Consider the following 142188-nt stretch of genomic DNA (forward strand, 5'->3'; position numbering starts at 1 on the left):
GAGGAAGGAGATGAAAGTGGGAAGCAGATGCCAGGGCAGAATTTTCTGCTCCACTGAGAACCAGTGGACAAGGTTCGAGCTGAGGCTTTTAAAGAGAAAGGCGTTTTGGAGTTAGGCATCAGTCAGAGAGGGCTGGTGTAGTTCAGTGATAGGAATGTCACTGAATCAAAAGCTGCAGTTTGCCTGGGAAGAATAAAAACCCATTATTCGTAAGTCAGGTTGCAAGCTAAATTATTTTTGTTTGTTTCTGACTGGAATCTAGCCTAGGACGGTTGCAGCCAGATTAACTCTATATAGCTGGTGGTTCAAAAGTGTCATGTTCTCCTGAGATAACCTTCACTTCCTCGCCTCTCCCCACCACCCCTGCCTCTTGACCTTTTCCCCATTATCTAAGGATGAAGGAACTGAATGCTACTGAGTATTCCTCCAGAATAAAGTTGGGACAGTTGTGTGGAGATCATGAAACTTGCTCCTCAGATACGACTGCTCAGTCTCTTTCTGAGTAGCTGTAGAATTTCATTCCACAGATCTGTCAGCAAAAAAATCTAGTCCTGAGGGAAGGTGCTATCTTCTCTTTCATGCCAAGCCATTGGTTTTTAACTCTTAATCCATCAAGCGGTCTTACTAGATGTCCACTATAGTAGCCCACCTAGAGGCAGTTTACCTCAGAATACCAGATGCTGCAGAAGGCCATTGTGATAATGCCTTACTTGTGAACTCCCAGAAACTGTTGGCTATCTCAAAAGCAGAATGCTGGACAAGATACATTTCAGTTACAGGTAGGTAGCCGTGTTGGTCTGACGTAGTCGAAACAAAATAAAAAAATTCTTTCTAGTAGCACCTTAGAGACCAACTAAGTTTGTCATAGGTATGAGCTTTTGTGTGCATGCACATTTCTTCAGATACACTGAAACAGACGTTTCTTCCTTTTTAATGTATCTGAAGAAGTGTGCATGCACACAAAAGCTCATACCAATGACAAACTTAGTTGGTCTCTAAGATGCTACTAGAAAGAATTTTTTTATTTTGTTTTGACTACGGCAGACCAACACGGCTAACTACAGTACCTGTAACACGTTAAATGACTTAGAGATGAAAATGAATAAAAACTATGTTACAAAATAAAAAAAACACAGCACCTTAAACTGGGCCCAGAAATGAACAGGCAGCCAATACAACTGAGGGAATTGAAATCTGCCATTTTCAGTCATTCTTCCACAATATCCCAGGATTAGTCAACTCTTCCCCAAGTACTCTTTATGTAACCTCTATGGCAATGCCTTATATTTCTTGGAAGTTCAAGACATGGGAGGTGTAAGATAGATGCTTCCATTCTGTGCCAAGAGGCAAAGGTCAACACAAAGACTCTCCTTAGCATCAAAGGCCTTGTTCCATTCTCTCTGATCCCATTAAGCTCTGGGTTTTACTGAAACGAAGACTGGTTGGTGTTTTGCTTGGAACTGGGCCTGACTAACATGGCAACTTAACATAGTATTTGCAAAGCTCTTTAGGCAGGGGACGCTGACACAAAAGGTCTTTGTTTCTTCATTAGAACATCATGCTTTAAAGAGTCGTGAATGTTATGGTCGCAAAGTGGATAATCTATCATCCCCACTTGAAGCAAGTTATGGGGACTATCACTATGTTGGGTTTCACACTTAACACTGCCTGTTTGACCCCCCTTTTTAAAAGCTGCTCTTTCATCTACTCTATCTTTGGAAATTCCTTTCCCATTTTTTTTCACCACAAGTTTTGCTCTGATAGATTTGCAGGCAACTTTAAGGTCAGCTATGCCGTAACCTGGATCTTCACATGCGACAGAATGAGGTGCTAAAATCCTGAAGTGGTAGAGTGGGCTGTACCACTTCAGACTGCAAGGAGGGGAATTAGTTTTTGAATGCTCTCTTGTGTACAGAAATTCAATGCAAGTAGAAAACTAGCACAGTAATGAGAAAAGCTTGAGCTCAACCTTCTCCCTGCTGAGCTAATTTTCTACTTGAAGATATTCCCACCCCTTCATATGTAGGGGATCATCTACTGCATATCTCCCACTTGCAGGCTGAAGTGGTACAATCCATTGTGCAACCTCATGTGTTGATTCAGCCTGAGTCCTTACTACTAGAGACCAACTGGAGATGTCAAAGAACTGAACTTGGAAGCTCTCCATGTAAAGCATGGGAGATTCTAATAGGCTATATCTCTGTACTGTACAGTACTGCCAGAACAACCACTTACCTGCTCTCATCAGTCAGTCTCATTCAAATTCAGCAGCCAGATCAGTCAAAACTCAGGTGGTGGAAAGGAGCAGCAATGTACGGCAGTGGGACATGGAGCAAGTAGGAAGGGTATGGCCTCTTGCAGGCCAGCCCACCCATGAGGCCAAGTAAGGCAACTGCCTCAGGCGGCAGGATCCACAGGGGCAGCACATCCAAATGTAGATCTTTATTCCCTACCATAGCTGTCAAGTTTTCCCTTTTCTCACGAGGAAGCCTATTCAGCATAAGCAGGGGTCAGCAAACTTTTTCAGCAGGGGGCCAGTCCACTGTCCCTCAGACCTGGACTATATTTTGAAGAGAAAAAATGAACAAATTCCTATGCCCACAAATAACCCAGAGATGCATTTTAAATAAAAGGACACATTCTACTCATGTAAAAACATGGTGATTCCCAGACCATCCACGGCCCGGATTTAGAAGGCGATTGGGCTGCATCCGGCCCCTGGGCCTTGGTTTGGGAGTCCCTGAGCATAAGGGAATTTCCCTTTTAAAAGGGGAGAACTTGACAGCTATGTTCCCTACTCCTTGTTTCTCACGTAGATCTTCACTCAACCCTTATTCACTCGCGGGGGGGGGGGGCACACCATTTGGTGGTTCACCTCAGGCGCCAAAATGTCTTGGGCCAGCCTGGACTACAATTCCCATCTTCCCCGACCACTGGTCCTGTTAGCTATATTAACACCTTGGACAGAGGCTGCTTAAATTTCTTACTACACCTTTGTGAATTGTGGGCACCTTTTCCACATTAGGTATCATCGTTTACAAACAGCACAATAGCTTATCTTTCATGTACAGAGAGAGCAAACCCATTCAGTTCATGGAGATGAGCTACAGTAGCTTAACTACACACAACCATTATCTACACAGTTAATCTAGTTGCCACCTTCACAGCATGGAATCCCTCACAGTTAGTTTTAGCTAGGAGAGGTTAGCTTCCCAGTTGTTATTCTCGGTGAATGCCCTTTTCACTGCTCAACAATTCTTAATGCTAGGCCTAGCTAATCACCAGTGCTCTAAGCCAGAGGTTTATTTGGCTAGTAATTCCAGAGGCAAGGGCCCTGTGGCTTTGGTGGTAGAGTCATCTGGCAGCCAGCTGATTCCTACCCCAAACTTTCTTCAGGTTTCTCTTCCCTGCTGAATCAATGAAATATTTCAAAATGTTTCCTGCTCCCAATCATCAGTCTTATACTCTCAACTGTGATCCAAAAACAAGTTAATATGCAAAATATATACCAAAGAGATGGCTAAGCCACACTAGAAGCTCTTGCATTCAGAATTATTGCCCAGGGGCCTTATTTCAATAGGCTGAAGATATAAGGTCTGAACTGGTCACTCAGTGGGACATATATTCACTACAGGGAAGCTTAAACAGAGCAGTCTGTGGTTAAGTATGGTGAAGGAATAGGGATGAGTCGTAACATTATAAGGAGGCAATAGTGTGCAGAGCAGCAGTATAAACAAACAAATCCTCATATGCAACAGTGAGGCATTTAGTATTAAATGTAATGTGAGATTACCTTCCATTTTCACATACACTTCTGGAAGCAAGCTGGGGATGAAAAGGGGCTCAGCAATCACCGCTAGGTAGACCAGATGAAAAGGGTCCTTGTACTTTTAATCACTGCATAGAAGAGGGAATTTTATCAGGCAAGAGGAGGGGGTAGAAACACTGCACCTACTGAAATTTCCACTTTTACAAAACTATTAAAGGTGTAAGGGCCTGACTTCCTTAGCATCCATGCAATCACCATAAATTACATGGAATGAATGTACTTGATGCAATTCAAAAAGTTGTTTATTATTACAGTGTTGGTCATCAAATGAAACAGGAGAAGCTAGAGGCATTGTAGTTAATGTTGTATTTTCAAAAACTTCTCTTGCTTTTCATGGCTAAAAAAACCTCACTAATTTCAGGGCAAATGGGATAATGTTTGCTCCCAGCCCACAGGGCTTGAATACTGCCCTGCTCCCTTGAAAAACAGACACATTTGTGTGTTTCTCTGGGCTCCTTGGGAGTCAGCTAGCCAGTCATGCTTGGAGAAGAGCCAACAACTAGTTGAGAAGCAGGATAGGTGGGAAGGAACAGGTTAAGTAGATTACCATGGAAGCTTGCAAGTCCCACCCCCCACTCTATGCATGCCATGCAGCTATTTTCAGCTGGCCACACCCACCTGTCACTTACCAGACATGATCTGACTAATCAGGTTCAGGAGAGGTAAAGCAGTATCTGCCAACGAACCACTGGGACTGCACAGCTGCATCAATTGTTCCTTTGGCAACGAGGTTTCATTTGGTGCTGCTTAAATCCAACTCCAACTGCAAATCCCACTGGGATCAGCTCCAGCTGGAGGCTCCCAAGCGAAGTCCCCAAGTGGAGTCAATCCCTCTTGAAAGCAGAGCTTGTATTTGGTGCTAAATCAATCAATAAAGGCAAGCCCCACTTTCAGCAGGAATCTTTGCAGACACAGCTTGGATTCAAACCAGGGTTGCAGAGGAAGTATCACCTGACCTCGTATGCAGCCTCGTAGGCAGCCTCACCCACATGTCAAAAGTGGGCTGTAGAGACTGAGCTGAATTCAGTCCCCACTCCCATGCATGCTTCCATACGTAAATCTGGTACCCTCCTCCTGCCATGCCTGAAACTAATATATGTAACAAATACAAATGAACATCTTTAATCTGAGAAAATGGTGGTGTTTTAAGTTGGTAAACTGACTTGCTTTTAACTTAACATATGCAATATGATGCTATGCTTGTTTGCACAGAAGTCAGTCCCAAGGTGTTGGTGCAGCTTATTCCTTAGTAAATATGGTTGTATCCTTTTTTTTATCCAGTTCCCAGTTACTCCGAACAGAGGTGCCATTTTTAAACTATTGAATGAAAATAATTTCCTTTGTCGGTAATATGGATAAATAATTTCTTTTTGTGAAACCAACTTCAGCACATTGCCTGGATTAAGAAATGTTAATAGATGCTTTGTAATGCAATAAACCCCCCTATTCACTGGATACCACTATGTCACGAAATATAAATCTATTAATCAAATTAATGGTTGCTTTTGGCCCTGAGAATTGCACCACTGGCTCAACTTCAAACTATAGCATTCTTCTATATTAATATTCCATAACAGGTTTGCCAAGGTGAAAAAAGGAAGCTGAAACACTAAACTTTTCAGCTAGGTTAGGCTTCTTTTGAGACAGGACTAATTCAGAATCCTCATCTCCAGTGCTATTTTTCTGGACGGGACTAATCCAGAATCCTCATCTCCAGTGCTATTTTTCTGGGGAAAGAGGTGCCGGAACTCACCATGAACTCCTCCTCCTCTTAGAATGGCAATGGCACCCACCTGAGAGGTGTCTGAATTGAGTTCTGGCGAATTCCCCCTGGAGAGCTCTCATTTTTCCTCATAAGACCCAGCAATAATCAGGCAATGGGATTAGTTATTGGCCAACTGCATCTTTGGCATAGGAAGAAACAGACTGGAGATAGACCCTGTGCCATCTCCTTAAGGGGTTAAGATGCATGACAATCTTGACTTCAAGAAATTGAGCTGAACTATTGAGACCTGCCCCACTGCTAATCCATCTCACCCCATTGTACCTGTCATCGCAATTGCTCACTCATCATTTTCTATCAGGTTGAGCAGGTTTGGGGCCCCCAAGAGAGAGCCCCTGCCTTGCGAGACGTGGATCTCATTTGTGAGGAGAGGGAAAGTTCAGACCCAAAGCATAATATTTTTGCATTTCATCTGATTTCAATTTTGACGGCTGCCTTTAAGTTATTCCGCTTGCTGTTGTGTTTTGAGTGGAGAGGAGACAGCAGGGCGGCAGAGTAAGGGGGCTTCTGCAAATATTTGCACGCAACCTCAACAGGCTGTTGTGGAAACAACTATCCCTCCGAAGAGGGAAACCATGCTGTTCCCATGTGATGCCCTTTCCCAAGCATCTCATTGCACCATGTGGATGTTTGCACTGTGGCGTAAGAAGTGCAAGTCAGAATTATGCCACTCCACACCTGGCTTGATTTATCTGGCGGGAGAAAATGTCCAGCGTGACATACAAGCTTTGGGGCCCAACTTGATCCAGGTCAAGTCCCAGATGTGACTGGGCTGTATCTATTCCAGGAGGCTTTGATCACACCTGTGTTTCATATTCTTTGAACAACACCCCCACCAGATATTATTGGGTTCTGAGCATGCCCTGTCTACCTGTACAGTGTATTGAGAAGCAGATTCAAATGCATATACAAGAACACCATTACAGAGTCAGACCAGCCATCTCCCCAAGGCACAGTTGTTTCTTTAGCCAGTACCAGATGCGCTGATCAGAGGAACCGTAACAGCGCGCAGAGCAACAACACAAGAGTACTGTGGTTCTCCACCAAGCTCTCCCTAGTGGTCTCCAACATTTGGTTTTGCTTTTTTGACAGCTGCAGCAAATTGAGTGGATGTTTCCCACAAGTTGACCACAGTTATTCCAGGATCTTTCCCCCTTCCTCCAAGTGTTTTCAACTAGTTTAGATCTCAAGAATATTGTATGTGTATAGCTAGAAGTATTCCACCCCCTGGTATAATCATATCAGGGGTTTCTCCCCACTGCTACCAAAGTGACAGACTTGAAACGATCACTGCCTGCTTCTTTCAGTGTCTTACGACATCTTTGCTGAAGTTCTTTCCATTTTGCTTTAGAGGGACCGGTGCTTAATGCTTTTGCCTTCACATCCCTTTCCAGGTTCATAATACAGATGTGGCAGAGTACAGGGCATACTCTGCTGTGTGCATTTCACACTGAAACCAGCCACTGGCAGCTTCTTCTTCTTTTTAAACGAATTTTTGTTACCAATTCAGCATACTTTTATGTCATGACTCTCACAATGTGAACATTTCAAATGAAAGCTATTTCATCTCCCCCTGTGCATCCATTTGTGGGCCACTGATGTCCATTCAAGGACACAATGTTAGGGTTTTCTGCTTGTTTCTTTTACTAACACAGGAATAACCAAATCAATCCTCTAGTCCAGCGGGCATATGCCTCCCTGCATGGGCTTCTCAGGGGAAAAGTGGGAAGCATAGCAGATCATCCTCTGGCCTTCCCCCACACCCTTTACATATTTGCTTTATAACTGCAGTGGGTATATCCTTTTCTTCCCCAATCTCCTCCTTAATTAGTAAGCACAATACTAATCAGTTCAGTCATTTCATATTCATTCAAAATTGCTGGATAAATGCTATCTGTGCTTTGAAACTTGTGACGTACTCTAAAAACTCTCCTCTTTGAGCATGTTTGCCAACGTGATTCCTGAAACCAAAAAGAAATGGATAAAACAGCAGCAGCCAGCAGCCAAGTACTTAAGGATTTGCACTGCCCCTTTCTGCAGCAAACTGCAGCAAACACTACAATGCAGATAGTGCCTTGTAAAGTGGGAATCAGCCTTTTCCAGAAGATAAGTCAGGTGTAGGGTGCCATCTGGTGGAAAACAAAGAAGTTATGGTCCCACATCCTCAAGGAACATTTTATCACCTCAACAAAACTGAACACATTTTGAGTTTTTGAAATCTGAATATATTTTAATACCTTCGTCCTATTTTTGTTTTAAAATCGTGTCTGTATATTTCTGGCCTTTTGACATGGAATACTGTAAGCAAATTTGAAGTTTTCTAACGTTTCTAAATCGGAACAAGCTTGTTATTATTTTCGTTTAGCCAGCAAGCAGATTAGATAATTTAAGACTACAGAGGGCCAAGTGTTAAACTCTCAAAACCCCAACAAACAAGCCCTTATACATAATCCACAGGGGAATGTAGAACAACTCTCAGGATTCAATGATCATGTTAATTATCTCCATATTCATGCCTTACACACATTTACATTTTTTTGTTGGCCTGCAGTACTTAATCTTCTCAATGTGAATAAAATATATATATGCTGAGATATGCACCTTATGCATAGCTGCCAAGTTATCCCTTATTTTAAGGGATTTTCCCTTATGCTGAATAGGCTTCCTCGCGAGAAAAGGGAAAACTTGGCAGCTATGACCTTATGGTGGAAGCAATGCACATTTAGGGCTTCTACCTGTGAAAAGGTGTGCTTACAAGGCGATAGGGAGATGTAGACACAATCAGCACAAACCATCAGGAAGTTTAATGGCACTTGCAGAGGAGAACTTACTGGTTGATTGCGCACTTTCAAGGTAAGCATTATTCAATGTGACATACTACATATGCTGTATTGCCAGGTTCCATATACCTTACTTAATAAGCTAAGAGGGAGGAGAACAGGGATGCTCCACCTTGCAAGCAGCGCCTCCCTTTCCCCACCAGAGGAAGCAGCTTGTGCAATGCAGGGAGCTACACGCTCCCTGCACTTTTCCCAGGATGGCTCGGGGGGTGGGGGGTGAACCTTTCTCAAATGAGAGCAAAAACAACAGTGCAAGAGTGGCAGGGCTCCTCCTCCTGTGCAATGCAGACATTGCGGGCTATGCAGTCTGTGCCACTATTAGGGTTTTTTGCTCCACAAAGCAGCAGCACTTAAAACTGTCAAATAAATTTACTTGGGATGGGACGTGGCACCTTGAATCCCAGAGGCAACACCCCTTTGGGATTCAAACAACCACTTGCTGTTTCTCCTCCCCCCCCCACTAAACTTATTTGAGAGGAGGGGCAATATATACCTCCATAAAGGGGTGATATTATGGGGATGAACATCAAGGCAGCTCTATAAACATAGGTAAACATAGGTTTACTGGTGCAGATGTACATACAGTTCCCACTTGCCAAGAGGAGGATCGTATCAGGATATTTACTTTATGTATTCACTAACTTCTCATATTGCCATTCATAAAGGTAACTCTTTGTCCAAGGCAGCAATCTTGTGAACACTTACCAAAGAGTAAGCCTCACTGAAAACAGTGGGAGTTATTGCCAAACATGCTTAGGATTGAGTTGTAAAACAAGCATCTTGCATTTTTGTTTTTCTTTAGGCTTTTTAAAAGTATCCTGGTTTATAGGCCTACTCTGGCATCGGGGCATTTTGGGAAACGAGACTTAAAGTGAAACCCATTTTCTTCCCCATTATATACTTCAGTGGATGATATTTTACTGATACCGTACTAGCAAGGACATGTGTCAAATTAAAGCATCATGCTTTTATCCAATCTATTGCTCAAGTCACATGCGGATAACAGGGAGATGAAGGGGCAGGTATTCCTCATTACTTAAGTACATGTTGATCTACAACGTTAGCGATTGTGAGTATAGTTTCTAGGGAATTTGCTGGCAATTCCAGATGATGTTATCAAATGTCATGTAAACCTGAGGATAAGGAATTATATTGTGGCATAATGTGAAAAACGATCTTTCCAAGCAAGGGCAAGTTTTGCTAAAAGCATCATAAAGTAATGTTGTTCCCTTGGAGCATTCTGGGGCGGGGAGGAGATGGCTGTCCTTTATGGCTGAATCTTGTTCACCCAACTCTTACCTGCATGGGCATGGCAAGTGTCAGCAGTAACTCGTTACAGTTCAACAGAAAGTTAAGGCACCATGCTGCAGCCAGCACCTCTGCTGCTAAGTCCCAAAGAGTGAAAATCCAGAGGGATGGCATCCATCCCCATGCCAATCCTACTTTGGTGTGTGGGGAAGGCAGGTTCCCAGTAAGGCAATATTAATGACTATCTCCCTCAGCAAACCTGCCTTTTCCTTCAACTTAATCAAGTTCTATAGGATGATCTCAAAACGCGTGGCAACATTCCATGCCCCTCTACAAGTGAGGGGCACAGGGAGAGTGTGTGATTTGCCCAACGCCATACAGGATATAATGGAGGTAGAATCAAGGCTTTTCCATGATGCCTGGACTCCCACTGAAAATTTGAGATTGCTGGATCTTTGAGAACTAGGCATGCCTTGCAGCGGAGAAAACCAGCTAGGTGTCAATAGCATCAACCCGCAAAAGGGAAGAGGGAACCAGGGGGAGCTCGATTAATCCTGCAGCTTAGAATTTACCCTGCTTTTCCAGTTGCTTTGGCCTTGGGTTTGGTATGTGGAGAAGGGAATCACGTGGCAGAAGAGTGCAGCATTGGTGTTAACGGGAGAAGCGGCAAAAGGAGCCAGTGATAAGGCAATAACGCTCTGCCACAAAACCCAAGAAACCTCAGCGGTGAGAACCTCAGTCCTACAAACCTGGTGCTTGAGGATTATCCTTTAAAACTTAACATGGGTAGCTGGTGGTGATAAAGAGCTGGAGCTCTGGGACCTGATGCAGGAACTGTGCAAACAAGGGTCTTGACTGTAAGTGCTTTGGTAAGGAGCAGAGAAACAGTTGCCGACACCTACAGAGCCCCACTTTATATGTACTGGTGGAAGTGTACGTTTCTGCTTCCAACATGCTTTGCCCCCCTTGTGTACCACTCAGGGATGCTGGAATGCAACAGTCTGCTTTGGGTGTGATCTCAGCAAGCCCTAGCCCTCAATCAAAACATCTAAGGCCTATGTCCCCTCTAGCAGGGTCCCGTCTCAAAATAGGAAGCAATGCAGGTTTTCAGCTTCTCTCTCTCCCTTTCTCTTTCTTTGGTTTCTCTCTCCCTTGGACTGCTGCCTTCTGCTCTGCCTGCCCCTATTCAGGCCTCTGCTTGCAGGGGAAGGACACTGGCCAGTGCAGCGATGAGGTGGGCGTAGATCTCAATCCCGCGAAGGAAGACCTGCTCATTCAGGAACTCGTTGTGGTCATGCAACAGCACAGGGGTGCGGTTCATTGGGGAGAAGCCGATAGCCGGGTGTCCTGCCTGCAACACAGTGGGAGGAGGAGGAGGAGGGGGAAGAGGAGACAGGAGAAGCTCAACCAAAGTACTGGGAGAAATCAAATGACAATATAAATGCGCAGAGGAAATGCACTTGCACTCACCGCTCTGATATAGCGGCTGTCTGTGGCAGCAGGGAAGATCTCGCATTGCAGCTTCAAGTTCCTGACAAAGACAGAGATACTATGACAGGGGAGCTCCCATTGCTAAGCTAGCCTTTACTTTCTCCTGCCAAGGAGGCTCCATGCTGTCTGAAGGCGGGATTCAGATGGTGAGAATTTTTAAAAACAGAGCACAGGGTGCCTCGGATGAACAGAATGGGAGACGTTGGGAAGGGTGAGGGTAAATGGCCACTCTCCTTTTTCTCCATACTGATCCCTAGGGGAGTCTTTTTTTTCTGAATGCCTTGAATGTTAGGTTTCCCCCCTCACAACACCCCTCCCTCCAAAATGATGCTGTGTTTACAGTTCCTTCTGTGTCTGGCAGGTGGAAACAGCCACCAGCCTCCACAGGTGTCTTCAGAAGAGTGCGTGTGAGAATGGGGGGAATTCTTACTCACATGTCCCTGCAGGTGCCACTGAACGCCTTCCACCAGGGGTCAGATTCCTCTGTGGAGGTCACCGACTGATCCGTGTATTTCTAGCCCAAAGAAAAGGGTAGAGGGTGAAGCTTGGAGGAGGCAACAGGGCACCTACAGTGCAGGAGACTTGTGGCAAGGGCTCGGCAGAAGCAGCAGCAGGAGTGCGAGAGGTTGGGGGAGACAAGGCAGAACAGAAGGGCAGCCATATTGAGAGAGGAGAGGCCCAAGAGGGAGATGGAGGAGAGAGGGAGAGAGAGAGGCAGCAGCAGCTGCAGCAGCAGCAGCACAGGCGGACATGTAGCCATAAGCCAGGAACTGAGCTATGCGCCTAGATCTAAGGGGGTGGCAACAGGCTGCTGGAATATTCCCTCGTCTCCACAGTTACCTGGTGGAACTCATAGCTAACACCTTCCCCAGCTGCCCGGCACCAGGCTGTGAGCTGCTCCTCAAATGCCTGCAGAGCAGAAACAAAGCAACATGGAGTGTTATTTATTTCATACAGGAATTGCTTCCTGTGAAACATCTTGAATCTGTTTAACAATAAAAACATCAACAGTAAAAACATATAAAAGTCATTTCAGATACAATACAGATAACAGACCGGATTTTTTTTAACCCAACTTATAAGGCTTGTTTAAGAAAGCACAGTCTTCAATAGGTGCTGGAAAAATAAGAGTCTCTCTGATCTGTACGTAGCAGGAAGGAGTTCCAAGGGGCAGGTACTGCCACGCTAAAGGCAATGTACCATACATTGTACAGAAAGGACCTTCTGATGAAACGGTATCTGCAGAGGGTTCTCTCCTGCAGAGTGATCAGTTGGGTGTAAAAGGGGTTAGTTGATCTCAGGATGATTCTGTTTTCGATTTATCCCACAGTCCTTCTAATTCATCCCAGAATCCTCTGCACTCCTTCCTGCCATGGTTAACCACCATTCTTACCCCCACAAATGTAAAAAATCAAATGCTCCTTAAGCTTAACCACTGATCCAAGGATCCATGCTGGCTTTGAACCATGCCAAACCTCAGAAGCTTCCCTCAACTGCTTCCCCAACTGGCTCCTTCCTCTCTTGCAGCCTCTGAAGGCGGGTCCTGCAACTGGAAACGATCCTTCAGGGCAAGGAGGAAAAGTGGAATGGGAGACTCTTGGCGGTACCTTACAGACAAAGAAATGAGCCCCTTCAATTCTCCTAATCATAACCAGTAAGGGTTGCAAGGTGCTTCCATGTGATCAATGATAACCAATGCAAGACAAAAAAATATAACATTTTGTCATATTTTATAGGATCTTTCAAACAATTTTAACACAAGAAGCCTAGGAACGAGAGCTCTAGGTGACACAGTCCAATGCAGGAAGAATAAACATACACTTCCCAGCCATTTCCCAGTAAGCATATTCCAGGCAATACCCCACAGCCTGAAACTTAGTCGCCATTCCCCTACCTCCTCCTTTCTGTCAGTAGCCAGATACTGTACCTTTAAATCTACTGTGGGAGGGATGCGGATGTCAAAGGCAGCAGACATCTCAGAAGGGACCACATTGAAGGAGATGCCCCCATTGAGCATGGTCAGGTTGAGGGAAGTGACGTCACCCAAGGTAAGGTGCTTCTCTGATTTCAACCTGCAAGAAACAAGGGAGAAAGACTTTCACCCCACATCTTTGAAACTCTGCACTTAATTGCTCCCTAAGTCCCAAGGGTGAAGAAACAGGAGGCTAAAATCACTGTTCCAAGTATTGGTAGGAACAGTGGGTATTTTCAATCGTCAGAGCAGCTAACATTCCCACCCATAAGAAGCGGAGTCCAAATGACAGGTGACTCATACAGCAGCTTACAAGTGGTCTTGGAAACATAGACATGTTCCACTGCAAGCTTCTTGACTCAGGAACAATGAGTGCCACTATTGCTGGGATAGGGGACCAGTGTCCCTCCAGATGTAGTTGGCCTACAACTCCCATCATCCCTCACCACTGGCTATGCTGGCTGGAGCTGGTGGAAGTTGTAGTCCAACAACATCTGGAGGGCCATGGGTCCGTCCCCTCCCTGCAATAAAGCTTCTCTGCCCTTGCCCAGCACGGTTGTTGCTCATGGGCTCTAAGACAACCTGGATGTGTTGCTCAACCCATGCAGATGGCAATGAGTCACACATCAATGTGGCCCAATGAATAATGCTAGCATCGGTCCTAAGGGAGGGCTCTGTCTCAGTTACGAGGACAAACTTAAGGACTGAAAGGCCTTTGCATATTAGAAATGGTCGCCAAATAAATAGCAAACAAAAGTGAGCCATAGAGAAGGTCAGGAGAAGCCCCCTTCCCAACACAGTCAGGCTTCCTGTAGGGGCTCCTTTTCCCCCTCACCTTTGTTTCTCACGCTCTCTAAACTCCAGGAAGGAAGTAATCACTCTGTGCTATGGGCAAGAAAGCAGAAAAGTCAATGCAACAATATGGAAACATAGATACATATTCTAATGAGCAAATGTTTTTCAAGGTGGCCCAGCAGCTGGATGGCATCAGGCTCAAAGGCTTGGGTAAAGAAAGGTCTATGAAAACAGACCTCAGCTCAGATGGCTGAAGGCATTGCTTTTAGATCTAAGCAAACAATTCTGTCCCCTGCCAAACAAAAGCAGCCTCGCCTCCCACGCCACTTCGCCCCTATTCCTAATCTCTTACCATCTTTTCAGCAGCTGTGTTCTCAATGAATCTGGATCCATGTCCTGGGTTCCCTTCTACCTTCACTTTAATCCCTGCAAAGTATTCAGAGGAAGCATAAAACATGAATGATAAGCAAAGTAGTCAAAGCAACACCTTGATGCCCAACTCCTACAGTAAGTGAGAACCACGTTCAACACATCTTTTAGACTGAGGAAGTGTGCCATAATCCAAAGGATCAACATACACAAAGAAGACAGAATAGTATTGGAGTGTTGCACAGACCCCCAAGGCTGACGAGCCAAACTGCTTCTGCAGTTGAATAGTGGGCTTGTTTCTTCGGCAGCAGGAACTGTTGCTGCAAAAGCCCCTGCAACCTCGCTGAACACATCATTTGCACCCATATTGTATACACTGTTTCTCAACTTATGAGGGGAAATGGCATAGTCTATACTTAAGAGCCCCATTTTTAAAACATAGTGCACCCAAACAAATGAAAACAAAACTGCATGCAAATGCTTCACATTGCAAACTGTAGTGCAACGTTTTGTGTTACAGTGAATTTTCAAAGGACAAACAGAAAGGTTATTCCTACAAATGGAGAAAGAAGGGTGGAACGCATACCTCTGTCCTAGTTTCCATATAGCCTGAATCCATGTCAAGAGTAGGTACAAGGAAAAAAATTGTTTCCAAGTTGTATAAAGCCCCTCACTATTCAGAAATGCTCTGTTGCATAAATTCTGAGTGGATATGTTTGGTGAGAAGCGAAGTTACAGGGAACCAGGCAGAGGGCCTTCTTGGTAGTGGTGCCCGCCCTGTGGAACTCCCTCCCATCAAATGTCAAAGAAATAAACTGACTAGAAGACATCTGAAGGCAGCCCTGTTTAGGGAAGCTTTTAATACTGGATGAATCATTGTACAGTGGAACCTCGGTTTACGAACACCTCGGTTTACGAATTTTTGGTTTACGAATGCCGCAGACCCAGCAGGAACGGATTAATTCACTTTCCATTACTTTCAATGGGAAAGTTTATGAACGCTTCAGTTTATGAACAGACTTCCGGAACCAATTACACCCATGCTTCAGGTTAAGTATGCTTCAGGTTGAGTACTCCGCGGACTGTCTGGAACAGATTAATCCACTTTCCATTACTTTCAATGGGAAAGTTCGCTTCGGTTTATGAACACTTCAGTTTATGAACAGACTTCGGGAACCAATTGTGTTCATAAACCGAGGTACCACTGTATTTTAATATTCTGCTGGAAGCCGCCCAGAGTGCCTGGGGAAACCCAGCCAGATGGGTGGGGTATAAATATATTATTATTATTATTATTATTATTATTATTATTATTATTATTATGAAAGCAGGGCTTTTTTACTATCATGGAGTAGACCCTATAAGATTTTCCTCCATTATCTCCCTAACAGTTGTCCACATCAATGGATGAACAATAAAACTCTTTCCATTTGTGGGCATCATACTAATAGGGCAACAGGGATGGGCTAGAGCACCATAGGAATAAATTGAGGAAGAACATAGGAGATAGCAGTAAGCCAGCAGATGAGACATTGGATTGTGGCATTATCCCAAAGAGAGGGAGCCAGAAAGAAAGCATGGGTGAAGGGGATAAAATGTGAGGCAAAGCCATTTAGGAAGGGAAATAAAGGCAGCAAACTATAGTAAATCAGCTTTATGGCAATGTTACCATTCATATCTCCAACAAAAGGTGGATATCCTGTTACCTTGATATGAATCCCCACTCCCTTTTACAGATATACAGCAGGGAATGCTGGCAATCACACTTATATGATCTGTTAACACTCACATGTGAATGCCGACTTTCAGACATTCACTGCAAAATTATCCGAATTCACAAGTTACAAGCCGTTACTGAAAATTCCAAGGTTTTTACAAAACCACTCAAGGAAGGAGGCTTAAAATTCCAAGTTCATTCCAGTGATGTAACTGTGACTAAAAAATCCACAGATTTGAATCTACTGTGAGAGTGAAAAACAGCTGTGGCTAAGAATTATGAAGTCCCAAACCAATTTCAACAGGATGCTGGACTCATTATCTGCTCTGGCTCCTCCATAAAGCCCCAAAAGCTCTAGGAAGGGTAACATGTGTGACTATTTTACAGTGAAGACAGGGGTATGGCAAAACTCCAGAAACTACTCAGAAGAATTCGTGACTTCCCTGTGAAAGAGGCTCAACCATTCTTTCTTTCAAAAGACATTATCTCTCCCAAGATCTGTATTGAAAATGCAAGCAAACATCATGTAAGACCAGAAGTGGCCATGAGGGAACCACAAATAGAGACAAAAATCCAAGCACACAAACACAGAAGGAATCCCGGATTGTACTCACACCACGGACATTTTTCGCCATAGAATACAGTGAAAGTGTCTGTTGGGTTTGCCAGGCCTGGGGGAAGAGAGAGAATGGAACTAGCAAACAACACATTTAGCTAGAAGACACAGTAGGCTTTCTGAAGTGCCTTTTGACCAGGAAACAGACCATCGGCAAAGTGGCTGAGAATTCATTAAACTTATGCAAGTGAGTTCATCACCAGTAAAACAAAGTTCATGCACCAGTAAAACAAAGAATCTTCACCACTGTATGCCCTTCTTTGACAGCAAGCCTGTGAACTAACAGAATCTCATTCTCTCTCTCTCTCTGGCAATGAGAGAGGAAGTATGCCCAGGTAATCACTAAGGATAAACCGAAACAAAGGTAAAGCAAAATGTACGGGCTGGTTCCCTCCTACATACAAGTCCAAAATAGCTTCCCTGATGGGAGCCTCACCTTCATCCAAGGCAAAGCCAACGTTAAGGGTTGCAAACTCAGGACGCTTCACAAACATTTCCATCCCCTTGTGGCCCCCGATCTCTTCATCTGCAGGGGAGGGGAAAGAGACCAGGTAAGTGAATCACCAATCGCCACATAAACACCTTTGCTTTCATTCTCCAGAGACCAACCACACCTCTCTCTGCACTTGAGAGTCAAAATGGGCCCAAGAGCTTATGGCAGGCATCCCCAAACTGCGGCCCTCCAGATGTTTTGGCCTACAACTCCCATGATCCCTAGCTAACAGGACCAGTGGTTGGGGAAGATGGGAATTGTAGTCCAAAACATCTGGAGGGCCGAAGTTTGGGGATGCCTGGCTTATGGCAACTCACAGTTCCCTATGAGAACCTGGAGGGATTTCACTTGTGGTGATTCAGCTCACAGTGATGATCCACCTTAGCAATGACACAGAGATTTGTGATGTTCGAATTGTTTCCTGCTGTGTAGCAGGAGCCAGTCAGTCTGTTCAGGAGAGCCAGGAAACTGCAGAACTGTACTAATACTGAAAAGGCTGCAGAAATAGCAGGTATCAGTATCTTGGGCTGCAACAGAGGGCCAGAAGAAACATGCCATGGGAGAACGGTGCTTGGATCCCCTCTGATGTATTTTTATTGAATCAAACCTATGTGGTTATATGTTGCAGAGAAGGGAGGGGGACATGAACCTATATTGCAGTTAATAGCAGCAGTTTGTGGGGATGGGGGGGAGTGATTAAGTCATGGAAGTAGTGTGAAGGGAAAGGGTTCAACCCCCACCCCTCCAGTGGCATGGTCTCAACCCAAATTGGGAGGCACCACGATTGCTTTTAACCACAAAAAGGGCATAAGGAGAGGAGAACACAGATCTTCCGTTTACATCCAGTCAGGCCCAAAATCCTTGGTTGTGGTACATGCATCCTCTGCAGGTGCCCTCTAGCGTTCCAAGGATGGAACAAGAATGGCTGTCTATTAAAAGGATCTACTGTACAAGCAAAAACCTTGTTTGGGGCAGCTCCAAGACCACATAAAGAAAAGCCCAGCTGGATCAGGCTACAGGCCCACTTAGTCCAACAGCCTAGTCTCACAATGGCCAACCAGATGCCTCTGAGAAGTCAGCAAGCAAGGCTTGAGTGCCACAGCACTTGTGATTCCCAGCAACTGGTATTCAGAGGCATACGGCCTCCAGCAGTGGAGGAAGAACAGCTGCCGCCGCCACTACCAGGTGTTAAATTCTGGTTCCCCTCAGCCCCCTCCTATAGCATCTCTTAAACAGACAACCACCAGAGGAGACCACAAGGATGGTGGTGACTTATTTTCTTTTGTTTTGGGTGAGTCTGGTTATTGAGAGGGGATTGAGGACAGTGGATACAGTGAAGGTTTGTATGGCAGGGATTAAAAGGCTGGGTTGACTTGCCTGGTGTAATTTATAAGCTGAGAGAGGGGAGAGGAGGGATATGAACTCCTACTACTGCAACTGTCTTTTGGGAGGGAAATCTAAGGAAAGAGGAAGGATAGCCCTTTTAAAGCTCATTCAAAGGGGTTGAGATCAATATGGAAGGAGGAGAAAATATTAGGGGCAAGAAATATAAGTAAATGGGAAAGAATAAGCCCTTGGTTAACTCACCTGGGACAAAACTCATATGAACAGTACGTGGGAACTGTCTTCCTTCGGCTTTCAGTTTCCGGATAGCCTCTATGTACCTGGAAGGAAATGAGCCTTATTTAGTGGCTGATAATACCCTGGGAGAACCCAGAGATGCTTGCCCTACACCCAGTCAGGATCATGCACAGGTGCAGGAATGATAAAGGAGGGAAAGGGAGGGTGGGTTTTTGGGGGGTGGCGACTAGAAGGGGCCACTGCAACTATGTGAAGAGTCCATTGACTTCTAAGATATACCATACAGGGCAGAGCAAGACAAGCAATTCATATTAACCACATATTACTGTAATAAGAATTTGGGGGTGCTCCTGGTTCTGCCTTTATTGCTGGAGGCTCAGATAGCCTTGGTGGCTATGAATGCCTTTACAGCTAGTCCGCCAACTATGGCCATTCTCATAGTTTGGTCACAGTAATTCATGCATTGGTAATATGCTCTACGTGGGGTTACTCTTGAGCCTGGTCTGGAAGTTCCAGCTAGTGCAAAATGCTGCAGCTAGAGTGTTGATGCAGACGGACTATCGCCAACACACAACTCCAGTTCTCAAAAGCTTGCACCGACTGGCTATATGCTACTGGGAGAGGTTCGAGGTTCTTATATTAATTTACAAGGCCTTTACAACTTGGATCCAGGATACCTCAAGGACTGCCTGGTTCCATAGATTCGTGTCCGACCACCGATGTCATTGAGTCACCATCAGGGATCCCCCATGGCTCGGATGCAGTTTGTATCTACCAGAAGCTGTGCATTCAGTACATGGGCGTAGCCAAGGAGGGGGCAGGGGGCAGCTTCTCCTCCTCCCCCCATCAAGTAAAACAATAGAAATACTTAACTAACTGACCAATCACGTCAGTTCTGCCCCCCAAAAAAAAGTCTGCGCTCCCCCCCAGCAAATATCCTGGCTGTGCCCATGCTTCAGTACTGTGAGCTTAATTTTATGGAACTTCCTTCCAGTTGAGATCAGACAAGTTCCCCTCCCTGTTGGACTTCCGATGACTACTGAAGACTTTTTTGTATTCAAGCAGGTATTTTAACTGAATTCTGATTTTATGGTTTTAGATGACTTTTATTTTTATTGTGTTGAGTTACTTGTATACTGCTTACGATGTAATTGAGCAGTACATAATGTAGTAAAATAAAAACAAAATGGCTACAAAACAGGGCCAGCTCTAAGGTAAGCCCAGGTGGTGGTGAGAAATGGGGCGGGCGCTGGAGCGATCATCTCACCATGGCGCCCGGGCGCCCGATATACTTAAGACGGCCCTGCTACAAAAGTTATACAGAACTTTGCTACTTGCAGGATTTAACCACCCACATACTATTCAGGCAGCATTTGTGTGTATTAGCAATCTATCTATTCATGTTTACCTTTGGGCCACTGAACCCATTACCATTTAACCCAAGGCACACTGGCCAATCAGGATTAAGTTTTCCACTGACTTCTGAACTCACTAAAGTGCACTAATTGAAATGAGCACTCTACATCCGGCATCCCCAAGCTGCAGCCCTCCAGATGTTTTGGCCTACAACTCCCATGATCCCTAGCTAACAGGACCAGTGGTCGAGGAAGATGGGAATTGTACTCCAAAACATCTGGAGGGCCAAAGTTTGGGGATGCCTGCTCTACATGAACTACGATAGGATGAGATAATCTTCTCAGTCATGTGTCCTCTCCCCCACCATGGATGGACTTACTGGATAGAAACACATTTCATATCTTGGGCTCCACGTGCATAGATGTTTCCTTCAGAATCCTTGAAGGCTGAAAATGGATCATAGCGCCAATATTCCTGTAGGAAGGAAAACAGCACAGAGCACCTCAGGAGGATGGGAGTGATGGGAGGACATGAGGCACTGAAAATGTGCCATCCTAGCTATTACAGCACAGGGGAAATCCTATGTATTTTGAATATTAGGAGCAAATATATGAGATCTTTGATTCCTCTTGTCTGGAAAGACTCTCAAATGAATATGTCGGACACTCAAGTACTATCTTTGGGCCAAATCACTTCCATATAACAAAGACAAACAGGAATATTTCCCCACTGTGATAGATTGAGTTGTGATAGCAAACTGACACCTGTAATGTTGCCAGTGGCGGACGAAGGTGGGGGCGGGGGGAGCGGTCTGGACCGGGTGCCATCTCTAGGGTGTGTGTGTGACAAAATCCCCCTGTGTAGATCTTCACAGTGGCGCTCTCCCATGCCGGGCATCTCAGGCACCCCGGCAGGCAGCGCTGGCACCCCTGGCGGGCATTGCACACACCCACTGATCCCGCTTCCTTCCTCTCCCCTTCCCTTCCCCCTCCATTATTTACTTGCCTGCTTCCTTCCCGTCCTCTCCCCTGCCTGCCTGCGAGCGTCCCAGTGGTGCGCCGCCAGCCTCCCAGGACACTCGAAGGCAGGCAGGCTGCAGAGACGCTTTGGTTTTGGTACGCTTTGGTTTTGGAACAGACTTCCGGAACGGATTAAGTTTGAGAACCCAGGTACCACTGTATTAAAGAAACCATCTAAATGCCTGCAGCTCTTTATTTCTCCCTGTAGATGGCACTCTGCTGGTATAAAGCTGGGGACTAGAATAACGAAAAGGGCAGAGTTTCCTTGAGTTTAAATTATAGGGCTTACTCAAAGGTATCTTGTATCTCATCCCTCAACTGTTTTAATCCTAGAAAGTGTGAACTCTATGGTACGTAAAACTAATCCCCCAGGATGACACAGGTGTTGGCGTGAATGAAAATGCATCACACCAATATGAGCACCGTCACCTGTGCCCTCTATATATTCAAAGCAAGAAGCAAGCAAGGATTGTCATGCTTCCCTGGGTCTTTCAAAGCATTCTGAAGGAGGGGGCACATTCGTACTCTTTCTGAACAGCAACAACACATGCAAGATGCAGGGACCTGAATCCCCTTCTAACCTCAAACACCGGCACAACATCTGTATGGGAATTCAGCAGTATGGAGCGGAGATGTGGGTTTGTGCCTTTCCAGGTCAGGATGGTGATCACACGGCCAGGGCAGACCTGCAACAGAACACTAAGTCAGTTGTGGGTTGCTCATCCTGTCACTAGATCAGTATGGACAAAGCTCCGCATATGGCTCCCAAGTACTTGGAAACGGTTTTTCTAAAGGTAGTAACCTCTCTGTGTGCAATCCAGAGGCAGCAAGAGGGGCTGATGGATGTTGATGCTGAGAGAGAAGCACCCTGTTCTGGCTCACACTCTCTTACCTTGTTGTGGCTTGGACTTTATATTCATTTTTTAGTTTCCATAGGGTCTTATTTTCTTCTCTGCAAATTGTTCCATTAAATTAAGCAAGAATCCGATGGACAGCAAGCGCACTGGAGCCTTAAGTTGGCTTTGTCTCAATTCAGGTTTTTGCAGTGGCCACTTTTGGGAAAGTAAGTATCACCATGAGGTGACGAGGCAGGAAAAAGGTTTTAAAACTGCCACTTGTGGGGCAAATGGGTAGCGAGGGAAGCATTATAGGTGAGTAGTTTCTGTAGACTTGTTTGCAAGGCTGAGCACAGTTTGGGTTGTATTCCAAACAAGTTCTACTCAGTAGACCTACTGGAATTAATGAATCCGAGTCACTCAGGTCCATTAATGTCAATGGATCTACTCTAAGTAGGACCGGCATTGGATACAACCCTGTTCATTGTGAGTTAAAGAAACAGTTGGGAGATACAGTGCCACAGGCTGAATCAAAATGAGCCTCGGAATTCAGGCAAAAACAGTGTCTCCTTACGGCGAAATCAGGCAGCCCCAAACTGCTTCTGCAGATCCAGGTTCATACCTTGGAGTCCTCCAACGGCATAATAAAATGCAGTACTTTCCAACACAGAGAAGTTCCAGAGGTCACTAGGCGGAGTCCGGAACAGATACAGGACTCTGGGAAATTCATACAGGCTTATGATTGCCAGTCCTTTTAAAGTACCCTTGACTATCATGATAAAGATTGAGGTAGAGGCAAACTCCAATATTTGAAATTGACCCATTGACATTTTAACATTTTTGGTGGGGAATTGGCCTTTACCAACACATAGGAATAGAGAAAAGAACACAACTCATTCCTTTTAAAAAAAGTTTTAGTTTTTGCATGGCATTAATTTGTAACAATAATCAGTCTAAATACAGGCCCTAATGCGGGAAAGGTCAGGCTGGATCTGTTCAAGAATAGACTGAGAACATGGTAATAAGAGATTAATGGGATAGCCAGCTCATGAAGAGATTATAGGCTGCACGAGGGCTGCAACAAATTATGTTGTTGTTTAGTCGTTTAGTCGTGTCCGACTCTTCGTGACCTCATGGACCATAGCACGCCAGGCACTCCTGTCTTCCACTGCCTCCCGCAGTTTGGTCAAACTCATGTTCGTAGCTTCAAATTATAAAACAACAAATTATAAAACAAATTATAATATAAAACAGCCAATATGAGCACCAACATGATCAGAATGCTTCCCATAGCGTGGCTTAATCAGAAGGTTGCCTGAGAATAAATCTGAAGACATTCCTCACCACCACTATCTTGAACCACACAAACCAAGGGGGCGAAATTGGAGATGGCTGATCAGACATCCTGACAGAACTGAGACAAGGCAATGGCCCTCTCATTAATTACCTCCACTTTCTGACACTGTAGGCCAAGTTCAGAGCCTATTCTCTCCAGGAATTTCACTGCTGTGTCTGGAAGGAGAGAGGAGAAGCAGCTGTAAAAAACACAGATCAATGCAATACATCGCTTTAACCACCTTTCAGTCAATAACATTTATTTTACTTATGCATTTACTAAAAGCATTTATAAATTGGCCTTGGAGACAGGCGGTGTGGTGTAGTGGTTAGAGTGTTGGACCGAGATTGGGAGACCAGGGTTCAAATCCTCACTTAGCCATGAAGCTCACTGGGTGACCTTGCACCAATCACTCGCTCTCAGCCTAGTCTACCTCACAGGGTTGATGTAAGGATAAAATGGGGAGGAAGTGGAAACATGCACACCACCTCAAGCTCCTTGGAGGAAAGGCAGCATAGAAATGCAATAATATATAAAACCATAAAGTACCAAGGCAGCATACAACATAACAAAATGAAGCAATTCAATAAAACGTACTCAAATCATCAGTGTAGCCTCTACAAAAAGCTGTACATCCATTGTACCCTAAGCAGTATGAGCAGTAGAACTTTCCCCCAGAGGTGGACAGCAAATGGAGTTGAAGCATCGGACAAGGTTTTAAAATATTTTGGGGAATACATCTTGTTTGCATACCCTGGCTTTTACATGCTTCTTTGCAAAATGTTGCAAGGGTCTCTTGTTTGAGCCCCCTGTTTCATATTAGCTAAAGCAATTCTTTGTCTTAAGTATTTTCCATTGAACGTTTTGAATGATAGCAAGCATTACTGTATTATATTCTTAGTTATTACTTGCTCTTCACCCCAAGGTGGGTTACAACATGAAAACACAGCATAGCACAATATTAAGAACAGTTTAAAACTTATAATTACAGACATAAGGATGGTCCTAAAAATATACACCTCATGTCAAAAGCCAGGGTAAAGAGATGTAGAAAGAGGTATTCGGAAAGACACACAGCCGAAAGCATAAAATCATCTGGTAAATATGGCGCCACACTGGTTCTCCGAAGTCCACCCAGCACTCTGCCAGCTGGATCATATGTATTCTCCTTTTTTCTTGTCCAAAATTGTGAACCCGTTTTGCCTTCTGATAACATGCTGGAATGCTCTCCCATCACTGGGAAGGGGTGTTCAAACCTCTAATATTTCTATGTACAAGGAATATTTCAAAAAAAGCGTAGAATTTTTGGATGCCATTCCAGCATTTGCTTATATGGAAGGCTCTCTTATATCGCCAGTGGCAATAATGCAACCCTGAAATTGGCAGAAGATGAGGCTTCAGGACAGAGGCTGATCTCTCACTCCACACTGGGGTTTTTTGCAGATGGACACAGTTGTTGGGCAAGGGGGAAGCAACAAGAGCAGCTTGCACCTTTTCATTTTCTTCCTCTGAAGCCCAGTGTGTCAAGTAAAGAAAAGGCCTGTCTTGCCCTCCTCTTCCGCTATTCTTCTGCCCGAATATTGCTCTGAGGATTATTTTGACATATTATGTCACTGAATCGGGAAAGGTTCTCAAGTCTTGTCAGTGCTGCTAATTTCCAATGCTTCCCATTGCACACTTTACATCAGGCATCCCCAAACTTCGTCCCTCCAGATGTTTTGGACTACAATTCCCATCTTCCCCGACCACTGGTCCTGTTAGCTAGGGATCATGGGAGTTGTAGGCCAAAACATCTTGAGGGCCGCAGTTTGGAGGTGCCTGCTTTACATCCATCCATTCTCCCTGCCCCCCCCCCCAAGTGACTAGCCAGTTTGACAGGGACCAGCCAAGGGCATGATGAGAAGTTAAAGCATTCTAAAGATGGTAAACCTGCCTGGAGCAGCATTGCCTTCCTTTTTTGTAGATTAAATCAAAAGTGCAATTTCTGCAAGGACTAAAGGGTCAACTGCATACTACCGTACTGACTGTGTCCAGAGAGCGTTGTGGTTTTTGTTTTGTTTTTTTGCAAAGCTAGCCCTCTCCTTCTGGCAGCCCCTCTCTATTTCAGAACCTCCTTGACCTAGTAGCGCAAAACAAACAGGGGGGGGGGGTAAAAATCTTTTGCATTCATTCTGTGGTTCCTCTCAGGATTTTACTTGGCCAAGCAAACAGGAAACAGACCTTATTAAGTCCCCTTTGATGGATTCTTCTCCCTGCAGGGCCCCTCCAGCAAAACAGGGGAGGGTGTGTGGGGGGGATTCAACAACAAATCTTTTCTCCCTGCAAACGCTTTGTGCTGGAGTTTTCTGGCGCAGTCCTCCTATTGCCCTTCTCTCCTTGGACACAGGAAACAATTCATACAGTTTCATTCTGCCTAGCTCAAAAGTGTGCAACAATGATAGTCCAGTAAGAACCTAGTGGTTTCATCAGGTGATCCCCTCCTCATGGATCCAAGCCAAGGCTTTCTCCACTGAGACTTTTTTCACAGGCAAAACTTAAATGGGCTTCTCCTGCTTCTGTACGTGAAAAACACACAACAGCTGATTATGGCTCTCTTGCACTTTTCTTTCTCCCGCTAACATTCACAAGTGATGCATCCCAGGCTGCGTATCCTATACAGCTAAATAGGATTGTGACATTTTACCTAAAGTATTTTTTCAGTATATTCTTCAGCTGAAAAAGGCTCCTAGACCAGCTTTCAACAGCCTGTAATAAGATGGACCCTACCCTCAGGTTTATAATTTAAAATACACAAAAGGGAAGGAAAATGGAAAAAATTCCTTCAGTAGCACCTTAAAGACCAACTAAGTTTTTATTTTGGTATGAGCTTTCATGTGCATGCACACTTCTTCAGAACTGTGCACACTTCTGAAGAAGTGTGAATGCACACGAAAGCTCATACCAAAATAAAAACTTAGTTGGTCTTCATCTGAAGAAGTGTGCATGCACACGAAAGCTCATACCAAAATAAAAACTTAGTTGGTCTTTAAGGTGCTACTGAAGGAATTTTTTTATTTTACTTCGACCCAGACCAACACGGCTACCTACCTGTAACCGGGAAGGAAAATGAATTGCTAAGGAGGAGGAAAAGGGCAAACTCGCAAGAGGAATGCTAACCCCAGCCAGGCAGCAGTCTAATGCCACCAAGTGATGGCAGTGGGTGAGTGGATAGCTCAGGATCTAGTGCAGGCATAGGCAAATTCCGGCCCTCGAGGTGTTTGGGACTACAATTCCCATCATCCCTAGCTAACAGGACCAGTGGTCACGGATGATGGGAATTGTAGTCCCATAGGAGTTTGCCTATGCCAGGCATCCCCAAACTTCAGCCCTCCAGATGTTTTGGACTACAATTCCCATCATCCCTGATCACTGGTCCTCTTAGCTAGGGATCATGGGAGTTGTAGGCCAAAACATCTGGAGGGCCGCAGTTTGGGGATGCCTGGCCTATGCTGATCTAGTGGATCCCAGGCCAGGCTAAAGGCCAAAGGAGCTGTTTTGAGCAATGATCTATCCAATCCGCCCCCCCCCCCCGCCATCACCGCATGCAGCAGATAGGTGTGTGTGGATTGCATACTAAGACAATAATTCTTAGTTACAAAAGTTCTTATAAGTGTTCTTTCTGGCAAAGCGGTGGAGCAGTAGGCCATTGCTTTGCTTGAAATGTAGAAGAGAAGAAGAGGAGTTTGGATTTGATATCCCGCTTTATCACTACCCGAAGGAGTCTCAAAGCGGCTAACAATCTCCTTTCCCCTCCTCCCCCACAACAGACACCCTGTGAGGTGAGTGGGGCTGAGAGACTTCAAAGAAGTGTGACTAGCCCAAGGTCACCCAGCAGCTGCATGTGGAGGAGCAGAGACGCGAACCCGGCTCCCCAGATTACGAGTCTACCGCTCTTAACCACTACACCACACTGGCTCTCAAGTTGATGTACCGGTAAGTAAGTTGATGTTACCGAAGCAAGTTGATGTACCGGTAAGTAAAATGCAAGTAGTAATCCAGTGCAGGTTTGTAATAAAAACACCATTTTTTGGATTCCCCCCCCCCCAAAAAAATGACTTGGCCAGTTTTCTTTAGACTATTCACAGAACCAGCCAGACACACATTTGGTGACAACGTGAACAAAAGACTGAAAGAGGTTGCCCATAGCAATCCTGTCATGTGTACCCTCTGCCATGCCTGGGATTTGATTTTCAATGTGCATTACGGAAGAGCCATTTCTCCCTCTGGTATATCCAGCACACGTTGCAAGCATGTGGCAGGTACACAAGGCCAGCTCTTGGGTGGCAAGGGGGCTACCACACAGAGGCTTTCTTTTCAACAACTTTCCAATGGCCCCATGCAGTAGGTGGACATGCAAGGGTGCCCCCCATACATTGTCTTCTCAATTAAAATACACAATCTCACTTCTCATATGAATTTTGACCCTAGCTCCAAAAGGCCAATGTAATGCAATTCAGATGTACCAGGCAGGCTAGGACTGCAGCCTTTAAGCCACTCATTCCAGAGTACAGTGGTACCTCGGGTTACAAACACCTCGGGTTACAAACACTTCGGGTTACAGACTCCGCTAACCCGGAAGTACCTCGGGTTAAGAACTTTACCTCAGGATGAGAACAGAAATTGTGTGGCGGTGGCGCAGCGACAGCGGGAGGCCCCATTAGCTAAAGTGGTACCTCAGGTTAAGAACGGTTTCAGGTTAAGAACGGATCTCCGGAACGCATTAAGTTTGTAACCAGAGGTACCACTGTAGTCCCGCAGGCTTCAGTGGCCTTACTTCAAGCTATGTGATATGGGAACAGGAGCCTAAGTTACAAGGTGACTTAGAAAGGGTAACTTTGCCAACTTTAGGCTGAGTACACTGAGGACAAGGGTTCACATGACTGCAACTCAATGTCTGCCTGAACGAAGTGGATGAGAGCCAATGTATAGGACAGACAAAAAATTCTCTTCCAGCTTAACTCACTTGAGTGCTCAGTGCATACAGATTTACTCCTGTTGCCATGAAAACAAGGCTTAAATCCCCTCACTTTGTGACTCATTAATACTTCAGGATAACAGAGGGGCAATACTTTTCTGAAGTAAGCTCTGGAATGTGGACTTCACTCAGCACCAAAGTTCGAAAAGCAGCAAAGTGTTTCTTAGATAAGCTATTAACACCTGCGGTTTCACACTTCTGAGTAGCTTTGGGTGCAAAATACCACCATTAAACCCCTCCAAATTACTTTCTGATCTGATAGCCTATGGAACACATTATTTCAAATGGCAACTCAAAAAGCCGTATGTAGGGATTTGTCCACTAGGCATGAGTGGGGGTGGAGGAAGAGAAAGGGATATCACATCCCTATCTGATGTCCTCTGAGGCACAACTTGCACTTTATATCAGGAGTGGGAAAAGAAAACAAGGGTCATCCAAATATTACAACTCCCACAATCCCTTGCTGGCTGGGGCTGATGTGAGATGGAGTCAAAAAATCTCTGAGAGGGTCAAAGGTTCCTCATCCCTGGCTTATACTGTGCTCATCTGCACTGGGAAGGAATCATGGTTAGGAAGGTGAAGGTAGGAAGGTTAAGTTACAGGTAGGTAGCCGTTGTTGGTCTGCCATAGTTGAAACAAAATAAAAACATTCCTTCCGGTGTGTATCTGAAGAAGTGTGCATGCACAAGAAAGCTCAAACCAATGACAAGCTAAGTTGGTCTCTAAGGTGCTACTGGAAGGATAATTTTTTTTATTTTGTAGGAAGGTTAAGTCTGCTGAAACAATGTATATGGGCTGGAAATGTGACTTGAATCTTTTGAGGAATACTATAGACTGAATCATGCAAGGAACAGAAATTTTAAACAAACACACACACACACCCTGAAACTGGAGCTTCCATGTGACTTGCATTTGATGAAACATTCCATTCTGGTCTAGCAAGTTTCTTCTGCTTCTCTGCCTACTGAGGACCACTGGGGGCTTTTGATGTGCATTTCTCCAGTAGTAGCTTTCAAAAGTTCCAGCCAAGTATTTCTGAAACTCAGGAAAGTGTCAAAAGTTGTTTGTGCTACAGTATGGTGATTTGCTATTCAAAAGGGGAAAGGGCAGAAGTCCGACTGGGTGCACTCAAGACCTTGTGTTCTTCTAAAATTGTTCTTTGGATTTTGGCAGAAGGCTATAATCCAACAAAGAGAGACTCATGCATAAACCTGTTAAAGCGGTTAATAGTTCAATCCTATGTGCATCCATCCACTCTGAAACAGGCCCATTGGGCTCAGTGGGCGACAGGGCTGTCTGTCGCCTTATTTAACTGTGTTGAATTGTGTTTCCATCAACCTACTCCATATCAGTTGTAGCTTCTCTATTTTCCTAATGTTGAGAATGTCTCCAACCAAGTTATGCTGGTTCTTCAGCGTGGTAAGGAATTTTGTGCATCTAGTGCTCAGGAAATTTTACTGACCTAGTTCAGAGATAGTAAGTTTGTGTCTGGTCCGAATCACTCAGAGTGAAGATGGTAGCAGGCTAACATGGCTGAACATTTCAGCATATAAAAATGTTGCCCGCACATATAAAACTTTTTGTCAGCAGAAAGGGTTCTAGCATAACCTTCTTCTTTACATTCTAGTCTTCTATGAGCAGCAAACCAAACCATGGGAAAATGCCATGGGACATGTTAGCATTATTGCAAGATACCCTGTCTGAAAGTATTTTTATGTTATGATTTGATTGAGTTGGAAAAGGAGGCTAGAGGAATATTCTGACTTTGAAGTATGGTAGAAAATGCAGTGATGCATTGAAAAGTTGGCAAATGTACTGGATTGTATTATAACGGTTAATTTTGTTGTCAATTTTACTTATCTTATCTGGATATTTTAGTTAACAATTTAATAAAAATTGTCCCAAAAATCTCCCTGCTCACAGGTGTGTGTGTGTTGTTCTGAGCTTCCCAGAGAGACAGTGGTATAGAAGCAGACCAATCAGTTCCTGGCAAACTCTGATGGGATGTTGTCTTAAAAAAGAAAGCAATGAAATGCATGTTATAAAGTGAGAGAAGTGAGATTTCCCCTCACTCTTCAAAGCATAGTTTAAGTGCTAAGGGGCAATGGAAGTGAGGCTTAGCCAATCATGTGATTAAATAATACATATGAAACATGGGGTGGTGCTAGATAGATACCTACAAGCTGTACTCAGAATAATTCATATGGACTGAATGATCACAGCACAGATGATCATAGGTCTGTGTAAATATATCTAGGGATGCATAATTCCAACTAGATGGTTTTTCCCGTTTAAATTATGCTGTATGTGGCAAATGCATTCGGTGCATCTTAGCCAGAACAGGTGAGATACAACCATTTCAAATGAACTCTAGAAATCAATTTGTTTTGTTCACTCTGGCAAATGATGCAGGAACATTACCTCCAGCTGCTAAACTAACCAGCCTCCGAATGGACTCCCATTGGTTGCTGATTATGTAATGTTTCTGCAAAGCTCCAGCAGTGACACCAGTCAAGTAGACAGCAGCAGAACTTCGCCTTTTTAAAACGAAGGAGGAAAAAGAAAACACCCTCCATACCATAATCAGGCTCTGGCTGGACAGTCTTGATTCTCAGATATTCCCGGAAGAGGGTGACTGATGGATCTTCTTGGGGGTCCTTCTCCCCATGCCTTTTAGGGTCTTTCTCTGGCAGCATGTTAGCCTTCTGGACGCAGGATGTCAGAGCCCTCTGTGAAATTAAGACGTGAATACATAGGAAATGCAGAGCGCAAGAGCAAGAATATCACTCTCCCTTATTTGAAGTTCACAGTGGAATTGCACTGCTACAGGTACTAACTTGTATAACCACATTTAATTCCTGCTGTGCCTTCTCTCGCTTTCCTGAGGCTGCAGCAACAGGAGGAAATTGCCAGATGGCACCAATAATTGACTGGTGATTTAAAAACTTCCCCGAAATGGATTCGCTCCCAAAATGGTAATGGTTCAAAAAACACACATCCAAAGCTATGAAAGCTGAGCTCAGCACTTGAGGGAAATCATCATTGCACCCAAGCAGGGAGGGGGGGGGAGAGAGAGAATCCCAAACAAGGCTTTCTTTCAACTCCATTACACCTACTACTATGAAGGTCACAAGGTTTAATTTGAAAATGAGCATGGCCATGTGTGCACTTTCTACAACAGCTTCTTCTGCGTATTGTGTCTAGTATAGAGCTCTTGGCAACTTTTGCTGGAAATGAAGATATGACTGTACTGTACAATAATGGCAAGAGTAACGGGTGATGTGTTCTCTTAACACCTACATGGAAGCATTCAAACAGGCAGCTTAGCAAAAGGTGCTGGAAACACAGAAGGCTGGGAAACTGACCTACAAGTTGGGAGAAGCGTTGCCACCTGCACACCCACCCACCCTGCTGACTGTGTCCTGCATTCAACACAGGAACTCCACAGGTATAGATAGCCATGCCCTACAGGTGTGGAGAAAGCTGCATCCATTGAATTACTGCCTGTCAGACAGCTGGAAAAAGGTACAACTTGCATTATCAATGTGTAGCTGCTCCTAACAGATGGGTTCAAGCAGTGCTTTTTCCTGGGGGGGGGGACGACGCAGGGGTATGCATACCCCGAAACATTTTGTGAATCTAAGTTTGGCCTCATTGAGGGGCAGTGTTTTCAATATGAGTAGGAAAATGAGAGTACCACTAAACATTTTTTAAGGAAAAAAAAGCACTGGGTTCAAGACTTGTACTGAGGGAACTCTATGATATAAAGGTCCACAGTTTGTGCTCTCCTTTTAATAAGACAATAATGCTGTAGGATATTGAAGACTCAATATTGGGTTTTTTTTTAAGACATCATGGTAGTGACTAGAATAGAAGGGAGGTGGGTAAAATTAATAGCACAGGAGAAATTTCTGGTGATCAGGTGCTGAGGAAACTGGTGAGCATAGAATTGGGAGAGGGAGCATTAAGTGGGCAAGAGCAAGTATGGGAAGTAGGGTTTTTCGGGTGATATATAGATATGGGGTATGGGAAGAAAGCCTGCAGACACTTCTGCCCAGCAATTTATTCTGAAGAAGGTGCTGCTTATGGAAGGAAATATTTCATAACATCCACACAACATAGTTGATTACTCAGGAAAATAACATGGGATGGCAGTTTCATTGATGCTATCCATTTTTTTAAAAAAAACACCCCCAAAAAACCTGAATGTATGAGCAGCACTGAGTCCACAATACACTGTGGCAATACCTGTGTGGGGCAAGAAGGAAGGCTTGTCGAGTCGCTTATCTACCAGGTGCTTCAAATAGGCAGGCATAGGCAGGTAGGCGAGCAAAAAAGTTCGCGAGATTTTGTAACTTCGGTGGACTTGCTTTGCAAAGCTAGATTCGTGTTAAACAGGCACAGGGCGTTGGGGGGGGGGCAGTAAGTTATTAAGGCAGCAGGGATCGGGAGGGGAAACTTTTAGAAAACGAGCAGAGGCAGATTTGGCCAAGGGAAGTTTGGGGCATGGCAGCAGCGTAGGATGAGTGCTGGAAAATGCTGCGGCTTTCGTTTCTCGTTTCTTTTTAAAATTAAGCATTTGGGGGAAGGGGAGAATAGAATGCGTTTGTGGAAGCAGGCTGCACTTGACAGGGGGAAAGGCCGCCCACACAAGGCAGGCAGCGGGACCGGGAAGCCGCAGTCGATTCCGAAGAGGGGGGGGGGGTCGTCCTATAGCGGAGTTGAACGTGGAGAAGAACAAGGAGCGTTTATGGGGAGAGCGCTCAGGAGCGTGGGCGTCCGAGGGGCGGCGAGCCGGCTCGCCCCACCCAAGAGCGGAGCAGCCCCCTCAGGACGCGCATTCCCGCCCCGGCTGCTAAGTAAACAAGTAGTTCCGCAGGAACCTCTCTCCCTCCTCCCTGCAGGCACAAGGGCCGGCGGTGCCAGGCGCTGCAGCTGCAGAGCCCGGGCCGCCAAAAGGGGACCTTCTCGGGCAGCCTCCCCGGGTCCCGCCCTGCCCCGCTCACCCACCTCTCCGGTCGCCGCAGAAGCCACTGCCTGCCTCCAGCCCTCCTCCTGCTGCCTGGCTCTGCTGCACTCGCGGCGGCGGCGGCGGAGGAAGGCTGAGCGCGGGGACAGTCCTGCCTCCAGCCCGCCCGCCGGCCTCAGGCGGGGCCAATCCCACGGGGGGCAGCCTGGCCGCCTTGCCTCCGTCCCAAGCCGGGCGAGGGGGGGGGGTCTGGCGCACGTGGCCGGGGGCGAGGCTTTCGGAGAGACGCAGAAGATGCCTCTGGTTCAAGACTTCCTGAGAGGGAGGGAGGAAGGGAGCTGGTTAGGGTTACTGCGGAGGGAGGGGAGAGCCGAGCGCACCAATGCACCTTTGCAGCGGGGTCCCGCCTGTCCTCTCGCCTTCAGGGCTGGCCTTGGCGCCAAGTTCCGGGGTTTAACTCCCTGCTGACACCCCTTTCCCGTCGCCCGGGCCCGAGTGAATAAATCCTGCTTGCCAAACAGAGAGAGAGAGAGAGCGCGCGCAAAGGCCAGGTTTTAAACGGCAGGCTTGGGCACGTCCAGGGCCCTTCCACAGAGAGCACTTCCTGCTCCCCAGCGCCGGCTCTTCTCTTGAGCAGGCTGGCTAGACTAGAGGGTGACAGCGCGAGCCGCGAGCGGAAACTCGCAGCCCAGCTAAGAAACTCCAAACTCTTAAGCCGCCTCAGCCCCAGCCCCCTTTTGAGAGCGCCTTCAAACACTCCACGTACATCGCCTTGCAATTCTTTGCCACAGCCCTGTGTGGTAGGTGAGGGTATTAATCGACATAATGGGTGGGTGGTCCGGTGGACAATATTGGGGCAGGGGGAGGTTACCTCCCACGCAAAAGGTTTTTGCAAGGGTGCCACCTTGAATACAATATTGGAGGGGAGGGGCAGGTAAGCCCCGCCCCGCAGAATCGATCATATGACGCGGTGCACACACACTATTTGAAAGGCATTGTCAATGCCCATCAACTTTGGGGACCCTAGCCCCCTCAAATATTTTATTTGGCTCCTAGGAGTTGGTTCCTATGAATCCTTGGAGCCCATCAATCTACAGTGGTACCTCGGTTTATGAACACAATTGGTTCCGGAAGTCTGTTCATAAACTGAAGCGTTCATAAACTGAAGCGAACTTTCCCATTGAAAGTAATGGAAAGTGAATTAATCCATTCCAGATGGGTCCACGGCGTTCGTAAACCAAAAATTCGTAAACCGAGGTGTTCATAAACTGAGGTTCCACTGTATTGTCCTTTTCAGAAAACTTCCTACAATCTGAGTGGTCCTAAAATGTGCCCCTGGTGCAGAAGATTACTCCCACCAGACATTTGGATAACTTTCGCTGAGAAACGTTCTAGCTCGTGACTAAGGGTGCAAGTCCTTTGGGGTAAGGAAGTTACAGTATGTTAAAAACCAGTGGGGCTTACTTATGCATAAATACGTAAAAGTTTCAGTTAATCACTTTCTTTATGCTATATTGAACTCCTGCCCCTTCCAAAAAGAAAAGGGACAGGATTCAAGTTTAGGCTTAACCAAGAGGCAGACTATCAACACAGCAGCATATTTTTATACTCACTTCACCTGCCATGGCTCTTAGCCTGGTTACTGAATATCCTATATTGAGTTTTTAATATGTAGTTTGAATAGTAATATGTAGAAATATGGAGTTTAAAATTAAGGCTCAGAAACGCAGAGTCAGACGAGTGGTGTAGTGTTAATGAAATTAAGCCATTATCCTGAAATTAATACTTAGCATGTTTTCTAGTACTTCAGAGCATTCAAAGTGCTTCACACATGTTACCTTTGTTGTAAAACCTTACAGATGCCTATAAATTAGTATTATTTGGCACCGAGTGGCAAGTAGTTCCAAGGGCAGCACTCACCTGAACTTGGATTTCTTTGGAAAGAGAAATCACTGGAAACCTACAGCATTTTTGTCACATGTGAGTTCATTAGCAAGCTAAAGATAGGTGAAGGCAGATAGCATAGTAGTCTTACTAAACAATAATAATTTTATTATTTATAACCTGCCTATCTGGCTGGGTTTTCCCAGCCAGTCATGCTCCTACATCACTGCCCAGAGCATTCCCAGAGCTCTAAACTACAACTCTCCTTTCCATCTCAATCCAAGCTACATTGTGACATAGGTTTAAATAAACATACCGGTAACTAGTTATGTTGAGGTAGCAGCAGCCCCAGGCTCATGGTTTTCTACTGAAAAGCATCCACTTCTATTTTCCCCTGAAGGTGTTGTTTGCAATAAACAGAACTTTTGGAGGTAAGCAGCCAGGAAGGAGCAGTTTTCAGCACACACACAAAAACTGATACAAAACTCCAATCCAGAAGGGGGCCCGTGCTGCTTTTTCTCCTGAATAGTTTCTGTTGCTGTTAACTATAGCTATGTGGGGGATAAACTACAGTTCCCATGGTTTTTTGGGGGGAGGGGGTTAAATTGTGTGGAGACAGTAGGCATGCTTGTTTAAATACATGACTATGTGTCCTATGTATTAGGCCAGGCACCCCCAAACTGCGGCCCTCCAGATGTTTTGACCTACAACTCCCATGATCCTTAGCTAATAGGACCAGTGGTCAGGGATGATGGGAATTGTAGTCCAAAACATCTGGAGGGCCGAAGTTTGGGGATGCCTGTATTAGGCTCTCAGTCAGATTCAAACTACAGTAGGTTCTTTGTTGCTTTACACACAGAGACCTAGATAACATCATCCTTGCTGGGAAAAAGGATGGTGGCTTAAAAATAAACCATCATCTTCAGCTATTTCATAGCTTTTCCAAACATTTTACCTGTAATTTCCCCTTTAAAAAGGTGTGGGTGGTCACTGATCATTAAGGGACTTTAAGCAGTCACACTAGTCCCAGTAAACTTCTTTCTTGTCCAGATCCACCTCCTTCAGAGCATACTTTGCCTGATTGCAAATGAAGGTTGAGGGGCTATTAACTGGCTTGCCAAATGTAATAAAATCTAACCAACTCATGGTTGATGCTACATTTTAATTGAGAGCTTCCTGGCTCACAGCCCACATTTTTAGCCACTACATCAACCACCTTCTCATCTGTGTATAGCCAATTTTACATTAGTAACACTTCACAAAAAGAAAAGTATTGCTGCACACATTTCCAGATGCAATTCTTATATCCCTGGAAGGCAGGTGGAAAGCCTACTTTTCCTTATTGAGCACAACAACCCACAATAAACTCCTACTGCATATATTTAATGCATAATGGTTTTCACAGCACATAACCCTTTGAGATGTAATTCCTTGTGACACTTCAACTCTCTCCCCTAAATTATTTATAAATTGAACTTTATGAAGCAGAGATTGGTGCACTTAAAATGGCCAAAATGTCTGCACTAGACAGATCTTCCTTTCAGTTACCCCAGTCAATCTGCAATCCCTCCTGTACTCCATTGCCCCTACCATAGAGATAATCAGCAGGAAGGGAATATTATTGGTGCCTAGACTCTGGGATCATCCATACCATTGTTTAACATGGATAGTAAGTTTCCTATACAGGTGAAACTCGGAAAATTGGAATATCGTCGATAAGTGCATTTAATTCAGTTATGCAACTTAAAAGGTGACACCAATATATGACATAGATGCATGACACGCAAAGCAAGATATGTCACGCCTTTATTTGTTGTCATTGTAATTATTTGTCGTTAGGCAGGCCAATTATAAATGGAATGCAATTAATGAAATGTAATAGTGATGTTTATTTTTGTTTATTTTTGTATTATTGTAACTATTTGTTTTATTACTGTGGAATTTCCAAAAGAAAGCATTTGTAAAAATTTAAAAAATAATAATAATTACTGAAATAAATGCACTTTTTGACGATATTCTAATTTTCAAAGTTTCACCTGTACCTTCATTAATTATGGGTTGTCCATATAACGTTTTTCTCTAAAACACTTCCTTTCCACACTTTCCCCTTCCTCAGCCTGGATTTTATTATGTTCTTGTGTTTCTCATATGGCTGCAGCTGGTGTACCAGATGAAACTGGCAAAAATGCACTCCTAGCCACAGAGGTCACTTGAATGTATCTATGAGTACCTCTAAGATATGCACCTGCTCATTTAGGGGGGATGCAACCCCATCCAGAACAGACAGCTGGCCTATCTTCTAGACATAGGAACTACCTCCCCATACAGCCTATGTCTTCTCAGGGCCCTCATCCAGTCCACCACTGCATTAAGGCACTGGTCCAGGGCTTGCACAGCATCTCCTAATTTAGATGTTATGGACAAATACAGCTGCATGTCTTCAGCATCCTTATGGCACTGGGCTCCAAAATTGTTAATGACCACTCCCAACAGCTTCAAATAGATGTTAAAGCAGTCCTGGGGACAACACAGTGCCTTGTGGAATACCATAGCACAGGTGTCAGGGAGTTGAAGAGCACTCTCCAAATGGTACTGTCTGCACTCGACTGTCCAGGCAGGAATAGAACCACTGTAGAACAGTGCCTCCAATATGCACCCCACAACCAGAGGATGCCATTGTCAATGGTATAGAAAGCTACTGAGAAGGTTGTACTTCCTGTCCCCCTCCTAATACAGATCATCCATTGGGGTGATCAAAGCCTATGCAGTCCCGAAACCAGATCTAAACTCAGATTGAAGTTGATCTAGATCAGGCATCCCCAAACTGCGGCCCTCCAGATGTTTTGGCCTACAACACCCATGATCCCTAGCTAACAGGACCAGTGGTTGGGGAAGATGGGAATTGTAGTCTTAAAACATCTGGAGGGCCGAAGTTTGGGGGTGCCTGATCTAGATAACCAGTGTCATCCGGCAACACTTGTGATTGCTCTGCCACCACCTTCCCCTCAAAAAGGTTTTTGGCAACTGGCTAGTAGTCATCACACATCACTGGCTCCAGGATGACTTTTAAAGCATTGGCTGCAACACTGCCTCTTTAAGTGTGGTTGCCCCCACCACATCATGCAATGATGCATTTGTAATACCCTGGCCCTGACTTTCCACACCATGGCTTTAATCAGCCAAGAAGGGCAGATTTTCAGTAGATCTTCAAATGAATGTTGCACAGCCAAAGTCCTTTGATGGCACTATAGCTATGACAGTGCATATCCTCTCTATTACCCTAAGTTCTCAGTCAGCTTCCCAAATTCATTACGGTTGCATGTTGTGTTGTTTCCCAGAACCTCTTGAGGTCACTGTCCTCACTCAGTACTGCAGCACTTGCTGTGCCATGCTCTGAATTTTAAGTGTCATCCCATACTTGCTGTGCGCAAGACTGATTGTTTGTTCTAAAGAGTCATGTTCACACAGCACCCAACTCCCAGTTCCATTGGGTGGGTGGGTCTGCGCAGGCCTCTTAAAGTTCAATTTCTCTGGAAGGGTACAGCTACTTGCAATTCTCATTCATTTCATGTTGTTCAGGATGCTTGAAACACCAGGTAGAACAAAGAATATGTAGCAAATCCAATCTGACAAATATCGCAGATCCAGAGCATAAGATTTTAGCGCTGGGTGCAGGCAGGCATAGCAAGAACAAAAGCATTTTATCTGTTGATAAAGAAATACGTTATCACCCATCCTATGCAGCATATCTATGCTGGCATTACAAGTTAGAAAAGGCTGGTGTAGAAAAGGCTGGTGTTTCCTACTGATTGCAAGCATATACAGTTCTTTCAGAAGCCAGAATAAAATTGGTGATCCCACTTAACTAGCTCTTAACTAGCCATTCACAGATTCAATAGTCAGGTTATATGTGATGTGATACTATGTTTTTCATTCCTCTGAGGGTCAACGTGCTCCTTTCATTTGTAGTATTATCTTCTTTCATATTTCCATTGAGACGATTAACACCTCAAATGTTAAAAACCTTACTCAAGGCTTACTGTCATTCAGGTTCAAATGCACCACCATTATCTTCCCTGCTCAGGGTCAACGCTCCCTTGAGCAATTACTCCTATTTCATTTTTGCACATTGCACTATTGTAAGCCACTGAATAAGTTTATCTCCAGCAGCTCCTCTTTGTTACATGTTAAGAGCAATGCCCTGAAGAGGACGAAGTGGCAATGGAAAGCAGAGGACTATAACAAGTATAAAATATTTTTAGGCAGGGCCATCTCTTTCCAACTTTTGTTGGTTGCCAAAATAACAGAGATGTTTGTTCGGTATGTTAATCACAAAGAGAATATGGGCTCATGTCCAATTTGCAGGCATTGAAGTCTCTGCATATTATTGAACCTGGCGTAGGCAGAATGGCAAAAGTTAAGCAACACTATGCTTCTATCACAATTTATGAAAGCAATTGTTAAAAGTTAAGAGTTTCAGTTGGTTCCTTTGGTGGCTGACTAAAATCAATGTTAGTATACTACTGTATAGGCAAACCATCTGCATAGTGAAGATACTTGATCTATCAATGTGATGACTGTTCCAGTTGAGTCAGTAAACTATAATAGTACATATCCCCAGCCCCTAATGGGAGTGCTCATATTTAGGGCTCCTGAGAGCCAGGGGCAGGAATCTTGTAACACTGTTTGGGATTCTCAGGACTAGCCACCCCCTTCCTCCAGCAAGGCTTTGTTGCTGGCCTTTGTAGGTGTGCAGTTCACTTAGGATACTTACTCAGAAGATCCAGGGGGCAGAAGGGGGCAGCCTGAAGCATTTTCCATATAGGTGAATTCCATCTTGGTGAATGATGAAGAGCTGCAGCAGGCTGGCTGGCTGAAAACTCATGTTTCAAGGAGCATATTGGAGCCTTCTCTACCAACAACCCCACTTCTGAGTCAGAATCCTTCCCTAGAAATATGATCTGAATTTTAGCTCTTATATTACTCCTGGCCAACAACTCAAAGTAGGAGGAATGGCTTAAAGCTTGAGAGTAGAAGACAATTACTCTGAAAACCAGATTGGATGCTTAGGACTATTCTTGAAATGTATTTGTTGGTTTTATAACTGCGAACTGTTGTGGCTTCTCCTAAAGAATCCTAGGAACGTTATTTATTACAGGCATCTCCCCATTTCTGCAAGGGTTGTGTTCTAAGTTTCTAAAAAAAATTAAGTTATAAAATGAAGCTTAAAAGGGAGGGGTACATTTACACCTCTTGTATACTCTTGTCTTGGGCTATTTATACTTCTGTTACATACTAAAAGGGCCATGTTTTTAAGGGCCAATTCATATTTTTGTAGCAGATATACAGATTTGCATGTGTGCAGCAGATACACAATTGGCCAGTGGAGTTAGTCAGCATGTGTATTCATACTGCATATCCACTGGGATGTGCTTCCGGCTCTAGATTTTATTGTGCTTGCAGCAGTAAACACAGAAAAGCATGAAGCAGACACATGTTATGGCAATGAGATGTAACTAGCTACAGTTTGCATCCATTGTATGTTGTCAAATACACACCATCATTTAAAAGCACTATACATCAAACATATTGTCATGTAATGTCCAAAGCAGGCACTTTATCCATTATTTTGCTCCTACATTCCACGTTCCTAACTGGTAAAAAAAACTGGCTTGGTAGAATAGTGATCAAATGTGCAGGAAAGAAAATGAAGTGTTGGACTTTGTATCCTGTGCACTATTGCCTAGCCAGCATTTTAAAAATTATCTTGAGCATCTGGTGCCATTTAACCCTGCCCCCCTCCGTGCTCCTTTGAATCTTGGCATTCTTTCGAGTTCTAGGCTATCTCTACGAGTAAGAGCCAAAGTGCAGAAGGCAATTCCCATCCATGTCATTTTGCAAATAAGAAGTCCTGGAGACATTAGGTAATAGTCCATTTTACTCACAGTAAATTATAATTTCACCATCCCTCAAAGGGCACACCACTTCCAGTGAGGCTGTGAGGCAGATCCAATCCTAATGTGCAGCACATTCACTCCATCAGTATCTCTTTTCAAGTACGAGTATTTATACCACAACCAGAAATAGTCACCCATAAAAGGTGAGTAGGAGTCAGCTGGAAACACATGAAGGTGCTAGATGAATGAGAGACCCAAAGATAGGCCATTGGCTCTTAAAGAACTAGGATAGGATAGACACCATGCTACGCTAACACCAGCACTTAAACCTGAAAGTTAGCAAGAACTATCTCTGTAGTGTCCCTACTTCGTAGGGCTTCAGCAATGGAATTTAGTTTTCAAAGCAGAAACTCACCAGACCGATCTATCCTTTGCTCTATAAAGAACAGCTACCTACAACTTTGTACTGTTAGCTTTCAAACCACTCAGTCTGCACCGTGGCACGTCATCCACAAAACTCTCAGACCCCACTGAGGATAGTCTACTGACAGATGTCTGAACATACGTTTGCCGTGTCTTAGTAGGCAACTAAATTGCTTTAAGCTCAAAGGAGAACCTTTTATTTCATTCGTCTCAGCAGTTAAAATAAATTCAACCTGAACAGTTCGGTGTGCAAAGGAATTAGGAAGGCAATCACCTGAACATATTTTAAGGGGAATTTATTAACATTTAGTGCAAGTTTACAATACTTGAGGTGGGATGTTGCTTTAAAAAGGCATGTGAAGTCTTCTTGGAGTGAGGGGGGTGTCATGCTTAGTAGTTGTGTTGTTGTAGTATCACAAATATGCCCACGAGCTGTTATCAGGCTTTTAATTTGTGAGGCATCATAAAGCCAAAGGCAGTGGCTCCTTTGTAGTAGGTGCTTTGAAGTCTTTGGCAACAGCAAGGCCTCTTAGTCTTAATTTGGAAAAGTCTTCAGAGGTTGAGCATCCTCTGAGTTGGAGGGGGAGGGATCCTGTTATCAGCTAAGAATAGATCAAGCTACATTTGCTCACATGGATGAGCAGAGAGTAAGCTCACCCCAACAAACAGGAATGTATAGGGGGAATTTCCATCTTCTATGACAGGCATCCCCAAACTGAGGCCCTCCAGATATTTGGGCCTACAACTCCCATGATCCCTAGCTAACAGGACCAGTGGTCAGGGATGATGGGAATTGTAGTCCAAAACATCTGGAGGGCCGAAGTTTGGGGGTGCCTGTTCTTTGACAACTAGCAAATAAGCAAGGCTTTCCTGCTCCACCCAGTCTCTACCTAGCATGTGCATGTAGACATACACCCAACAAGATCTGTACAAATTATTTATTGACCCTTAGCCGTTGTGCAACACTAAAAAAAAAAAGGAGCACCCCTAAACAGCTTATGACACCAAATAGAAGCAATCAGCCACAACCCTAACATATGGGCTACATTCCCTGAAAACCTTGTAGCATCATTTCCCCTCTATCCTGCACCTCCTCTTTCTTGGGTGATCATCTATGTAACACTAACAAAGCAAAATCACCCACAACCAGCCAACTTGTTACAGCCGGGTTTCCAAGGCATCACAATTATCACCAAAAGTTAAATGGAACAGACATTTAAACATAGTGCTTTTTCCAAAGAAACAAAAAGAAGAGAAAAGAAAAGAAAAAGAATTCCCCCCCAAGTCCCTCAAAGGCCTCCTGGCCAATTTCATATATATTAGTGTTTGCTGTGGTTTGTTCCTGTTCAGATCTTCCAAACAAGGACACACACTCCCTTCATCTTATTGGGGTGCCACAATTCAGCACGGCAGCCCACTTAGTTGCCTTCCACTGATGGGCAAGTTTGAGGAGACCCCCTCCAAGAAAGAGGAGAGCAGTAAAGCAACATACACGTAGAAAACACTCAATCCTTAAAACAGGAGTGTACACACCAGTTGAAGTAGTCAGCTGATGATGGAGAAGTGCGGCCTCGATGTAACATGGGCCGCTTGTGCTCCTGAAAGAAGAAACTGTTGCTGAAGTTGCATCATTGTCCAGAGGGATCAGTTCTTAAAAATGGGGCAAGAGGCTGACAGTGATGTGCAGATCAAGTTCTCCAGGCACAGTCACAACAAATAGCTTGAAAACGGTGTCACTCTGCTCCATATAGCCTCGTTCCAATATTTCTGCAGGATTCAGACAGTCAAGCCTGGAGCAGTCGTAACAAAAGCAGCCTCAAGAGCAAGCAGGCAGAAGCAATTCCCTGTCCACGGTCAGCAAGTCCTACAGCCCTTTAAATATTGACAAACAGATTCAAACACACAGCACCCCAGGGACATGGCAAAGGTTCAGTCTTAGTTCTTTCCCAGGAAGAGATCGGCAGGGCAGATATACAGAGTACCACAATCACTTCAGCTCACCGAGGAAGCTCAGGAGTGCTTTGTGGAACTCCTGAGGCTTATCAAGGTAACAGGCATGGCCAGCTCCAATGAGCATGACAACTCTGGATTTGGGAATCTGTTGAAGGCTCTGAAGAGACTGAGTACCCAAGCCAGTATCACGCTCTCCATAGATAATCAACGTTGGAATCTAGAGAGATCAAAACATTAACACGTCAGTAATGTTCCAATGGGCCTGGTGGAAGTGAGCATGGGAAGTACAATCCCTGGAGCACTGTGGATGAAGAAATCCCATACTTTTATGTATGGGCACTTGTGGGCACTTCTTTGAAAGCTCTGCTGGAAATGTATTTGTAACATTCCCGGGCTTCCTTTCCAGCCAAAGCAAGTGCTCAAGATGACATATAAAAGCACACATAAATCAGAACATTAAAGAGCAACAGATTGAAAACTACTATAAGGCTATGCACCCTTATAATATAGGTACATTTTAGCTGACAGTGAAAAGGTTAAAGGGGCCGATCATCATCTTGGTAGCAAGTTTGAGATTGGGATTTACAACTGCAGGTGTACTATTCCCCCTCGATTCTAACCTTACAATAATAATAATAATAATAATAATAATAATAATAATAATAATAATTGTATTATTTATACCCCGTCCATCTGACTGGGTTTCCATAAAGCAGCACCTCATACAATATTTAGATATGGAAAGGCAATACACACACACACACACACACACACACACACACACACACACGAATGACAGCCACAGTGTTTGGTGTACTACGGTCCTATATGGTCAGCTACATACCATGCTATACACATCATCTGGACCAGGCATCCCCAAACTTCGGCCCTCCAGATGTTTTGGACTACAATTCCCATCATCCCTGACCACTGGTCCTGTTAGCTAGGGATCATGGGAGTTGTAGGCCAAAACATCTCGAGGGCTGCAGTTTGGGGATGTCTGATCTGGACTAACACAATGGCCAAGCAATTGGCCACAGGGCTTATTTCCACCAGCTTCTTTCTTTTGTGGTTATGAAGCCAGGGCGATTGCTATGCCTGGCAATGCTCAGCATCACTTCACTTTTGCAAAGCTCCACATCTCCTTCCTAATTATGCATTTCAATGTACACCAAATAAATCTGATTCAACAAGTGTGCCTGTTGCCAAGATGCAAAGAAGAAAGTCTACCTAGAGACCTTCGGGCAGAAGAGGATGTTGGGAACCAAGTATCTCCCAAAGGAATACATTATTACAAACTTGCATGACTGCACGCTCACGTGAGGAGCGACTTGTTTTGCAAAAGGCTTTATTTGTAACTGACTAAAGGGACTAAATGTACAAAACATGTTGGCACAGAAGAAAGATGTAAAAACGTAGCAAATGAGGTGCCCTCTAGATGCTGTGGACGACATCTCCCATAAGCCCCAGTCAGCACGGCCAGTGGTCAGGAATGTTCTCTGCAACACCTGATTGGCACCACAGTGGCTGCCTCTTGCTGTAAGCAGTAGTTAGGCCAGTGCAACTGAATGAAGAACCCTGTTCTCATTGTAATCTGGGTGGAGTCTTGTGCACCTTCCGCTCTGCAGAAGCGTCGCACCCAGAATCAGGCGGATGAAACAAGAGAGCATGCATTTCCATACCTAGTGTAAGGGGGAGGGATTATAGAGAACCCCCCCCTCTCATCAGGAGCAGCCCGTCTCCAAGCAGTCATGAAAGCGCGGGGTCTGAAGGGGTGAGTCAGGAGACGGAGAAGGAGTGCCAGGGTTCTGGCAGCATTGGAGAGCCCCTGCGCCACAGGCAGGAAGAGAGAGAGGCGGGAAGGGTGGACAGGGAGAAGGCAGACCGTAGACCCTTCCCCCCCCCCCCGACACCAGTATTGAGGAGGAGGAGAAAGGGGAGGAGATTCACTGTCCCGAGGCTTTTATGTTGGTCAAAGTCGCGAAAAGGGGCAGTGCCGGATTCTGATATGGAATGAGAAGACATGAAACCGACAGCTCACTACACTGTAAATAACGTGCACCAATAAAGACTTTTGAAAGACAAGTATGTGGAAGGTCGTTACTCAGGAGTAGTCTGAACAACCCTGACACCTAGAGAAACTGTTTCCATATCCAGAAGAGTTAATACTAAGGCAGCAAAAGGCAGAGACAGGATGGAATGGTGGGAAAGATGCAGGACCCAGGAACAGAGACAAGAGGCTGTATTAAACTTTTACTCAGAGTAGAACCTTTAAAAATAATAGTCTTAAGCATTGATTTCAATGGGTCTACTCTGAGTAAAAAATGGTTAACTAAAACCCAAGGAAGCAGAAAAGCCTGGAAGCTGTTCAAAGTTACTGAACTCTGTGTTATTTTCCTGAAATTTCTTATCCTTAATCCAGTATGTATTCCATCCCCCCCAAAAAGTCAAGCAGGCCTAAAGCTTCCTTCTAAACAATGAAGGCCAACTTCCCTGGGATGCCAGATGTTATGCCAAATTCTGTACCTGTTGTGTGTGCATATTATTGGTTTTACACAGGCTCCCTTCAAAGCATGAGAGATGCACTTGTGAACAAAGACTAGGCTGACACTCACTTTTTCCGCTCCACCGCTAGAATCGTATGCTAAGACTTGCCCCCATGATATCTTTATCAAATGAGCTCCAGGTCACAACATTAGAAGGGTCACCATGACACAGCTCCCTCTCTCTTACCTTGACCTGCTGATACTGCTGAGTAGTGAAGTCCTTGGTGCCCACAGGTGCAATGGGCACAAAGCCCTTCAGCTGCTCCCCACTACCCAGAAGGAATGGGATAGAATAGCGACCACTCATGGAAGAACTTATCAAAACAGGCTGCTGGATTCCCAACTCCTTGAAGACTTGCTGCAGGAAAGCAACACGGCCTTGTGCTGTCTCAACAGCGCTGGAGCTTGGGGACTCCCCATAGCCTGTTGAGAAACAGAAGGAACTGGGGTAATTAGACAGCCAGGACACACGCAGGCAACAATCAACGTGCGCTGGTGGAAAATCATGAGACTGATTCCAACTACTAACTTTACCAACGGATCCCCATTGCCCAAAGTGAAGAAAACTATGCCCTGCACAAGCTCAGGCCACTGTCGTCACTTTGTTAAGCACACAGATCTAGGTTCTTTCCTCAATAGGATGGTTTTCCTCTGTCCAATCCTGTGGACAATCAGGGTCTTAGGAAGGTTGCAGAGACAGAGCTAATTGATCTTTGTCAGTGGTGGTTTCTTTAGTTACTTAGTGATTAAGAGGGTGAGCCATGAGCCAAGCGCCTCCCATTTCAAATCAACCAAGTAATCTATAAGGTGGTCTCCTGCAAGTCACAGCCTCTCCCTATTATGGGAGCAATATTATTGAGTTACCTTACAGTAGGAATTACCAACATATTTGATTCCTTCTCTCAAAAATGTAGTGATTATGAATGCTAAGCATCATTGCCATTTAAAGAACCTGCACCAGCATAAGTGTGGGAGAAATCATTCCACTAGCACTGAGGTTGGCTGCAAAATGCAGAGCTGAGTTTAGCTCATATGAAACAAAGACTCAAGGAAGCTGAACATTCAAGGAGAGTTAACTACATGGCTTTGCTGCTAAACCAACTAATTTTCAACCTGAACTTACTAGCAATTACTTCTCCCTTGGAGAAGATGCAGCGATCTGTCTAAAAGCACCTTCAACTCATAAGTCACTGCTTGCTGCTAATTAGCAGCCACCTTATGCTCTAATGGAAGCCAAACTTATCTAGGCTAGTGCTGTCACATCTCCAAGGCAATGAGTAACTATGACAAAGAATCCCAGAGCAGGGACCAAGCATTGCCCTCTAGTGAACAGTGTTGCCTGAAAGAGGAATACAGTGGTACCTCGGTTTACAAACACAATTGGTTCCGGAAGGCCGTACTTCACCTGAAGCGTACTTCACCTGAAGTGAACTTTCCCATTGAAAGTAATGGAAAGTGGATTAATCCGTTCTATACAGGTCCGCGGAGTACTTAAACTGAAAATACTCAAACCGAGGCGTACTTAAACCGAGGTATGACAGTATATCCAAGAAAGATGGGCAGTGCTGTTTTCCCATGTCTCACTCGTCACAGACTTCACAGCACCCTGAAATGATGGGAGCTGTAGTCCAAAAGCATCTAGGGTCCTAAGATCAAAGAACACTGAAAGCATCATTGGAATCTGGTGGCCTCATGGAAGGTCTCATTTGCCAGCCAGCAGTATAACTGGCTTATTCATGGCCATTGGGCTAAGCTGTCTGGGAATGATGTGAGGTACAGTCTAACACAGGCACCCCCAAACTTCAGCCCTACAGATGTTTTGGACTACAATTCCCATCATCCCATGGTCCTCTTGGCTAGGGATCATGGGAGTTGCAGGCCAAAACATCTGGAGGGCCGCAGTTTGGGGATGCCTGGTTTAACAGCTGGGGAACTCAAGAAAACTTCCTGACTTTGTACAGTACTTCAGTCACTTTTCCCCCAATGTGATTGATGGGAGAGTGATTTTGGCAGATCCTTTATTTCTGTGGCATTCATGTTGTCAAGGAGTTAAGGATCCCTTAACCTGAGGCGCGCTTTTGCTAATGAGGCCTCCTGCTGCCGCTGTGCCGCCAGCGCACAATTTCCGTTCTCATCCTGGGGCAAAGTTCGCAACCCGAGGTACTACTTCCGGGTTAGCAGAGTTTGTAATCTGAAGCGTTTGCAACCCGAGGTACCACTGTACTACCTCTCCCCTAACACCCACACACGCCAAACCTTTACCCCTGCCCCAGTTATGTGGGAGTAGTTCAGTGAGCACAGTAAGTGGTGCTTTTTCTTATACCTTTGCTCACTGTCAACTAAAGTGCCAGTGATGAAGTTAGATACACACATTTTTATGTTATTTCTCCCTGAAGAACTGCAAGAGCACATAAAGCTCCAACACGGGTAAGTCTGCAGCTTATTCTCACCAGGCAAATCAATGGCTATTGCACGGTATCCATTCTCAGAAAGTAAAGCTAGTGTCCCCAATTCTTCCCATGTCTTTGAATTGAAGGACTGACCATGCAGGAAGATCACTGCCAACCTAGAAAAGAAAACACGGTGTATAGTCTATTTGCAAATGAAGAAACAAACAACAAATATAGAAGTAATGATAGCCTGGATGGGGGTGGGAAAGCAGTACAGATTTTCTGAAGGGGAGGGTATATACAGACTCCAGCACTTGTGAGCTGCACACAACCTAGAATTAAATGTAATAAATGAGGAAGAGAGTTCACACAGTAACATAGGACTGCAGCAAAGGATATACACATATTTAAGATACAGTGGCATAGTAAACAGTACTCAGGTTCTCCAACACAGAAAAATGAAAGTAAAATATTTTATAGGTGTGGGTGTTGCAGATCGTCACCATAGATGTCACCAGCGCTCACCAATAAGAACTCATGCCAAAGAACGTGAGAAATTATCACATTATATGACTAACAGCAAGGATTTTGTTAGTGAAATATTGGAAACAGAAAGAATTTCCTCATCTGAGGTAATAGTTTACAAAACGTTGGGAACTGGCAGCTTTACATAAAATTATCTAGATGCTTTGGGTCTGACAAGGGAAAAAGAAAATAGATTTCAGCAAGAATGGGGAATGCTTAAAGAATTTTGGAGAATCAGACAGAGGGGCATAGGATTACCGTAGTTATAATTCTTTTGCAATTCTGTGAGAATATATGAATGCAATTATCTTTCAACAAAGAATGATAATTATATAAAAAGGGATTATTTAATACCATTTCCCTGCCATTATATGAAATTAATGAATACATGCTGGCTCCTTTTTCCTTTTCTCTCTCTCTTTTTTTTTATTTGCTGAAATAATATTCTGGATTATAATAGTAAGTATTGTTAACATTTGCAATTACTATCTGGATGTCTGTTCTCACTTCAATTAAAACTTTGTTCACACACAAATATGAGAGAGAGAGAGAGAGAGAGAGAGAATATCTATCTAGCTATCATCCTCTCTCTCTCTCTCTCTCTCTCTCTCTCTCTCTCTATCATCCTCTCTCTCTCTCTCTCTCTCTCTCTCTCTCTCTCTCTCTCTCTCTCTCTCTCTCTCTCTCTCTCGTGCTGAAATATTGTGCGTGACAGCTGGGAAAATGAGATTCTTTACAACAAATGTGCTAGCTGAGGAAAAAAGGTGCTTGGATCTTCTGCAATAACATAGCAGGACTTGCACAATAAAGCTATCACCTGAAAAGTCCAATAGGTTAGCACAACAAACATAGGAGGAAAACTTCAGCATCAGCAAGACTCAGCAGGCTATTGCTATCTTGAACATTTCTGCACTTTGCCGGAAAGAAACAAAAAGATCTGTGAAACAGCTGATCCAGAGGTAAAGTCTAGATCTGGATACTTCACCATCGTAATAATGCAGTCATCTTTTGGCACCTCTGAGTGGAAAAGTAACTGAAAAGCCAAAATGTATTTATTCTCTCAAGTGCTGAAGGATCATTTTTAGCAGCAGAAGTGCAGCTACCAGGATAGTTTTAATTCAAAGTTGCTTTGGATAACAGCTATCTTGGTTTAGTCAACAAGCACTTGCATATTTGCAGAGGCACAGAATGCTGGATCAAAGGAAGAACAATTTGTCAAAATTTGTTTTGTCTCTAGTAGTCTGATTATTGCATGAGGACACACTACTAGAATCATAACCTAAGCTGATGTAGTTACAAACTGTCAGTATGGACAGGCTGCCATTATTTATTTAAGGTGACAAGGGCCATTACAGTCAGAGTTTTTTTTTGGGGGGGTACCTTACCTTTCAGTGAAGGGTGGCCCATCTTTCTGTACCTGTACAGCTTCTCTAAAGAAAACAGAGGGATTTTGCAGGACTGTCCCTGTCAAGATGCTGACGTTGCCCGTGCCTTGACCCTTATTCATTTCTTCCTCCATAGCCCGTGGCTTGGGGACGTCTACCGAGGATGTAAATCTCTCATGCTGGATTGCCGGGAGCAACAGGTAGAGGACGAAGGTGACAAGGACTCCTAGGACCAGCAGCCCCAGCCTGTTGCGGATCAAAGTCATAGTCATCTTTTCTGAAAGAGTTTTGAGACAGAGAGAAAGGGAGAAAACCACTAGGATCAGAGAATTTGATCACGGGGAAGGACACAGGTGAACTCTATGCAGCAAATCAAATTGCAGGGTTACAATGGGGAAAGGCACAGGAAAAATTAAGGAGGCTGTGTCCAGAGTAGCCTCTCTGTAGGGCATGTGGCCTTCTCTGCAACAGCATCCATACTCTAAATAAATAAATAAATAATAATAAAACGATCCTACTGGCTAGTGGTGCTTTGATCTGGGTTCAGTGTGGGAACCCGTATATCCCCAAAACCTCTTCTGATTTTGTACCACAGAAACCTAGTCCTTTTGCTGAGAGGTTCAGAGAACCCAAGATGCCCCAACTCATATTCCTCAACATTAGCTACTTCATGTTTGTCCCTGCATCAGTGATATTCTCCAAGTCTTTACAATACCTGCTGGAGATGGGTAGGCTGAGGCCAAAAGTAGCAATAGCCCAAGCAGCTTAGGAACAATGAAGTTCTACTAATGCTTCAGCCTGCTTCTACACATTCTCAGCACATCCTCCAGGAAGAGCTCTGCTGCTGGGGTCCCATTTGCTGCAGTGGCCAACTAGATGCCACTGGTAAGCCCACAACCTGGGCATGAGCACAATGGCACTCCCTCACTGTTTGCCCTGGAACTCAGAAGGGCTGCCCCTATGATTTTACACCAGGCAAAGAAAAAAGGTGGGCTGGCATGGGCTACAAGGGCCACACTTTTAATGGGCCCCAACCAAGAGCTCTGCACTCGTGCTCCTCACCTAAGAGGGCACGGTAAACCACTGCCTGCTTGCTCACCCCGTGGCAGATGAGCACACAGTAATAATGAAAAGTAGTACAGCAGCAGCTTGAAACAATGAAAAGTTTGGGCCCGTGCTAAGAGGCAGGAGACTAATGATAACTTGACTGAGAGCTCTGCAAAACCTGCAACTGGCACTGACAACCTGCCATTAATAAAGAGAATGTATATTGCACCATGCCTCTTCCCCAACACAGTGGTCAGGGTCTGTCTAGAAGGCTGGCCTATTGTGTTTTTATGAGCCACACAGCTGACAAAAATTCAGAAATGCGTTCTACTGGATTTCTATGCTAATGAATGCAGAAATTCAGCAGCGTCTCACACAGTTATCAATGCACAGGAGATCTGTTAGGGAAAAGGTGACAACTCAATCTTCTTTTCTCTCTCCCCATTTGCAACCTACCATTCACATACCCATCCAGAGGGAGCCTGTTAGGTGTCCCTCTGTTGCCTCTTCCCAATACCTTTCCTTTTCCAAGTCCCCCCAGGTTTTTTTCAAAATTTATTTTGCTGACTCACAACACACATGTTCAACAAGCATAATGCAATAATGTAACAAATAATACAAACTTTGCAGCCAAATGCAATAGCTGGTATCTTTAAACGGACTCTCATTCGTTGGTTTGTTTATCACTAGTCTGTTATTCCCACAGGAAACATGTTCCCATAGGAAACAAAGTTATCCTTATGCTTCTCCTTATAGCGCCTAAGGCTGTACACCATCATCCTAAACTCTTAGGATTCCAGTAGACATTGAAAAGGCTCGTTTTTTTTCAATAAACCCATCGCCTCTTAAATCTCCCTTTCCTTAATTCTAATGATAATAGCTAATTCAACCATAAACTATATCCTACACTCTTAGGAGCCTTTTCTCCAGGGAAGGCAAACTGATATTTGTTCTATTTAGTAGTTACAGCTAATATTGCACCTGTCAGTGAGTGAACCATCATATCAATATTCTCTGGTAAAACAGCATTTAAATATTATTATTACATGCTATTACCAATGGGCAATGAAATAGGTGCAGGAATCTAACATTTGGTGGGCCCTCAGTTCCCCAGCCCTGGTCAAGAGGTCCTGTGCAGCTCACTCAACAGTGGGCAGGGAGGGGGGGGGATTCCTATTCCCATGAGCCCCAGCCAGAATGACCAACAGTCACGGATGACAAAAACTGCAGTAACATTTCGTGAGCAGAACACACCTTGATAAGAGGGAGGCAAAAGAGGGAAGGGACCCCAGATTCCAAAGATGTTTCAAAATGTGCTGCTGATTTTCAGCAACTGGTATTCAGAAGCAGTACGGCCTCAAACTGTGGAGGCACAGCAGAGTCACCATAGAAAGTAGCCATTGCTAGACTTCTCCGTGAATTTGTCTAATCCTCTTTCAAAGCCACCCAAGTTGGTGGCCACCACCACTGCTGTAGTTATGCACTGCATGAAGAAGTGCTTTCTTGTATATATCCTGAATATTTCAATCAATATCCAGCTTCACTGGATCTCCACAAGTTCTAGTGTTATGAGAAAGGGAGGAAAACTTTTCTCTATCCACTTTTTCCATGCTATCCATACTTTTATAAACTTCTATAACGCCACCTCTTACTAGCCTTTTCTCTCTAAACTAAAGAGTCCCAAACGCTGCAACCTTTCTTCACAGGGCAGTTGCTCCATCCTCCTGATGCCCTTTTCTGAACCTTTTCTAACTCCACAGTATATACGGTATATATTTTTAGGGTGACTAAAACTGTGCACAGTATTCCAAATGCAGTTGCTCCATAGATTTGTTAACAGCAATAAGAAACAAGCAGTTTATTTCAATAGCTTTCCTAATGCTCCCTAGCATGGAATTTGCTTTTTTTCCACTGCTGCTGCACACTGGGTCTACATCTTCATCAAGCTATCTACTTTGACCCCAATGTCTCATTATAAGTCCATCACTGCCAGTACATACCCCATGATAGTTTATGTGAAGATTTATTGCCCCTCCCCCGACATACATCACTTTACACTTGTTTACAATGAATTGCACTCACCATTTCACAACCCATACGCTCAGTTTGGAGGGATCCTTTAGGAGCACAGTCTCTCTTTAACAACCATGAACAATTTGGTATCATTAGCAAATTTGGCCACCACTGCACACGTCTAACTCTAGACCAGTATATTCCTGCGTATAAGAGTACTTTTTAACCCAGGAAAATCTTCTCAAAAGTCGGGAGTCGTCTTATATGCCGGGTCGTTTTATTAAAACGGCAAGTATAACCCAAACTCTATATTTTAACTGGAAAAGTTGGGGGTCGTCTTATATGCCCAGTCGTCTTATATGCCGGAATATACAGTAATGTCTGCTCTAGCCAGGGATTTAGAGGACCACATCAGACCCCATTCACACATACACAACCAGGCCCAAAAGACTCTAGACCAGGGGTGTCAAACTCAAATTCATCGGGGGCCGCATCAGCAGTTTGGTCACCCTCAAAGGGCCGGTTGTATCTGTAGGACTATGTGTCCACTCTTTATTATCATAAATTATTGTCACTGCATTCAATTATTACTGTTTTTTTGTAATAATGTAAGTAATAACTAGCATAGTCAGAATAATGGCAAGTAGATATTCAAATGTACAATTATTGTACAATTTATTGAAAAATGATTTTTGGTAACTGCACTGGGTGGTGGAGGCTTGCTAGGGTTTCATGCAGGAGCTTTGCAGAGCTACTGGTACCTGGAGATGCTGGGGTCCTTCTGCATGCAGGACAGATGTTCTGCCAGTGAGCCACCACCCTTCACCAAAGGGACTGGCTGAGGTTGACTCACTGGAGCTGTTCTCCTGGTTCCAGGGTTTAAGGGCCAGAAGTATAAAGCAGCATCCTATGTTTCTGAGGAGAGGGAGGGGAGGGGAGGGAGGAAGGAAGGAAGAAAAGAGGGAGTGGGAGGGAGAGAGGAAGGAAGGAAAGAGGGGAGAGAAAGAAGAGTAGGAAATAAGGAAGGGAATAAAGAAGGAAAGAAAAAGAATGAGGGAGAGAAGACAGAGATAAAGAAGGAAGGAGAGGGAAAGAAAGAATAAGAATGAGGGAGAGGAAGAAAGATGGGAAGGACGGAAGGAAGGAAGGAAGGAAGGAAGGAAGGAAGGAAGGAAGGAAGGAAGAAAAGAGGGAGCAGGAGGGAGAGAGGAAGGAAAGAGGGGAGAGAAAGAAGAGTAGGAAAGAAGGAAGGGAATAAAGAAGGAAAGAAAAAGAAAGAGGGAGAGAAGACAGAGATAAAGAAGGAAGGAAGGAGAGGGAAAGAATGAATAAGAACGAGAGAGAGGAAGAAAGAAAGGGAAGGGGGGGTCGCTGCCTTGACTCAGCGCCAGAAAAGAGCGCGAAGGGACCCAGGGGCAAAAAGCATTTCCCGTGCAGCGTGAGGCAGCAGGTGTCCGTTTTAGGAGACGTGCGTAAAGCCTCAGAGTTGCACATTCGTGAGGCTGAGCTGCTGCTGAGCTCATGTTCCCGGCAGCGCCGTACGGAGAGTCCCGAGCCTTTGGGACGCAGCAGTGCTCTGTAGCACTTTGAATCCGAATCCTCCTCCACACGGCGCTGCTGGGTGCTTTGTCTGTGCTTCAGCAGCAGCAGCAGCAGCCGTTTCCAGGCGCCGAGCCGTGGCAGGAGGAGGATGATTCAAAGTGCTACAGAGCACTGCTGCGTCGCAGAGGCTCAGGACTCTCCGTGCGGTGCTGCTGAGCGCTGACCCGGCAAGCTGCCTCCTCCTTCTCCTGCTGTGGCGCCGACAAACAGAAAAGAAGCGCCGACAAACAGCTGGGGCCCGGGGGGGTAGAAAGGCGGCCGGAGCAGCGCTGCGTGGAGCGCCCCGAGCCACAGCAGGAGGAGGAGGAGGAGGCAGCTTGCCTGGTCAGCGCCCGGCAGCGCCGCACGGAGAGTCTCAAGCCTCTGCGACGCAGCAGTGCTCTGTAGCACTTTGAATCCTCCTCCTCCTGCCATGCGGCGCTGCTGGGTGCTTTGTCTGTGCTTCAGCAGCAGCAGCAGCCGTTTCCAGGCGCCGAGCCATGGCAGGAGGAGGAGGAGGATTCAAAGTGCTACAGAGCACTGCTGGGTCGCAGAGGCTCGGGACTCTCAGTACGGCGCTGCTGGGCGCTGACCCAGCAAGCTGCCTCCTCCTTCTCCTGCTGTGGCTCAGGGCGCTCCACGCAGCGCTGCTCCGGCCGCCTTTCTACCCCCCCCCCGGCCCAAGCTGTTTGTCGGCACTTTGTCGGCACGGCGCTTCAGCAGCAAGGTCCCGCTGCTGGGTCCCGCTGGCTGGGGCGCTCGGCGGGCCACATGACAAGGTCTGGCGGGCCGGATTTGGCCCCCGGGCCTTGTGTTTGACACCCGTGCTCTAGACAGAGAGGTCTAACTAGGCAAATCCTTAACACCAAGAAGCTTAAAGGAAGGCAACAAAGATAACCACCCAGAAACACACCAGCTCTGTTCTGATGTTTAACCTCTTCGTATGTAAAAGAAAATGCAAGGAGAAGTTGAAAGGGACCACAAGGGTCATCTAGTCCAGCCCCCTGCAATGCAGGAATCTTTTGCCCAACGTGGAATGGCCTGAGCAGACACTTATTCTCCTGGCCAGTTACTGCATGTCCTGACACAAGTCAGCTGGCCTAGTACAGAAGGCAAGACACCCTTTTGAATTATTTCCCTTCCCAATTTGTGGAAGATGATCATGCACAGGTAAAGATTGTTGCCTTTAGAGGGAGAAACACCCGCTTCTACTTATCAAGCAGAGGTAAAGGAATAAACAACTTTCACAGAAGCTATCCCAAGGTATTGCATATCTCACAAGGCTTGCGGTGATGGTAAATCTTAGCTAGTTTCCAGTTACTAACTACTTTTTACTCAAAATAAAAAAGGGACAGAGGTAGCCAAAACAAAGCTGCACACTAGTGTGAAATTCACAATCGTAAGAAAGAAGGGCCATAGCTTCTTGGCTCAGGTTTCCATTTATCCTTATTCACCATAACCTTTCACCGGCTACCTTGTTGGATTTTATCCAGCAGCTGGGCTGCAGATTTGCTGTCCTTGAAGATGTAGGTTTTCCCCTGGTGCACCACCTTTAACTTTGCAGGGCTCAAGACATAAGCCCGAGCTCCTGCCTTCAAGAACTTTTGCTTGAGTGCAACGAAATGCTTCCGCCTGGCGTACGTGGCAGGGCTGAGGTCAGGAAAGAAGGATACCTTGTGTCCACTGAACTTTGTTGTCTGGGAAGCCCGCGGTGCGTTCAGTATCCTCTCCCGATGGCGTACATCTGAGAGAGTTATTAGCACTGTACTGCCTCTACCTTCGTGGGCATGCTTTGCTGGGAGACGGTATGCACTTTCAATGCAGATGGGAACCTCTTTCCCATTTAAATCCAAGGCAGCTGGCATCAGATTTTCTAGGTACGGAATGAGGTTGACATCTCCTACAGCTGCTGGGACACCAGTGACCCTTAAGTTCCGAGCTCGCACTCTGTTCTCTAGGCTCTCCAGCCTGCGGTCGGCCACCAGGCGCCCCACCGCCAGTTCCCTCATCAGAGTGGAGTGTTTGACGACACAGCTTTGCGTGGACACCACCTTTGTTTCCAGAACTTCTACCCGACGGTCCGTCTCTTCCAGGTGCTTCTCCAGTCTGGCCAGTCCAGCCGAGAGAGAAGTCAGGGCTTGGCTTAAAGCATCCCGCTCAGATATTATCTGCTCCAACAGCTCTTGTATCGAATTTGCCACAGACGGAGAGATGTGCACCCAATGGATTCTTCCGCCGTCTTTCGGGAGCATATCACTACTATCTCTTGGGTGCCTCTGAGCCTCAGCCATTTATCAATTCCCCCTCAGCAAAGAGGAAGCATTAACACCCTCAAGAAGAAGCAGAGACCATTCCTGCCGGGACAAGCAAACAGCTTCCCACTGCTCCTGCCTGGTTAAGTATAGCAAGACACACCCTTGTTTACAAGCCTTTTTTTTTAAAAAAAAAAACCTCCCACTTGCATACACATCTTCCCTTTTTCCCCTCCTCCAACTCCTTCAGTGACACCAAAAGGAGCCTAAAACAGGCACCTCTGATGAGGAAACCCTGACTGGGCACTTTGCTGAACGCAGAGAGATGCAAAACTGAGTTGTCAGTTGTTATGGCAATCATATTATTATATACGTGCCAACATCCACATCCCGGAACCCCCACATGTTCTACTCAGCAAACTAGTCTCCCATGTAGTTGCAGCCACAGGTGCTCATAGATTTAAAAAGGTTAAAAGGAAACAAAACCAGGGAGCCCCCAAATGTCACCTGCTCCATCCTTCTTTTGGAAAACTCCCTCAGAGATAACAAATACGTATACATTTTCAATGGTCGTGGGGGCCTGGTCAAAATCCCAAGAAACTAAATATGTGTAGCAGACTTGGGGGAGGGAGAGCGTTCTTTGCCATGGAGGAGTGTGTGTTTTTGCCGTTTAAGGAGAAGGCGCTGCAGAGTTAAAACGAAAAGGAATAAAAAATTCCTGAAGTAGACAAAGAAGGGTTAGCAACAACCGAGCTCTGCTTCTCGCCTCCTTCGATGCAATACCTTGCAGAGGGGAGGCGGGAGTGTCTCTTAGCTAACTCTGACCCCCACATCTTTCTCCCCCACCCCCACCTGGCGGGTCTGGCCGGCTGGTCTCCCCCACGTCCGAGCTCCCCAACGCCTACAGGGAGCGCGCACCCCTCCCCCCCAGCCAACGACGCCGCGTCCAGGCCGCGCGCATCTCCAGCCCCTGCTTTGCAGGCAGCTAGCGCGCGAGCCCGGCCAGCGCTGCACTCCCCCGCCCCCCCCCCGCCCAGAGGGCAGCCCGGCCGGCCCGTGACGGTACCTCCACTTTGCAGCCTCCGCGGCAGCTGCGTCCTGCCTCTTCCCCCGCCCCCTGCGACACACTTCGACCCGGCTGGCTCGGAGCGAATGGCGCCACGGCGAAGCCTCCCCGCCCCGCTTCTACGGGGCCTAGCAGAAGCAGCCGACGGCTTGCTTGCCTTGACCTCCTCCTCCAGGCGGAAGGCTCCACCTAGCGGCGGGAGGAGGGACGCAGAAGGCGTGGTCGGGGCCGGGTCAGCTGCGGAGGGAGGGAGGGAGATCCCCTGCTTATGCATATTCATATTAGGAATTAGGAAGAGTGAGTGTGTGTGTGTGTACCCCACAGTAGCTTTGGGCTGTGCCAAATCATGCATCCAAACCTCCAAGGGAGTGTCCCCCCCCCACCAGCCCAAATCTGCCTTGGGTGCAAAGACACTGTCAAATGTGACTGATCATTAATTGCACTTATTCCTTAGTACTTTTCTTTTTGCAAAAAATAAAAGCGACTTACAACCCGAGGTCCAGTTGTGGTGGTGGGGTTGAAGATCTGCTATTATTTCTGTAGCAGGGTGCCTGCAACCAGCATCAGCACACCAGACAATGAGCAAGAAAGGGGTGCTTTTTAGCTTCTTAACAATTGAGAAGCTAATCAGAGTGAAAGGAGGTGAATTGGCCAGTGAGGATTGGCTCTTAGGGTCATTCTGAAGAAGGCGTGCAGGAATAACACCAAGGAGGGGCAGTTCTGTGGGCTCCAAAGCTCAGCATTTAAGAACCCTGGAATTATAAGGTGCTTCAGTTTCTGGAGAATGGTGTGCAAGCTCTGTTAACTTGCAATGGGACGTCAAGAAAAAACAGCTTACATCACCCAGAAAGACGACACCGGAGCACTCAAAATCACTTGCCCATGCATTGTTAAATTATTATTGTATAATTGAAGAGATAGAAGCATAATGAGAAAACCTTTAGCATTTAAAGTTCATGTACAGTAACAGAATATACTAGACAAGCCACCAACCTTTTCAGTCCTTCCTCTGCCCATGCTGTTCCCTTATTTCAACTTAAATATTGCAGAGCCACCATTTCTGACTGCATTCCCTTTCAAACATTCTGATGTGTGTTCCGATATCTGCCAAGCTTTTCCATGGATCCAGTTACAAATTACACTCGCGTGAAAAAGTGTACTGTATTGTTTTCTCACAGTATTGTATTCTCACATTTCAACCCTTTTGCAGCAAATCACATGCATTATACATGTGACATTATACTTTAAGTGGTTTGTATGGAAAGCCCATGTGAGAACAACCAAGTTCCTAGACTCTGTAGTTTCAGAGAAAAGCTTGGAAATTATGCTGAAGCATATTGTAAGAAAAACACGGGGGCCTAATTTGAATGGTAGAATTATTTGGTATCTGGGCAGGGCTTGTGTGTTATGCTCTGAATCAGCCTCTCCTTACAGTGTGAGCTCAGTTCTGTTCAGTTTAGAGGGACCAACTGCATCTTCTTGTTTCTTGCCTCAGACTTGCCTCATGTTGCATTTAAGTTTCTCTCTTTTTATGATAATATTTATTAAGTCAATATTATTTCTATCTTCTTTACATAATTTCCTCGCATTTCCAATTCCCCCTATCTACCTACTTTCATTCCTTAAGCATTTAAGTTTCTCTCATTGTGTTATTTTGTTACAGTTTTCTTTATTATTAAAGCTTAGTTTACATTTATGTGAGCTGCTCATTTTTCTCATAGAAAAAGAAACTGAAGAATGGTGGAATATCTTAAACTTGGGTGAGTGAGGGGATATTCTCAATTTGCCAGGAGGGTTGATTTTGTTAATCACCCCCCCCCCCCACCTCCACAACATATTGGAATTGTTGATTGTTTTAAGAAGAAAAGGAGGGGGGAATTGATTTCAGTTTAGCACTTCAAATCTTTAATTGTTTCAAACCACAGGTGGGAGATTTCATTTTATGTGGCAATTTACACTTCCTGAACTTACACTTCCCATGAGAGTTTCTTCCTCCCGGTTAATTTCCCTTTTATTGTACCTGGCTTTTTAATTAGCGTGTCCCCCCCCCTCCCTTAGGTACCATAGTTACAGAACAAACCGGAAAGGGCTGTAAAAATGAATGGATGTCTTTATTATGGGTTAGGTAATCCAGAGCATTTGTCTCTGGGTCTGGCACCACTCAGTGTCAGCTTTTCCCACCACTGGCATATATGGTACTCCCTGCAAAGTCATGTTTTAAACCAACAAGTTTGTCTGGGCTTGTGCTTTTTATAAAAAAATAAATTCCAAAGTACTTTAAATTATCTTATTCTCTCCTGAGTCCTGAACACAGCCTAGTCATCTTGTTTCCACCAGCCCAAGGAAAAAGATGCAGTGCAACTACCGGTAGGTACTTCTGCAGGTTGCTGCCAAAGGCACACACCCAGTATTTTTTTAAAAAACAGCAGCAGCAATAACTCACTCTGTAGAACAGCGTTTGTTCAAAATAGCTCCATTGCAAGCAAAAACAAAGCCCTTGCAGGTAAAAAGAGAAAGGGGAAAAAAAGGTAAGATCTGACTCGCCCGCACCTGCTCCTGCGTGGCTGTTCCTTCCACTGGCAATGGGCCACTCACTCTATGTAGCGGCCGTGCATGGCATACACATGCATTTGTTTTAAATTTTGAAACTACTCTTGCACTTTTATTTATTTTTTAATTGGCCATTTTGCCTACTTGGAGCATGCTTGAAATGTTGGCTTTGGTGGGAGTTTGTTGTTGCACTGTTCCAGAAAAATTATAAGGAAGAAATGTCCCCATGCATGCCCTTAGGTATCCAGTACTGTACTAACAGAGAAGGGGACATCACACACGGCCAATTATAGCCCATCAAGCACGGCCCACAAAAGTGGGTGGGAAACACTGAGACAAATTTGAACAGAAAGCGCGCATATGTGGACGAAAGTGCGCGAGAGCGCACGCCGGGGGACAAAATCGGATCTGTGTGCAGTGCAGCCCACGTGCGCACGGACGCCCAGCTGTTGCGTACCTCCCGGTGTTTAGGCTGCTCGTCGTAGATCACTTGTCAATATTAGTTTGCTGGTGTCCATTAGGTGACGCTAGTGTTCGCGCGAACCTTTGCTTAGAAATGCTGTATATTTCCACATTTTGTCCCTCCCCTCCAGCCTCCGCCCCCGTTGCTCTCTTTCATCGGGTTTCCGACGGTACCTTTGGATCCGGAAGTCGAGGGGAGCATCAACTCTTTCCTCGATCGGACACGACGGACAGTGGCGCATTCCCGAAGCTTCCAGTCTTTGTTTCGGAAAGGGAGCAACTTGAGGGTAAGGTGGTTGTTTCGTTTTTCTGCCTGCCTGTCCCCTCGCCGTCTCAAAGAGCTCTTCCTCCGTTCTGAGCTGGTAACTTGGCCATTCCATTGCAGCTGCCAGGAAACGGGGCAAAGTTCATTAGCTGTCTCTCCCCGCCTCGCCATGTACTCATAAGAAGGTGCAGGAAAGACCCAGGCAGGGCGAGTTTAAGGAGTAGAGCACCTTGCTTCTTGCTGAGTTCCCAAGCGGCTTGCAAGACATACAGAATGTAATTGCATAAAATGAATCCTGGCCGCTTAAATTCTCCCCCACCCTACAGGCTTGTTCAAAAGTTACCTCTCTGTGGAACCAAGTGTGCATTTCCTGAGTTATACAGCTCAGCTATCTGTGTATGCTGGCAATGAGAGTGTACACTCCTTGAATGTACCATGTGAATGCCCTTTGTGTAAATAGGCACACATGAGTTAATAAGATCTGGACTAAACGCTAAATCAGTGTGTGAAACTAAGGCTGCTTGGAAAGCTACGCCCACTTCCCTAATCCCAGGTGAGGAACATGATCTACAGATACTCAAAGGTTGTTTGCGCTCTTTCTCACTATTTAAAATGTCCCCTGGAAATATGCTGGTGGTGAAAATGGGCTGCATAGTTTAGTCCTGCCAGTGTCTCATATCACTTTGGTGTCCCGACCTCTTGCATTATTTTACAATTATATATGACAGCAGATTACACCCTAGTTCTCGCAGTATTTCCACTGCAGTAAGAGAAGTACTGGTGATTCAAACATGATTGCACGATGCATGTCACTTGATTTCTTTACACATGATTCCCGTTTGTTTGATTAGACCAGGCATGTCAAACCTGCTGCCCTCCAGATGTTTTGGACTACAATTCCCATCTTCCCCAACCACTGGTCCTGCTAGCTAGGGATCATGGGAGTTGTAGGCCAAAACATCTGGAGGGCCGCAGGTTTGACATGCCTGGATTAGACACACATACACACACACACACCACTTTTCTACCCCCTTTGCTCCACACACAAGCTCAGGATACTTTGAACCCCCAGAGGATGTGAGGTGAACTAGGTGAGATGGTGAAAGCATTGTTTGCCTTCTGAGTTTGTAAGGAGATGAAATGGCAGTAGCACTGGCTCATAAAAGGGCGCTGTCAGATCTTGAGCTAGGAGATTGTTAACTGGATTGCAGAGCAAACCAGAACAGGCCCAGATTTGAAGGGAGAAGAACTGTACAAATGAGCTCTCCTTGTGAGCAGGCTTCTGCAAACCTCGTTCTGGTTAATGCAAACTCAGGTGACGTGTGAATTGGCCCACCGCAGATCTGAAAGTTCTCCCACTCCATCTACACACAATGCTTTTCAATGGTGTCACAGTACACATACAGCTGTCACCTATCTGCACATGTGGCTCAACATTTTATTGCCCCCCCACTTGCAAACCTGTGGCCAGTTTGAGGAAAGAAGCATCGAGAAGGTGGCTTTTAACCAGAAAAAAACTTAGCAGCGAGACGAGGCAAAGCCCCACCAGCATTTCCTCCTGCAGTTCCTACAATACTAATGAACGATCCCTTGCCTCAGGTGTCAAAAGCCAGGATAAGCATTCACCTAAAGCTGTATAATGAAGATGCAAGATTCACCTCTGTGAGAGGGAGTTCCATGACCTAGGGGCCACCACAAAGAATGCCCTCTCCTTGGCTGCCGCCACCCTGAGCTTTTAAGGGCAGTGGAACAACCAAGAGGGCTTCCTCCACCGATTTTAGCACCCGAGGGACTTGCAAAGAAGGAGGCAGCCTTTCAAATATTTGTGGCCTGAGTCATTTAGGGCTTTAAACACTTTAAATGTAAGCACTTCTGCACACACCATTTTGTGCCAGCTGTGTCAGCCAGAAAATAAAGTAGTGTCATCTCCTCCCTCTTAAAAAAAACAACCCATGATTTATTTGTTCCATTTTCTTCTTTTTGTTTGGTGCTCTCATTTTCAGGCTTCCCAGAATACCCTCTTTGGCAGTGATGGCTGCTACCACCACACAACTGACCGAGAGTACCATCACAGTGGGCGGGCAAACGCTGTTCTACCGGCAGATCCAGCCTGCTCAGCAGAGCCCCCGGTTCTCTGTCTTGCTGCTTCATGGCATCCGTTTCTCTTCAGAGACATGGCTAAACCTGCAGACTCTGTCTAAGTTGGGAGAAGCCGGATACTGCGCTGTGGCTGTTGACCTGCCAGGTATGTCTGGATCTTGACAGGTGAAGGGATCACTTCCACACCTGTGGGCGACTCCAGTGCAGTTCTAATTTGAAATGTAAGAACCTGGCCCTTTCTCAGGGTCAAAAAACTGCTGTTGATATCCAGGCCCTCGTTCTTGTTTTGCTTTTTAACAATGTGGTAAGTCTCACTCATGTATGGAAGAACATGTGCAAAAATTGTCATGCAAGTGTGTGTGTGCCTTTGGGTTGTGATAATACACATTTGGCTCAGTTCAGATATCTTGCCAAGCCATGAATGTCATAACCAAAGAGAAATATCCTAAACTATGCTTGGGTTTAGTTGGGTATAACAGGCAAACCAAGGTTTCGGGCTGCTCACCTGCTTTTGTTTTTCAATGGTGAGCTTCATCTCCATTCTGCAGCTGCGTCCTCTTCAGTCCTCTGAAGTTTCAGCAATGGCCATAACTGTGATTTATCAATGTTACCTGAACTCAGACATAACAGCTGGATCCAGGATGAGCATGTATTTACCTCCAAAGTCCAGCAACCCCATCCCTGTCCTAATTCCCATGCCCCACTATAACTGAGCCTGTGATTAAGCCCGTATAACTGAAACAACCAGCTATTGGCTTCCCTGTTCACCCAATGCTTTGCTTCCCTCTGTTTCCCCCATTTCAGGACGCAGGTGGCGCTGTGGTCTAACCCACTGAGCCTCTTGGGCTTGCTGATCAGAAGGTCAGCGGTTTGAATCTGCACAGTGGGGTGAGCTCCCGTTGCTCTGTCTTAGCTTCTGCCAACCTAGCAGTTTCAACTGTGGTTTCAAAATCAGGGTCTCAAAGCATGCTTTGAGACCCTGGTTTGGCAGTCCCCCTCAAATCATGCGGCTCAATGTGGTGCCTTCCATAGTACTAGTTACAGGTAGGTAGCCGTGTTGGCTTGATGTAGTCAAAACAAAATAAAAAAATATCCTTCCAGTATCTGAAGAAGTGTGCATGCACACGAAAGCTCATACCTATGACAAACTTAGTTGGTCTCTAAGGTGCTACTGGAAGGATTTCCCCTCAAATCAGTTTGTAAGCTGGTGTAATTCCAGGCCTAATGCGAAACAGAGCCTAATGGGAGCTTCCAGGTGCATGTTCATTGTTGGATTGGTGCTGCTTGTGCATGCAAGGCTGTGCTCCCCGCCCCCCCCCCAGCAGCCACATTGCTTCGTTAGCACTGAAATGTCACCCTGTTCTCATTCCTCCACCCAATTTAATCAGGATTCATCCTTCCCACGGAACATGTGTGACGTGCAGTGTCTTGTTTCTTGCGGTGCAGGATTAGGTCGTTCCAAAGAGGCTACTGCCCCAGCTCCTGTCGGAGAGCCAGCACCAGCCAGTTTCTTGAAGTCTGTCTTTGAGGCCCTGAAGCTAGACCAGGCGGTGGTGATCAGCCCGTCTCTCAGCGGGATGTATTCGCTTCCGTTCCTCTTCCAGCACAGTGAGATGCTTAAAGCCTATGTCCCGGTGGCGCCCATCTGCACAGAGAAGTTCTCAGCCACACAATATGCCGGTGTCAAAGTACGTCTGCCTGGTGGCTAGGCATGGAGAGGGAAGGGGATTCTGAGGTTAAAACTGGGGCAGGTCTTGTTTCGGCCAGTGGTACTTAACAGTGTCAGCTGCAGGTGTTGGGGGGCGCCTAGGACAAAATGACCTGAGTGGGCCCACCTCCTGGCTCATTCAGAGCCCTCTCTGTCCATGCCCAATTGGCACTGCTGACCAGAATAAGAAAGCAAGGGCACGGCAGCACCTCTTCCTTAGTCCTGCCATTGCTGATTTTCCTGGAGACGGCAAATGACTATGCACGAGGATGGACCTCAGCCAGTGCCTTGCAGTGCAGACTTCTGACGCCAGCCCTGGAAATTAAAAGGCATTGAAAAATAATTGAGGGGGAATACAGAGAACAGCAGTACAGTCGTAGTGCTTGGAATTCGATCAGCTTAGTTGCTGAACGTTTTGGCTCCCAAATGATCGAAAACCAGAAGTGACTGTTCCGGTTTTCAAACGTTCTTATGGAAGCCGAATATCCGATGCGGCTTCCGATTGGCTGCAGGAGCTTCCTGCAGCCAATCGGAAGCCACGCCTTGGAAGCCAAACATTTTGAAAGTTGAACGGACTTCTGGAACGGATTTCGTTCGACTTCGAAAGTACGTCTGTGTCAGCAATTGCATACAACAGGGAAAGGGTTCCTGAGCTAATCACTAGAGGGCAGTGCCTACTGCTTCGTTCTCAGGCACAAAACTGCTTTCAGAGATGCAAAGCAGGCCTATAATCAGACCTACAAACATAAACAGGGAAGCTTGTTCGCTTTTCTCTTTCTGCAATGACTGCCTATCATCTCATAAGGACTGCTCCAAGGATAGTGTGATGCAGGGATCATTTCGCCATTATGAGAAAAAGAACTGCTGTGATAGCCTTCTCCCCATTAGTGGGTTGATGGAGTAAGTGTGCTCTTTTACATGAGCAAGGAAAGTAAGTCTGCTTCTACACTCGGAAGAGAAAATGCATCATTAGAAGCAAGAGGGATTAGATTGTAACTGCTGTAAATCTCTGAGCGTTCCTTAAACTGTAAGTGTAGCTTTGTAATGTCTCTTGCAAATGCAGAGCACTTGATCTGACTGTTATCCAAATTCCTCACTTTTTCATATTTTAAGCTCCTCCTCCTATTAATCTCTGGGGTGTGCCTTTGCCCAGGCAAATGTGGCTGGCAAATGCAAAATCTCCCCTTGCAAATGTGACCTTTTTTTAGCCCTGGTAACCCTGTAAGACAATAGCTTTGACAGCAGTGGGAATTCTCTGTACTTCTGTGAATCCTGAACATCTCTACCGCAGAGATTCTGAGCTATTTAAAATGTGGGAGAGGTTTGTTTTCCTTGCTAAGAGAAGGTACTGCAACCAGGAAAGGATAATTTTGCTAGCAGTAATACCATTAATAAAGGTTTAAACACTGAATAACACAGAGATCAAAGAGACAGCAAGCACATATTAGCTTCATGAACTTTTTGTTTGGCACAGATCAAGCCAATTACAGTGAAGCAGAGACACAAGCTGCCTTTGCACATTTAGTATAGGTAAATTGAACATCTAGGGGGAGCGGGGTGGGGGGAGAGGATTGGGGTGGTGATCTCTGCCACCAACACATGCACAAAAATGACCCTACATGGGTATGATTGAGGACTGTGCTTTTTGCAGAGTTCCTGAGCTTGTGCACAATACAGTTTATATGTGTATAGAGTTATTTCCAACCTTGAACCTGTGTTTCACTTGAGATATTTGTTGAAAGCACCCAAGAAGGGAGAAATTCCTTGTTTGTTGACTTGACTTCTCCTCTCCCATACCTAGACACCAGCGCTCATCGTATATGGGGACCAGGATGCCCAGCTGGGGGAAGTGAGCCTGAACCACCTGAAGAACTTACCTAATCACAAGGTGATGCTGATGAAAGGGGCAGGCCATGCCTGTTACCTTGACAAGCCAGATGAGTGGCACCATGGGCTCCTAGACTTCCTGAAGAGCTTAGAGTGAAGAGCAAACTGGCCCGGCCTGCTCCCAACCAACCCACAATGATCAGTGGCTTCCACAAATGTCTGGAGTTTGCTTCCTGGGTACTGGGTTCTCTTTCTGCAAATCAGTCTGCAATTGAACAGGAACAAAGTCCTTTGGGGACTACCCAATAATTATAGAACTAAAATACTTAGCAGATGGATCGTGCTGCATCCAAAACATGCCCAATGCTTAACAGAATCATAGAATCGTGTTCCATTAATTGCATATCCAGGGTGACACCCACCCACCCATTTGCTCTTCCTTGGCCATGGGATTCATTGGGTCACCCTAATATATAAATACGGATCTGTTACACAGGCACATAGGCACCTCAGGGTAAAATTGCCATTTCACGATTTGGCGTGAAATCCACCTCTTCCTCATCACACTCACCCATGATTGTGAAATTCCCCCCTCTTTTTAGTTAAACGAACACAAAAGGCAACAAACCGGCATGCTGAGTGAGCTCAGAAAGATGTTGTGAAGGTGGGGCAATGTACGTTTCCCCAACCAACCAGTTTTTTTAGAGACTGCCCGCCTTGCTCTGTGGCACTCTTAGCTATCTTTGCCCTTGACATCTTTGCCAGGGGACATCTGTCTTTATTTCAGAACCTTTTGCTATGTCACTGCTGTGTGGTGTACACACCATCTCTTTGTCAGAATCTGTTTCTTCCTGCTTTGGGTTGGCAAGACTATGTATTCTTGGCGCGCATGGTGGCAGCCAGCTGCTTTGTGGTCAGCAATTATTAGAGGGCAGGACTAAGGCTGACTCAGTGATTTTAGGGAGGATCATTTTATATGTCAAAACCTTTAGCATCTCCAGGGCTTCCCCTTTCTAACAGTGCAATCTGGTACCTATGTCTGCTCAGAAGTCCCATTAAGTTACCCCCAGGGAAATTCTGCATTGGACTGCAGCTCATCAACAATGTGCATATGTTAAATACTATCACCTCTTCTGCCTGAGCCCAGCAAGAACATGTGATTACCTATTTTGAAACATCCTTGTGCTCTACGCTTATCACTCTCATTGGTGATTAAATGACTAGATGGTTCTGGGAGTCTTCTTAGAAGTTTAACATATGGGATACGTCAGAGTATTGTTTGTCTAAGGTTGCAATAGTAGAAGGAAGAAATGCAATGGCACTGAACACTATTGTTGGGGTACTTGTGGCTCTCCTTATGTTGGGACTACAACTCCCATCCTCCTCCTCTACTTGCCATGCTTGCAGGGGGTGATGGAAGTTGGAGTCCAAGTACCTCTGAAGAGCCACATGTTCCTCATCTCTGCTATGCACCTTGGAAGAGTTGGGGGTGCTCTGAGGGAGGAAGCATCACTCACCACTGCGACTCTATACAGAACCTGAACAATTTGATCTTGCTTGGAATCAAAGGGACTGTCAAGTTAGCAAAGAGTGCAGACTTCCAATAATAAAAGTTGAATAAAGAAAATGAATTAAATCAGCTGTGCAGGCTCTACCTGGGTTCCCGGTGAGTTTCTGCTGAATGATACATTTTGTCAAAACTAATTTTTGTAATCAATTAAAACATTGATTTATACATCTGCTTATTTTGTTGATGCATTCTTTTCTAATGTTGCTCAATCACACATTTGTGAATCACCCTATCTCCACAATTACATTTGACACTGTAGTTTGGAGTATGTTTTTGGAGAATGTGGGAATGTTGGGGATAATGTTTGCTATTAGTTGAACTAGTCTTCATGTTGTCTTATAGACATGGGGAGCACATTGTGATTATAATCCAGAAAACTCAGTCTGCCATTTAGTCCACAAAACGTGAGTTTTGAACCTAACACTGGAAAATACCATTGCCTTGGGAGTTGTGTCAAGATCAAGTTATGATGAATCTAGTTGTAAGGAAAAGACAATATCTGAACTAATAGTGGGTTTTTAAAATTTCCTTTAGGGCTATTGAAAGATTTCTAGTTTTAGTAAATGTGCACTTACTCAGATTTCATGATGCATGGCTATAGCAACAACAAAATTGTTCTTGGGTCCTCCAACCTTAGCAGTCTTCAAAATTATGTGTAGCCTTGGGTAATAGGGATTTGAAATGATAGACATACTAATGGGCCTAGCTAGGCAAGCTCATGCACAGGCATAATTAACAATGTATAGGAAGGAGAGATTCATAGGAAATATAATTAGGCAAATCATGGGAGGTGCTGAAATGCCTTACTAGCAGAACTGGTGCAGAACACAGAGGAAGCCATTATCAATCTAGACTCACATGGTCTGTTCTGGCTGACCACCACACAACATGTGCTCTACCACTGAGCTGTGGTCGCTTTGCTTGCCACCTTTCCTGTATCATCAGTGCACTGTCTCTTCCCATTATCCACATGAGATGGAATTAGATGCTGTAGCTTTCTACAGCTTAAGAGAAAATGCTTGCCAGCCCAGGGAATAACAGCACAAATGGATTCTTTTAAATGCCCAGGGGATTACCAAACTAATGGCCAAGGTGAACAGATGGGAGACAGGTTAAAGTCAGCCACACGGCTGTTCCAGAGCCACCTGGCCTTGTTCCTTTGTGCTCATTTTCCACAGATGGAGACCAGACAGATGGAGCCAGCAGTAAGAAGTAGGGAGGTGGACTCTAATCGTCACATGGCACCCTGACTGGCTGAAGGCTATGATGGCTGTCAAAAACCAAACTTTATCCTATTAGGCAGAGGATTTGCTGGCAGGGGGCTGGCAAGTCCGGGAGTCTGATTCCCACACAGTCAGCAACTTCCATCTATAGCTAGGATCTAAAGCACTGGGATTGACTGCACCTCAAAGGAAGGGAGAGTGCTCTGCTCTGGCATGTCAGTGAAGTTGGGTTCCTCGCTACTGAAATTTTGTGGCACGAAAACACATCAAAGTAAATGGAATGTGGAGTGGAGCCATATGTGGAATACCATCGGTGTGAAATAAGTATCTCTTACGGGGCGATATCCAAATCTCAAGGATCAGCAACAGCTACGGTATATTGGCCAAGAATATAATCTGCCAAGGTGACGTGACCTTCAATGCATTTTCAGGCCAAGAGATGCTAGCTGGGTGTCTTATTTCTAGAAAAAAAAACATTTTCTCTAACTATTCATGCTGGCATTCAACAAGACTAAAATGTCTGGAGAGAATCTCGTGCAGTCTGGATTGTCCACGGAACTTTGAAAATGAATATGAGCAGAACAGAAGCTCAATTAATTATCGCTATTCTATTTCAAAACACGAGTCCTTCCTGCAAACAGCAGTTCACACAGCCTTGGTAGACATTCATCTAGGTGTGACCACCTTAGTGTCAGGCCTGGAACCTAGCTAGCCACAACTGCAATGCAGTTTGAACAAAGGGACCTGAGGCCATAACTCAGTGGTAGAGCATCTGTATATGGGGGGAAGGACCCAGGCTCAATCCATGGCATCTTCAGATAGGGTTGGGAATGTCCCAATCTGAGACCCTGGATAGCCACTACCAGTCAGCATGTATGTACGGTACTGAGCTAAATGGATGAAATGAGCTGATTTATTATAAGGCAGCTTCCTGTGCTGAGGCTGCAGAAGTCATTGACTGGCTGAAGGCCAAATATCAGAGTAAAGGAGGGGCAGGCAAGCCTGGTGCCAGTTTGAGTGGGCTGTGGGAAAATATCCCTCTGGGGAAAGCCCCCCCCCACCTTCCTGGTGGCACCCCTTTCCAACAAGCTACAACTGAAATGCCCTCTTCTACTCCACTATTAAAGGACCAGGAGCGCTGTCCTCTTTCTCATCTCCCCCCCCCCGCCAATGTAGTTTTTGCTCCCCCTGCTTTCCATTTGAGATCACTGGTGCACCACAAGAGCCCAGGACAGCCTCTGTGTTTAAGCTTCAGGTGAGCTGTTAAGACCTTTTAATTTTGCTGAGCTTTTAGCATGGGTTAAAATCCCATCTCGTTTTTATGCTGAATCTGTTTTATTATACAAAATGCATTTAGTCATGTGGATTATTTTAGTATTTTAGCTTTATGTATTTTAGTACCTTTGGGGGGAGGGGGTGTTAAGCTGCTTTTGAGCTTATTTCATAAAGAAACGTGGAGTATAAGTAAAGAAATAAGTTTGGAGAGGCAGTTACATACCTGACTTTCAAGGCAGCTAGAAATTGAGAAGCGAAAAGTCAACTTTGCAGTGGCTTTAGAAAGGGGAAAGTTCTGTGGCAGAGTAGCCTCTTACTGTTTTTCACTGACACTGGTAGCTGCATTGCTTTGAAGCTGAGGTAAGAAACATCAGGATGTCCACACATGATCGTAAAATCAATAGAACTAGAAATAAAAGCCACCCAACAAGTATCTCTGGTCCAAAAAAAGAGCACCACCCCCTTTCATTTTCTCATAGCAGCTAATACTTCCTTTCTTTAGGAACAGACCTATGCTCAGGAATTTTGAAGCCCCATGAATGACAACCATCTAGGTGCCAGTCAAGGGATTGGCAAACCGTCTCCCTACATTTGCGCAGCAATAGAGTTGCCCCAGAAGTAGTCACATTGACCATGCCATTAGCGGACTGCTAGAGAGAATGTTAATAAATCTACCTCTACTAGCCATGGCCCTAGGCCCACACTTTGTCCCTTCCCTTCTCAGCTTCCAGGAAGCTCCTGTTACTTACCTATCTATGCCCTGTCCACAAGCACAGGGTGTTTCTGTGTAACGCTGACTTGGCTCCATCATCAACACAAGGCAATGCTTCCGCCATCCACAGTCCTACCTTACAGTAGGTTCAGGGCTGGCCCATTTCTAATCCTGACAGATGCTTGACACTAAGCCTTAAATGTAGTCATGGGGTGTACTGACAGCAATGGCAGGCTCACTCTCCCCCCTCCACCCCACCCCATCTCCGAAGCAGTTGTGGTGAAGTGCACACACAACCTGTTGTGTGGTTAGTCGCACCCAACTCCTCTCTTTGGGTAGCCAGCAGCAGCAGATCACATTACTGTGCAGCTTTTCTCTCTCATCCCACACGAGTGTCACATTCCTCTGCCAAGGCTGTGCTGGCAATTGTTAGATGATAGAAACGGCATTCTTCATTCCATGCTTCAGTTTCTATTCTGTTGTGGACAAATAGGCCCAGGGAGGGGTTTTCCCCTCCCTTTTTGCATTTGTAGCAGTTCTCTTCCACCCAACTACTTTGGTTGTCAGGTATTTCCATAAGATGAGAATTCAAGTGCATTGGGGTGCATTTCTGCAAGGTACCTTCTCTTTTCTTACAGGACAAGGTAGTATAGATTGCAAAGGTTCATTATGGGTGGCCCTCTGTTCTAAACCACTGGGCCTCTTGGGCTTGTCGGTCATAAGGTTGGCGGTTTGAATCTGCACAGCAGGGTAAGCTCCTGTTGTTCTGTCCCATCTTCTGCTAACCTAGCAGTTCAAAAGTGTACCAGTGCAAGTAGATAAATAGGTACCACTGTGTCGGGAAGGTAAACGGCGTTTCCGTGCACTCTGGCTTCCGTCACAGTGTCCTGTTGTGTCAGTAGTGGTTTAGTCATGCTGGCCACACGACCCGGAAAGCTGTCTGTGGACAAACAGTGGCTCCCTCAGCCTGACGAGAGAGGAGCGCAGCACCCCATAGTCACCTTTGACTGGACTTAACCATCCAGGGGTCCTTTACCTTTTACCTTTGTGTGTGTGTGTGTGTGTGTGCATGAGTAAATGGGAGCCACACACATTAACACCAACACCTTTCCTTGTATAGGGCTTGGGACTGATGATTGACATGCTTGTGGTGCTTGGAAGACCACAATGGTTCATTCACACATGGATGTCATCATGATGACACTGCAGCCACCAGGTGATTAACCTGCACATGTGAATCAGCTCTATATGTATTTTTCTGACACCAACAACTCTATATTAAGCTAAACTAGACACATACACTTAAACAGTAGTTGCATGACTACAGGATGGCAAGCAGGATGCTGTTATGGGATGCTAAGGAGTTCACTTCATTATTTCCATTGTAAATTCTCAGTCCTCTCCTATTCTCTGTTGCAAACAGGTAGTTGAATTAATTACAAGGCCCACTCTGCTGGCTGGACAATGACAAATTTAGCTAAGAAAGGGTCCCTGTTAACTGTAATAATCAAGTACCTCAAATTCTCCTGAACCATGATGGGGGGGGAAGATACTGTGTGCATGGAACACAGACATCAAGAGTACCCAAATAATAACGTTGTTGGCATCTGTCTGTCTCAGGAGAGGATGGAAGAATGTGCCTTTGGGAGTGAGACCAAGCTGTTGGAAGGTTGCAGCGCCTGCTGTGTCTGTAGAGGCCAATGTGGGAGATGTGTCTTGTTGCAGTTGGGGCAAATTAAAGTGTCCAGTTGTGCTGCTACAAATGCACCATGGCATTTCTCCTCTCTTTTGACATTAATGACAAGTTATTGTGCTCAACTTTAATGAAGTTGATGCAGCGAAAGTAGGGAAAGGAGTGGCTCATTGCAATAGCCCGAAACCCTGGGGAAAATATAGGGTTTTCTTTGCAAATTATTTCAGGCTCTGCCAGCCTCAAAACTGTGCACTCAATCGGTGAGGAAATCCAATGAATGAACTACGTCAGTTTAAAAGCATTGAGAGTGACCTGTGGATAATCAGAGGCTCTTTCACTTTCCAACAATTGGCCTCCTCTTGAGTTAAAAGAATTGCAGCGGCGCGCACAATTAATTCGAAGCAAGCGCCCAGTGACCTGAGAGAGAGCCCACAGAGTGGGGGCAAGGGTAAGATCTCTGAACCACCCAAAGTGCACGACCAAAAGAAATAGGGCAGGCTTCTGGGCAGACAACAAGCAGGCAAAGGCGGCCACCTGGATTTCGAGTAAACAAATCAAGGGAGGGCGAGCGCTAAGCAGCGTGAAACGAGGCAGCGCAAGTCCTGCAGCCCGAACGGAGGAGGCCAGCCAGCCTCCAGCTCCACCCTGCCCTCGCTCTATGGCTGGACCCCAGGCGGCCCGGGCCCGCGGCGGGTCGCTTTCCGGGAAATGAATGCCAAATACAAAAGAGGGTGAGCGATCTGCGTTGCCGGGAGGGGGGCGGGCGTGGAATGTCCCTGTCCTTGGCAGATGGTCTTACCCAGTGTGCATTGTTCCTTTAGTGTCTCCTTTATCCGCTGTAATTGGATCCTGGAGGGAGCCGGCGAGCAAAGGAGGGGCCGAGGGAGGCTGGGCGGGATTGCAGGGGGAGGCAAAAGAGTCCCGAGGCTTCGGCCTCCCTCGCCTGTCAAGCCTTTGATTTCATTGTTCCGGGCTGATGTCACTCCCAGTTGTCACAGACGCCTCTCCGGGTTGACAATGTGGGACTAGGAGGAGGCACGGCAAGGAACCCCCTGGACAGACCCCGAAGGTAAGTAAAAAGGGGGAATCGAGGCGTGTGAGCGCGCCCGCGGGTCTGGCCCAGTACTCAACTTTGGGGGAGTTGCGCGGAGATGGTCGCTGAAGGACTCCCCGGCACGGGAGCACCTTCCCACCCGCTCCAAATTCCCTACAAGCCGAGAGCAACTTTGCAGCAAGATGCGCGGCAAGGCTGGCAAACGGGGGTGGGGGTGGGGAGCGCGCCGAATCCCGGGCAAGGGAGAGGGGCGAAGTTTTGCCCGACGTCTATCTGGACCGTGCGCCTCTGCGAAAGCGACTTGCCTAAGGAGCGACGAGCAAGGGATGCTGCTGCCGCGGAGGAGAAAGCGCTGGCGATGCCTCATCGGAGATTGCGCGCCGCCTCGGGATGCTTCGTCAACCCCGCGCACTCCAAGCCCGGCGTGGCCAAAGCCTCCTTTGGGCCGGGGAGAGTTCATTTCTTCCCGGAACCCCGAAGATTTGTAAACCCACCCGGCGGGCATGATCTGGCACCCGAGGCCTCTCCTGAACTTTGGCGCTCGCTTTCTGCGGCTGAAAGCAATCCTGCAGAAGCCTCCCGCGGTTGAAGACAAGTTAGTGAGGGGACAGCGGATGAAGGGGGATATATTGCAACTCCCGAGGATAAATAAAGCGGCCTGTGTCCTTGCTGACGACAAAGAGGAGATCGGGCACGCTTGTTCCCCCTCCCCCAAAACTTCGTTCCCAGCTCCAGACCCTACGAACGTCCTCAAGCACTTACTGGACACCCCTGCCCCCCGCGATCCTCCTCATGCCGTTCTCAGCTCTCTTCTGACCTTCAGCACCTGCCTCATGCCATTTGTTTCTCTCCTGTATGTATTCCTCTGAAAATTCAGGTGTTTGTTCGTTCCAAACCTTCTGATCTTATGCGCCTCCCCCGCCTCCCCCACCCGCGCCCTTCTAGTAGCGAAGCGAAGCGAAGCGCGCGCCCTCAAGCCAACTTAACGCGCCTTTTCCCAGTTCTGGCTCTTCACACTTCTGCGTCCCTCTGTTCCTATTGTACCCCATCCATCCCCCCCCCCCGCGCATCTCCAAACTGGCATGGCCTACTTCTGAGCTCAGCTTACTATTGTGGTAAGATCCCTGGGGACGTGTTGGGTGATGAATCTCTGCCCAGCTCATTCCATTTGTGACACAGCCTCCATTTCCAGCACCTGCCCCCCGCCCTGCCCCGCTCACCCCCGAGTTTGGCAGCAGATTGCATTTCTTCTTTACAATGCACATCCTTTTGTTCTCAACCTCTACCAAATGCCATTCCCCTTCCAGTCATTTCTGGCCACTTTATACAGACCAGAACCTCAGGTAGGTACAGTATTCAAAAATAATGACAAAAGATGGCCTTGGGGCAGTCAAGAGCAAGGGATGTTGTCTCAACCAGCCTAAAATTACTCATTCCATCTCTGGCTATGCAGAACGCTTTTTCTTACTTGGTGAAATGGTTTGCACATGAGTGCAGTGGCAGTACTGAGCTCTATTGGGGCAAGTTTCGCGGCGCAATACTGTACTGTAATTGCTCCATCTGTATGTGGGGGAATGTACGTGGTTGCCACAGAAGAATTTTAATGCCTAAGGATATTCAGTCTGTGTAGAGGGCTTATTTCCAAGTAAACATGTTAAGAAACATTGTGTAAGTAATCCTAACTAGATAGGTTTTAAGGTGCACGAGAAGCTAATAGGGGCCCAAATGGCCTGTTGTTTTTGCCTTTATCCAGCTGAAGGACCCTAAAAAGCAGGGCCAGAAGGAGGTGATGGAAGTAAAATATTATTCCTGGCTGTTCAGAAGGAATAAATTTACCATAACCATGTCACTTTATGCTGGAATGGACCTTCTCCAGGCAACAGATAAAGCATATAATGATGTCTCCATCGACTCCACCACCATGTTGCAAAGCTAAACCTTCTTCTTATCAGGAATGATTTTCCCCAAAGGCGTATCCTTAATTTAAAAGCAGAATTTCCCAGCAGATCTTCTGCAGCAGTTGATGAACCTAATTTTTAATTAGGATCCCGGCCTTTTGGGAATAGAGCATCCTCCTTCATTCTGCCTCCTAATTCAGGAGAAAACTTTCCAGACAGCCCTGGCTCTTCATCACATGACCAACAACCTCTTCCATATGAGCTTCTCTTAGGGAAGGTCGCAGGGCATTCTCTACAGTAACAGCCCTGTTCCAAGGAAGTCATCCTCCCGCTATGGTGCTTTTACAGCTCTGTCTGAATTATCCAAATTCCCCGTTTGTCCTCAAACATTTGCCCCTTTGTCCTTTTAAGTCCACACATCCTCCAACTCTGCCCTGCTCATTCAGTTTGGGAGCTACGCATCAATATTCAGAGCAGCTATGAGGTCATCTTTCTAAGGGCTTCCACTCTCCTCCTCTTCACCATTCAGGGAACACACCAGGAATTGTTCTTATGCTCCAGTAAGAGATCCCTCTCATGCGAAAGCTGGGGGTGAGTTGAGGGAGGATTAATGAGAAAGCTACCCACGCAAGCAAGCTTCCACTGGAGGAGGCTTATTAAAACTGTGTTATTCTTTGTGCACTCTGGTCGCGATTGTAAGAGATGGAAGGAGAGATCTAGTGGCTTTGTACAAAGCTAAGATACAATCCGTAACATAGACACCTCAAGGGGGGGGAACCATACATGCATTATTGAGGAGATGACATAAGGCGCCAAGTGCTTTGGGATTTATTGTCTTTTTATCCCATGGTGGTGGGACTAGAACTAAATCCAAAGATCTATAGCTGCCACTACCATGCAATATATATATATATATTTTAAAAAAGTCGTGCTGCTGGTATCTATTTTCAGAGTGGTAAGCTACTGCAGCCCTAAAGAGTTCTATTTTTAATTCCTTCCAATGGGTGACTGGATTCATGTTTGATTCCCCCTTTAGGGCTGAAAGCTTTTGTAAGACTGCAATTCTATAACCTCACTCACTGAAAGCAGAGGGACTTCTTTCTGAGCACACATGCACAGGAGTTTGCTGCAAATGGTCTTTTAAAATAGCAAAGGATTGGCTGGGGGTAACATGCTGCTAAGTGTTAATCTTGGTTCTGCCGCCAAGATAATATACCAACCAATGGTTTCACCTCTGTGTTTCAGTTTCTCCTTCTGTACAATGGTGAAGAAGGTCCTTACAGTTAGCTGAATGTGTGGTAGCACTTAGGTTGTTACTGGCATCCATCTGTCTCGAGAGGCAATGGATTGCGCTTCCGGGGGCAAAGCCAAACCACTGTGTTAGCAGCACCAAAGTGCACAGCCTGGGAAGTATGTGTGGAGGTCCTGGGCTGCCCAGACAACAAGTCCACCCCAACCCCCCACTTGGCCTCACTGATGTGGTCCAAAGGAAAGCAGTGTGTTTGGCACCAGCTTGGCTGCAGGAGTTGCCGGAAGGAGGCGTACAAGGTGCCATCCATCCGTTGTAGGGACTCCACTTGTGTAGGGTTTACTCCTTAGGCTTTTCTTCTCCTGAAGATATCCCGCAAAGCAGCAGCGGTTTAGGATCAGAGTTTTCCTTCTCCTAGATGGGGCACCTTCCCAGGTAGACAAACCCCACCTGCCCCTCACTTTCCTCTGTCTACCACATATGCAGATACCACCTTCTTGACTGTTGGACCCACTATTAGTCTCGTCCACTTCATCTGCTGGAGCCTGTCTTCACATTCAGAGAAAGCCCCTAACTCACTGAGGCTTTGAGACCTGTCAGGTACCCTCACCCAGTTTAGCCAGTCAGTCGGAGCGATTCCCAGGGTGTGGCTGCTGTTGCATGCTGACAGCTTCCAGGAGTCACAGGTGAGAGCTGAGTGCAGGGTGTGGGGACCAAAAGTGGACAAACTACCCCAGAAGGAGCACAACGTGTCCCCCACTGTACTATCCCTCCCCGAACAGCCCATGCACCCCTAGTCAAAGGTGGATGATTTAATGAAACTGGGAGGAGTTTTCTCAGGGTTGCAGAATGAAATAACAAATGAAGTTGCAGTATACCAAGATCAGGTCTAGCAGTGCTGCAGGCTCCTTTACCACAAAACCACATGAATGAACCACTTGCTTCAGATATCAGATTACAAAGGGGGCTTCGTTTTCTTCCTCCAGAATCCGTTTAGAAGGGAGCACCAGGACAAGAGAGAGCTGGTATCCTTTTGACTTTCAGCATTAGTTACGAAAGCCAACATTTATAACACTTACAAAATGCGCAGTGTGAGCTTTTGAGAGGACAGCTGTTTTATTCAGAGGTTTCTCTTACTTGAAGGATTATGGATAGAAAGTGTTGGGCTCAGCATTTTCAGCCCAAGGCCTTAGAGGTAGAATTGGCTCAGAAGTTGTATTTTTTAAATGATATTTTGCTGCCTTATTATGTTTCAGGAAGGCCAAAAAACCCCCTCAAAATGATGTTGATAATTTTATAGGGTAAAAAGCTGGGGGTATTGCTCTAAGGCAGGCATAGGCAACCTTGGCTCTCCAGATGTTTTGGAACTACAACTCCCATGATCCCTGACCACCAGCCCTGTTAGCTAGGGATCATGGGAGTTGTAGTTCCAAAACATCTGGAGAGCCAAGGTTGCCTATGCCTGCTCTAAGGAGACGCAGGTGGCGCTGTGGGTTAAACCACAGAGCCTAGGGCTTGCCGATCAGAAGGTCGGCAGTTCGAATCCCTGCGACGGGGTGAGCTCCTGTTGCTCGGTCCCAGCTCCTGCCAACCTAGCAGTTTGAAAGCATGTCAAAGTGCAAGTAGATAAATAGGTACCGCTACGGCGGGAAGGTAAACGGCGTTTCCGTGTGCTGCTCTGGTTCGCCAGAAGCGGCTTTGTCATGCTGGCCACATGACCTGGAAGCTATACACCGGCTCCCTCGGCCAATAACGTGAGATGAGCGTGCAACCCCAGAGTCGGTCACGAATGGACCTAATGGTCAGGGGTCCCTTTACCTTTACCTTACTCTAAAGTGAGATATGATAGAGTAACCCTGTATAGATCACTGCAATGTGCATTACATGGGGCCACCTTTGAAGATGACCCAGAAGCTGCACCCAGTCCAGATCCTCAAAGCACTGCACTGGTTGTCTATGAGCTACCTGTCCCAACTCAAGTGGTCAGAACATGTGTACAAAGTTCTAAGTGGTCTGGGAACTAAGTTCTTTAAGAAACACCTTTTTCAACACCTGCCAGCTACATGCTATGATCAGGAGGTCCCGTTGGGTTCTATGATGATCATAGAATCATAGAGTTGGAAGAGACCACAAGGGCCATCCAGTCCAACCCCCTGGCAAGCAGGAAACACCATCAAAGCATTCCTGACAGATGGCTGTCAAGCCTCTGCTTAAAGACCTCCAAAGAAGGAGACTCTATCACACTCCTTGGCAGCAAGTTCCACTGTTGAACAGCTCTTACTGTCAGGAAGTTCTTCCTAATGTTTAGGTGGAATCCTCTTTCTTGTAGCTAGAATCCATTGCTCTGTGTCCGCTTCTCTGGAGCAGCAGAAAGCAACCTTTCACCCTCTTCTATATGACATCCTTTTATATATTTGAACATGGCTATCATATCACCCCTTAACCTTCTCTTCTCCTGGCTTAAACATACCCAGCTCCCTAAGCCGTTTCTCATAAGGCATTGTTTCCAGGCCTTTGACCATTTTGGTTGCCCTCCTCTGGACACGTTCCAGCTTGTCAGTATCCTTCTTGAACTGTGGTGCCCAGAACTGGACACAGTACTCCAGGTGATGATGGAGTTGTGCGGATGCTGTGAAAAACATCTGCATGACCAGCACCCCCATCTGAAAGCAACTTGAGGTTGAGAAATAAAAGGGATGCCGGATCAGGGCAGGACTTTGGAGTAGAAGCTGCCTTGTACCAAGCCAGGCCATTGCTCCATTTAGCTCAGTATTGTCCACACAGACTGGCAGGCTTTTAGACTGAGTTGTCTCCCAGCCCTACCTAGCAAGTATTGGGTAGAGTCTTGTATGGTTTCCCTATAGCTCCATGAAGGAAGAAGGCTAGATATATTGGATTTCAGGGCTAGAATTAATGTGGCATGTATGCATCCATCTCCTGTAGGCCTCAATGTGTCTAGTCCTGCAGTGTTTGGCCTCTAAAGAAGTGTCCATATGGTGGTGGTGATCTGAAAAGGTATTGCTCCCTTCAACATTTAGGAATCTGCACCCTATCCCTTTGTCATTCAGTGCTTATGGATTCTTCCTGTGAATGTAACACAAATGGTACTATGTCATGGCATACTGATACTATCTGAGCAGTAATTACCCTCATATTTGGTGATACTGCAAGAATTGCTTGGATCCTATTCTGTCGCTTCTTTGGCAACATTCTAGTCACTCTAGCTTTATATCAGCTCATAGGAATATCTGAGGACTGCTCCATACTTTATGGAGTAAATGTTTGTGTGCATTGCATTTCTTTATGGTGTATATATGATGGTGATCACATTGGTCTTCCATGACTGCTTTTTTTTTTAAAGCATTCGTCCTGATTTGTTTGCACAGTTTGTGGGGAGATTGTACCATGTCAGCTATTTACTGAGCATTCATTCTGATTTATTTGCCAGGGACATCATACAACAGGGGTCCCCCAAACTAAGGCCCGGGGGCCGGATGCGGCCCAATCATGTTTTTACACGAGTAGAATGTGTTCTTTTATTTAAAATGCATCTCTGGGTTATTTGTGGGGCCTGCCTGGTGTTTTTACATGAGTAGAATGTGTCCTTTTATTTAAAATGCATCTCTGGGATATTTGTGGGGCATAGGAATTCATTCATATTTTTTTCAAAATATAGTCCGGCCCCCCACAAGGTCTGAGGGACAGTGGACCAGCCCCCTGCTGAAAAAGTTTGCTGACCCCTGTCATACAATGTTGCATGACACAATTGTTATCCCATATTTCCCAGTGCATTCCCCTCCCCCCCGCCCCACAATCACGTGCCGTATCACAAAAGACCGTTTTTGGGGTGGGGCGGGGTGCAAGGAACATGTGTGTTGCGCAAGAGCACCAAATCAGTTTTAATTGTGCAACCTGAATTTGCGCGGCGGAATCCCATCCGAAAATAGCAACAGTCTGGAAGTGACCCCTGTGCCTGCAAACACTCAACCAGTAATGTGCGAAGCAGAAAAACATCGACTAGAAGAGTTTAGTGTCTTTATGATGGTAAACAAGAGCTATTCCTCGTGGCTTCTGGCCCAAGGCTTCAGCATGCTCAATGGGGGCTTTGGAGGAAGGGCACACAGTATGTCCTGCTTGTTTCTTTAGCTGGATAAAATATAGCCCTCTCCTCATGCTTCCTAGCCTCTGCCAATTAATCAGGGTGCTTTGATGGAGAGCTGCGCTGAGCCCTGGGAGCCGAAGTGCTGTCAATGGATCAGGCACTAATAAGAGGCGTGGGCTGATGATCCCTTCCATTGGCAGATATTGTCACTCATGCCATCTGCTCCTTTTTCAAGCTGCCAGTTGCTCATACGATCTGTATCATCCTTGCTCTCCTCGTCCTCTGAGAACCCAGCAACAGCCGGAGCTGGGATTTCCCATCTAGCTTGCTGAGTTTACCATACTTTGCCCTAATTTTCAAGGGGTGGGAGAATTCGTTCGAAAGGGCAACTCAGCATCAAAACGAAAGCCAAATCAGGCCACTTTTTCATTTGTGCAGCACAATCCTAAGCATGCTTACCCAGAAGTAGATCTCAGTGGGCTCAATCGGATTTACTCCTTAGTCAGTAAGTATGTTTAGGATTGTAGCCTTAGGCTTGGGATTTTGGACGGAGTCAGATAACTCACAGGTGATTTCGGTTCAGGATTTTTTTATTTGTGATATTTACAGAGGCATGGACTGTGAACTTCATAAGGAGGGAGGTCTTGGGGCTGCCATGTATCCCTTAAAAGAAAAGGACTGTTTATTTATTACCATTTCCCCCAGAATTCAATAGCAGTGCTTTCATAGTTTTCTCTAATGTCCTTTTTGAAATTTTATCCTACCTGCATCCCTCGAGCGATAAGGCAGGACTGCTCAGATTCCTTCTCCTCCTGTGAAAAGCCCACCCTTTCCACCTCAAAAATTCAGCCCTACTGCTTTATAGTAGAAATCTGAAAGGGGCTGTAAAATGCCTACAGTAATCTACGGAGCGGACTTTGCCATAACAGGATTCCCTGGCAGGGCAAAAATAACTACAGTACTAGGATTGTATGAGCAATAGATCTAGATTCCAAATGGACTCCCACTGCTGTTACACCATTGACTTCACTGTAGAAACTTCCAAACTGAGCCAGTTCTGAACGAGTCCCTGTGGTCACTAACAAAGGATCAGGGTATAAGTGGGATTAAATGCTTAAGGAGGTTGTGTTTCAATCACATGCAGGGGGTTATATTGATCACCTGCTCTGGAAAAATTAAGGGAGGAATTTTCTCTTCAAAACATGTTGCTGTGGTAGATCAGGCGAGAGGCCGTGGCTGTGGCGGCATGCCAGTGTGTGGCATAGGTAGCAGCTGATTTGTTGTTTCCAGGGAATAAGAAATGTATATTTCAATCCTGATTTATTTGTACACACCTCGTTCCACAGTAATTACTATAAATGCTTGCTTCAGGTCAAGGACTGAAACCTCTCTACCCGTAGAATGCTAATGCTGGCAGAATTTATTTCTTTTTAGTAATATTTGGTTAGGACAAAAGGGGGAGACAATGTTATTTGGCAGCAGTTGTTTATGGCACCATGTTGGCAATGGATGTGTCCCATTGGATTGCAGGTTAAAAAAAAAGTATTGAAAACAGTCTGTAAGTGAGTGTATTAGTAAACCAATCTCAGTAGAAGAATTAGCAAAATGGAACTAATTTGTGAACTTAGAGGCGGGGGGATAAGGGTAGAAAAATAAGCTTTGAAATCTAGGTTGGTTGTTCAAGGAGCGCTTAGATTTGAAAGGGGCATGTGCATGAAATGCAGGGAGAGGCAAACCACCAAGGATGAATGTCCAAAGCTTGTAGGGAGAGGTGTGTCAGAAGGGCTAAAGCTCAGAATGAGTGTAGGCTTGAAAGATGTTGAAAATAACAAAGGGGATGATTATTATTTTTGTGTTAGGAGCAAGAGGAAGAAGAGGGAAGTGGTACATCAGGGGTCCCCAAACTAAGGCCCGGGGGCCAGATGCAGCCCAATCCCCTTCTAAATCCGGTCCACGGACGGTCCGGGAATCAGCATGTTTTTACATGAGTAAAATGTGTAATTTTTATTTAAAATGCATCTCTGGGTTATTTGTGGGGCATAGGTCTGAGGGACAGTGGACTGAAAAAAGTTTGCTGACCCCTGTGCATAGCTGCCAAGTTTTCCCTTTTCTCGCGAGGAAGCCTATTCAGCATAAGGGAAAATCCCTTAAAAAAAGGGATAACTTGGCAGCTATGCCCCTGCGGTAGATCTACTGCATGGAGAAGATGGAGATAAGTTAGTGGGTAACAAAGGAGAACGAACTAATTAACTCATACTTTGCCCCAGCCCTCTCTTCTCCCACAAACGATATTCTGCTCAACCTTGCAAAGATAGACCAAATGAGAGAGAGGGTGAAATTGCAGCCTAAGATAAGAAAAGAGACAATGTGAGACACTTAGCTCTCTAAACGAATTCAAATCTTCAGCACCAGATTTCCTATTGTTTATTTGTTTTCATTTTAGTTAGAATCACTTAGACACGGCCTTCCACTAGAATGATCACACAAGACAGGTTATTTTTTAAAACAAAAAACAAAAACATCAGAGCAACAGGTGGGGTACTCCAGGGTTCTGTTATGGGTCCAGTGTTGTTAAACGTCTTTACAAATGACGTGGGCAAAGGATTAGAGGGAATACATGTCCATTTTGTAGATGACATGAAGCTAGGAGCGGTAGCTAATCCCTTAGAAATAAAAACAGGATTCAGGATGACTGGGCCGAAACCAATAACAAGATGAATTTCAACATTCTGCATTCCAGAAAACAAAGCAAAAACCTTCTGAAACAGATTAAAATACTCTAAAAACAATTAGAATTAAAAACATCTAGAAGCAGTTACAGTTGAAAACATTTTAAAAGCAATTACAGTTTAAAAGCATACTTCCATCCAACGATCTTGAGGTAGCCAGAGCGAGACAGAAGCACATGTAAAAAAAGATGATAGTAGGGGTTTTAGTTGGCCACATGCCAAAACAGGAGTTGGCAGTGCAATGTAGCCGCTAAAAAGCTAATGCAATTCTATCAACAGAAATGTAGTGTTTGGCTCCACAAGAAGTAATGGGGCCATTACTTTTTGCTTTGGTCAGCTTTGATGTGAGATAGTGTTCTGGGCTGCACAGCGTATTGTCAAACTGGAATGTGTTCAGAGACAGTGGCAACAAAGATGGTGAGGATCTGGAAACCAAGTCCTATGGGGAAAGGCTGAAGGCACTGGGTATGTTTAGCCTGAAGATGAAAACATTTAAGAGAAAATATGATAGCTGTCTTCATACTTGAAATGCTGTTGCACGCGGATGATGGAGCAAATTTGTTTTCTGTTACTCCAGAGTCCAGACGGTAGGATGTGAACTAACAGGTATAAATGATCAGAAAAGAGATTTTGCCTTAAAAAGAATTACCTCCTGATGCTAAAAGCTGTTTGACAATGGCAGAAATTATATTGGAAGGTAGTGAACTTTCTTTCATTAGAGGTTTCTAAGGTGGTTGGGTGGCCACATATCAAGGATGCTCCAGCAGTAGATTTCTGCATTGTCAGGGAATAGGCTAGAATAGATGATATTTGAGGCACCACCCAACTTTATGATTCTTTGAGAACCATAGCATATATGCACCATTTCTTGTTTTAATCCAGGAGCTTTCCAATCTCACTATTCATTCTGCTCTGAAATGCAATTTTCAGGTAACCAAAGTGCCATGCAGTATACAGCTTGCTATTTGTCGTGAGATGTAAGAATAACCCAGGGGAAAATGAGTTAAATCTTAAACCATAAAAAAGGTTTTTCTTAGGGAAAACAGCAGAACATAATCTCAGATATATAAAGCTACCTTTGCAAAATCCCCAAATAAAGCCCAACATTATGCATGTGTATTCAGAAGTAAGTCCCATTAAATTCAATGGTACTTATGCCCAGTTTGCAACTTTAGCTGAAGATAGTACATGTTAGAAATCAAGGCCAAAATGCTGAAAGTTATAAGAAATCTTAACATGTTTCAGTCTTTCTGAGTGAGAGCACAATACAGTGGAACCTCGGTTTATGAACACCTCGGTGTACGAATTTTCGGTTTACGAACGCCGCGGACCCATCTGGAACGGATTAATTCACTTTCCATTACTTTCAATGGGAAAGTTCGCTTCAGTTTATGAACGCTTCAGTTCATGAACAGACTTCCGGAACCAATTACACCCATGCTTTGGGTTAAGTATGCTTCAGGTTGAGTACTCCGCGGACCTGTCTGGAACGGATTAATCCACTTTCCATTACTTTCAATGGGAAAGTTCGCTTCAGTTTATGAACGCTTCACTTTAAGTACTCTGTGGACTGTCTGGAACAGATTAATCCACTTTCCATTAATTTCAATGGGAAAGTTCGCTTCAGTTTATGAACGCTTCAGTTTATGAACAGACTTCCGGAACCAATTGTGTTCATAAACCAAGGTACCACTACAAATTTTCAATGATAGTATCTATACAAAAAACAAACCTCTCTTCCTGTATATGAAACAACAGCAGTGATACAATGATGACATAATTTTACATAAATATCTGGTCCCAGCTGGGAGACAGGAAGTAGGTTTGGGACTGGAGGAAGACACACGTTTCCCAATAATATCCAGTTGACCTGAAAATACCTGAAAAGTATAATGATTAAAAGGGTGGGTTTGAATTATTCCTCAACACATCAGAGAGCCATATTTTTCTCACTTATCCTTTAGCAGTAGGAGGCCTGGCTTTTTAAAAAGTTATCAATTGACCAAATGTCCTGAATAAACAGGACAATGTGTTTTTCCCTCCCATTTTATTTATTTATTTTATGATTGCTTATTTCAGTACTATTGAGGCAATGATGTATATGCTATGTGTGTAAATTGGAGTTTGTGGCAAAATGTAATGGCTTTTGCTATTGCATGAGTGCCTATGGTTTTATTACTTTCTTTTTCTGTATGATTTCCAAGGAACAGCTGAGGTTCAGAATTAAAGTCCTTTCATAAATACCGGTTTGCAGTATATGGGACTTCCCCACTTTTTGCTTTGTATTAAAGCGGCAAAGCCAAGCCAAGCCCTGTGTGTCTAGGACCAATCTTAGGCTGTGTATGTAGTCCTAGCAACAACAACAAAATCCTTCCAGTAGCACCTTAGAGACCAACTATGTTTGTCATTGGTATGAGCTTTCGTGTGCATCCACACTTCTTCAGATACCTGTAGCCCTGTTTACTCTGCATCCAGTGCGCCCCCATAGCTGGTTTGCAAAGAGGTATGCACACAGTGTTAGCCACAAAATCCATGTGCATCCTGGCATTTTAAAAAATTGAATACAGTGTTTTGATATGTTTTCCCCTGGTAATGTGTTTGTGCACACAGCCTAATACCCACAACCAATAATTAACCAATAATTACTACATAATTGAAGTCTGTGGTACACTCTCTCTCTCTCTCTCTCTCTCTCTCTCTCTCTCTCTCTCTCTCTCTCTCTCTCACACACACACACACACACACACACACACACACACTCTACTGTCTTCTGTCCTCTGCCTCAGAGGGGTCTTTTTCTGGAGCCTTTGTCTGACAGGAAAGAGGAGCCCTCCAAGCCCGGCGAATGAAAGGAGAGGCCTGATGGCTTCTCGTCTGTTGTCTCGCCTGCCATAACTTGTTGTTGTCCCAAACAAAGCCCCAGGTTTTCCTGGCACTCAATCTCTCAGGCAAGAATAAAGGCGCTGGAGTCTAAATAAGCCCCCTGAGGACTCTTTGATAGGGACAGTTGCCGCCTGGGACAGCTGAGAAAGATCAGAAAGGGGGGTGGGTGTCCAGTGTCTGCATTTACACAGCTGTCGCCTTCTCGCCTCATCACTGGGTTAACTAGCATTTTCAGCCTGTTTTCCTTTTGGATTTTCAGGAGGGACCTAAGACCATTTTGGCTCTGGTTATTGAAGAAACAAAAGGGGAGGGGGGCAGCCCATGCCCTCCGCTGCTGCTGCTGCTTCTGTTTCTCCTCGTTTCCCTCAGAAGAGGGTGATTAGGGACTCTGGTTGGGGGAGGGGAAGCACATGGGCTGGCACATCACTGTGTGGGTTTGCATTCCACAGATGCCTCTGATGATGCGCCTGACGCAGAGAGTCACAAACATTATTAGCAGGAAGGTTGGGTTGGAGGCAGCCTGGTGGAGGTTGCGCAGAGGGCAACGCTAGACCAAACATAGACCCAACAGGCAAATCAACACAGGCAGAGCACGGAGAGGAGTCTCTTGGAAAGGTCTTGTTTCCAAGATGAGGAAAGAAGCAGGAAGCTCAGGTTGATTAATCTTAAGCAAAGTGAATTATTATTGTTTTTGAGGACTGCCAAGGATGGGGCAGAGCTGCTCTTAGGGATCGTAGAACTGCAGTCAGAGAAAAGTGAGGAGCAATGGCCTGAGGCAGGCATCCACAAACTTCGGCCCTCCAGATGTTTTGGACTAAAATTCCCATCATCCCTGACCACTGGTCCTGTTAGCTAGGGATCATGGGAGTTGTAGGCTAAAACATTTGGAGGGCCGCAGTTTGGGGGTGCCTGGCCTGAGGGGAAGTAAGGCAAAGAAGCAAAGCAAAGGAAGTTCATAGCACCCCTTACCTATGTTCTCCTTTTTTCTGTTCAACTAAGACCAACCCTTTTTGTATATGGAGATGGGGTGGACACACAAAAAGAAGCTTGGTCTCGCTTGGCCCTTAACTACAAGGTTTTTAAAGTATGTTGGTTCCATCAAATTCTGGTCTCCCCAAAACTTGGGACTTCGTCGCTGAAGAGTTTTGGAAACTTTCAGTTGAGATTTTGTGATGGTACGTATCTCACATGGGAGCATTGCTGTTTCTGGTGCATGTGTCAGCAGGCCACCCTCACATGCCTCCTCTTGAATATACATTGCATCATCGGAGGGTTTGACGGCAATCAAACACAAAGAACATACGGTATATCTGTTCACTTCAAAATTCATTTGAAATCACGTTCTGTGAGACGTAGATAGATGTTCCCTGTCCTTCCTAGTGCTTATAAAGACCAGAGTGATTCTTTGATCTGGATAGTACTCCAGGCACACGGAGAGCCCTGATGTCTTCACTGAAACAGTCAGTCAATACTGGCTGCTCCCTGGGTATTGAGCATTAACTTGTTATTGTTGCCAGTGTGATGGAGGTGAGAGTGTCTTGCCTGCTGAACTTCTTAGCTTGTAATACAGTAATGGCTTCAGAGGATGTTTCTGTCTAACAGTTTTCATACCGAGTAAGTGAGCTTGGAATGTTTTTCCCTTTCCCAAGTTTGAAGGATAGACAAGGCTCCATTGCTGGGGCTGCAGTTTGTCCTCCTATCTCTGAATCCACTTGACAGCCTGAATGAGGCTGCTCCATAAAGAATGGGAGCGAAGACCTTTGACAGCTGCTGTGCTCACTTCTGCTCCATCAGAAGCGAAAGGGTAAAAGGTGACGTCTGCACAAAGGTTTGCTGTGCGACCACTGAGCAAAGTGACAGATTCATGGCACAAAAGCCGACATGGGAAACCTGCCATCAATACACTTTGGACACATCCAAACTGGCAGTTTTTAACACAACTGCTGCTGAAAATTGTATGAGCTCATACAGTCTACATCCCGTTCCATGATCTTCCCCTTTTTCCTGCATGCTACTTCTTGAGTCCCCACCACAGCACCCGCCACCACTGCCACAGAAATGCTTATTAAAGGGACATAATTTTCAGTATGTTTTTACTGAGTGTGGAGCAACTCGGCTCCTCATCTTCTTTCCTCATCAAAGCGTTTTTTAAAATATCTTAAACGACAGCGAATGTACATTATTGTACTCATGCACCTACTGAATTATGTGTGTTAAGCTTTTTTAGCCAAAACCAAATCTACTTAGAACCAACTTCATGATCCATTCTCAATCTTCCTTGTCGCAAAAACTTAATTTTCCGGCAAGCTGCAATAACTTGCTATTGCATGCACACATATTTATAATTCAGCAATTTCTTATTAAGTAAAAATAAAACAAAAACGATATCCAAACCCACTCTGGCATTTTGAGTGCACCTCTTAAGGGTTGGCCTTTTCCTCACCACATGCTCTAGCCATCATTTGTGGCTCTGCTGCAGATTCCTTATCTTCATGAGGTGTGGCTAATTGCAATCTGGGCTACGGCCTTCTGTGTGGTGGTACCCGTTCTGCACCAGGCCCTTTCACTGCTTGGTTTCAGGCAAGTGGTAAGGATGTTGCTGTTTAAAAAAGTCCTCCAGCTGATTATTTTTCTGCCTGGTGCTTGGCTGTGTCCGAATTAGTACCATGACTTTTGTGATGTTAATGACTGGGTTCAGAAAAAAGTGATTGTTTTATATCTGAAATATTGTTTTTGGTATTTGGATTTGTTAGCTGCCTTGAATTCCTTGGAAAGTAGGTGGAATGCAAGTTTTTAAAATGAAAATGAAACAAAAAAGTTATTGTCTAGCTTACTCAAATATGAAACGATCCAAGCCATAACAGAGTCAATGGCATGTAGTTACAGTGTGTTGTAGGGCCTGTCCACTCTCTCTTCTCTCTCTCTCTCTCTCTCTCTCTCTCTCTCTCTCTCTCTCTCTCTCTCTCTCTCGGTATATTTGTGATAATTTGTGTTCACGTTGCTTTTGGTGCAGTCACACATGACCCTGCTTTCAATACCGTGGAAAAGCTCTGAGGCTGTAATATCGCTTCATTTCCAGTCAATGCATATCCTGCAATCTTCTGCTGATACCCTGAAACTTTTTTTTTTTAAATCCCTGGTTTATTTTTAAATGCTCTGGTTTATTTTCGTCCCGCATGTGTTGCGCTATAGCCTCTCAGGCCAGCAATAATGTGGCAACATTGGGGAAGCATTGCAGAACAAACTAAAGCAGAATAAATCCACCCACAATGCACAATTATTGTCTCAATAAAATGTTGCAGAAGACACCCGCAATAAAACACTAATCTGCAGGGGTTCCATAGCACAGTGGAGAGAATGTTGGACTAGGAGCAAGGAGAGAGACCTGGGGAAAATACTAGGACTGGTTGGTTGGTTGGTTGGTTGTGGCAGATTGAGTTTTGCTGTGCCCGAAAGGAAAAAGTGAAATGAACTGTGACAAGAGTGATGGTCTGGCTGTACCTTTAATAGTAGGTGAGGTATAGAATCAGAAGCTTTGATGAATATTTCAGACTTTGCCTGGTTCTTGCCTGGTACAGTAGTACCTGAATTCCAAATTGTGCTTTCATCTAGCATGTGCCATGTCCCTAAATGCCTGCGCTGGATCATGTGAGTGCCCTCCTTTACATGCCTCATCTTGGCAGTGGGGATATGTGTGCAGGTATTTATTTATATTTACTGCCTAGCCCAGAATGATAAGTTAGGATTACAGTGAATTGCTGGCAGTAGATTGTTCTGGTAAAAAGAGCTGTGCATCTACAGAAGGCCTCACATTCTGTAATGAATGTTACAGGTAGCCATGTTGGTCTGACATAGTCGAAACAAAATAAAAAAATTCGTTCCAGTAGCACCTTAGAGACCAACTAAGTTTGTCATTAGTATGAGCTTTCGTGTGCATGCATCTGGTATCTAGTATCTGAAGAAGTGTGCATGCACACGAAAGCTCATACCAATGACAAACTTAGTTGGTCTCTAAGGTGCAACTGGAACGAATTTTTTTATTTTGTAATGAATGTGTTGACCTTAATTTTAAAGTATTATCTTTCTTGAATAAAGCATTATCTTCCTTTCGCGGTGCTTCGTGAATGAGCCAGCTGAACACGTAAAATGCGTAACTGTATCATAATTCCCCTTCTGTGTCAGTTGCGATTTCTAACCCTCTCAAGTGAACTGCAGTTACCTTGCAAGCCGAAGTGGGCCTGAGTCCACGAAAGCTTATGACATAATACATTTGCCTTGATTAATTGCATTTTTTTGCTGCAACAGGCTAACATGGCTTCCACTCCGTGTTGCAAGACAAAACACAGGAGCAGGAACACCTCTGGTCCACATGGTTTGCAAAAAGTTAATAATCTTGTTCCTATTTTATAGCTGTAGTTCTTGGATTCGCAAAAGCTTATAATGGAGCAACTAGTCCAAACATCGAGAGGGGACTCTGCAGAAAACCCAGGAATTAAAACCAGATGAGCCAAAGAATCTCTGAGGCAACTGCATTAATTCAAAGATTCTCCCTTTACAAAGAAATAGATATCAAAATAGGGTTGGAGTGTTGCTAGATCCTTAAAATCCCATGGTGCAAATTTGCATATGCTAATTTATATATATAGTTGAGCATTTAGGCATTTTTTAAGAGGGAGAGCCACCCTGTAAGCAAAGTAAATAAAACCAAACTTTTTAAAAGTTAAAAACAACAGGGGGAAGGGGCTGAAGATCCTCAGCCCGCTACCACCTAACAACTGATGGTGGAAGAGAGGTTGAGAGTATTTGGGTAAAAATTGTAGGGGAGGGAAACAACAGCAACTTTTCTGTGTGAGTCTTCTATAGACCACAAAGCCATACTGAAGACATGGCTGGTGGCCTTTTTAGAACAGACTACCCAACATTCAGAAAAGAGAGATATAGTAGGGAAATTTCAGTCGAACATAACTACGCATAAGTGCTAGTTACCGCACAAAGGGTTAAGAAAATAGAGCTGGATTCCTAGACTCCGCTGTGTCCCCTCTTCTCCGATGAGAAAGTGAAGCCTTCTCTTCCTGTTCCCACTCATTCCACTCCATGTAACTGACAAAGGAAAATGTTTCTAAGCAAGCTCTAAGCTTAGAGCACGTGTTTGAAGCTATATTTCTGTATTTTCTACCCAAAAGTATTCTGCCTATGTTCTCCTTGCTGCTGCTTGGATAAATGCATGAATCTGACTTTTGGAATGTTTTGTAAGTAAAGTGTTTTAAACTTACTTAACAGTGTGTGGTCTGTTCATTATAAGAAGGGTAGAAAGAGAGCAGCACTGTTTGCAAGTGGACTAGATGGGATAAAAGGGTCTAACAACCTATATTCCTAGGACTATACTGTTGCTTGAGTTTTGTGTAAGTTCTGCTACTGGGGACTCTCTCTTGCTGGCAGGTGAGTTTAGCTTTGTGTTTTGAATCCAGGCACCCAGTCTATTATTTTGCTATTTACCCCACACATGTGGGTCACAGGGATTCATATTCCACCCCTCATGCCTCCCCCCAAATATATGGTATCTATGATATTCAAGAATTTCGCTCACTTGAACAGCAGCCAGCCATGCAATACACTAGAGGTGAGGGAGGGATTACACAGCTGGTCATTTCCATCACATATCTGAACAAAATAGAGATCAAGTGTCCAGCAGGACATGGTACTGTGGCTCTGACCCAGGGATCCCCACTTCATAACATCTTAGATCTCTGCAAATAGACTATTCTGAGAGGCAGGGTATTCTTAAATGTCACTTACCTTTTTCTTTTGGGACGCGGGTGGCGCTGTGGTCTAAACCACAGAGCCTAGGGCTTGCCGATCGGAAGGTCGGCGGTTTGAATCCCCGTGACAGGGTGAGCTCCCGTTGCTCGGTCCCAGCTCCTGCCAACCTAGCAGTTTGAAAGCACGTCAAAGTGCAAGTAGATAAATAGGTACCACTCTGGCGGGAAGGTAAACAGCGTTTCCATGCGTTGCTCTGATTCGCCAGAAGCAGCTTAGTCATGCTGGCCACATGACCCGGAAGCTGTCTGCAGACAAACGCCGGCTCCCTCGGCCAGATGAGCGCCACAACCCCAGAATCGTCCGCGACTGGACCTAACGGTCAGGGGTCCCTTTACCTTTACCTTTTTCTTTACCCAGATTGCAGATATATATCATCGTTGTACGTTCTCCTTTTGGAGGGAGTTTGGGATATAAATCTGATTAATAAATCATAATATTTGACTGAGTTTCTCTGAAGGGTTTCCAGTGAATTACATCTGGAAAGGCTGCTATGTTTCCTTATGTGATGCTTCTCTCCATCGTTGTAATCATTATCCTCCAGGGCGTCCTGACTCTGAGACAAGAAGCATCAAAGGACGTTGCATGAAACTCAACCACTGCTTCCTCATCACTGCAGCCCTGCCAACTCGTTGGGCTGATTTACGAGCAAGGTCCCTTCTGGTGCTCTTTCATTTCTCTCTCTGCGTCTACAGATTTGGCGCCTTCCACTCCTGCTAGACCCTGGGTGTTGGTTTCCTTAGGAGCAGACCCATGCATTCCTACATCATGGCATCACCAGATAGGATGAGTGGCTCAGATAATGGACTGGACGAAGGAGAACTCAGCATCACTCTCACCCTTCGAATGCTTATGCATGGGAAGGTAAGTAAACAGAGACTGCCGTATTAGGTTGTGGTCCTGATTTCGTTAGAGTCCATAGCAGACGTCTCATTGGATCAGATTTGCTGTTTGCCTTGGTGGGGAACATTGGCTATGATGCAAACCTAAGTCCCCAAACTCAGTGAGCCACTACCCTACTTCTAAATCAGGAGGGCGTCTTGAAATACTAGTCACATACACACCATATATTTAATGTACACGATTCTTCCTCCAACTTAGTTAAGGGAGTTGTAGTTCTTTTATAGGTAAACTACAGTTCCCAGGATTCCTTGGGGGAAGCCATGTGCTTTAAATGTATGGTGTGGGTGTGATTCTTTCCTACACACAATACCTTGTCTGTGTGGGGAATCTTGAGCTGGGATTGCAAAATAGACTCAGCAAAAGACGTTGCCAAGGTGTCTGGATTAACATGTAAATTCCCCATAACATTTTCTATTTTTTATTTGTAAAGGCTCCAATAAGAAAGGTCGTGAGATTGCCAATGTCTGGGAAGAGGGATATCCTTCTCATTTAAGCTGTCAAATCCTGAATGACCCACGTTTTCCATGGGGGGAGGGGGAGTGCTGCATTCTCATTTTCTGGCAGAAAGTATACAGACATTGCCAAACTCCTGCTGATTTGTAAATCTCCCTTAATTCAACTTCTCATGTCTTTTGTGTTTCTGCAGGAAGTTGGCAGTATCATAGGCAAGGTAAGATTGATGTAGGTTCTTGTGTGTGACGGCTGTTTCTTTGTTGCATCTGTGAAGCTGCGGAAGTCTGACGAACTTTGTTGTCCTTAATCCAACAGAAAGGAGAGACTGTGAAGAGGATACGGGAACAAGTAAGTGTGGAAGTACAGTACTGTAATTCCATTCTAGATTGGAATTGGCTGCTGGTCAAACATGGAATGGTGTAGAATGCCTATACGATTCTGGACATTTTATCTGGAAAAAGGTTTTTTTGTGAGGAAAGTGGGTATCCTGAATGAGAATTGAGAAGAGTATGCGGAGAAATGTGAAGAGGCACAAGGCAGGGGAGCAGCCTGCACAAGCCTTGTTTGTCAGCATTTCTTTAAAATTCAAATGAAGTTTATTCTACAGAGGGGAAATGCCATAGATCAGTGGCAGATAACATTTTGTGGATGCAGAAAACCCCAGGTTCAGTCCCTGAGATCTCCAGGGAGGAGTGTGATTTGGAAAAGGCTTTTTTTCCTCTGAAACCCTGGAGACAGAGCCACTGCGAACTATTGTCAACAACAGAGCTAGATAGATCTGTTGTCTGACAAAGGTGAAAAGCAAATCAGTGGCTTGAGATGCAGGGAGATCTCTCCCCCCCCCCCCCGCCACTCCCTCACTGCATTTCAAGTCACATTTTTACATTGCTGTACACACCAGAGAGGGGGAAGGGATGTCTTCGCTCAGTGCAAATTACCTGATTTGTTTCTCTGTGGTAATCCCTGAACACCTATTCAGTGAAGTGTCTGTGCATGTGCAACAGGTATCTCAATGGTCATGTGTGCACAGCCTCAGTGTGAGGCAGCTTCCTGTGTTCCCTAGAGAGACGAGCATCTCTCTTTCTCTCTCTCTTTCTTAGCTGCATGTCTGTAATATGGAGCCCACCTTACAATATTATATCAACAAAGCATTCTAAGCACTTGGTAGCAATGTTAAATTATTATTAATGACATTACTCGTGGTTTGCTTTCTTAGAGTACAGCCAGGATCACAATTTCAGAGGGATCCTGTCCAGAACGGATCACCACTATCACAGGATCCACTGATGCAGTTTTTAGAGCTGTTTCCATGATTGCTTTCAAGCTGGAGGAGGTAAGGTGGTCACTCAGTTCTGCCTCCACATGGCGGAGCCACCTCCTCACAGTTTCAGTGCCTTGTACAGATGAAACTGGAGGATGTGGTACCAAAAGAAATATGTTTTTTCTCCACATATCAGTTCAAAACACACACAAAAAGGCATTGGCACAGCAATCACATCCTAGATAGCAGGAGAAAGCAACCCACTTTCTATAATGGAGCCTAGTTTCTTACGGTCTGGGAGATTTAGTGTTTCTGTGATCCAGTTGATAAACTTGATACACACCCAAGAAAGAAGACAATTGGACAATCTGATTTTGAGAAAAATTGGTTTTACTGCTTGTGTATGGGACAACAAAGTACATGAGAATGTTCAACCACATACCTTATTGAACGATTATGACTAATCATGGAAAGGGTTATAATATAGAAGAACAGAATAGATCTTTATTGTCACTGTCCCCTTGCAGGAACAACGAAATTTCTCAATTGCTGTATCAACTCAATTAAAACACTCCACATGAATTAAAATGTTAATAAGCACAATACAATACAGAACAGTAAACAAATGAAAATAAGATGACTTCAAAGTCCAGAATTTCCATTTAAGGCCAAAATTGCTCTAGGAAAGAAACTGTTCTTGAGACGGTATACTTATCTTTGCATGTAGGAGTTATCTTTTTTATGATGCTGGCATGTAGAGTCGGGGGGCGGGGAGTTAAATCATGTTCCCAATCATGACCCAGGTTAGGAGATCAGGCCATGTTATGCCTGGAAATCAGTGTGGAATGCTATTGGCTGGTTGCTCCAGGGTTTCTAAAATCTGAATATCATCATATGGATCTTAGAAATGCTGGGGGAAAGAACCAGTGCATCTGAGTTTCACGACAGCAGTGGTGTGTCCGGAATGGTCTAATGCACACTGCTACCAAAAAGGTGGTTCTGAAGGAACCCATTGAATCTTGAACCTCATCCCATTGGTTTTGTTTCAGGATCTGGGAACAGGAGCTGCCAATGGAGGAACTGTCTCCAGGCCTCCTGTCACACTGAGGCTGGTCATTCCAGCCAGCCAATGTGGCTCGCTCATTGGCAAAGCAGGAGCCAAAATAAAGGAGATCCGAGAGGTAAAAACTTTGGAAATCAGTTATCTGAGTTCTTCTCCTATCGCTTCATTCCTCTCCATACCATGGACAAGAACACCTGTTTCTTCTACGCTTGTTTTCTGTACCTGAACCATTTTTCTTCCTAGTTTTCATATTTGCTACTCATCCTAAGCTACCTGAGTGAAATTTTTATAAAACTAGGGGCTGCCATTCCCCTGCATTGACTCCCTGGAGCTTCCCCTTCCCACCCCGTGCAACTACTAAGCTCACTTTTCACCTTCCCAACCCCATTTCTGGGCTTCTCTCATCTGTTCTGCAGCTCCACTTTACACCTGTTTGCACCTCCACCCCCCATGTCCATGCCTTCCCTTCCTTTTGTGCAACCCCCCTTGCACACAAACCACTCCCATGGGAACCTCCTGCTTCTTCCTCCACCCACACATTGAAAATATGAAGCACCCTTTTCACCTTCTGCCCAGTTATGAAGCTGCCACCTCTGCCTATTCTGCAGTCTTGCATGCTCATGCTTTCCTCTTCAACCCCATTTCCTTGCCTCCTTCTCACCTTTACTCCTTTTCCCTCTCCACCTGCCTGCTTTCTTTTCTCAATTCTTTCTTGCACATAGATCACGCCCCACATTTCCATGCCATATGTGCTCTGCTATTGTGCAGCCGCTTTCGTGCACACAACATTATCACCTTCATCCCCCTTTTCCTACTTCCTACTTACAAATCTCCCTTCCACACAGACCTCCCACATTTTCATGCCTTTTCCTCTCTCCTTTTCTGCAATCTCTTATCAGCATGTGTGTGTGTGTGTGTGCGCGCGCAAAGCTGATATATGTTACTGCATCTTTAAGAGCAAAGCTACCATTTGGCTTGCTCAGTTAGGGAAAATTAAATGAATGGATGGTGTGTGTGGTTGGTTGGTTGTTCATAACATATTGTCAGGGACTCTTAATGAGTGTGTGGTGGAGGGTTGGAGACTGACCCGGGGGAGGGGACCAGTAAGTAATGGGGTTTGGTGCCCCTCGTGAGGCATGAATGGAAGAGGGGGGGGGAATCTGAAACTGCCATTTTTTTCCTTTCAGTGTCTGTCCTTTCTCACTGTACTCAAACATTGAGGAAAGCAGAGATGGAGGGTGACAGAAACGAAAACTGGTTTTAAACAACAGCAGAGGTTTGAGGAAAGCAAGGATAGAGACAAATTGAGGAGTTGTTTATTTTTTTTAAAAAAAACCAGTTTTAGTAAGGAGAAATAGAAGAGGTGGCATACAAATTTAATAAACAAATAATAATAATAAACAAAATTGTGAGCTAAACTACAAACATTTCTTTGAGAGGGTCTCATGAATTCTCTTGGTTGCGTGTGGATTAATCTCTGCTTAGGAAATCATACCATTAGAAGAAGACTCTGAAATACTTCCCTTCTAGTGACCCATGTGCTGTTTCTGACCTGGCTGTTCTCTGGGTGGGGCAGGGTTCATCAGAATGCCCTGAAAGACTGAGAATTTGCTTTTGGCCCCCTAATGCAGACCACAGGAGCACAAGTCCAAGTGGCTGGAGACCTGCTCCCCAACTCCACCGAGAGGGCTGTGACAGTCTCTGGAGTACCAGATGCCATCATCCAATGCGTGCGACAGATCTGCGCTGTCATCTTGGAGGTATGGGTCGTTGGGTCGTTTTCCTTCCACCTCATCAGGCAAGGACAACACACTGCAATGCGTGACCCTCCCTTCCATCGTGGAGAAGTGGTACCACAAGGCTGGGTATCTACATCTCCAAATTAGACTGTCCTACATTTCCTTCCAAACATGCATGTTTGGGACCCAGGTGGCGCTGTGGTTAAACCACTGAGCCTAGGACTTGCTGATCAGAAGGTCGGCGGTTTGAATCCCTGTGACGGGGTGAGCTCCCGTTGCTTGGTCCCAGCTCCTGCCAACCTAGCAGTTCGAAAGCACGTCAAAATGCAAGTAGATAAATAGGAACCGCTACAGCGGGAAGGTAAACGGCGTTTCCATGTGCTGCTCTGGTTTGCCAGAAGCGGCTTTGTCATGCTGGCCACATGACCTGGAAGCTATACGCCGGCTCCCTCGGCCAATAATGCGAGATGAGCGCGCAACCCCAGAGTCGGTCACGACTGGACCTAATGGTCAGGGGTCCCTTTACCTTTACCTTTACATTTCCTTCCAAACATGCATGGACAATTGTTAGAAAATGCCACCCCACTGGTGATAATACGTAGAAGCTGGTGGCATCCCTTCCCAGCTGGTTTTGCTGTACCTTTCTTTCCACGGACGCTTCTGTATCTTGGGTCCCTGCTTCCCTTTCCTTTTCCTGCACTTCTCTTTCAGCTGGAGCCACTCACCAGCCATATCTAGTGTAAGGAACAGTAGTGCCTTTGTGACATCAGCTGTCATTGCACCAATCAGCACTCTCAACTCAACCATCATTGCCCCCTTTGTTAGGGGACAGTTGAGAATGGGGGTTAGTGCTATGGGTGCTGATGTCACAAACATAAGTCACATTGGTTCCCCCCCGCCCCGAAAGCAGAAGAAATCATTGATATTCCCCTTTGATTTTCTCAACCCTCCAGAGCAGATTTGGGGAGGTGTGTGTGTGTGGGGGGGGAGTTCGGTTTTTCTAGTGTAAATCCTTAACAGCTGGATATTGCCCAATATAATTCATTCATATCATTATAAATCTGACCAAAGAAGCAGCAGCAGGGATGTATAGCTGCAAGCAGTTCCCCTCATCAATATCATCCTACCTAGCTGCCTTTCTACTCTAGGGGGGAAATGTACTGGATCCCTGTATCTTTTCCCCTGTAAGGAAAAGAACAGCTGGGTGGGTGTTTTGATCACAAAAATGTGTCAATGGGGAAAGGGTTAAATATACTTTCCCTACTCTGCTACTGTTCAATCAGATCTGAAGTCCCCTGTGGCTGCTTATAAGAAAGAAAGAAAGAAAGAAAGAAAGAAAGAAAGAAAGAAAGAAAGAAAGAAAGAAAGAAAGAAAGAAAGAAAGAGGAAGGAAGGAAGGAAGGAAGGAAGGAAGGAAGGAAGGAAGGAAGGAAGGAAGGAAGGAAGGAAGGAAGGAAGGAAGGAAGGAAGGAAGGAAGGAGTCTTGCACCAAGTCTGAACTTTGCTCCATCTAGCTCTGTTGTCTTCACTGACTGGCAGCAGCTCTCCAGCACTTCAGATTGAGATATTTCCTGGCTCTTCCTGGAAATGCCTGGAGAATCAAACTTGGGATCTTCCACATGCAGAACAGATGCTCTGCCACTTAGCTATAGTCCTTTCCTTCAGTGGCTGCTCACATGTCAGATCTAGTTTGGCCCACAGTGAACACTGTTTGCAGAGCTGAAGATGAATTCTGCCCTAGACGTCTCATGGTAGTTTCAGTCCGCATGAATGGCATCTGCTGTAAATCTGACAGCCCTGTCAAAAGTTAGTTCCATCAGTGGAATATATACCACCCTTTCCTTGTTGCCAGTGTCAAGAAGTCGCACATTGCTCCTTAACACAATGCATGTGAAATCACAGAATCAGATAATATCCTCTGAAACCTCCAGCAAAGGAGGGTGCACCATCCCTCGAGGTCACAGGTTCCATGGCAGAATTGCTGTTATCAGGGCCAGATTTTGGTAATACAGTATGGTGCCCTGAGCAAGGACAAAATTTGGCACAACCCCCAATATTTCTTATTTTCACAATCATTATTTTGGTACAGTTGCTTTTTAATAGATCTTCTTAGTACAGTCAAACCTCGGTTTGTGACTGCTTCGGTTTCCGACCACTGCGGACCCAGAAGTGTTTACATCCGGGTTCCGTGGTGCTCGGATGCCCAGGAGCGATCTGGGCAGTGCGCGCATGCGCAGAAGCAATCTGCACAGTGCATGTGTGCGCAGAAGTGCTCTATCGGCGCTTCGCGCACGTGCAGAAGCGTGCCTTCGGCGAGCTACCGATTCGGGGAGTGACCGGCTCCGTGGAACGGATTGCGGTCACAAACCGAGGTACCACGCAGGTACCTGAAAAATAAATAAATAAATAAATAAATAAATAAATGTGGTATTATTATTGTTATTATTATTACCGGTATTATTATTATTATTATTATTATTATTATTATTATTATTATTATTATGTTCCCCCTTGGCTCAGCACCCTGTGCAGGGGAACCACTCACACCAACTTAAATCTGGTGCTGCTGTTACCATCAAGATGTTTCTCCATCTGAAATCTCCCCTCCTGAAACTGAAACTTATTAGATCTAGTACTGTTCTCTGGAGGAACTGAGAACCAGATTTTGCCTTCTTCTGTGTGGCAAGCCCTTCCAAGAATTTGAGGAGTGCCATCATGTCCCCCTCTCAGTCATCTCTTCTCCAAAATAAAACATACCAGGTCATGAGGAAAGACTGAAAGAACATACCTAGTCCCTTCAACCCTTTCCTCATGGGACTTTAAAAAAACAAACAAACCCGCAGGCCACCTTTATTGTTCTCCTCTGAACCAGGCATCCCTGGGCACTACTCATATCATATCATACCAAACAGGAGCTAAAGATATTCCCAGCCGGTGCCTATTTTGCAACTCAAAGAAATCCAGAGGAACTCACAGGAAGTAGCAAGGGTTCTATGACCATTAGGATGAAATGGATGGGGGGATACTGATGGAATGGGATGGAAGTGGCATTGTGTATATGATATAGTAATTCCTCCTTTGATTTCCTTCAGTCTCCACCAAAAGGCGCCACTATTCCCTACCACCCCAGCCTGTCCTTGGGATCAGTTCTTCTTTCAGCCAATCAGGTAAGGGACTCATAAATTCACAGGAGACAAGTTTTCTGTTGAGGTTAAAAAGAGAGAGAACCATTAGGCTTTGGTTCTCTTGTTACCCTGTAATCAAAGGGTGGGTAAGACTGCGGCCTACCAGATGATGGTGTGTGGTGACAACTCCTTTCTTCACTGCCCATTGGCCATGCTCGCTGGGGCTGATGAGAGTTGGCATTCAACAACAACCCACCCCTACCCTAATTCACCACCACATCAAATATCAATCCAGATTAGAAAGTATCAGAATGACTTAATGGGTATCGATTTTACCAGATCCCTCAGATACCATATATACAAGGGCTATCTTGGCTGTGATTCCTAGGAAACTTGCTCCCTGCCTTGCAGGCCTTTCCCCATCTGGCCTGAGAGGGCAAGGCCCTGACTGACTCCAGCTGCAAAAACTGAGGCTGCTGCACAGACTCTTGGTATTGATAGGGGGTTTTGTGGGGTGGGGGGAGGTGTTGCTGTTGTTGCTGTTAATTTTTTGTATGCTTAAACCAGCAATAGCGCAACGGAATCTTTTAAAGTTTATAAAGAAAAAAGGAAATCTATGTTACAGTGAACCAGTTTATAGGATGTGGGATTTAACATGGATATTTTGCTATATGCCTAAAATAACATCTGTTATGTTGTTAAAAGTTGTTGATCCTTGCAAAATTCTGCCCTGCTGCGATGCACAGTCAGGTTCAACAAATGTTGCCGCTCAAGCGCATCCGAGGATTGACAGCCAGTACAAAATCAAAACTTATTTACCAGATGACCAAAGATGTGCAAATTGAGGCTGAAAAATGTTGATTGGCTGAATAAAATAAAATTACAACTGTATAAGAATAATTTATCTCAGTGAGATGGTGACCCAATTCCCGCACAATGGCACTAGACAATAAGCCTAAAGCTTAGTGGTATCAGCAAACAGATTATATTAGGTGTAAATCTGTAATGTGCTGCCCCATTTCAAATGTACTTTACTATGAAATGATGCTTAACTGATTTGAATTTTATATTAGGAGGAACAATTACTCATTTGCATATCAGCCGGATGAAATCATCATAATTTGGGGTCAATAGAATAAAATATTCTGAATTTAAGTGGAACAGAAGACCTAGCACACCGAGTTTGGGAATACCACATATATTAAAGATAAGAGGGAGAATTGCACAGATACATCTGACTTCATTATTTACTAGTGTCCTCCTAGTGGTGCAGCAATAAAACTGCTTGCACATTTGCAAAGCTAAGCAGGGTCCAGTATGGTTTCAAATTAGATGAGGAATCGTGTGTTGAGATTCCTGCATTGCAGCAGGTTGAGCTAGATGACCCTCAGGATCCCTTCCAACTCTACAATACTGTGATTCTAATTACCATCTATGTTTTATTCTGCAATCATTTTTTAAGGTTTTATTTGTGTATGTTCCAAAAGTTTAACTTTAAGCTTTTGGTGAGCAAAATGAATGAGATTCACTCCTCCCATGTTGCTTATTCATATGTTTCCGGGTAGAATGATGAAACTGCTTATGGAATTTCTACAGCCTCTTTCTGACTAGTCCTAGTCCTTTCCACATCTTAAAACTGACATTTCAGTAAGCACAGTAGTTACCAGGAAGTCTACTTTCTTGTGAGCTTCTCTCCTCCCCAATTTCTTATTTATTTAAGTCATTTGAGATTTACCATCAACAAAATACAAATGACAAGTAAGCCCATCCATTCTTATTCTCAGTTTTGGCGTCAGCACCCAGTGTAGGTAGCCATTTGCCAAGGTTCATTTATGCCAGCAAGGCCCCCTGGGGTGGATGCTTTGCCTTGGATCCCTGAGCGCTTGCTGGCCCTTAAGCATCTGGCAGCACCAGTGTCCCTGCAACCCTGCTCTCTTGCTTGCTAACTTGTGAGCTGACTTATCCTGTGCTGTAATGAGCCAGGAGCCACACGACTGCTCGGCTTCCGGTTCATTTCGGCACCAGCACTGTGAGGGTAAGCCCACTCTCATGGGCAAGCACAAGGGGGAATCTGGCAGCTGCCTTGTGCTCACAAACATGCGCACTTACCTGGCAGTGATGCCTCAAAAGCCTGCGCAAGGGGGCTGGTGGCTACTAACAGTGCTACCTTTGCCAGAGGGTCAGAGTAGTGGCAAGCACTGGGAGGCACCAAGGGTAGCTTCCCCAGCCCCCTTCCAAAATATGGAGCTGGGCCTATTCATTCTCTTACATTTTTGATAGCGCTGTTCTCCTTTGTCATCCTTTTTTCAGGGATTCTCCATGCAAGGACAGTACAGTGGTATGTCTCAAGCAGAGGTAAGTCAAGCTTTACAGACTAAAAGGTGGCTCCGTTTTGAATCCACACTTCCTAGTAGTTCAGTGTATTGCTAGGGCCAGCTTCTTCAAGCCTTCCCCTTCCATCGTTCCCCATGTCTTGTTGTCCTGCTTGCCTGTTCTGGACTTGCCATTCTGCCTCCCCAATTCTCTCCCTCCTGGCATCCAGATGGCAAATCCTGGTGCTTCCAGACATCTTTCTTTGGCAATCATTCATAGCTGAGTAAGATTGTCTTCAATGAACACAGTTTTAACATTAAGTCCGTAAGTGACTGTGGAGGCCAATTCTGGATCACCACATCCTTCCACAGTGGGGACATTGGTTTCCTGGTGGGAGTTGATCACGGTGAGGGTTTGCCAAGTGTGCCTTCCTCTTAGCACGCTCCTGAGTTCGAGCGTCTTCAAAGCTCATGACACCTTTGGGAAAGGCTGTTCTCCAATTGGAGCGCTCACACGCCAGTGTTTCCCAATTGTCAGTGTTTATACTACATTTTTTGGATTTGCCTTAAGAGAGTCTTTGAAACTCTTTTGTTGACCACCAGCATTACGCTTACCATTTTAAAGTTTGGACCAGTCCAATGAAGTTGATGTTGAAGAATCATTGCTTTGACACTGGTGATCTTTGCTTCCAGACATAGCTGGGCTTCAACTCCCATCAGCCCCAACAGGCATGGCCAATGGCTAGGCTATGGGTGATGGGAGCTGTAATCCAGCAACGTTTGGAGAGTACCTTGTTGGGTAAGGCTATACAATAATTTATGACAGCAGGCAGCACCAGCAGTAGCTTTCACTTTCACTTACTCCATTTCATATACCGTATTTTTCCATGTATAAAATGATGCCTTACCCAAAACAAAAACAAAAACAGGCAAAATTGGGTGTCATCTTATACACGTATAGTGAATGCAGAGGGGGGGGGGATGTGTGATTAATGGCAGCAGCAAGCAGGAGATTGGCAGCGGCGATTGGGCGGGTGATTGGTGGCTGTGGCAAGGCCTGCTGGCGATTGGCTGTGGCTGCAGCAATTGGGCAGGCGATTGGTGGCTGTGGTGAGGTGTGCGATTGGCAGTGGCTGTGGCAAGCGATCGGCAGTGGTGGGCAGGCAGATGAGTGATTGGCAGAAGTGACCTCCCCCACCCCCCAAAAAAGCTAAACTTAATTTCTTAATTTTGGGTTAAAAAATAGGGGTTGTCTTATACATGGGGGTGTCTTATACATTGAAATATACGGTAATTAAATTTCACATGCGCAGTTAGTACTATACCTCAGGAGTAGCCAACGCGTGTATTCTAGGTGTATGACTGACCCACCTACTTCCTAATGTGAGCAGGTAGATGGGAACGCAGGTCTTACTGTCACTCCACTGACTTCTTCCTCTCATCTAGGTGTCGAAGTTGCAGCAGCTTTCTGGGCAGCCTGTCTCATTCGCTTCCTTGGGACAATCTCCGTCAATAGTAGCAGGTGAGGAACCCCAAAGAGCTATGAAGCCACTTAAACTCCCACAATCCTCTGTGGCAAACTATGGCCCTAGGGGCTTACTCAGATGTACAGTGAGCCTGTGCTCCAGCTGCCTTTAGGCAATAGGTCTCCACGGAAAGAACATGGTGCATGAATAATTGGCCCTAGAAATGGGGAGTGCAGGAGAGCCAGTGTGGTGTAGTGGTTAAGAGCAGTAGACTCAAAATCTGGGGAACCGGGTTCGCATCTCCGCTCCTCCACATGCAGCTGCTGGGTGACCTTGGGCTAGTCACACTTCCTTGAAGTCTCTCAGCCTCACTCACCTCACAGAGTGTTTGTTGTGGGGGAGGAAGGGAAAGGAGAATGTTAGCTGCTTTGAGACTCCTTAGGGTAGTGATAAAGCGGGATATCAAATCCAAACTCCTCCTCCTCCTCCTCCTCCTCCTCCTCCTCCTCCTCCTCCTCCTCCTCTTCTTCTTTTTCTTCGAACTAAATAAATTAGCAAATTGCCCATGAAATGATGGAGAATTGCTAGGTAAGGGAGGGGGTTAGTTTTGTTGGAGCCTGTCACTTGGTCTTTTTTTAAAGGCTGGATCAGCACTCTTATGCTAGAGTAGGATACCAGAAGGAGAACTGGAGCATTTATCTTCTGACTCAGGAAAAGCTGTGGCCCTCCAGATATTACTGGACTTTGTAGCCCATCGTCCCTGACCATTAGCCACACTGTTTGGGGATAATGCATGTTTCAGTCCAACGGTATCTGGAAGGTCACATGTTCTGCATCCCTGCTCTGTATATATTTTTTTTAAAAAAAGCACAACACTGGATAAATACAAGACTAAAAACAGGAGTGCACTCTCTGGCATGTGCACACACATAAATAAAGGAGGTGGGTATCATTTTTTCTGAGAATCTTGAACTCTTGTTTACAAAAATAACAAAACAATCTGAAGGCAAGTGTACTTTTTCGTATAAGAAATGTGGATTCACACATACAGTAGTACCTCAAGTTACAAACGCCTCAGGTTACAAACGCTTCAGGTTACAAACTCCACTAACCTTGAGTTGAGAACTTTGCCCCAGGATGAGAACGGAAATTGTGTGCCGGTGGCGCAGTGGCAGCAGGAGTCCCCGTTAGTGAAAGCACGCCTCTAGTTAAGAACAGTTCCAGGTTAAGAACGGACCTCTGGAACGAATTAAGTTCATAACTAGAGGTACCACTGTACTTACAATTGCCAAGGGAAAGATGTAGACATACCCCCCCTCTCACCCCACCATACTTGTCAACAGGATTTAAAAAAAAATTCATTATGAAAAGTAATCCAAGGATTTTCCACCTAGGATTTTTTCTTATTACGTTAAAAGAACAGCATTAAACAAGGAGAGTCTGCATCAGACAGAAAGAGGGCAGGACAGTCTCCCTCAGTCTAAAATTAGTCCGGTGTAATGTGACCCAAGCAAAGTGGCATAAAACAAAAGCCTCTTCTGGGAGCTTCTGATGGCTTTGCAGTAGCTGGGAAACGGTCCAGTCCTGTTTGTGTGCCTCCTGCTCTTTGCTCCGTGTAGTGCCTGGAAAGGATTCTTTGGGTTTCATGCTAGGCGTTTCACTTCTTCTGTAGCCTTGTAATGTGGTCATCCTTTTAGGAAGGCAAGAAAGAGCCAGGACAGAACAGCCCCAGTAACGTTGTGCTTCTTTTCTCCCTTTTCAGCCCTGGACACGAACGCTCAGAATAGCTCTCAGGAGTTCCTGGTTCCTAACGATGTAAGTTTGCCTTTACGAACTACAGTTCCCAAATATATTTTGGGGGTAGTCCTGTGCTTTAAACGTATGATGTACATTTAGTAAGCTCACACACGTCTTCCTTGGTGCTCAAAGGGTCCTCCCAATCCCACTTGGTGCTTGAAAGAAGCTTTGTATCGCAGCCAAAGGGAATAGGTTGTGGTGTGTGCTGAGTTGTGTGCGTTGTGCCCATTATAGTTCCCCCGGTTTGCAAATGTGTGCATGGGCCCCAAAAGGTTATAATCAGAGCCAAACCCATTCTGCTCTCTACAGAGATCTTCAGAGGGTGCTTCCATTCAAACAAAAGTAGAACAGCCCTAAGTATTTTGCTGCAGAGTCCTTTGGCTTCTTTCTCAGTCAAAACTAGGTTGGAAAAGGGGACAGGGCTCTTGCAGTTTCAACTGTTGTGTAGAAGAGGAAATTTCACCAGTTGTGTAGCTTGTCATGCAAACTACAGCTCTTGAACTTTTGCATCAGGGCACCCTCCATGAAGCCCCCTCATTTGGTGAGAGACCATTTAGGAACACTCTTGGAGTACCGTTTCCCAGCAAGCTGTGAACCCTCCTGCCAGTACTGTTACCTAGCTTGCAAAAGTTCAGTGTTTCCTCAAAGCATGTAATCTACCGCTCAGCCATGGTCCTTGAAAGGAAGATAAGTTCAGCAAAGCCCTAGGTTGTTTTATCTATCCTCACTCTCACACAAACTCCAGAATCAAGGGCTACTATCTCAAGTTCATCCCTCACAAGCCTTCTCTCCTCCACACAATTGCCATTGTACCTTCAAAACACATTAAAGGAAAAGTCATCCCCAAGAGAATCCTGGGAACTAACAGAGCTACGATTCCCAAGTACAGTTCCCAAGATTATTGGTATGTACTGTACACAGACATGCTTACGCTCCTGTGACTTTAACAGCAGCCTGGCATGGAGAGATATTGAGCAGGTGAAGCTTATCATGGCTGAGAGATAAATGGTGGGAAAAGAAGGGGCAGCGATAAACAGTCCTCTGAGAGAGAGGAGCATCAGCCGTGGGAAAGGTTAACTTCCTCCGACTTCTTCGCCATCACTCCCATGTGAGCTGTCCTTTGGGAGTTGAAGCCCAGAAGGGGTGAATATGATAAGAGAGGAATTGTGCCAGCATTTCTTGTGCCCACCCACATGCCAGCCCGGCTGCCAGCGTACCAGGCCTGCTCTGCAGATGTCAGCATGCGTTGCTGGCCACACAGCAGGCCGTTGTAGCATCTCAGAAGGCAGGAAACAAGTGGGCAGGAGGGCAACGCTGACCTTTACTTCTGCCCCCCCCCCCCGACCCCGTGCGGGGAAAAGTAGCTCTTTCTGAAGTTTTTGTTTATGGAACAAGCCTCAGGAAACTATCTGGACTGTTTTATTTTTTAAATAGGCCAATTCCTGCCACAGTGTGGTAGGAACCCTGAACTACATGGCTGAGTTTGTGTTTTCCATTCCTTTGAGAGTGAATAAAAATGGCTAAATCTCAGGCTTGGAAAGGTAAGTGTAGATAAGCCTGGAGCCTTGATGGGTTCTGGCTCAGACTCATTCAACACTGAACAACAATAAATCAAGCAGACCATTGTGTACTATAGGTCAGGCTTGGGAAGGTTCACTCATTCCCTCACTCAAGAGTTGCCTAAAATGAGTAAACGCTCTCTGTTCGCTTTGTCCAGTCATGTCCAGTTCTTGGGCGGTGAGGTTTCCAGCGCGGTTCCACTCCAAAGGCTGATCCTTCCTTTCGCCTCCCTAGCTCATTGGCTGCATCATTGGCCGCCAGGGCAGCAAGATCAGCGAGATCCGGCAGATGTCCGGAGCTCACATCAAGATTGGGAACCAGACCGAGGGCTCTGCTGAGCGTCACGTGACCATCACCGGCACCCCAGTCAGCATCACTTTGGCTCAGTACCTCATCACAGCCTGGTAAGAGCCATTAGGACTGCTGGGCAGGTCAAGTGGGGAGTAACGCAGCACTTGCGCAGCCGTCTCGTTGCAGCTTCTTCCTGCTGTGCCCAAGCCTGGGGCCTCTTAGATGGACAGCTTTGCGGAGAGCAGGCGGCAGCGCCTTGCTGTCATGGCTGAATTTGCCGGTTTGCAAACACTCGGCCCTCTGCTCAAGAGACAGGAGTGCTAAGCATAGCACCACGAAGTGTTCTCATTGCTTTGTTGTCCGTCTTTCACACTAATGCTTGCCTGTGTCGGATACACAGGAGAGTAACCAGGCCTTGAGTTTCTCAGGAGCCACCATGATTTCTAGTTTCCTTGCCTACAATATGTTGGGCATCCATGTTCCCTTTGCAGCTGCAAAGCACTCTTATACCACTTTAAGCATTGTGGCTTCCCCCAAAGAATCCTGGGAACAGTGGTATGTTAAGAGTCTCCTAACAACTCCCAGCACCCTTAACAAACTACAGCTCCCAGAATTCTTCGGGGGAAGCCACGATGCTTAAAAGTAACATAAGAGTGCTTTAAATGTCAAGTGTGAATGCGACCTTAGTTCTGTGCAGGAAGAACTGCTGTGTCGCAGCAGGGAACTCTCCCATCCTGCCCAAAAGATAACCTCACTTAAACGAGCAACATTTGTCATTGGTCGCTGTTGTGACTTGGCATTTGGGGTGCTTCAAGATTTAGAGCAGGAAATAGCCATTCACAGTTCAGGGATCGCCCACCTCTACAGGGCGCAAGTTTTCAAGGCGTGGAGCCCGTCATTGACAGATGCATGTAAGCGTTTTCGTAATCAGTTTTCCCTGTGGTGATGACCCCAGAACTCATTTCAACTTTTGATGCATTTGCGTGTTGAAGGAGAATTAACAGCCCCCATCTCCCTTCTCCTCCTCCTGGGACAAGTTAATAGATAAACAGTACCATGCATCTCACATGGGAGAGGTTCTCATTTCCCCAGAAAAACACAGTGGTCTGTCAATGACCTGAGAAAGTCAAGGAGGATATGTGGCTGGAATGCTTTGCAATTCCATTATTGTTTAAATAGGGACCGTGACAAGGTATAACATCCTTAACATAGCCACTTCTGAGTTCTAAACAAGCCCTGTGTGTCATACTGGAGGTTCTCCACAAGAATGGAGTCCCAGAGGGAGAGGACTCTGGAGAAGACATTATCTGGAAGCAAAAGCAATGTTAGAGTACCTTGTTCACTAGCTCCATTCTTTGTGTGTACCTATTCCTTTGCACATGTCAGCTCAAACACTTGCCTGTGTGTGTGTGTGCATATCCATACTTGTATGTATGTATGTATGTATGTATTATACAAACTGCACATATCCGCCCACACCTATGCATATTTTTCCATGTGCAAGCTTGTTCATGCATATAACAGCACATATACATCCAAGTATATGTCCTCACACGCTGCATTTGTATGTGTAAATTGTGCATGCATGCACGAGTCTCATTCTTTCTCCCTTCTTGTTCTTCAGTTTAGAGACGGCCAAATCTACCTCCCAGACGCCCCCCGTTGACCTCGGCATGACTTTCTCCCAGCCCCTCACCCCTTCGCCAGCCCCAACGCTGACAGCAGTGGCCGCGCCTCCCCCAGGCTTGCTTGGTGCCCCCTATGCCATCTCCCTCTCCAACTTCATTGGCCTGAAACCTGTCCCCTTCTTGACGCTGCCCCCTTCCTCAGCCACGGGGCACAATGGCAGCCTTGCCACCTACACGACCAAGATCTCAACAGCCAATGTCAGCAAGAAGGCTGAGAGGCAGAAGTTCTCCCCATACTGAAACAGGAAGGTGGGGCAGGGAGGGGGAACCTTAGGAGAACCCTCGCACGCTTTGTTAGATGGCATCAGCGTTGGGCCGCTCCAAAGCGAGACTGCCTGGGGAAAGAGGTGAGGGGGGGGGAGCCAAATGTGCAGGAAAGGAAGTGTATGTGCGAGAGGATAACCGAGACAGCTCTTGAAAGCAGTGCTGGCCATGAATCAGTCAGGGAAGAGGTGCTTCTGCAGAGCTTCCTGGCTAAAGATATGCCTGTCATGGGTAAGAGCAATCAAGCCTCATAGTTTTGCTTCCGTGGAACACATCTCTGCCCCACACTATAAAGTGTTATTATCCTTTACCTTCCATAAACCTTCCTGATTGCCTTCAGCAATGAAGATGAAGAGGTTCTCTCTTCTTCTGGTTTCCTGACATGCTTTCTTTTTTCGGGAAAACATGTTACTTCAAGAATTGGAACCCCACTCAAATTCTTTGTACTGTATTGATAGAGCTGGAGGTCTTGGGAAAGGTCCCATCTCGACTGTGGCACTGGCTGGAGTTTGTAAGACATTTAGCGATCCTAACAGAGAACGTGCTATGCTTCTGTCTCTCATGGGTTGCTTTTCCAAGAGCAGAACTAGAAAAAGGGTTCTGATTTCTATAGAACTGGAAGCTGTGCATGTCCTAGAAATCACAAAATGTACCAAAAAGAAAAATTTTCAGTGTTTTTTGTTTTGTTTTGTTTTGTTTTTTGCCTAGCAGTTCTCTCCTAATATATGAAGCTGGCTGTGAGTTCCGTTTTAGCTGGATTAGAGTACAGGATGGGGTTTTCATGACTGTTCAGCTTGGCCCCCGACCTCCTACAAGTGGAATTAGTTTTCACCAGACGTCTCTCTAATATTTAGCATGAACTGGCAAAGCGTATGCAAGAATTTGCTGGATCAGACCGGAGCCCCATCCACTCCATCATTATGTTCACCCATTGGCCAACTCAGATGCCCATGAGAAGACCAGAGGCATATAGTTGTCTTTCCTCACTGAGAAACAGAGCAGTTCTTTATAAATATTCCCTCTCTGTTACAAGGTAAGAGCTTCCAGCACTGGCAATCCCAGCTGGTCACCTTATCATATGTGGGCGACATCTTTCACCCTCATTTACCTTTATGGCAGAAATCCTTCCTCATACATATCTGGCAGGATCTGCGATATCTTGCCATGCCACTCATCTTTGCGTTTATCTCTTGCTGTCATGGGATGACATCTCCAATAAGTGCTTTCTAATTTTGCTCTTATCTCTTGCAGTACAATCCTAAGCATGTTTGCTTCAGAAATAAGCCCCTACCCCTTCAGTCACTCATTAGTGGATGTAGGACTGCAGCCTTAGTAAATTCTGCCACATTTTGTTCTCTTGTCAGGCCTTTTCTCTTTGTATCAGTATTGTAAGGGCACTTGTCTAGTTGGAACATGCCCATGAGAGTCAAGAGGTGGCGCCCTGAGACCTCGGGTTGAAGCAGATGCCCATCTTGGTGATTTCTGGTTAAAGATACCAACATGTGTGTCTGGCACTTACACTTGTGTCCTAAACAGACTGCCATCACAACAGCATATATTTCATCCAAACCGCACCCCCCAAAAATTATCCCCATGGATTAAATGTACCATATAGCCAAGGATTCAATGGCTAATTTCTTAGTTGGTTTGCAAATCGGCGTGGCTTTACCAAAGTGGGTCGGATTGTTGGCTAATTGACAGGTTGTATTGCTGCAGTCAAAAGACTGCACAATTGACTGTCAACACTTTTAAAGGCGTTAAGCAGAAGGTGATTGTTGAAAGGACCTGGAGAAAACGGATGAAACAAACACAGCAAAAACTCCACTTTGCTCTGGCCCTGCTTGTAGCCGTGAACTAGTTGGCTCATGATAAGCAAAGGTTAGTAGTCACAGGCCTGTGTGGAGTAAATGCATACCAAAAACGAAACATTGAAATTCTGCATGCGGTCGATGCAAATCCTGGAAAGCTCTTTTCTATGACCAGCATAAATCATATAAATGTGCATATACTTCTCCTATTTTTGTATAATAATGTTTGCTATTTGGCAATAAATAAAATAAAACAAATCCTCTTGGGAGGAAGGGCGGGGTATGAATGGTATGAATGAGTAAACAAATAATACTGGATTTGCTAAACATGGCAGGGGCATAGGCACAGAATCCTCACCCAAGCCCCACTGCCTGGGAATCTTGTGCAGGGGGCTCATCTCAGTCACTAAGAAGCACATCTTTGCAGCATAGCCAATGCTTTCTCTGTGCTCCTTCAGGAATCACAGGCTACACAGCCCTGATTGTGTTGGGACTAGGTTACTGAACCAAAGCTGTCGGGGGGGGGGGAGCCAAACAGGCTGCAAAAAGGAGGCAATCGAGGTTGATTTGGTGTGGTAGTACCTTTACAATCTCAAGAAGCAACAGGATCTCAGATTTGCCCTCAGTTACACATTGACGCGGGTGGCGCTATGGTCTAAACCACTGAGCCTCTTGGGCTTGCCGATCGGAAGATTGGCGGTTCGAATCCCCGTGACGGAGTGAGCTCCCGTTGTTCGGTCCCTGCTCCTGCCAACCTAGCAGTTCGAAAGCACATCAAAGTGCAAGTAGATAAATAGGTACCGCTCCGGCGGGAAGGTAAACGGCATTTCCATGCGCTGCTCTGGTTCGCCAGAAGCGGCTTAGTCATGCTGGCCACATGACCCGGAAGCTGTCTGCGGACAAACGGCGGCTCCCTTGGCCTAGAGAGCGAAATGAGCGCCGCAACCCCAAAGTCGTCCACGGCTGGACCTAACAGTCAGGGGTACCTTTACCTTTTACACATTGATATGGTAGCATAGAGTAGACTACCTACACCTGTTTAGGCACTGATTACTTCTGATTAAATAGTTTCAGCAGATTCATGTATTTATTGCAGCTTTTCCTCAAGCTGGTGCCCTCCAGGTGCTTTGAACCACAGTTCCCATCATGGCTGGGGCTGATAGGAGTTCTGGCCAGAGGCGACCAAGTTGGGGAACGCTCATCGAATGCGTCAAATTCTCAGGTGGTATAATTCAGCACTGAGGCATCACAGTATTTGGATTCCACAAAAACACATGGGAATGGAGCCAAAATTTCCTATTCCTACAAACCAATCTAACCAGCTGTCCATTTCGCCTTGTTCCCTGGCTGGTCCCAATCTCTCTCACTCCCCTGCATCACTCGCTGGCAAAAAAAAGAAAGCTTCTATCTCTTTTTAACCTTTTTTATTTTTATTTTTGGCTGCTCCAAGGAATGTCCCACCTCCTATCCCATGATCCTCTTTGGCTTGTCTTTGAAAATGCTGTACATATAATTCTGTATTTTTTTTCCTCCTTTGTAACTTATGATTGATTTAATAAAAATGCAAACTTTGTCAACTCAGAGGGTAATGTGATTAGGATTTTGTATGCATTTGAATTAGGCAAAGCAAATGCACACACACCCCTCTGGCTATTTGCATGACTGAATAAAAAGGGAAAGAAAAGGCTTAATCAGTGTTTTGTCTAAGACGCAGCGGCAGCTAGATTCTTGCTCACCCATCCCACCTGGTGGCTGGGCACCTGGCCTTTCAAGCAGATGCATGGTGGTGGTGGTGGGGAAGGGCCAGTGAAACTTGTTCTGCTCTGAATGCTAAAGAAAACTTCACTTACTGAAGCCGTGGGACAAAAATAATCCTGCTCAGTCCCGTACCTGGAAGTCCCAAACCTGTGCCTAGAAACCACAGCACAAACAGAAGTCTGAACGAGCTTGTAGTCGACTAATGCTCGTTTTGTCCTCCTCCTCCCTGCTGGATTCTACAAGGGCAACACAGAGACTTAATGCTGTGTGCACATCGTACGTTTAAAATGCATGCCTTTCCCCAAAGTATCCTGGGAACTGTAGTTGGGTGAGGGTGCTGGGGACTGTAGCTCTTGAGAGCTGCAAACTATGCTTCCCTGGATTCTTTTGGGGAAAGTTGTGTGCTTTAAATGTGTGCTGTGTGCACAGCCTGGTTCTAAGAAGGCAGACAGCTGGGGCTGCTTGAAGGCAGGCTGTTGTGTTAGTGGGGACGTGCCCCATTCGTGGCTCTCACCATTACGACTGTGAACAAATAGTGCTGGGTCAAGCATAGCAGGATCATCCACGTATCTGGACTCTAGACACAAACCCCAGTATGCCATGGTTAAAGAACAGGGCCTGGTTTATTTATCATATTACTATCCCTCCCTCAAAGAACCTTGTGGGAGCATGCATGGAGGTTCCCGCATGTTATTCTCACTGCAATCCTCCATGTGTTCCCTTGGGTGCGAGTCCCAGTGTGTTCAATGGGATTTCCTCCCTTGTTTAGTAGGTTTAGGATCCGCAGACTAAGTTAGGCAGTGGACTGCCCCAGAGTGACCCGGCAGCGACAGCAGCAGCTGAATGGGGATTTGAGCCTCGTCTTCTCAGTCTGACATTCTATCCACAAATCTGCACTGGCCCCTTGAAACAATTCTGCAGTGGTGCAGAAGTTGGGGCCACCACTTCCAAGGTTGCTGCCATGTTCCTAAGGCTGCCTATGGAGCCTCTGCCAACATACGCCAGTGCCACCTTCCTCTCATTTCAGCATCGCGCCACCTGTCTTAGACCATCTCAATAATTTGCCCATGATGGATGTGCCAAAGGAAATGTGGGAGCAGGAGGAGAGGAGAGGTGGCAGTTGCCTTATTGGGAGAGCATTTGGCATAGCAGGCCAGTGTCTAGTGCACCCTAAGCCAGGCCATCTTCAGTGAGGGCAGCCTGTTGCTATGTGGATGAGAGACATGGGAGCCCTCCCTTGCCTTATGCTCTCTGTTGCCACAGCAACCGCAGAAGGGGTGTTTACTTGCCAGCATGTTGGGCTCACGGGGCCAGCTGCAGACATGTGTAACCGACAGAGTGAAATGATAACGCATGCTGCTATAGAGGAATGCTGTGTGTTTATGGGTGGATCAGAGCTTGCAAAAACTGCCTACTGCCAGAAGAAGGTGTCAGTGTGGACCAACCATCCCCTGCTGGAACTATTTGGTACTCGCTTGGACATAAATCTCAGGGCCTTCCTTTCTGCTAGGTCAGTGGTGAGTAGAGATGGCTGAGAAATGTGATGGGGAACCAGCAGCACGCCAGATGTTGCTGGATTGTAACTCCTTTCAGACCCAACCAGCATGGATGATGGGGGCTGGAGTCCAGCAATGTGTAGAGGGCCCACAGGTTAGCTATTCCTGCTTCATTATTATATATCTTTTCCTGCCATTATCCACTCACTGTAGGCGTGTGCATTATTTGATGAAATAAGCAGGAAATGCTTATTCCTTTCAAACTAGAATGCAGCTGCCGAATGGTCTATCCTAGTAACTACACTCATAATGCAAACTAAAAGTTATCACTAATAAAACAGCTAAAAGCAACTAAACAAATAGTGATCAACAGGCTTCCTGAAACAGACACAGGAATAATCAGATCACGGAAAGAATGGCATGCAAAAGGACCCTAAGGCTGGATCTAAAAACATCAAAAAAGCTTTTTCAGGAACACGCGTTGTAAACCTCAAAGTTGGGAATCACATTGGCGAAAGATGGAACTCCACATTGCCATCTGATGTCACAGGGTTATAACACATATAAAACTCTTTTTCTTTGCTAATGTAGCTGAGTCCTGCCGTATGTCTAGAATGCCCTCCCCTCTCAAGTGTGAAAGGCACCAACCTTGAGGGAGTCATTTCAGCAATAAGAAAAAATGAGTGGCTATTCACCCTTGCATTTGCCCAAAGTTTTGTCCATCACCTGGCTGGTGGTGTTAATATACTGTCTGGTTTTGTTTTTTTAAGTTAAATCTAAATTAAATTTGGTTCCCCCCCCCTATTTTAATGTTTTTCCTCTCTCTGGGATTGTTGAACAATGAAAAGCGGGGCTAAAAATAATTTAAGCAAACAAACAAACAGATAGAATGGGAGGGAAGGATACAAGACCGGGGTAGAGGTGGAAAGGAAAAAAGCAAAAAGATTGCAAAGTCTTTCACAGATTTGTTGATGTGCTTTCCTGGCAGATGTGTTGATTGTGGGTTCTGCTTGAGGGAAATCCTGGGGGTGGATATTGGGACTCACACAGGCTAGACTTCCTCACCGAGCAGAAAGCACCATGCACATGAAATTCAACATAATGCTGCAAGAACCAAACTACAAGAGAAATAACACCTGTGGTAATGGAGCTGTTCTGCCAGTATAGATATGCTCGCTGCCATTAACATGCTGTGGAATGCTTTCAATAACCACTGTGATCCCTGTGCCATAGCTGTACCACTCATTGCTAACAGCCAGTCATAGTAACAGGGATGTGCTGTACAGTGTAGCTACCGTGGAAGGAATAATAATAAATGGGAATGGCTGCTCAAGGGTGTTGCTGTCCCCTCCATAGCTGCCAAGTTTTCCCTTTTCTCGCGAGGAAGCCTATTCAGCATAAGGGAAAATCCCTTTAAAAAAGGGATAACTTGGCAGCTATGGTCCCCTCTGTTCCAAAAATAGTCCAGAAGGCTCTCACAACATCACACTTCTGGTCTTCCAAACTAGAAAAACTTCCAACATGACAAAAACGCCTGCGTCCTCAGGTGGGCCTGCTTGTATAAAAATGTAATGTGGGGAGCTGGCCCTGAGATATTGTGGATGTGCTTTTGTCCTCCAAATGCTGCTTGCTCAGCCACATCTCTCCCAGGTGAGAAGAGGGCAGAGCTGTTGAATTGCAACTGTGCTATGGAAAATTGAATCCTTCCTTCAACGCTGTATATTATTAACTCGGAGGCCTTCTGCAGTGTTTGCCTTGGGACGTGCTCATCTACCCAGCTTTTATTCGCGTGTGCTGCCTTTCTGCTTTAATAAATGTGCCAGCAGAGGCTGAGACAATGAAAGCCAGGCACCTCTTTGATCAAACCACTAGCACTGGCTGAAACCCTTTTGAGTGGCAAGGAACCGAGAATGTAGCTTCAGTTATTTACAGGGAGGGTCAAAGGCGAAGGGGGAAACATCTTGCTGCCTCCAGCACGACATCTCCAAATGGCGGCACATCATAGGAAGGAGTAAAGTGGTTAAAGGGTATGTGGCATCATTGCATTCCTCTAGAGTTATCCGGGGTGACAAGGGGACAGGATCTGCAAGATAGCATGGATCTGAAAAACCACTGCCTTTTATCTTCCTCACACCCCTAAACCTAAAGCACATTCTGTGAAAGCAAAGCAGGAGGCAGCAGATGTAAGCCGTGAGCTCACCCCCTACCTATGCATTTGGAACATGGAGCGCACGATTCTCCATCTCCATATGCATATCCACAACAAAAAAGGGTGGGCAGATTGCACGCACGAACACACCCAGTCACAGAGAACATTCAACGTCATTTGAGAAGGGTCGGTACAAGTCTGGGACTTGCTCCTATGCATCCCCATGTGAATAGTTTATCCACTCAGGGTCTGAGTTGGATCTGAAATTAGTACAACTTACTTCCATACAATATGCAGTCTGTATTGGGACAATAAACTGGCCAAAGGTGTCTTTCAGGACTCCTTTCAGAACCTTTTAATGAGGGTGAAAGAGGAGAGCGCAAAATATGGTCTGAAGCTCAACATCAAAAAACCCAAGATCATGGCCACTGGTCCCATCACCACCTGGCAAATAGAAGGGGAAGAAATGGAGGCAGTGAGAGATTTCACCTTCTTGGGCTCCTTGATCACTGCAGATGCTGACAGCAGTCACGAAATTAAAAGACGCCTGCTTCTTGGGAGAAAAGCAATGACAAACCTAGACAGCTTCTTTAAAAGCAGAGACATCACCTTGCCGACAAAGGTCCGTATAGTTAAAGCTATGGTTTCCCCAGTATGGAAGTGAGAGCTGGACCATAAAGAAGGCTGATCGCCGAAGAATTGATGCTTTTGAATTATGGTGCTGGAGGAGACTCTTGAGAGTCCCATGGACTGCAAGAAGATCAAACCTATCCATTCTTAAGGAAATCAGCCCTGAGTGCTCCCTGGAAGGACAGATCGTGAAGCTGAGGCTCCAATACTTTGGCCACCTCATGAGAAGAGAAGACTCCCTGGAAAAGACCCTGATGTTGGGAAAGTTTGAGGCCACAAGGAGAAGGGGACGACAGAGGACGAGATGGTTGGACAGTGCTCTCGAACCTATGAACATGAGTTTGACCAAACTGCGGGAGGCAGTGGAAGACAGGAGTTCCTGGCGTGCTATGGTCCATGGGGTCACGAAGAGTCGGACACGACTAAACGACTAAACAACAACAACAAAAGACAGTAGGCTATTGCAGTAAAAAAATGAAAAAAGCCACAAAAACTTTGGCACGAGAATTTTACAAGGTATTCCTCCATAGAACTGATGGACAAGTGAATTTCTGTGGCTCATTATATGATATAATAAAGTAAAGTGAGAGGGCACCTTCGAAGGCCATGTTCTCTCCAGCTGTATTATTAAGCATCTTGCTACGTAGGCTGCTAGTAGTGGATAAATAGATAACTCCTTTCGTGGGGTCAAAACAGGACCAAGGTTATGAACCTGGGGCTTACTATATGATCAGTGCAACCTTGTAAAGGGCTTTTGGAATTAGCTTGATGGGTGAAATTGTATCTCTACAAAGGGCTGCAATTATAACACAATGCACACCTTCTGGTTCCAAGGTGACTGTTAGGGGAGAAATGAAGAGAATATTGTTAAAATATAGATCCTGTAAAGGAAACTAGATTGGCAAAATACCCATGATTATGACAGATGAGTGAAAGGTGGGCCTGTGTATTGGAAGGTTCCTGGTTAGTGAATTTGGGGATCCAGGGCTCTTGCACATGACAGTCAATGGTGGACTCAGCGCACCTCATGTAGGCAATTTTTTCTCAGTGTCCACATGACACCCTTATCAGAATACTGTCCCATATTCTCCCTTCCTGTCCCCACTTTTAATCTAGATTTACTGTTTCCACAAATACATATTTTGTTTGGGCACTCATAATATGAGACAGCATGACACCATGTTCTTTGCAATGGGGCTCTGGCAGTTCACACATAGGAGAGCTTTGTGTGCTCTGATATTCTGCTGGGAGTTTCTGCTAGCTGTCTCTCATTGGATCGTCCCCCTCCTCTCTCTGGCTGAGAGGCTGTGTAATTTCCAGCGAAGGAGCTTTAAAACAGGAGTGGAAGTCCTGGGGCCACCACATGTTGTTGGACTCCATCTCCCATCAGCCTCAGCCAGCATGACCATTGGTCGGGGTTGATGGGAATTGTAATCCAGCAACATCTGGAGGGCCCCATGCCTGCTTTAAATGAAAGAACCATAAACTACTGTAGCTTGCTTTTTTTTTTTTCCAGTCACCGCACAGATCTGACTTTGGACAGATTTAGCTGTCCAAAGATAAGCCATGCTTTGTTAGCCTAATCTCTCCTTAACCAAATACTAATGGAAGCAGTGGAGTTGCAGTGATTCAACTGTGCCAGAGAGGGCTTTCCATTTGGGTACATGTCCCCCAATCATGTAAGTAAGACAAGAGAGTGAGGTAAAGTGTCATTGAAAAATCACCCACCACCAGTCATTTAATGCTTTATTTGTTTTTACAACAGTTGGAGTTCTGTTTTGGAATTATTTATTTTTTTGCTTGCTGGATCCAACAAATTACAGAAATCAGATTTCCATTTTTTAAAAAACCAACATTCAGAGAAAATCTCCATAAGGAAGCAAAGTGAGGTGGGTTGGTTGGTTGGTAGGTGCACTGCAGGGTAGTAACATAGTCCACTCCTGAGCAAAGTCACAGCATCTTCAAACATTTCCCCTACATAGGCTTCTTCTACATGCCATGTTTGAATTTACAGGGAGTTGGCCCCATTAGCAAGTGTTTCTATATGGGTTTGTGGGCATTCTTTGACTGAAATGGGGAGAAGGAGTTTGTGGGCCTAATTAAGGGGCCTTCTAGCTCCCCCCCCCACATAGTTATGACATATTGCATGTGGTGGAAAGTATCCTAGGGAGGCATTAAAAATGATGGGAGTTGATCACTTTAATGTTTCTTGAACATGGGCCCTACTGGCATAACCACATAACCGTTCCTAAAGGTGATTTGGGCTATACCATTCATTTGCCTGCAGCTGTAACCTGCTTTGGTTCCCTGCCTCTCCATACTAGTCCACATCCATCCCAGGCAGAAGAAATAACACAACTCGTGTGTGTGTGTGGGGGGGGGAGGGAATGTGCAGCTGGTTTGACCGAAGTCATGCTATGAAGCTGCAAGGAAGAGAGAGTCTGTTCCCACCCACCCCACAAAGGATTGCATTCTATGCTCTGGTTTTAGCAAATAAGCAGTGAACAGGGCACAGCAGCTACCCTGTGGTTGGGTCTCCTTTCTCCTCACAGCAGGGTCCCAGCCAGCCTAGCCAAGAGGCAACATGCACATCCTCACTGAGAATTCCACCCTGGTGTCTGTACAGTGGAACCTTGGTTCTCGAACTTAATCCGTTCCAGAAGTCCGTTTGACTTATGAAACGTTTGAAAACCAAGACGTGGCTTCCAATTGGCGCAGGCGCCTTGGAAACAATAGTCAACAGCCGCATCGGAGTGAAACAGCACCCTGGTGAAACAAGGAAACAACTCTTCCAAGCACCCCATCCCTGCACAAATCAGTGGATTCAGTCTTTTTCACCCCCTGAGAGAAAGGACTTCAGCCTGGGATGGGCCCAAAGCAGTCTTGCAAGGGAAAGTTGGGCCTGTTTTCTAGCTGCCCATCTTCCCTCAACTCGGGGCACGGGGACACGGGAGAAAAATCATGTGTGTCCTAATGCTGAAGAACCTAAGTAGGTTACCTTCTTTCACTAATGTTATTAGTATGCCCACTCGCACCCCTTTCTAGTCTCCTGAGAGCTGGTGGAGATCATTTCTCAAATTCAGCCACAGCCCTGTCTCTCCAGCCATGGATGACTGTTTTCCCCATCCTGCAGCTGAAACTGAAGCAGGGCTCCAAGAACTCAGGAAGGAAACAACCACAGCTCTTGGGTACTTGCCTTGCATGCATATGATTCCAGATTTAATTCTGCCATCTCCCTTTAGAAATGATCAGCTACCAGGTGGAACTATCAAGTAGGAGCATTGGCATGCATCCAGCTCCAGGCTCAGGCAACGTACCTCACAACTGCTGGTGGTCCTCGGTGGGGATGCTGCTTTGGCACATAGAGCTCCCTTGTTGGATCAAAGGCAACTGGGCTCCTTAATCAAACATACGATGCAAAACCAGAAATAACCTGAAGTTTTGCTTCCAAGAACAAAAGTTAGTTAATATAAGTGTGGATAGTAACTATGGCAGAGATGGGGACCCTAGGACCCTCCATTTGTTGTTGAACTCCAGCTCCCAGAAGCTCAGCCAGCATGGCCAATGGTCGGCGATGATGGCTGATATAGAGTCAACAGTGCCCGAGGACTTAGCCTTCCTTCCTTCCTTCCTTCCTTCCTTCCTTCCTTCCTTCCTTCCTTCCTTCCTTCCTTCCTTCCTTCCTAACTTAATTCCTTCCTTCCTTCCTTCCTTCCTTCCACAAATGTTTCCTCTGTTGGGAGGTTGAAGGCATGTCATATTCATAATCCTTGTACCAGAACCATCAGCCCACAAGCCCAGTCCTGTGCAAGGTTCCTCAAAAGCATCTCCTACCTGAGGCTTCCTCTGAGAGAGGTTGTGCACCTAAGTTTGCAGCCTTGATACACAACCCAAAACTCACTGCTGGTGAGAAAGTCAGCCCAAGCCAACTAAGCCACATCACCACCACCACCACCACCACCACCTCCTGTTATTTATATAAACAGCACCCCATGAGCATGCCCCTGGAACAAATGGATTGCCTTCCTACTGATGAGTAAGGACTAAGTCATGCCCTGACACAAACAGCTCTTTGGCATCTTACTGTGACAGACTGAATTTGTCACATGGAGCCAATCAAGAGGAGGTTTTCACTTTAGATTACGGCTGGCTTGCTAGAAGTGCCTTTAGGCAGGCAGGTACTGCACTGTCTCGCTCAGCCGGCTGCTGTAAGCTGCCTCCTCCTCCACCCCTGCTTTAAGTGTCTGCTTCAGTGGAACTTTCTTCAAGGTCACCAAGGGATTCAGCTCCACAGAACCAATGGCTCTGCTCAGCTGGAATGAATTGGCTCTCGTTCGGCCTCATTGGGAGAACAAGGCCTACAGTGTAGGTTCGCCTCCCTTTCTTTGCTTAATGGTCCTATCTCTGACCAACCCAGGATTATTCACAAAGAACATGGAAACTGAAATATGCTTCTTCAGAGAAATTCTGTGAGCACCAATCACTCACTCAACACTAAGAAGATGGGTGCCTCTTTTTGAAAATGCCTAACCCTAAAGCAGAGGAAAATCTGTACTTGGTGTTGCTACACTATGGACGTTCACATCCACATCATACATTTAAAGCACTATTATACCACTTTAACAATCATGGCTTCCCCCAAAGGATTCTGGGAGTTGTGGTTTGCTAAGAATGCTGATAATTCTTGGGAGGCTCCTATTTCCCTCACAGAGCTTCACTTTCTAAAGTTCCCCAGGGGGTTGATAGCTGTCCTACACTTGAATAAAAAAAATGGTCTACAGCCTTTTCTCAACCCACCTGCCATTTTTTAGGAAGACCACGATTAATTGGCAGCTGGCGCATTCTCCCTATGCCACAAAACAAAGTCAGGGGCAAGTGGCTTTGAAGGCTTGGATTATATTATCTGAGTTTGAATAATTTTATGGCAAAACAGCAGAAAACCATCCTAAGAGCCCTCTTAATGCACAAACCTTTCAAGCATCTGTTTGCAAATGCAATGTATTCTGCCCCCTGTATCTACAGCTGCACATACACTATACCTTTAAATCACATTCAAAGCACATTCATTCCCCCTCCCCCAAGAATTCTGGGCCCTGTAGTTCATGATTCACACAGTCACTTTTCCCAATAACTATTAACAATTCCCAATAACTATTAACAAACCACAGTGCCCAGAATTCTAGAGTTATTCTTGCCTGGGGCATATGCAGTGGTTGTCCATTTGTTGAGCATGATCCAGTGAACATTTCCCCACCTAGCAGTTGTGTTCCCTGCTTCCATGCCACAGCGCTGAGTTGTTGGGAAAATGCTGTTTCTTCTCCTCAACCAAAGCATTGTAGTTATGAATCCAGTGCAGTTCATGGTTGTTACAGCTCTCCTTAACTTGGTGCCCTCCAGCTGGTAAGGACTACAACTCCCATCAGCCATAGCCCAAGCAAGCTGCTCTAGTATCAATGGTTTAGGATAAATGCTACATCCCTCACTCCGTATCCACACTATTTTGGAGGGTTTAAAAGCACCCCACCATTTCCAATTACTTTTGGAGGTTGTGTAGGAATGCTCTTCAGCGTTGGAGTTCACATTTTTAAAAATAAATAAATTACCACTGCCTTCACTATCTATCCATGACAAAAACGAAACCTGCCCCTTTCCAAAGGTTGGGGAGAAATAGCACTATTGGCCCAGCCAGTACTTTAACACTTGCATCAACAAGCACTTTTGGAGAGGGGTAGTGTGGAAAGGCCTCCGCTTCCAATATTATCTCTTACTGTCTGCAAATATAGTTGAGAGTGCTCTCCTTCACAGTGGCCCCCCCTTCCCTCAGGTGGATGCCAGCAGTAGCCTAATGGTACACCTGGCTCTGATCCCACCAGTTGCAACCATGAGCAAACAACCCGTTTAATCACATTTATTCTCAGAGAGAAAATCAATTGTTCAATTTCAGATTCCTCCATAAAGGAGGCTTGGTCAGGTCTTTCAGTGCACTGAACCTTCTGTTCTTCCCCTCTTAACTTAAAAGGCAGGTGGAAAGAGACGGCTGAAGTGACTCGAAAGCACTGGTATTTCGTCAGTTGGTTTCTTCTGGGATCTGTCCTGGGATCCGGAACCCCATTGTAGTCTGGTCCAAAGTGTTCCTAGGGCTGGAATTCACATACGTAGAACGGGTCTCTGTTGTGCAACTGGTCCTCTGCAGGAACTGGAGGAAATTCTCATGGATGGACCCTTCTGGACTGGAGATGCACAGCTCTTGGCTCAGGGGCTTGCTGAGGCAGTGTCGCCCCAGCTTGGACAGCTCTTCCCTGATTTGACGGTTCAGCAGCCCATAGAAAAAAGGGTTGATAGCAAAGGAGGAATAGGCAAGCCAGGTCACGATAATCTCACCATAACTGGGGATGGTCAAGGCAGAGTTGATGGAGCAGTGGAGGTGGAAGGAGAAGAATGGAAGCCAGCAGCAGAGGAACTGGCCTACAATCAGGACCAAGGTGAGGGCAGCTTTATTCCCACCAAACAAGCGTTCTGGTGACAGCCTGGGAGGTGCATTCCTGGTTGTGATTATAGTGACTTGGCTGTGAATGGAGTCTGATCTCGGCCTGGGTGTGGCAGTCCAGGATGGGACAGGAGCATGCTGCAAGGATGCGATCCGGGCCACTTTGTAGATGCTGCCATAGACTGCAAAGATGATTAAGGTGGGCAGTATGAAGCAGAGAGTGCTGAAGATGATCACAAAGATCTTCTTGTGGGCACCTGGGCTCCAGTACACAGTACACTTGCTGGCACTGCTGGCCCCATTGTCTTGGGGCCAACCCACGAGTGCCAAAGCAGCTACGAGGATGGACTTAACCCAGATGAAAACCACAACGGTAACCGCGAGCCCGGTAGTCATCTTGACTTCATACCTCATGGGGTGGACAATGTAGTAGTAGCGCTCGATGCTGATGACCGAGATGGTGAAGATGGAGGCACTGATGAAGCAAACATTCAGGAAGATCAGAGTCTGGCACTCGGCGATGCTGTACAATACCCTGTTGAAGCAGGTGGAGCTGGATATGATCCCCAGCGGCATGACAAAAATGGCAGACAGCAGATCTACTAGGCAGAGGTGGCAGACAAAGATGAACTTCCTCAGCAGAGGCGTCTTGAGGATGACTACCATGACTGCTGTGTTGGCAACCAAAGCAATGACACTCAGCATGACCATGAAGAAAATGCCAATGGCCTCCTGAAACTGGGACACTCCAAGTGAAGAGAAGGCATCGAAACCCTGGGTAGAGTTGATCCTAGTCCTGTTTACCATTGTCCCCATGGTCTAGTTCAAAGTGACCTGTGCCTTAGCAGCAAAAGGTACCAGTGGATGTTCAGAGTATATGTCACTGCCACCATCTTCCTTCCTGGTAGTTCTTGATCCCTGTGGAGAACAACAGATCTTAGCGACATAGGAATGACTGGAACAGAATGTGCTACTAGAATCGAATGGGAGACAAAGCAGCTTGAGGGAACTAACCATTGCACATGCAATACTGGAACACAGAATGAACACATGGACTATAATGGGATAGGGATGAGACACAATTCAGTAGGACACACAATGAACTAGGTGAGGGTGTCCCAGTGGTTTAAATACTAGGTCAGAGGGGGAAGCCCCATCAGTTGCTGTTTTGGAAGACTATAGGGGGCATAATTTTAGGTAGATGGTGTTGGGCATGCAGATGTTAAAGGCCCCCTAACTCCCCCCCCATTATTGGAGCCCTGGGGTGCTCATTGCTATAATAATTAAAAGGTAATTGAGGTGACTGCAGAGGCTCCTCAGTGGTGTAGCATAGTTTGCTGGTGGACTGGACAATCTGGCGGTGCTAGGCTGCAGTGCAGCTCTCTCACACACTGGAGCCCAGCAGAGGAAAAACATAGTGATGCTGCTGCTGCCTCTCCTCTCCTGCCCTGGGTCAGGCCTGATCCGAGAGTGGAACTCTGGCATGTCAGTGCTGGGACGTCACATGAGGAGCCACGCAGAGGAGAGGAGAAGCATGATGGGGCAGCAGCAGTAACACCCACCCTCCCCCTCCCCCTCTTGGCCGGTCCAATGGGCATCTCGTCATTGGCCATGAGTAGAAGGTGCTGCCACCAGCCCCGCCCTGAAGGCCCAGCTCGGGTGTGGCTTCCTTCCCTGCAGCTCTTGCCCTGCTTGTGCCCCCTGAAAAAAATATGCCCAGGGCAGCAGCTCCCCCAGCCCCACCCATGCTATGCCTCTGAGTGGCAGTGATGCTGATGTCAGGAGAGCTCATGGGACACTACTGCCTACTTCAACCTTCTGCCAAAGTAGGAAGTCTACTCCTGCAATGTATGTGGCCTCAGCTTATAAACCTCTAATAAAGGAGAGCCCACTATCTTCTGAGACTGTATGTTTCACTGTTGAACAGTTTGCACCACCAGGAAGTTCTTGCTCTGGTTGGTATGTGTGGTACTTTCAAAATATGGCGGCACAATTATAACCACATTCTCCAATGAGCCTTAGGTTAAGGCTTTGAGGGGCATCAGTAAATAAGATGCAAGGTGGTATTCAGGTGGTTGAGCTAGCTTCTAACTTTTCCCCTGCAATTTGGGCTGGCACAGGAAGGGTTATGAAAAAGGTCATAGCCTCAGTATATTTCTAATTCTGTTTACTTGAGCAATTTTCTTCTTGCAGTTGACAAAACCCAACAAAACCCAAGAGTGTATCCAGAAATCAAATTTCAGATTAACAGGCTAGCAGATTTTTGAAGTGGAGGGTGGAATCTCCTCAGGTGAGATCCCAAGAAACTGAAGAGCCATGGCAATCTGGGAAAACTTTCCTCAACTGAATACAGATAACTGCTGGATCCTGCAGCTAATCTAACAGAGCCAATGAAAAATCCCTACCCCTTCACATTTTGGTCCAGTCAAGAGCCTCTTATTCTGAGAATGTGACGTCAGGAAGAGTTTGCCATTGACTTCCACAGGGGCAAAGCCAGCCCCTTTATATCCAGGGCAAAGAAAATGAAACCTAACAAGCCTGCATTATGAAATCACTGCTTACACAGGAGCAGAAATTGATCTGGGAGGTATTAAGTCACGCTGGGCTGATTTCCCCCTCAGGAAAGAAAGGAAATGCTCCCAGGAGACACCTTATCAGGATCATTCTTGGGAACAGGCAGTGGTGGTTCTTCTGCACACAGTGACATCATCTTAGCAGGTGGAATAAGTTCCTCATTGGTTGCTATGAACTCTATCTTCCTGGACTCTGGCACTTTCTGGTAGAATAAGCAAGTGTGTGTGTGTGCGCCACTCTTTAATCCAGTAAAGTCAGCAAAAAACAGCAACCCCAAAACCCTATCAAACTAGCATAAGAAACAACATATTGAAAGTTGCAGTGTCTACCTCAGGGGTGGTCAACTCCCAAGAGATTGTGATCTACTCTCAGTGTTAAAAACTGGTAATGATCTACCCCCTTTGGGGGGCTCCAGGTCAAAGTTGTTGAGCTTTTTTAGGGAAAAGGAAGGCCCATTTTTTAGGGGTTCAGGTCTAAATTGAGTAGCTTTTGTTTAGGGAGGAGGAAAGTCAGTGATCAACCACAAATGTCCAGTGATCTACCAGTAGATCACGATCTACCTGTTGGACATGCCTGGTCTACCTCATTAAGGAAGAGGCTTGCAATGATTTTATAGTTTAACCTCATTTATGCTAGACTACTTGGCTGATGCCAAGCTAAACCGCTGAAAGTCAGGTCGATCTCCCTGCCATTGGCGCTCTCTTCTATTGTTTCCATAACTTTTGGGGGAGGGTGCAATCCTTTTACAGATATTCTCTCATTCAGTCCCCCCCCCCCAGCCGCCCTGTGATGAGGTACCATGTTTGAAATCCGAGCTGAGGGCTAAACAAAATGTTAGCATTCAAGATCGGGCCAGTTCTAGGGGAGCATGGGGGTACCTTTCACACAAGTCCAGCCCTACCATTAAGCAGAGTGAGGCAGTTGCCTCAGGTGGCGGAGCTTGGAGGAGAGAGTGGTGTGTGACACATACCCTGCACCCCTAAGCTATTCTGCTGCCCTCAGGTGCAGTGAAAGACACTGTCCCACCACCAGTGCTAAAGTCAGATTCAATCACCAGCCTGGTTCACTTTTGTATATAGAATCTGAGGGGGCGCCATCTTGACGTTTTTCAGGCAGCAAAATTTGTCAGGCCAGCCCTGCTTCTGCATGTTGAATTCTATGCTGCTCTCGAATCATCTGGAAGAAGGAAGCAAGGACAGTTTGGGGAAAATGACATGCTTTCTTTCTAAGCCAGCATTGTCAACCTCCAGGAGCAGATCAATGCTGGCAGAGGAAAGAACTGTATCATTATTCACCTGACCCACATTACCAGAGCAGCATGGATAATTCCACCCGTGAGGAAGGAACCTCCAACTGTTCTGGTAATGTATAAATTAGCTGTCAAGTCTGCTGTAGTAAACAATAACAATGAAAGCTTTAGCCATTAACAGAGGTGGATTTAGGGTAGAGCCATCAGTGCAGTTGTACTGGGTGCCGTGCTGCGGGAAGTGCTGAAACAATGCTGTAAAATGGAGCACAAGAGGAAGGGGGGCGCCAAATTTCAGCATTCAACAGGGCATAACTGAAATTTGAGAGCCCAAAGTCCACCACTGCCTTTACAGATGTCCCCATTAATTTCTCTCACCCTCTATTTGTGTGGAGGTGAGTCTCCCAGAGCTATGGTCATATGATTGATACGGGATGACCCAAAGCTTATTTTGTGGTACAGAGCTATACTAATTCAGGTTCTTTCTTTGTCTCCAGTGGAAAGTAATAATGGGACACCATGCCTGAAAGCACGGCAAAAAGACAGAAATGTTGCTAGGACACTTCTAAGACACATCTTCCCTGTGGCATGGAAACATGGTTTGGGAAGGCCCAAGGCTTAATTGGTGGTGGAGGAGACTCTTGAGAGTCCCATGGACTGCAAGAAGATTAAACCTATCCATTCTGAAGGAAAACAGCCCTGAGTGCTCACTGGAAGGACAGATCGTGAAGTTGAGGCTCCAATACTTTGGCCACCTCATGAGAAGAGAAGAATCCTTGGAAAAGACCCTGATGTTGGGAAAGATTGAGGGCACTAGGAGAAGGGGACGACAGAGGACGAGATGGTTGGATAGTGTTCTTGAAGCTACCAACATGAGTTTGACCAAAGTGCGGGAGGCAGTGCAAGACAGGAGTGACCATGGGGTCACGAAGAGTCGGACACGACTAAACAATTAAACAACAACAACAAGGCTTAATTTGCAACAACGGCATTTTGTTCAGGTCCCAGTTCTAAGGACATATGAGGAGCTCTGCTCAGCCAGGCCAAAGGTCCATCTAGTCCAGGATCTCGTTATCACAGTGACCAATCAAATGCCTATGAGGAGCTCACAAGTCACAAGCAGGATCTCGGTGCAACAGCGCTCTCTACACTTGTGATCCCTAGCAATTGGTATTCAGAGGCATACGCTCTCCAACAGCAGATGCAGAATGCAGCCCTCTATAACCTTATCCTCCATGAATTTGTCCTGAAGGTTTGCATTCAATTAAAAAATTGTGGAGTCACATACCATATGCTTCTTTCCATTGGAGAGGAGGGATTTTGATTGGGGGGAAATCACACTGGGTGGTGGGTGGGCTGGGAGGAATCCCTCCCTAGCTTCACTGCTGTTTTTTTACTAAAAATAGTACTTAAAAGTCAACCTGGGATTTCCCTTGTCTTGAAAAGAACGAATAGACACATTTGGATTAAACAGGACCATGTTGCCTGAATAATACATGGCCAATTTCATATCGATCAATAGTGTCATATTCATATCCCCTTCATATCTTGCTAGCCATTCAGAAGGCAAGCGTTTGAGAGGACTCAGCCAATCTCCCTAAAAATACAACTGCACCTAGCAGTTTTGCTGGGTCTAGTAAGGCATCTTCTAGCTTCATTAACACTCTCCTGGCCACCATACTCTTATCTTACAAAAACATAGCCACAGCATAGCCTTTAACAACATGTCACAGAGGCACACTGGCTTACTCTGTAAGTGACATGCATCCTCCTCTCCCCATCCAACCCCCCCTCCACTGACCTGTATGTATTCTAGCACACCTAGAACTGCATTTTTTTCATACACGGGCATGCCCAGTGCTACACTCTCATCCATCCATGTGCACACATACATGCACAGAGCCCGGAGGAGGGCAAACACCGCTCTTCCTCTCTCCCAGGCAGGCAAGGTTAGTGTGAAATGGTGCATAGTCTGCAGATCCAGCAAAACAGTTCTCTCCCCTGCCTAGTAATAAGAGCGGCGGAAGATTCCTCTTTAGATTGAGTTGCCTGGGCAACTCAACACTTGCTGAAGAGGGCTCTAAGATATGTTGGGCTCCACCCCAGCGACAAGACCATCCCAGCAACTTCTCTGCAAGGCAGGCCAGCAGCTTCTGCTTATACTTTCGTAGCCATGCTGCCGTCGTCGTCATCTTGCTCCTTTGCTCAGAATCAGCCTTGGACAAACTCCTAGTTAACAAACGAACAAACTAAATTTTGGTGGTGACAAATGCTTGGCTCAACCCAAAGCTGGGAGGGAGGTAACTGGTTGGTCAGAGAATGAGAGATTGATGGAAATTTCTCCCCGAACCTCTTTAAATTCTGATGGATTGTGGAAGGATGTGTGGGATAGGAAAGGCTGTGGCTTTGAGATTTGGGGGGGGGGGCTTCTTTAAAAAAAACTGGTTGACATTTCACTTGGTAGGACTTGACGCTGGTTGCCCTAATGGACCAGTGCCTGCCGGCTTGAAACAAGAAGTAGGAGAAATCAAAAGTGGAAATAACACAACTAAAAGACTGGCATTCCAGACCCTCCAAGTGTCCCTATTTTCCAGGGACAGTCCCGGATTTCTGATTTGATCCCAGAGTGTCTTGCTTTTCCTTAGGACGTCCCTATTTTCACTGAAGAAATGTTGGAGGGTATGGAATTAGGCAACCCCCAAGCCAAGGGGATAAGTAACTATACAACATTTAGAAGACATCTTTAGAAGGAAGCCCTGTATAGGAAAGTTTCTTAATGTTTAATGTTTTATTATATTTTTATATATGTTGGTCGCTTCCCAGATTAATAATTATGGAATAGGACGCCCCTATTTTCATCAGAGGGTATGGAATTCAGCAAGGTCAGATTTCAAAGGTAGCCTCTCAGTTAACAAGGTATACTAGTAACTTTGGGGGGCACTCAGCCACACTAGGTCCTAATTCTGCACATACTTGTAAATCTGCCTCTGGCCCCTGCTGATCCTGTGACAACACAAGAGCAGCCAGTGCCTGGCACAGAGCACACAGAGCGGGAGAGTGTGATCTGTGAGACAGGATTGGCTTGAGACCATCTCAGATGTTGCAGGGGCAGTTTTACCCTCCCTAAAGGAGAGTGGCTTACAAAGCCTGCCATCCCATCCCTCAACATTCACCCTTGCAGAAAGGACACAGCTCCTGTACCAAATCCTTCAGGTGGATGTGTTCCATGTAAACCACATTGGTTGCTGTTATCAACCCTTCTCTTTCTAACAATACAGAAAGATGGAGGTCAGAAGGCAATTTTTTGAATTTGTACGGCCTGATGCATGTGTCTCACATTGTTTCATTGGTAAGGCGAGTCCCAAACTCCACAATCTGTCCCACAGAATACTGCCTTTGGGATAAGTTTACTAAGGACTATGTTCTCCTGTGGTATAAATTTCAGTGCTGACAAGTCACTTGGATGTGAGTTTTTCCTCTTCTGTTGAGGGCCACCTCCACAGCATCCGTCAAGTGAATGCTGTGGAAAAGTGTTTGGAGCCAGTGGTCGAGGGCCATTCTTCCAGTATCTCATTCTATGTGTCCTTGTCTCTGATGCTTTAGGCCTCCTTTACTAGATGGCTTTTGGGGTCCCTTACAATGCTACAAGTCCAGCAGTTTGGAAGCCACTTCTGCATGAAGCAATCCCAAACTGCAGTGGGGCAGGGGGAGATGTGTGAATAATGCAAACACATTGAGGGATTTGCCCAATTGCCCCAACCCATGCACTTGCATTATTCCCATAACATGCTCTCCTAAGACACCAGATTGCATCATGTGAGGGTGGTTCTTAAGCTGCAGGTGTGAAGGGGGCCTTAGAGCAGGGTTGGTTAAACTGTGGCTTGGGACCATCAGCAGTTCTCGGTGCACTTTCAGATAGTGCTCTCACTCAAATGTTGAAGAGGCAAATGCTGAAGTGTTAGTGCATTCTTTGACATGCCCACATAAGATGAAATGGGATCAATGTTCAGGTTTGATTTTAAAACTGTTCCCTCCATTTCTGATGTTCAGGCTCTGAGCGCTGCTGCTTGTGTTGCCAAAATGGCACCGTCTACACACACAAGAGGGAAGCACCAAGAGGCTTGAGAGGGCCCCCAAGGCTAACAAAAGTACAAAAACATTTTTAGGGCAAACACTCTAATGATGGGAACCCCAAAAACAACCCAATGAGTGCTACGTTCAGTAACAATGGAATAGTGCCTGGCTGTTGTGGGGACTGGATGGGTGGAGGAATGGAATGGTCTTGAATCTTCAAGAGGGCACGCTCCAGTGTTTAAGCTGAAAAAACAACTGCTTTGGAGACTCTCGGTGGCTGTCCTCAGAGTTCTCCTCATTGTCTGCATATATTGCATTATAATCTGAAAGCCTCTGAAGCAACCGCCCACATGGTGTCCGTAAGATAAGACAATGGGGTGATCCACAAAGATCAAGCAAGTGCAAATAGTGACCTACAATAAAATAAATGGTAAAACAGGTTGCAAGGAAACCTTGCCGGGGGGGGGGGGAATGTAGGAAAGTTTGGGGAGGGATAACCCCCCCCCCCCAAATTTTTTTTGAAGGAAGCCAAGAAACTAATTTGAAAAAATCACATCCATAATTGATTTCACCAGTTTTGAAAGCAGGCAGGTGCTTCTATCAGAAACCTTCCTTTTACTACCACTTGGCAGTTTATAGGGCTTATACAAGCATATATCATTTATACCCTTTATTGCTCATTGCTGTATCAACTACTGAATTGTCATTTTAGGCTGCAAACTCCTTTTCACCAAGGTAAGGCAGTTCTTTCCATTTCTCCCCTTGAGCAGCTTTTCTGTTACAACCTTCCTTTTCTTTGCTCTTCTTTGCCCTCATTTCAGTTTCTTCTCTCTCTCCTTGAATGCAGGTGAGCCAATTTTGACCTAGCATTTCAACCAAAGGCTTTGCTTGTGCCTTATTACCAGGGTATTTCTAGATTTCCCTGCCCCTTCTGGAATGTCACACCCAATACACTGCAGATATGAAAAGATAAAGGAAGCTTTTCCCCTCAAAAGGTCCAGGGAGCCCGTTCAGTGAAAGGGGCTTGTATTGCTGAGGAACATAAGAAGCTGCCTTATACCGAGTCAGACCTCTGGTCCAACTGGTTCAATTTTGCCTGCACTAACTGGCAGCAGCTCTCCAGGGTTTCAGGCATACTGGGAATTGAACAGGTGACCTTCTGCATGCAGAGCAGATGATCTGCCATTGCACTTCTCCTTACCAGACGAAGTATGTGCCTTTGCCCCAATGCTGTCTCAGACCTACATCCTCCCCAGAAGGACCCACAAAGAAGTGACTCACCTAAGTCGAGTGAGGCTGACAGTCCTTCACTGGCCAGCAGCATCTCTGACTACTGTCTCCTCCAGAGCAGCGAGTTCTTCATAACTTCCCAGCAAGGGCAGGAGTAGCGGCTTTACATCTAACCCCTCCTTCTCAGGAGCTGACAGGCTTATCAGTTTTCCATGCTCTGCTGTGATGGCCATTTTCCTAGACAGCAAACCGGTGATGCTCCGCTGGTTTTCGTACCAGCTCCATGAACGGGGGGGGGGGGGGGGGGGACAAGGACTATTGTCCTGTTTACAATGATCTGCTTTGTTTGTGGAATCAAAGTCCTTTCCTGCTGCAGGGAGAAGACAGCTTAAGCAAGGCAATTATTGCACCCTGGAGGTAGCCCAAGACTAGGAAGAGGAGATGCATAAAATCCCTAGGAAGGGGTTGCTGCTGTTGAATTCTCTGTACCTGGAATGGGGCTGGGAGGCTGCTGCAGTAGTGACTGCTGTTTCGCTGTGGATGGCACAGGCTGTCACATCTGGGCTTTGCCTGGCCTTTTAAAGCACTGTCTGTCATTCAGAGAGAATTCTACTGGGTCCTAAGCACCTCCCACCACAGAGATACATAGGCTTGAATGACCCAGGACACCCTGTTGTAGGAAATGGGTGTTCCGAGGCTGCTGAACCTCTGGAATTCTCAGCTCTGCAAGGAGGATAATTGGGCCATTCCATTCCATTCAGATCGTACAAACAGTACCTAAGGGGTAAAAAGAGAAGCAGGATGAAGAGGTGTTTGTGGTTTTGTTCCCTGCAGTGAAAGCAGAGCAAAGACAGCTCCCTGCTAGTTCACTGAGGCCTGTGTTACCAAGCGCAGGGTTTGGTTTGGTTTTACTAGGAAAAGATGAAGCAGTCTCTTTCCAATCTGTAGATTTTGCACATGCTCATTCATCCTGTCCCATTTCCACATTAATATGATTAAAAAAAATAAAAATAAAACATGCAAGGAAATCCATATTTAAGTACTTCTACATGAATTTCATCACAAAATATACACATTTATGATTGCACTTTATCTCAGTGTATGTAAGCATTCATAAATGTATTTTATCCTAAAATACTGGGTTTTTTATGTGTTTCAGAATGTTTTTTTGAATCATAGAATCATATAACTGGAGAGTTGGCTATCTAGTCCATGGGTAGGCAAACTAAGGCCTGGGGGCCGGATCTGGCCCATTCGCCTTCTCAATCCGGCCCGCAGACAGTCCGGGAACCAGCATGTTTTTACATGAGTAGAATGTGTCCTTTTATTTAAAATGCATTTCTGGGTTATTTCTGGGGCATAGGAATTCATTCATTATTATTTTTTCCAAAATATAGTCCGGCCCCCCACAAGGTCTGAGGGACGGTGGACCGGCCCATGGCTGAAAAAGGTTGCTGACCCCTGATCTAGTCCAACCCTCTGCAATGCAGGAATCTCAAAGCATCCCAAACAGATGACCATCCAACCTCTGCTTTAAAACCTCCAAGGAAGGAGAGTCCACCACCTTCCGAGGGAATCCATCCCACTGTCAAACTGCTCTAACCATCGGAAAGTTCTTCCTGGTGTTTAGTCGTAATCTCCTTTCTTGTGATTTGAATCTATTGATTTGGTTCCTAGCCTCTGGAGCAGGAGTATACAAGCCCGTACCATCTTCCATGTGAAAGCCCTTTAGATATTTGAAGGTGGCATTCATATTTCTTCTCAGTTTCCTCTTTTCCAGGCTAAAGATACCCAACTCCTTCCACTATTCCTCTACTTTTCAGTAGAGAGCTGTATCGCAAAATTCTGGGAATGGTGAAGCCTGATCCACACATTAGTCCATTTACTTCACTTCAAAATTCAAAGAAGTCAAAATCCTCAAGCACCCCTAGTTTCTTCCCAGCCTACTTAAAATAATACTTGCCAGTTTTACAATATGTATAGCTTGTCATGTACATTTTATCTCGGACTCAGAGCCAGGTGACAGGCAAATGTTAAATGTGCGTACATTTCCATGAATTACCATAGCAAATGAGCAGTGGCTCTTTGTTTCATTTGATCTATGTGACAACATTATTCTCATGATTGGCTCATAGATTAATAGTCAGCTGTCATAAGGGGATTTTCATCCAAAAAAACACCACCCTTGTAGTGGTGGAAGTGTGGAGCTCTATTTGCAAGAGTAAGGAATCCCTGGTGCACCTCTTCACTAGATCCCCCTGATCAGGTAGAGGGACAGCAAAGGCTGTAGGGATAAGGAGTTGGGAAGAGTCCATGCATGGACCGTCCCCACACAACAGCTGCAACAACACAAACCATCATCATAGCCCAGTCATCAAAGAGAGAATTTCCGCAACACTTCAGATTCCTTCAAACAGTTTCTGCATTCAGCTGAGAATCATCCAGTGATGTTTTCAAGTGATGTACAGCCATTGCTGTCACCTAACCAGGCTACCTGGGGCCAGAACTGGGGGATATTTAAATGCAGTCAAAACAGCTATTCTTGTTTTCCTAGATAGGCACATGATAGGAGCTAAAGGTCACAGAGTTTTTCCTGTAAATTTGCTAGAGAGAACTCTGAGACACACTCCCATTGTGGCCTGACAGGAAGAGGGCGTAGCTATATATCCTCCTTGCCCCTCTTTCTGCTTTTTCCACTCTCACAAACCTGAAGTCTGAGTTCAGACTCCATTTTGTTGTTTGTTGTTTAGTGGTTTAGTCGTGTCCGACTCTTCGTGACCCCATGGACCATAGCACGCCAGGCACTCCTGTCTTGCACTGCCTCCTGCAGTTTGGTCAAACTCATGTTCGTAGCTTCGAGAACACTGTCCAACCATCTTGTCCTCTGTCGTCCCCTTCTCCTAGTGCCCTCAATCTTTCCCAACATCAGGGTCTTTCCCAAGGATTCTTCTCTTCTCATGAGGTGGCCAAAGTATTGGAGCCTCAGCTTCACGATCTGTCCTTCCAGGGAACACTCAGGGCTGATTTCCTTCAGAATGGATAGGTTTGATCTTCTTGCAGTCCATGGGACTCTCAAGAGTCTCCTCCAGCACCATAATTCAAAAGCATCAATTCTTCGGCGATCAGCCTTCTTTATGGTCCAGCTCTCACTTCCATACATCGCTACTGGGAAAACCATAGCTTTAACTATACGGACCTTTGTCGGCAAGGTGATGTCTCTGCTTTTTAAGATGCTGTCTAGGTTTGTCATTGCTTTTCTCCCAAGATACAGGCGTCTTTTAATTTCGTGACTGCTGTCACCATCTGCAGTGATCAGCTGTCACCATCTGCAGTGATCAAGGAGCCCAAGAAAGTAAAATCTCTCACTGCCTCCATTTCTTCCCCTTCTATTTGCCAGGAGGTGATGGGACCAGTGGCCATGATCTTGGTTTTTTTGATGTTGAGCTTCAGACCATATTTTGCGCTCTCCTCTTTCACCCTCATTAAAAGGTTCTTTAATTCCTCCTCACTTTCTGCCATCAAGGTTGTGTCATCTGCATATCTGAGGTTGTTGATATTTCTTCCGGCAATCCATTCCGACTCCATTTTAAAGCTACTTAAGTGCAGGTCCCCACTTGAGCACCTTGTGAAACTTGAATTGAAGCTCTGGGGCTGCTGGCATGAGTCTGGAGGACGTGTGGGCAAACGGTGACTTCTGCTTTGCTACCCCAAAATATCAGCTGTTAGGCGGGGAGGCTGAGCAGCCTAAACAAAGCCTCACTGTGCTTCTAGTCTCTTCGGGGCTTCCTATGCCCTCACTGATGTCTTCTTTGGGCTCTGGGGAAGGTCTCCTCCCAAGCCAAGATAACTCTCCAGCTCTCTCTCTCCCCATTTCTGGGTTTGAATTGATTTATTTAATGATTTCCTGGCTCCGTGTGTGTACAGGGTCATACGTGTGGAAGGGATAGGGGGAGATGCCTGCATGTCTTTGTAACCAAATTAAAATTTTAAGCCTGCCTGAATAAAGCTACTCTATCTGTTACTCTTCAAGAAGTATTCTGAGTTTGCAAATGTTATTTTTACCTTTTACAACCTTGTTTGTGTGATTATTGATTTATGGGGGAGAAAAGGGAAATCCTGTCTACCTCAAAGCACCCTGGATTACTTAAACTAAAAGGCTAAAACTAGCCAATCTAAGCTTCCCTTTTAAGCTGCAAAAGAGATGGCACTCTGCTGAACTCACACACATGAGGAAGTCAGAATAATATCCAATACCCCCTCCTAGCATATAACAACACCCCAACAAGAACACTTGCTTTTGTATCTGGGGTGATGCCTTTACTCCTGCAGGGCAAATAGTACACAGCTCATGAAGAGATTATGATGGGCACTGCTGGCTCCAAGTTTGAGGGGAAAGCATTTACTCTTCATTAGTGATCAGCCCTTTTAAAAGAGGGGAGAAATGAAACTTACTTTTATTTATTTCATAAAATTTATACACTGCTTGATTGTAATTTTTTTAAAAAACCACACAATGGTTTCATATCAGAAACTGTGAGAGGGCTTTCTGGCCTTGAGGTTCTAGGTTAAAGGTAAAGGTAAAGGACCCCTGGACGGTTAAGTCAAGTCAAAGGCAACTATGTGGTTGCAGCGCTCATCTTGCTTTCAGGCCGAGGGAGCCGGCGTTTGTCCTCAGACAGCTTTCCAGGTCACATTGCCAGCATGACGAAACCACTTCTGGCACAACGGAATACCATGACAGAAGCCAGAGTGCACGGAAAACACCGTTTACCTATTTATCTACTTGTACTGGCGTGCTTTCGAGCTGCTAGGTTGGCAGGAGCTGGGACAGAGCAACGGGAACCCATAAATGGTGTGGAGGATTGCTAGGTAGTACTGTCATTTGCTTCTGAGCTACTTTGGGATGTGATAGCATTGGAAGCTGTTAAATGGCCTATTAGTAAAATTTATGCTCACTTAAATATGAGATCTTTTAAATGAATCGTTAATCGTTGAGTTGTTAAGTGTTTAAGTGTTTGAGGCTACTAGCCAGCTTTGACACATGGGTGGGACCACTCACTTGAAATTTCTATCGACAGGCAGATAGCTACAAACAGAATATTTCCATGTGTGTGTGTATATATACTTAGAGCTCAGCTAAGTGACATCTATTATTGGTTCCAGTTCTGGGGTTAAAAACCCCAACCAATAAATGAACTTAAAAAGCATGCATTTGTAACAAACGCTAGCAATATTCTTGCTCATATATTGATTGAACTCTGGTTAATTTTTAAAGCTTCCAATTTCTCTACCAGAAGGGTCAGAGATAAGAACTGTCACTGGTCTACTGTGGCTCACTTCCTTTTGTTTTCCATTATCACTGATTTGCATGTAAGAAAGTGTTTCCTCAGACCTTTCTGTTTGTCCAATTAATTAAATGTTTGCAAAGCCCTCAGTAAAGAAGATTCAAAGAAAGCAGGTAGCAGTCCCTGCCTTGCTTCCTTCTCAACAGCACTGATAAGAACCAGTGAAGAAAGAGAGGCTTGCATGCCCTGAGAAGAAAGGGAGGCCTGTAGGTCGCATGAACAGGCAACCCACAGCCAACAGCTCTTCATACTTGCCTAATAATACTTAGCAGTTTATATACTGCTTCACCTAAGAAATAAAAACTGGATGGTTAAGTCCAGTCAAAGGCGACTTTGGGGTGCTCATCTCGCTTTCAGGCCAAGGGAGACAGTGTTTGTCCGCAGACAGCTTTCCGGGTCATGTGGCCAGCATGACTAAACCGCTTCTGGCGCAATGGGACACTGTGACGGAAACCAGAGCGCACGGAAACACCTTCCCGCCGCAGCAGTACCCATTTATCTACTTGCACTGGTATGCTTTCGAACTGCTAGGTTGGCAGGAGCTGGGACAGAGCAACAGGTCTCTCGGTCACAGGGATTCAAACCGCCGACCTTCTGATCAGCAAGCCCAAGAGGCTCAGTGGTTTAGACCACAGCACCACCTGCACCCTCACACTGCTTCACCTACATTGCTGTCTGATAGGGCATACTAAACCAACCCTACTTACCGCATTGCCAACCGCCATGACCAAAGCCTCTTACCTTTATATCTACCTCTCCCCTCACAGCTCACCCCAAGTGCCAAGCCCTTTTAAAAGAGGGGGAGCTGCTTCACAGAGAAGCTTGCCAAAGAGGCACATGGAATGCCTCCCTGCCTCCACTAAACCTTGCTGCAGGCGTGTTCAAGCTGTTAAACCATTCACAAAGGCTGTCTGCCACTCACACTGCTTCCTTCCTCACCCACCTGCCATTTGTCATGCTGCAGTTGGTGTGGCCGCCAATAGGCAGCTATGTGATCTGCAGCATGATGACAGCATTACAATTTTATGTCCATAGGAAGATATAGTGCTATCGACGTACGTAGCAATTTACAGAATATGAAACAACACATCTACTACAGCCCTGTGGGATGGGCCAGTCTTATTTCTAAGTATCAGGACTTTGTAGATAATTTTGGGCATTGGAATATGGAGAAATGAGTTAGAGCCTGATCAGCTCTGTCCTGCCTGGGTAGCTGCCTCTTTCTCTGTTGCACATACTGACCATAGCTGTCATCTCCCCCCCCCTTTTTAAGGGAAATTCGCTTATTCTGAATAGGATTCCTCGCGAGAAAAGGAAAAAGTTGACAGCTATGATACCGACTATGCCCAAATAGTAAAACAGAAATATTAATTCATGGTCTGCATAGAGTTGCTCTGAGGATGGTTACAATTAAGTTCAGTAAAGTGGTCTGTGTACAGTGGAACCTCGGTTTATGAACACCTTGGTTTACGAATTTTCGGTTTACGAACACCGCGGACCCATCTGGAACGGATTAATTCACTTTCCATTACTTTCCATGGGAAAGTTTGCTTCAGTTTATGAATGCTTCAGTTTATGAACAGACTTCCGGAACCAATTACACCCATGCTTCGGGTTAAGTACGCTTCACGTTGAGTACTCCGCGGACCGTCTGGAACAGATTAATCCACTTTCCATTACTTTCAATGGGAAAGTTCGCTTTTATGAACAGACTTCCGGAACCAATTGTGTTCATAAACCGACGTACCACTGTATTAGAAAAGTGCAGTCAAAGGTGTCAGTAACTCTAGAGCATGCTCATTGCACAACTGCATACTGGTTTCCATCCTCTCTGACATGGGTACAGTACCATAGAAAAAAACAGATAAACATCTGCCCTGGATGCTTTTAGGTACAATGTATCTGGGGAGCAGATTGGACCACAAAGTTTATAGGCTCCCTTCTAAATATATATGAATTACAGAACTTGGCTCACTGGAAGGACAGATCGTGAAGCTGAGGCTCCAATACTTTGGCCACCTCATGAGAAGAGAAGACTCCCTGGAAAAGACCCTGATGTTGGGAAAGATGGAGGGCACTAGGAGAAGGGGACGACAGAGGACGAGATGGTTGGACAGTGTTCTCGA

The 142188-nt window shown here is 45.6% G+C and overlaps 5 protein-coding genes and 1 long non-coding RNA gene across 14 annotated transcripts; 3 read left to right on the top strand and 3 right to left on the bottom strand.

Annotated features, from left to right (window-relative positions):
- Positions 1 to 3973: 3973 nt before the first annotated feature.
- On the bottom strand, positions 3974 to 43437 carry ACY1 (aminoacylase 1). Of its 7 annotated transcripts, none has more exons than XR_009557113.1 (16): positions 33306 to 33431; positions 30874 to 31024; positions 23393 to 23457; positions 21691 to 21795; positions 20470 to 20564; positions 18741 to 18817; positions 17097 to 17186; positions 16659 to 16715; positions 14311 to 14384; positions 13999 to 14048; positions 13119 to 13263; positions 12032 to 12100; positions 11626 to 11705; positions 11171 to 11231; positions 8312 to 11051; positions 3974 to 8213 (listed from the first exon to the last, which is right to left on the bottom strand). XR_009557113.1 is itself a non-coding variant. In XM_060271516.1 (16 exons), exons 3-16 carry the CDS (start codon positions 30989 to 30991, stop codon positions 10887 to 10889), a joined length of 1251 nt encoding a protein of 416 aa, XP_060127499.1. In that variant the 5' UTR covers positions 30992 to 31024; positions 39923 to 40096; positions 41094 to 43437; the 3' UTR covers positions 3974 to 10886. The 7 variants fall into 7 exon arrangements, 6 of the variants coding, with proteins under 6 accessions (XP_060127499.1, XP_060127498.1, XP_034961982.1 ...); XM_060271516.1 differs by lacking the exon at positions 33306 to 33431 and adding exons at positions 39923 to 40096; positions 41094 to 43437 and having other exon boundaries at positions 3974 to 11051; XM_060271515.1 differs by lacking the exon at positions 33306 to 33431 and adding an exon at positions 41094 to 43436 and having other exon boundaries at positions 3974 to 11051.
- On the top strand, positions 33934 to 50538 carry LOC118080611 (uncharacterized). The gene is made up of 3 exons (XR_004691993.2): positions 33934 to 34064; positions 34562 to 34688; positions 50404 to 50538. It is a non-coding gene; the product is annotated as an uncharacterized LOC118080611 (long non-coding RNA).
- Positions 42392 to 58021, bottom strand: LOC118080609 (uncharacterized). Its single transcript, XM_035106087.2, has 5 exons — positions 56383 to 58021; positions 50268 to 50544; positions 48418 to 48533; positions 46155 to 46390; positions 42392 to 43638 (listed from the first exon to the last, which is right to left on the bottom strand). The coding sequence occupies exons 1-5, from the start codon at positions 57197 to 57199 to the stop codon at positions 43456 to 43458; spliced, it is 1629 nt and encodes a 542-aa protein (XP_034961978.1). The 5' UTR covers positions 57200 to 58021; the 3' UTR covers positions 42392 to 43455.
- Positions 58022 to 61366: 3345 nt separating this feature from the next.
- Positions 61367 to 68879, top strand: LOC118080608 (putative protein-lysine deacylase ABHD14B). 2 transcript variants are annotated; one of them, XM_035106085.2, is made up of 4 exons: positions 61367 to 61525; positions 63507 to 63748; positions 65050 to 65291; positions 67113 to 68879. In XM_035106085.2, the coding sequence occupies exons 2-4, from the start codon at positions 63535 to 63537 to the stop codon at positions 67293 to 67295; spliced, it is 639 nt and encodes a 212-aa protein (XP_034961976.2). In that variant the 5' UTR covers positions 61367 to 61525; positions 63507 to 63534; the 3' UTR covers positions 67296 to 68879. The 2 variants fall into 2 exon arrangements, with proteins under 2 accessions (XP_034961976.2, XP_034961977.2); XM_035106086.2 differs by having other exon boundaries at positions 65050 to 65304; positions 67113 to 67325.
- A 5418-nt stretch (positions 68880 to 74297) lies between these two features.
- Positions 74298 to 114654, top strand: PCBP4 (poly(rC) binding protein 4). Of its 2 annotated transcripts, none has more exons than XM_060271519.1 (13): positions 74298 to 74342; positions 94039 to 94207; positions 94893 to 94916; positions 95015 to 95047; positions 95916 to 96032; positions 97010 to 97141; positions 98655 to 98783; positions 101855 to 101929; positions 104198 to 104242; positions 105646 to 105721; positions 107428 to 107480; positions 109257 to 109426; positions 110938 to 114654. In XM_060271519.1, exons 2-13 carry the CDS (start codon positions 94097 to 94099, stop codon positions 111239 to 111241), a joined length of 1269 nt encoding a protein of 422 aa, XP_060127502.1. In that variant the 5' UTR covers positions 74298 to 74342; positions 94039 to 94096; the 3' UTR covers positions 111242 to 114654. The 2 variants fall into 2 exon arrangements, with proteins under 2 accessions (XP_060127502.1, XP_034961974.2); XM_035106083.2 differs by lacking the exon at positions 74298 to 74342 and adding an exon at positions 74413 to 74680.
- A 10064-nt stretch (positions 114655 to 124718) lies between these two features.
- Positions 124719 to 135239, bottom strand: GPR62 (G protein-coupled receptor 62). The gene is made up of 2 exons (XM_035108062.2): positions 134769 to 135239; positions 124719 to 126511 (listed from the first exon to the last, which is right to left on the bottom strand). The coding sequence occupies exon 2, from the start codon at positions 126407 to 126409 to the stop codon at positions 125174 to 125176; it is 1236 nt and encodes a 411-aa protein (XP_034963953.1). The 5' UTR covers positions 126410 to 126511; positions 134769 to 135239; the 3' UTR covers positions 124719 to 125173.
- Positions 135240 to 142188: the final 6949 nt, after the last annotated feature.

The sequence above is a fragment of the Zootoca vivipara genome, chromosome 2 (assembly GCF_963506605.1).
Source record: "Zootoca vivipara chromosome 2, rZooViv1.1, whole genome shotgun sequence".
Taxonomy (NCBI): domain Eukaryota; kingdom Metazoa; phylum Chordata; class Lepidosauria; order Squamata; family Lacertidae; genus Zootoca; species Zootoca vivipara.

What these genes read in the sequence shown, in the direction of transcription:
- ACY1 (XM_060271516.1), bottom strand. Translation starts at nt 30,991, where the DNA reads ATGCTGCCAGAGAAAGACCCTAAAAGGCATGGGGAGAAGGACCCCCAA. An exon ending in ACACAGCTGCTGAAAAGATG is followed by an intron (nt 14,049 to 14,310) that starts GTAAGAGATTAG and finishes TCTTGCCCATAG; the next exon opens with CACAGAGTGATTACTTCCTT. An exon ending in ACAGCCGCTATATCAGAGCG is followed by an intron (nt 11,052 to 11,170) that starts GTGAGTGCAAGT and finishes ACTGTGTTGCAG; the next exon opens with GCAGGACACCCGGCTATCGG.
- PCBP4 (XM_060271519.1), top strand. Translation starts at nt 94,097, where the DNA reads ATGCATTCCTACATCATGGCATCACCAGATAGGATGAGTGGCTCAGAT. An exon ending in TTGGCAGTATCATAGGCAAG is followed by an intron (nt 94,917 to 95,014) that starts GTAAGATTGATG and finishes TTAATCCAACAG; the next exon opens with AAAGGAGAGACTGTGAAGAG. An exon ending in TGAAGAGGATACGGGAACAA is followed by an intron (nt 95,048 to 95,915) that starts GTAAGTGTGGAA and finishes TTGCTTTCTTAG; the next exon opens with AGTACAGCCAGGATCACAAT.
- GPR62 (XM_035108062.2), bottom strand. Translation starts at nt 126,409, where the DNA reads ATGGGGACAATGGTAAACAGGACTAGGATCAACTCTACCCAGGGTTTC.
- LOC118080608 (XM_035106085.2), top strand. Translation starts at nt 63,535, where the DNA reads ATGGCTGCTACCACCACACAACTGACCGAGAGTACCATCACAGTGGGC. An exon ending in TGTGGCTGTTGACCTGCCAG is followed by an intron (nt 63,749 to 65,049) that starts GTATGTCTGGAT and finishes CTTGCGGTGCAG; the next exon opens with GATTAGGTCGTTCCAAAGAG. An exon ending in CACAATATGCCGGTGTCAAA is followed by an intron (nt 65,292 to 67,112) that starts GTACGTCTGCCT and finishes TCCCATACCTAG; the next exon opens with ACACCAGCGCTCATCGTATA.
- LOC118080609 (XM_035106087.2), bottom strand. Translation starts at nt 57,199, where the DNA reads ATGGCTGAGGCTCAGAGGCACCCAAGAGATAGTAGTGATATGCTCCCG. An exon ending in GGGCCACCCTTCACTGAAAG is followed by an intron (nt 48,534 to 50,267) that starts GTAAGGTACCCC and finishes TTTCTTTTCTAG; the next exon opens with GTTGGCAGTGATCTTCCTGC. An exon ending in AGCAGTATCAGCAGGTCAAG is followed by an intron (nt 43,639 to 46,154) that starts GTAAGAGAGAGG and finishes TGATCTCTCTAG; the next exon opens with ATTCCAACGTTGATTATCTA.